This window comes from Cynocephalus volans, chromosome 3 (assembly GCF_027409185.1).
Source record: "Cynocephalus volans isolate mCynVol1 chromosome 3, mCynVol1.pri, whole genome shotgun sequence".
Taxonomy (NCBI): domain Eukaryota; kingdom Metazoa; phylum Chordata; class Mammalia; order Dermoptera; family Cynocephalidae; genus Cynocephalus; species Cynocephalus volans.
This window is the reverse complement of record NC_084462.1, coordinates 19684722-19807446: the sequence shown is the minus strand read 5'-3', so window position 1 is coordinate 19807446 and position 122725 is coordinate 19684722. Positions and strand designations below refer to the sequence as shown.

General features: G+C 46.2%; 2 protein-coding genes across 2 annotated transcripts; both read right to left on the bottom strand.

Moving 5' to 3' along the window:
- Window positions 1–15248: 15248 nt before the first annotated feature.
- On the bottom strand, window positions 15249–27121 carry AP5Z1 (adaptor related protein complex 5 subunit zeta 1). The gene is made up of 17 exons (XM_063090605.1): window positions 26995–27121; window positions 25929–26066; window positions 25517–25703; window positions 23040–23184; window positions 22643–22752; window positions 21961–22129; window positions 21253–21393; window positions 20782–20819; window positions 20545–20707; window positions 19900–20078; window positions 19140–19282; window positions 18600–18740; window positions 17977–18088; window positions 17127–17224; window positions 16488–16620; window positions 16195–16409; window positions 15249–15903 (listed from the first exon to the last, which is right to left on the bottom strand). Exons 1-17 carry the CDS (start codon window positions 27033–27035, stop codon window positions 15633–15635), a joined length of 2424 nt encoding a protein of 807 aa, XP_062946675.1. The 5' UTR covers window positions 27036–27121; the 3' UTR covers window positions 15249–15632.
- Window positions 27122–36229: 9108 nt separating this feature from the next.
- Window positions 36230–101699, bottom strand: FOXK1 (forkhead box K1). Its single transcript, XM_063091494.1, has 9 exons — window positions 101146–101699; window positions 57363–57548; window positions 46880–47036; window positions 46125–46271; window positions 45057–45250; window positions 42010–42176; window positions 41626–41895; window positions 40291–40515; window positions 36230–39629 (listed from the first exon to the last, which is right to left on the bottom strand). The coding sequence occupies exons 1-9, from the start codon at window positions 101697–101699 to the stop codon at window positions 39346–39348; spliced, it is 2184 nt and encodes a 727-aa protein (XP_062947564.1). The 3' UTR covers window positions 36230–39345.
- Window positions 101700–122725: the final 21026 nt, after the last annotated feature.

The following is a 122725-nucleotide window of genomic DNA, read 5'->3' as shown; positions in this document are numbered from 1 at the left end:
GAAGTATCCCTGAGGGCGCCGAGCCCACCCTGGCCCTGGACCTCCTCTCCCCGAGGCCTCCCACTCCTCCCTGAAGTCCTCTCTGATCACTAAAGCTGCGGCTTGGCCCTAATACCAGGCTGGTGGCCCCAGGTTCTTAATCTGCGGCGGCGTCCGCCTGGTCACTGTCCCTTCACCCCGGCAGGAGACTGGCCTCCTTCTCCACCAGCCGGCTGACCGTGCACAGGGCCAGGGGCAGGGCCATGTTGGTGTCCCCATGGTAGCGGGGCTCGCACACCTCCACACTCGGCGTGAGCACAAACTGGGCCACGCTGGGCATCTTCAGCAGGTTCAGCAGCTCCGTGGCTCGGGTGCAGATGGCTTCTGAGTCCTCCTCACTGTGCACAGAGCCAGTGGCTGGGCTCTGGGCCAGGGTCCTCATCTTTGACAGTAACAGAGAGACCCTGGGGACAAGAGGGTCCCACCAGTCAGCTGCAGACGCACCCCTCACGTGGAAAAGGGTCTGTGTGGAGAGGGTCAGTCCTCTGATGCAGTGTCCTGGGTCATCCCAAACACTGGGCCTCATACAGCTCCCCGTTCCCCCTGGTGAGCACCACGCGAGGTGCAGTGCATCTGCCCCAGGCCCTTGGTGGATGCTGCTGTCATGTGTGGGTGTCAGCTTGAAACAGCTGCCCACTGCCAAGTGCCCACAATGCTGGATAAAATATATGCTTAAAAAGTCATTTTAAATGCATGGCTGGATCCAGAAGAAAAGAAGTCCTTAGAGCCCAAAATTGAAGTGAGGGCACAGGTTCAAAGAGGCCACAGCTGGCCCAGGGCCGAGGTGTTGGTCTCAGTCCCGCACTCTTCTGCTTTGGCCACAGTGGCCTGGTGCAATAGAGGAGGCAAAGCCTTGCTGGAGAGCCCAGGGGGCCCCACATGACTCCAGAGTTCCTGAAGGGCTGGACCCCAGGGAGAAGGCCCAGCAGATACACTTCCGTAGAGTTTATCATGTGTGAGCACTTCACTTGCGCGTTACAGGCATTCACATGTTTAATTCTGACAACAGGTCTTTGCAGTGGGTACTCTTACTATCCCCAACCGAACACAGAGAGATTGTGATTTTCTACATCAAGTAGCATGGCCATGATAATGCTGTAGGGGGAAAATCACAAAACTTGGCATCTTAAAACAATAATTATTTATTCTCATGCAGCCCTGCTGAGGTGGGCTATGTGGGCGTGGCTGGAGGTGGCTCCGAGTATGCACTGAGTCTAGGTCTGCTCCATGTGTCTCCCACCCTCCTTAGCTCAACAGACCAGTCAGGGCATGTACTCGTAGCAATGGCAAAAGTGCAAGCAGCAAAAATCCAAGCACATTTCAGAGTTCTGTCACTTCTGCTGATGTCCTGTTGGTCAAAGCAAATCATGACCAAGACCCAGGTCAAGGGTAAGTAGAAGCCACCCACCACGAGGCATAGCAAAGGTGCATATGTGTAATGCTACTCCAGATGAGTGAAGATTTGACACCAATGATTCAGTATGCCACTAGGAGACAAAGCCAGGATGTGGACTAGAGCAGTTTGACTCCAGACTCAGGCACCATAAAAATCTATCCCGTAAAGAAAATTGTAAGGGAAGGTTTCTGGATGGCCTTGGCTCTGTGTGAAGCAGGAAAAAAGCATCCCCTCAAAAATCTCTTTTCATAAGCTAGTTCTCATGTAGGTTTGGGACCTACTTACAATGTCTGGATGATATGAAAACACCCAAGCTGAGCATTTAATTGAAAGTAACACTCTCAGGCATCTCGCAAAAGCAATAGAGAATTTTCTCCAGATGAACATATCCTCTACCCAGGCCTAGTAGGATTCTAGCAGATAACATTGCAATGAATGAGTTTATTATCAAAAATCACAAAACACAGAAATAACAAGCTACTATGATAAGATTGAGCAGAAACAACAAAAATAGCTAAATGAGACCTACAGAGACTTCAGCTATTGGAATTTATAGAATATAAACCAAGTATAATATGCTTACAGAAATGAAGTAGGGAATTAGAAACATGATTTAAGGAATAAGAGACTTTCCAAATGACGAGGCAAATTTGAAATTGAGCTAAATAGATCTCCTAGAAATGAAAAATAGCTGGCTGGTTAGTTCAGTAGGTAAGAGCATGGTGCTGATAATACCAAGGTCTGGGGTTTGATTCCTGTGCTGGCCAGCAAAAAAGAAAAATAAATGAAAAAAAGAATCGTTGATATTATAACCCAGAGAAAAAATTAACAAGCAGATTGGACAGATGAAAAGATAATTAATGAACTGGAATAGAGTTTTAGAAATTCTTCATAATGCACTGTGGAGAGTCAGAAATTATGAAGATAAAGGTTGAGAGACAGAATAGAATAAGAAGGTGCAGCTTACATGCAGTGGAGTTCTGAAAGGAGATGGGAAAATGGGGGAGAAGTAATACTTAGGAGATAGTGGCTAAGAATTTTCCAGAATTGCTGAAAGACCCAAATCCTCTGAGTCAGGATGATTAATGAATCCCAAGAGGGTAAATCAAAAGAAATCGCCACTTAAGTACATTGCTACAGAAACCCAAACACGAATAGATTATCTTAAAATCTGCCAGACAGTAATACAGATTTCCGGAAAGAATAATTCAGCTGGATACTGTCCTCCCCAAACACTACAATGGAGACCAGCAAATGGAATAATTTCTTCAAAGGATTAAGGAAAAACTGTCAATCTAGAATTGTAAATGCACCTAACATAACTTTCAAGAATAAGGATAAATGTATAATATTTTCAAACAAAAGTGAGAGAATTTACTACTTGTAGACACTAAAGAAACTTGTGAAAGTTGTACTTCAGGAAGGAAAATTATACCTAAGAGGTCTGAAATGCAAGAATGTACGGCAAGCAAACAAACGTACAAATGTAGAGAAGAAAAAAACACTACATAAAACAGCAATAGGGATGTCTAATTTGGGAAGTGTTTCAATAAAAAGGTAGCGGGAAAATTCAGAATACTAATTGCATGTAAGCCAGAAGGAGGTGGTGACAGGAAGTAAAGTATTGTAAGGTCCTTGTTTTAGAATACTAATGATGTTGGTTACCTTTAGACTTTATTAAAGAATGTGTGTTGAAATATCAAGGGTAGCCACTTAAAAAATAGAAGGGCTGGCTGGTTAGCTCAGTTGGTTAGAGCGTGGTGAGAATTCAGATCCTCATACCAGCCAGCTGCCAAAAAAATAAAAGAGTAGAAAGAATGTTTAACTTTCAAACTAACAGAGGAGAAACATGGAATAAGAAAACTCAATGGCAGAAAGAAAAAAAAAAAAAAGGACAAGTAGCACTTAATAAGAGTAGTTCAATGCTGTGTACAGAAACTAAATAAAATTAAAAGATAGAAATTTATCCAAAATTATTAATAATCATAATGTATGTAAATTGACTAAAACTCACTGGTTAAAATACAAAAGGATTGTCAAGCTAGATAAGCAAAATCTAGCTACATGATATTTATAAGAAATAAACCTAGGGGCTGGCCTGTGGCTCACTCGGGAGAGTGCGGTGCTGATAACACCAAGGCCACGGGTTCGGATCCCATATAGGGATGGCTGATTAGCTCACTGGGTGAGCATGGTGCTGACAACACAAAGCCAAGGGTTAAGATCCCCTTACCGGTCATCTTTTTAAGAAAAAAAAAAAAAAAAAAAAAGAAACCTAAAACATAAGAAAGGTTAAAGACAAAAGGATGGACAAAAGATATGTCAGATGTAGTCAGTAATTACAAGTTCAGTTCATCAGGAAGATGAAATAATTTTAAACTTGGATGCACCTAATAACATTCTCAAAAAATATAAAGCAAAAACCTATAGAACCAGAGGGAGAAATGGATAAATCCACTATCATAAAGGGAGGCCTTAGCATAAAGGCCTCTCTGAGTAACTGATAAATCAAGCTGGCAGAAAATCAATAAGGATATATTATTGAGAAAAAGAAACAATGTCCTTTCTTGGCCTCTTGGAACTTAAATTCTAGTTTTTCTAGGCTGACAAGAAATAAATACACAAGTGCACGTCAGTGATAAGTGCTGCAGAGAAAAACAATGCAGGGAAGATGGTGCAGGAAGTGTGTGGCTGGAGACTGAAGATGGGGTGAGTGTATTAGTCTGTTTTGTGTTGCTATAAAAAAATACCCGGGACTGTGTAATTTATAAAGAACGGAGGTTTATTTGGCTTATGATTCTGGGACAGCTGCATTTGGTGCAGGGCTCAGGCAGCTTAGTTTCTGAGGCTGGGAAGTCCAAAGTCCATCTGGTGGTGGCAACAGTGAACCAGGGGTCTCACACTGCAAGATGGTGGAAGCAGAGAGAGCAGAGAGAGAAGACAGTGTCTTCTCTTCTTTTAAAGCCCTCAGAACCATGCTCCTGGCCACCATTTTAATCCATTCACTACAGCACAGTCCTACAATCCAATCACCTCTTCAAGACCCCACCTTTCAATTACCATAATAGGATTTCCCACCCTCTTAACAGTCACAGTGGGGGCCAAGTTTCTAGTACATAAAACTTATGGGACACAATTCAAGCTTCAGGGAGTTTTGGTGGGACATATTTCAATCCACTACATTCTGCCCCTGGCACCCCAAAACTCATGTCCTTTTCACATGCAAATGGATTCATTTCATCCCCAAAGTCTTAACTTGTTTCAACTCAAGAGTCCAAAGTTCAAAGTCCCATCTGTGAAACCAATGCAAGTTATTTACTTCCAAGATACAATGGTGGGACAAACATAGGGTACATATTCCCATTCAAAAAGGGAGAAATTGGCCAAAGGAAATGGGTAACAGGTCCCAAACACGTCTGAAACCCAGCAGGGCAGGCATTAAATCTTAAGGCTGGCAAATCATGTACCTTGACTCCATGTTTGACCCCCTCTGCATGCTCGTCTGGGGGTCTGGTCCCCAAGTCCTTGGAAACCTCCACTCCTATAGCTTTCCTGGTCTCAGGCCTCACTTCACTTCTCCCAGGCTGTTCCACTCTGGTAGCTCCACAGGTCTGGAGTCTCCATGGCAGTCCTGCTCTCAAGGCTCCACTAGACATGGTGCTGTTGGGGTTTCCACATTTCTGCTCGGCATTGCTCTAGTGAAGACTGTGGTGACTCTGCCAGTGTGACAGATCTCTTTCTGGGCCTCCAGACTTTTCCACACATCCTTTGAAATTGCAGTGGAGGCTCCCAAGCCTTCCCAGCTCTGGCATTCTGTGAGCCTGCAGACCTAATACCACATGGATGCTGGCAAGCCTTCTGGCTTGTATTTTCCAAAGCTGTGGGTCCAGCCACACTTGGGGTCAGTTTAGCCACAGCTGGGGCAGCCAAAACAGTTGGGGTGCTGGTGTGGGGAGCAGCTTAGGTAGCCCTGAGCAGCAAGCGCACGGAGGGTGCTTCAGGCCTAAGAAGACCTAGACCATTTCCCAAGACCATTCTGTTTCCCTAGGCCTTTGGGCCTGAAATGGAAGGGTTGGCCCCAGAGCCTTCTGCAATGCCTTCAGGGCCTTTCCCCCTTCTCTTGACAATCCCGTACTTTTGTGTTAATCTTCTTAGCACCATTGAATTTTTCTTCTGAAAATGCTCTCTGCTTCTCTACCACATGTCCAGGCTGCAAATTTTCCAAATCTTTACACTCTGCTTCCCTTTTAAATTCTAGCTTTATGATGTGCCTTTGCCACCATAACTCAGTGTAGGCTGTGACAAGTAGCCATGCAACTTCCTTAATGCTTTGCTTCTTAGAAATTTCTTCCACCAGATACTCTGGTTCACAACTCCTAAGTTCCAACTTCCACAAAGTCCGCGGGCATGGACACAATGCAGCCAAGTTCCTTGCCAGTTCACAGCAAGGGTGATCTTTGCCCCAGTTTCCAATAAACTCCTTCTGATTTCTATCTGAGACCTCCTTAGAATGGTCTTTACAGTCCATATTTCTATAAGCATTTTGCTCGCCACCACGTAACCAGTCTCTAAGACATTCCAAACTTGCCCTTGTCTCTTTGTCTTCTTCTGAGTCCTCTGAACTCCTCCAACCTTTGCTGAACACCCAGTTCCAAAGCAGCTCCCATATTTTAAAGTATTTGTTATAAGGACACCCCACTTCTCTGGTACCAATTTTCTGTATTAGTCCATTTTGTGTTGCTTATAATAAAATGCTTCGAACTGGGTGATTTATAAAGAAAAACGAAATTTTTTGCTTACAGTTTCTCAGGCTGGGGAGTCCAAAATCCATCTGGTGGTGGCGACAGTGACCCAGGGGTCTCACATTGCAAGATGGTGGAAGCAGAGAGAGAAAGACAGACTCTCCTCTTCTTTTAAAGCCCTCAGAACCACGCCCCTGACCAATATTTGTAATCCATTCACTACGACATGGTCCTATAATCCAATCACCTCTTCAAGGCTCCACCTTTCAATTATTGTAATAGGATTTCCCACCCTCATAGCAGTCACAGTGGGGGCCAAGTTTCTTTTTTTTTTTTTAATGTTTATTGACCAAATTTTTTTGTTGTTTTTTTGGTTTTTTTTATTGAATCATAATTGATTATACATATTTTTGGTATTCAATGCTGACATATATTGATCAAATCAATATTACTAGTATGTATATTGTCACAAATTGTACTCATTCTCTATGCCCCTTGTCCAATCTCTCCCCATCCCCCTCTCCCCCCTCACACCACTGATAACTCTAGATTTCTTCTCTTCCTTCTGAAAGAGTAATGGTTACTCTGTCAATTTGTTGCCTAGATGATCTGTCCAATGCTGAGAGGTGTGATCAGGTCCCCCAATATTATCATAGAGCAGATGCTTCTTCTGTCACTCTGGAATGGGCTTTGTGGAGAGAGACGTCCTCTTCTTTTCTTTGGTCTCTGCTGGTGACTCTCCTTGTGTCAGTGCACTCCAGGGGCTGGTGGACCATCCGTGTGGTGGTTGTGGTGTCTAGCCACTTTTGTGGCAGCCGTGGTTATTGTGGTGGCTGTGGTGGGCCACCCACATGGAGGTGATGTTTTCGGCATGCTCCTTGGTGAAGGCGGTGTGCCTGGCTGTGGGGGGTGTCCGATCCCTAGCTCTATGCCTCAGGACTCTGGGCAGGCCCTGAGGCGCTAGTGGTGTGCCTGGTTGTGTAGGGGGATCTGGTCCCTGACTCCATGTGCTAGGCCCCCAGGTGGGCCCCCGCAGAGCTGGCAGTGTGCCTGGTTGTGGGTAGGGGGGTCCTCAGCTCCATGCCCTGGTGGGGGCCAAGTTTCTAATACATAAAACTTAGGGAACACAATTCAAGCTTCAGGGAGTTTTGGGGGGACATAATTCAATCCACTACAGGTGAGGGCATTATTATTTAATATATGGTTTGTGGGAGGGACTCATCAATTAAGGTGTCATTTGAGTGAAGAGCCTGAAATGAGGGGAAAAGCTTATATGGGTATCTAGGACACCAGCATCTCCAGTAGAAGAAGCAACAAGTGCAAAGGCTTAGGTTGGGAGCATTCGTGACCTGGGGACAAGAAGGGAAGGCCTGTGTGGCTGAAGCAGAGTTAAGTAAGGGGAGAGTTGTAGGAACCCAGGCTAATAGCGTCTGGGGGCCCAAATCCAGTGGAGCCTTGTAGGTTGTTACAGGGGCTTTGGATTTCAGTCTAGTGAGACAGGAACCTATTAGTAGAGGGTTTTAAGCACAGAAGTTATGAGATAGGACTTAAATTTTAATACAATTACTTTGGCTGCTGTATTGAGAATACGTTGAAGAGTTACAGGACAGAAGCAGGACAATCAGACGGGAGGTCCTCGCGGTGACCCAGGAGAGAGAGGATCCAGGGTAGCTGGAAGCAGAGTGTTGTTAACTCTAATTTGTGGAACACATTCAGCTGCATGGAATGATATGGACAAATCTTATCAACATAACACTGACCAAAAATAACTCTGAAAAGATTGATTGCAGTGTGATACCATTTTATAATGCTAAAAATAAGTAAAAAGAAAATATATTTTGAGAGATACCTATTTATGTGTGTAGGATTTAAAATCCTATATTTTAAGAGAGCAATTCAGGATAGTGGTTTATGATTCAGCTGGATGAAGCAGGAGAACGGATGGGGAGGGAGCATGTGGGTAGATGTAGGATGTTACCAATGTCCCAGTTCCCACGTGCGGTGGTGGCTTCATTCATGCTTATTATAGTATCATGATAAAAGCAAAAGAGGGCTACGTACAGATCACAGATGAGGGCACGCCAAGAATCAAGGATTATGAATTCAGTTCTGTATGCATGACGACAGCAACAACAAAACTAAACGAAACATCTAGAAATAAAAAGTACAGTTATTGAAAAATTTTAACTTCTTTATTGGGATATAATTTACATACCACATAGTTCATTGATTTAAATGTTACAGGTCAATCGTTTTTAGAATATATTTACAGAGTTAAACAACCATCCCTACAATCTAGTCACTGAAATTTAAAAATCAGTGAGGTATTTATTAAACAGGTGGTTAGGCACAGAGGGAGACAAGATTAGTAAACTGGAAAAAAAAAAAAAAGTTGAATAATTTACCCAGAATTAAGCACAAAGATGAAAAGATGGAGAAATTAAGAGAAATGAAGGTTGAACAATTCATATGATATTCTAAAAATCACATTCACTAATATTACCACCAGCCTCATCTTTAGCTATTGGAAAGTTTAACAGCTCCAGATACATATTTTCCACAATTCTAACCTTTACTTGAAAGCTCAGATTTTATCGCTGGCCAAAAATACTTTCGGTTGTTTTCCTTGAAGTGACAGAGTTACTTTATTCATTTTCTAGAAAATGTCTGCGAAATACCCGAGTCTGAATAACCATGGCTTGTCGTTCTTTCAAACAGAAGTGGTATTTGCTGAAAAAAAGGTGACCGGCTTGGTTGACAGCTCAGACCACCACCAGTTGCCATGCTGTTTGGTATGCAGAGGTGCTGTATGTGTCCGTCCTGTTAGTCATACAGGATATTAAAAGGACTCATACTCAAGAGTAGAGATTTAATAAAGTTAGTATGTTACTGCTTTATCAAGGACATTCTTAGGAAAATGACACTTTTTAAAAAACTTGTGAGGTGTGGGCATGAAGAATACAATGACTATTAGTACAATTTGGGGCAACCCACCATTGCTTCTTTCTTTTTCTTTGTAAATGTCATCTGAGCCACACCACCCTTCCTTTTTGGACCATCAATGAAAATATCAACGGTTGTTTCAGGACAAACCATGAGATTCAAAAAAGTAAAACACTTTGAATATTTCCGCAGCATTGGTGTTTGTTGTCAAGCACTCACATAAAAGATCCATGATACTGGTGCTAAAAACAGATGAATGCAAGCAAAGCAGTAAGGCCGGCCTGCAGATGCATTTATGTGTAAGGAAGAAATGCAGTTCTGAAGATGAGATATTAATTCAGTCATCATGTTTGTAGCTAAATCTTTAATTTGACAAGTTACTGTATCATTGGAGAGGGGCGTTGCCATTATTTCATTTACTGATTATCCATCCAGGGGGCATTCAGCAACGTCAGCCGTACAAGACGTTACACTCTCAACTACTGTGCGTGCTTTACAGCAACGCAATGTGGCAACTAATCCTATTTTATGCTTCAGTGGTTTTTCACGAAAAAATGAGGTGAAAAGTTAACATTTTCATTTTAGTCATCTAAAGGTATTTTCTAATCTCTCTTGCGATTTCTCCTTTGACCCACTAGTTATTTTAAAATGTTATTTCCACATATCTGTGAATTTCCCAAATGTCTTTCTTTACTGATTTCTAATTTCATTCCCTTGTGGTCTGAGAATGTACTTTGTATGACTTCAGTCTTTTGAATTTATGGAGGCTTGTTTTATGGCCCAGCAGACTGTCTATCCTGAAGAACGTCCCATGGGCGCTTAGACGAATATGTGTTCTCCTGCTGTTGGGTGGGTGTTCCACAGGTCTGTCTGGTGTACAGTGTTCTTTACAGTTTCTAAATCCTTGTTGACCTTCTGCCCAGTTCTTCTGATCATTATTGAAACTATTATTGTTGAATTGTCCATTTTTCCCTTTAATTCTGTCGTTTTTTGCTTCATGCCTTTTACATCTCTATTGTCAGGAATGTATTTATAATTGTTATATCTTCTAAATAGATTTATCCTTTAAAAGTTATAAAACGTCTCTTCTTGTCACCAGTAATAATTTTTGTCTTAAAGTCTACTTTGTCTGATATTATTACACCTACATGAACTCTCTTTTAGTTACTGTTTGCACAGCATATTCTTCCCCTTCCCTTCACTTTCAACCTATTTGTGTCTTTGAATCTAAAGTGTCTCTTCTAGGCAGGTATATAGTTGGATCATGTTTTTTTAATCCATTCTACAAATCTTTTTTTTTTTTTTTTTTTTGTGACTGGTAAGGGGATCACAACCCTTGGTTTGGTGTTGTCCGCACTGCGCTCAGCCAGTGAGCGCACCAGCCATCCCTATATAGGATCCGAACCCGCAGCCTTGGCGCTCCCAGCACTGCACTCTCCCGAGTGAGCCATGGGGTCGGCCCCAAATCTCTTCCTTTTAATTGGAGTGTTTAATTCATTTACCTTTAATGATGTTTCATTTCATGATGTTTAATCCATTTATATTTAAGTAATAAGGTAGGATTTATGTCTTCCCCTTTACTGTTTTCTGTGTCTTGAGTCTTCATTCCTCTATTCCTCCATTACTGCCTTCTTTTGTATTAGATATTTTCTAGTAGACCAGTTTAACTCCCTTGTTTTTCCTTTTGCAATATCTTTTGAGTTATTTTCCTAGTAGTTGTACTAGGGATTACAATGAACATCCTAATTTAAAATAATCTAGTTTGGATGAATACTTACTTTTAATAATACACAGAAACTTTTCTCCAATATAGGTCAGTTCCTGCCCCAATACTTTGTATTATTATTATGTTAATTACATCTTAGTACTGTATTAGCCCATCAGTGCAATTTTACAATTATTTATTCAGTTGTCTTCTAAATTAGATAGAAGAAAAGAGTTGCAAAAAGTACATTTATACTCTCTTTTATATTTACCAGTGTAAATACATAACTGGTCCTCTTCATTTCTTCATATGGATTTGAGTTGCCTTCCAGAGTCCAGTCTAAAGGAGTCCCCTTAGGATTATAGGGCAGATCTGCTATTGATAGATCCTCTCAGCTTTGGTTTATCTAGGAGTGTCTTAATTTCCCTTCATTTTTGGTTGGCAGTCTTTTTTGGTCTTGGTTGACAGTCTTTTTCTAGCAGCACTTTGAACATGTCATCCCACTGCCCATGGCTTCTGATGAGGTCAGCTGTTAATCTTATTGAGGATTCCTTTAATGTGATGAGTAATTTCTCTCTTACTGCTTTCAAGGTTCTCTGTTTTTGTCTTATGACAATTTGATTATGATGTGTCCAGGTATGGTCTCTTTGACTTTATCATACTTGGAGTTCCCTGATTGTTTTGTATGTATAGATTAATTTTTTCATCAAATTTCGGAGATTTTCAGCCATTATTTCTTTAGATATTCTTTTTGTGCCTTTTTCTCTCTCTTCTTCCTCTGGAATTCCCATTATGGATATGTTGGTATGCTTGATGGTGTCGCACAGGTCTCTGAAACTGTTATTTTTTCTTCATTCTTTTTTTTTTTTTCCTGCTCATCAGACTGGATAATCTCAACTAAACCATCTTCAGGTTTGCCGAATCTTTCTTCTGCCAGCTCAAATTTGCTGTTGAGCCACTCTACTGAATTTTTCATTTCAGTTATTGGGCTTTTTAGTTTCAGAATTTTTATTTGGTTCTTTTAAAAAAAAAATCATTTCTATCTCTATATTGATCTTCCCTACTTGGTGAGACATTGTTCTCATACTTTAGTTCTCTAGCCATGGTTTCTTTTAGTTTTTTGAACATACTTATTCCAGCTGATTTTTGTCTTTGTCTAGTAAGTTCACCATCTGAGCCCCCTAAGGAACCATTTCTATTGACTACTTTTTCCCTCCTGGTGTATGGGCCATACTTTGTGTGTGTGTGTGTGTGTGTGTGTGTGTGTGTGTAAGGGGATCACAGTGTGTGTGTGTGTGTGTGTGTGTGTGTCTTACAGTATTTTTTTTAACAATATTTAAATCAATATAATGTGGCAACTCTGCAAATCAGACTCTCCCCTCCTCCCCTGAGTGTGTTGCTATTGTTGTGTCATTTATTTATTTCGTAACTTTCCGGGATTAATCCCATAAAGTCTGTTCTCTGTAGTATGCATCCACTGTAGCATCTGCTCAGTTGCCTTAGAGGTCACCTTACACGACTTGAACCAACATGTCTTCCATCCTTTGCTGACTGGATCTCAATGATCAAGCAGTTTACAACTTACTGTCTTTTGGAAAATTATTGGCCATTTTCCCTTCAAATATTTCTTCTGCCTCATCCTCTCATTGCTCTAGAGTTCCAGTGGCACACACATTAGCATGGTTGAGACTGTCTCATAGGACTGGATGCTCAGTTGCATCTGGATTTGGTGCGGATGATGAGATCCTGGACTTTGAGCTGATGCCTTAAGGGGGAGAAACTTTGGGGAAGGGGATTGAGTACATCTTGCATTGTTGTGGCCAGAGGCAAGACACGGTAGATCATTTCCAAAGGTGGCCACCAAGAAAGAGTTCCTTCCACAAAGAGGAGAAGCTTATCTCTTATTTTCTGGAGTTTTCTGTGGCCATGTGACTTGTTCTGATCCATAGAATGCAGCAGGAGTGATATGCTGGGACTTCATAGTCAGGCGTAAGGGCTTTAGCTTCTGCTTTCATGCTCTTGGGATCCAGCTACTGTGGAAAGAAGCTCTCATCAGCAGCCACAAGATGAGAGACCTTGTGGAGGGAGGGAGGCCTAGCCAGCACCTCGCTGTTGGAAGCACCACCTCTGGGGTGCAGAACTAGCGAGGGCAGCCCTTGTAGCCCTTGTGGACATTCCATCCCTAGCTGAGCTTCCAGGTGAACACAGCCCTGAGCAGCCCCAACAGTACCATGGGGAACAGAACAACTCAACTGAGCCCCAGATAATCCACAAAATTGTGAAAAATAATACTTCAAACAATTGTAGATCCTCAGGAAGTTGCAAAGATAGTACAGAGTCTATCTAGTTCTAAAAGATTTTTGTCACCCCCAAAGGAGACACCATGCCCGTTAAGCTGTCACTCCCGGTTCCTCCCCTCCCCCGGGTCCTGGCACTCAATGGCTTTATGTCTCTGTGGCGTTACTTCTTGTGAATATGTCATATAAATGGAGTCATACAACATGTGACCTTTTGTGTCTGCGTTCTTTCACTGATCATAAATGTTTCTAAGGTTCATCAACTTTTCCATAAATCTGAAACTATTCCAAAATTTAAAGGCTAATTTAGAAAACTGAGAACAGTGAGCCTTCTGCTGCTGCCCCAGAGTGCCCTGCAGAGGCAGACTCTCCCTGCGAGCGGGGCTGTGCTAAGAGACCCCCTTGTGCAGCTGGAGGCATTTGACCATGAGCTCCTCCTTGTCACCCAGATGAGCTGGGTGGCCCTGCAGGCTGCATTTCCTGTCACGTGCCCCATGCAGCAGCACTGGCTGCTGACTCAGTACCAGCTGGCCTTGACCATGGGCCCCATGAGCACCTGGGAGCCAGAGGCCCCAAGACAGCCCCTATGACTTCTAGTCAGATAAGTTCTCACCTCAGGGGCAGGAGCCAGGGGCCTTGACGGGGGCGAGGGGTTATTAAGGACTTGGTGGGATATTCATCCTAGAGAAAGTGGCCAAGGCAGCCCCACTTCTGTGTGAGTGTCAGGATGTGGGGGGTCTCACCTGGCACACAGCTGACCAGGAGAGCAGTGTCTCCGCACAGAGAGCTGTTCCTGGGCACATGTGCCATATGCACGTTATGTATGTGTGACTCTGCATTTATAAATTTTGCACATGCATTGCCATGGCAACATACTATTTACATTTACATGTAAACACAACTAAAACATTCCAACTGAAGTACCCTGTGAGCTCCAGCATTTCCCGTGGGTGGCCGTCCTCAGGTGTGAGTCTGCCTGCCTGCGACAAGGTGAGCCTGGCGATGACTGCTGTGCCACACAGCCCCTTCCTGTTGTCCCCGCTTCTCGACCTTGGCCCATGACCCCAGACCCGAGCTGGGGGGCAGGGGCGGACCCGCGGACAGAGTTCTGGGTCAGGACGTCACAGGCTGGCTGTGGGGACAAGCAAGAACTTCCTGGGGCTCTGACCTGGACATGAGGGCTACGTAGGCTCAGGGCTGGCTGGGGAGGGCTGTGGGCAGAGGCTCGGGCGTCTGCGGAGCCACCCGGGGTTACCCGCGCGGACGCCCACCTCTGCTTCTCTGGATTCTCCGAGGACCAGACCTCTGGCAAGACCCTACCTGTCGCCTTAACGGTGGCGTCCTTGCTTAGGGAATCTTGGGGAAGAGCCGGGACGTCGGGGCAGAGGCCTGAGGGTGGGTGGGGCATGGGGGCGGGGCGGAGGCTGGGCCACGAGGCTCGCGGAGCAGCAGCGCCACCTGGTGGCCAACCCGTCCCCGGCTCAGACGGAGGTCGGGCGCCGCCCTGGGGAGCTGATCTACAGACCCAGCTTACTGACCTGAACAGAATAGTGGCGGAAACGCTGGGGCTGGAGAGGTGCGTTGTTTTATGGCGCACCACACCCAGAGTGTCTCCCCCTCTTGCCACACAGCCGAAGTGCTGCGAGTATGGTTCTCAGTGCCAGGGGAAGGGCTCACTGGAGCCAGTGGGCTGCAGCCTTCTGGCCCTGCCCTCCCTGAGAACGGCAGAGACTGCATGCAGACCTGCAGAGGTGACGGCATCTCCAAGCCACCCCAGTGAGGGCCCCGGAGACTTCTTGTACCTTCAAGCTATCCGGGAGCATAAATGGGGGATTAAAAAGAGAAACTGAGCAAGTGACCTGTCAAGTGGTAGTTAGCACCACCTGGGGCGAGTCACACCACTTCCTTCCTGACGTGCATGCGAGTAATGTCATTTCTGTATTCCCAAGGACACTGGGGCGGAATCAGGGACGGCCCCTATACGGCGGGGACTGAGTGGGAAGGACAGGCCCAGGGTGTCTGGTCAGGAGCAGCTCCAGGGGCTGCCTGCTGGGCTCCTGGTAGCTGGCCCTCTCCCCAGGGTGCAGGGAGGGAAAAGGGAAAGGACCCCACACTGTTCACACGGATACCTTTTAAAGGAGATTTATTTTTATGGTATCTCTTCATGCTCCCAAACTGTCCAGAAACAAGGAATAGCAGGAAACAGACTAAGCAGCTTCCATCCAGCCCAGAAAAAGGGCTAAAGCCACGAATCGGAGCAGTTCTACAGCTCACTTCAGCGTGGCCACAACAGCAAAGGGTTTAGAAGACAAAGCCCAGAAGGTGAGAAAGTGAAGAGCCTGAAGTATTCCTGAGGGCGCCGAGCCCACCCTGGCCCTGGCCCTCCTCTCCCCGAGGCCTCCCACTCCTCCCTGAAGTCCTCTCTGATCACTAAAGCTGCGGCTTGGCCCTAATACGAGGCTGGTGGCCCCAGGCTCTTAACTGGCAGCTTCCGCCTGGTCACTGTCCCTTCACCCCGGCAGGAGACTGGCCTCCTTCTCCACTAGCCGGCTGACCATGCGCAGGGCCAGGGGCAGGGCCGTGTTGGTGTCGCGGTGGTAGCGGGGCTCGCACACCTCCACACTTGGCGTGAGCACAAACTGGGCCACGCTGGGCATCTTCAGCAGGTTCAGCAGCTCCGTGGCTCGGGTGCAGATGGCTTCTGAGTCCTCCTCACTGTGCACAGAGCCAGTGGCCGGGCTCTGGGCCAGGGTCCTCATCTTTGACAGTAACAGAGAGACCCTGGGGACAAGAGGGTCCCACCAGTCAGCTGCAGACGCACCCCTCACGTGGAAAAGGGTCAGTGTGGAGAGGCCCAGTCCCCGAAGGCACCCAGCTAGGGAGGCTTTTGCTCTTCGGTGGCCACCGCCCTGGTGCATCCAGCTGACACAACCTAGCCACCCACGTCCAAACAAGACCCTTGTGCTCCTGGGACTATTTCAAGACACCTGGGACAGGGAAGACCTCAGAAGCCACATCCTTTCCCCATGTAAGGCCAACAGGATTTCCTCTCCCCACTCACTAACTAGGTACCTGGGGATCAGGTCTTGGCTGCGGGAAGCCAGCTTGGTCAGTGTAGTCATGAGCACGGTGATGACCTGTGGTGGACACTTGGGCAGGGTAGCAGAGGGGCGGGACTGGGCGACCTCGAATAGCAGGGCCTCCAGGGCTTCAAAGAACTTGTTGATCTGCTCCACGGTGCACCGCCTGTCACAGGTTACCGACAGGTACTCGCCAATGGCCCACACCTAGGCCCGGGAACAGAGGCTCAGCCCACGCCCTGGTCTTGTCTGTCAGGAGGGACAGGAGGCCGGCGCTGGCCTTACCACACTGGTGAGCATGCTTGCTCTGCTGTGGATGCCACTCACACTTCCCACGAACTCCAGGAGGTCTTTGGCCAGCTCGACCACCAGGGAGGGCTTCAGCTTACACAGGGCCAAGAACTGGGAGCTCAGCACCCTGCCAAGAGCCGACGCACAGGCTCTAGACCCCGAGACCACCCCCCACCAGACCACCCCCTCCAGGAGTTGAGCAGGGAAGGCTCTGAGCAGCCAGGTGGAGGCTGCGCCCTCATGTCAGGAACTGAGGATCATGCTCGTCCCTAGAGGAAGCCACTGCCTCACTGGGGAGAAGGCTGGGGCCAGCGCTGTCCTCGGCCCAGGGCTTGAGAGTGGAGTGAGGACAAGCCTGCCTGTATTGGGCATTCAGAAAGAATGACCCAGGGGACAGGAGAGTCTGGAAGAGGGATCTGAATCAGCCCTGCAGAAGACAGGCTTTGGGTAACATTCTGGATCCGGGATTGAGAGGAAATGCCAGAGCTGGGTGTGGGGCTAAAGGTGGGGGTGGCAGGATCTGAGATTGCTGAGAGCAGCCTAGAAGAGAGGATGATGCTAAGAAATCCAAGACAGGACGTGCTCGATGTCAGGTGTCAGCGACATCTGCCAGGGGCTGCAGGAGGGACCCACCTGTGTACGTGAGCTTCATACAGTGGGACCTGGTAAAGTGCGTCACTTCTCTCCAGGAGCAGCAGCGCCAGCTGGTTGGTCAGGACCCCATCAGCAACCTGGGGGCCAAGAGCGAGCGCCAGGCTCTGTCTCACCCCAACCAAACACCATCCACCATCCACTGCTGCCCTTGCGAGGTGAGGCCACAACGGGGTGGGGGGCAGTGAGGGGCCAGGGCCTCCTCATCCACTGCCCTCCCAAGCGGCCCTCCCCAATACTTGGGGCCAGGTGGACTGAGCTGCAAGCGTCCAGGGAGCTGGGGGAGGACTGGCCCAGAGGGAAAGGAAACCCCTTGGGTGGGCAGCCCCACTTCTGTTCTGTGGCTTCCTTTGCTGAATCTGCTCTGCAAGGCCAGGGGCACAGTCTCGCTCAGCTCAGGGTGCACACAGACCACTAGGCCCCACATCCAGCCCTCCTCTGCCTGTGGCTGAGTGTCACATTGGTAAAGCTCCCCAGGAGCGGCTGAGGCGGGAACCACTGGCCTATGGAAACCTTAACTTTGGTCTTGAATGAAGCTGCCTGAACATGTCAAAGGTGGTAGAGGCACCGGGGGACACTGGCCCCAGCTATGCCACTGGCCCTAGGGCCACTCCTTCACCCCCCCATCCTGGGGATGGGAGACAGGACCTGGCCAGGCTGCAGTCTGTGACTCTCCCTGATCCTCACCATGGCTGTGGACAGCGGGTGCAGCAGAACGGGATTCTCTGCAGAATTCAAGGGCAATGCAACAGTCCTCGTTCTGGGCTAGCCCCTCTGGCCCCCTGGTGGTGTGTGAAGCCCATGGGGTGGGAGACCTGGGCAGTGGACTCACCTGGGTCACTGCTGAAAAGAACACCTGGAGCAGAGTGGGCACAGCCTCAGCACACTGGGCCACACGGGCGCAGCTGGCCATGGGCTGAAGCAACCGGTGGAGTAGGGTCAACCTGGGGAAATGCAGGTGGCCCACTGAGTGCCACATACCCCCCACCCGTTGACCACAGACATGCTCCGAACACGTAAAACCACGTGATCCCACGGGCTGGGGCCTGCAGGGAAGGCGGGAGGCCTGGAGACATCAGTGCACCTGGGACAGTGAAGCAGTCAGGGGTGGGCCTGGGGTCGGGAGCCCTGAGTGTCAGTCCTGCCCTCCCACTTCCTGGGGTGTGCTGGGCCTCAGCTTCTCCACCTGCCAAATGGAGCATTCACTGCCCCGACCTCGCAGGGTTAACGAGGACTGAACTGAGCCGCTGAAAGCACTAAGCACAGCACCCACACCCAGCAGACGTTCAGTGACGTGAGCTTGCCCTTAGGTGGTGGTGACGACGGCTGCTGCCCAGGTTGAGAAGTGGGGACAGAGTCCCATCTCAAGCACGAAGCACCCAGGCCTCAGTGCAGAACCTCAGCAGGCCCCATCCCGTGGCCACAGCCTGGCTTATCCCCTGCCCGAGGCCCCACCTCTCTGTGGTGCCACTGGCCTTGGTGCGCAGCAGGTGCTGGAAGAGACCCTGGAACCTTGGGTCCCGGAAAGCCTCCAGGCAGCTGGGTGTCCTGAGAGAGGTGTCCCAGAGTGGCCTCTCAGATGGGGCCAGCAACGACCTGTGAGAGGACAGATGCCTGAGACCAAGCTGGGAGATGGGCCCTTGGCTCAGGCCAACCACAGTCCAATTTGGCCTCTGACCACCTGGGCACCCACTTGTCAGGGAGACACATAAGCAGATGCCACTGTAACATCACAGCGCCCTGAGCCAGCAGTGTGCCTTAGGGTGACGGGGAAGGACTGCGGGGCAAAGCCCCTGGGACAATCCACTGCTGATCTCCAGGGCTGGGGGCTGCCCTCAGTGGGTGGTGAGGGGCCAGAGATGTGTTCTGCATTGGAGGTGGCTTTGCAGGGCAGAGACAGCCAGGTGCAGAGGAGGAATAAAGAGGGGCCGTGGTGCTGGGGGGTCAGAATTGGTGAGGAGGGGCTGGGGGCAGTGGCGGTACAGTAGTGCCCACCTGAGCTGCAGGTCCAGGGCCGCGGTCAGGCAGGGCAGGTCTAACAGCGCATGCAGCATCTCCAGGGCTGTGCTGGCGTCTACCAGGGCCGGGAGGAGCAACACAAACTCGGAGGTGAGAGGCGGGCTGTTCCAGGCCAGGAACTGCAGGGACAAGGGCAGCGGCTCAGGTCACAGAGGCAGCGAGCCACCATGACCACGTTACTGCTGTCACCAATGCACCATCCTGAGGCAGGGGTGTCTTTGTCAGCCCTCTCTCCATCTCTCCCTACTCTTGTGTGGTTGGGAGTCTGAAATATTCCCCTCAAACTTTTTTCTTTCACTTTTTTTTTTTGGCTTTTGCATCCACTTTCACACCAGTGATTAAACCAATCATTTCATCATTTTTCTCTCTAGGAAAAAGACTAAGTCTCCAACTGGGTTGAAAAGACCACAGGGTGAGGTGCTGGTTGCCAAAGACACATCAAAAACCCATGGCACCAAGGGCCATGCTCCCAGGTGAGGAAATCCTACTAGATGATGAGCCTGTACGAGCTCTGTGAGAACACACTCACCAAGACAGGCAACTATCCCCTCCCCAAAGGGCCTGCACATGGCTTTCTCTGATGGTAGCAACACTTTAAATGACACCCCACCTCATCCTGCACCCCACATGCCAGGCCTCAGACCCAGCAGGCTCTACACTCACAGCCAGGACCTGCCCTGAGCCCTGACGGGGAGAGCGGAGATGGCTGGGCCCTCACGTCCCTGCCCGAGTATACCTTAAAGAGGTTAGGGAAGTTCAACTTGAAAACACTGAGATTCCCGCTGAACAGGTGAAGGTTGTCCCTGCAGAACTGGATGAACTCAAAGGCCAGCATCGGGCTGTGGAAGAGTTCTGAGGGGACCCTGGTGAACAGGTGCTGGTAGATGGCTTCCGAGTCCACCGCAGCTGCCTCCCCTGAAAAGTGCCGCGATCCATCAGGGCAGATAGCCCTGCCCAACACCGGTGTGTTGAACTTGGCATGGAAATGCTTCTCTGTGGCTGGTTGGGGCCGCTTAGGGTTGCTAGCCACGTCTCTATGGCCATATGGGTCTCCAGGACACCAAAGGGTCTGAGACGTCTCACACGGGCCAGGTAAGCTCTACTCTGGCTACCCCTTCCCAGGGGCCACGGACCAGCTCCTGTGAGTAGTGCCAGCTATGGAGAACACTTTTTGGAAGATGCTGGTTCCCTGACTTTTGGGTTTTCGGGGCCAGTGACACATCAAGTGTTTTGAGAACGACAAAGTTGACAAGGTGTCGCTATCTAAAAATTTAAAAACTCCCACCATCTAGCCCCAGCGGTCCATAAAAGGAATAATGTCCTAAAAATGGAGGAACAGCGCCCTCCACGCGAGCACGTGGAGTTCCCTGCGCGGGCTCACCATGGTCCAGGAAGAATTGGGCAAGAGGCAGCAGCGCCCGCACGCAGCCCAGCCCCCCGCTTAGCCGTCCATGCAGGGCCTTCAGGCAGGAGAGGGTGCGGTACAGGAAGGAGGGGTCCTGCCGGCACAGCACGTCCAGGACCAGTATGGCTTCCACCAGGCACTGCAGGGACACCAAGGCCACGTCACACAGGCCGAGCACGCTGGCCTCCCCTGCCAGCCCCGCCAGCCACTTACAGCTTTCTGCAGGTCAGAGTCCCCCTTCCTCAGGGCTCCTGGGAGGAGGGAAGAAAGTCAACTGTCTCTGCCTCGGCCGTACAACAACCCAGTGAGAAGGTGCCTGTGCTCTGGAAGCTCAAGGTGAGGACAGTGAATGACTGACTGGGACAGGAGGGGCAGGGTGGGCTAGAGAGAGCAGGCCCCTGGGAAGACATGAGGCCCCCGGGGACTGCCACTGCCACAGGGGGGCAGGCAGGGCACGGAACCGGGGGACCCAGGTGCAGCCTGAACAGCACAGGTTCTGTCCAAAGCTGCGCTCCCTGGGGCTGACTCTCAGAAACAAAAAGCACCCCTGCCTAAAACTAACCACCTGGGGACACCAGCCTCTGCTGGGCAGCAACTCAGTGAACATCTGCTTCACCCCCTGGGAGGAGTCGAGACTGGGGGACAGCACCCTGGAGCAGGGTCCAGCTTCAGCCAGGGACTTACGCCGGTTACTCTGCTCGATGAGGCGCTGGCAGTACTCGAAGGCCACCTCCCTCAGCCGTTCTCGGGGGGGCAGCAGGCGGCTGGCAGTGGAGGTGGCGGACAGCACAGACAGGGTGGAGCCCTCCATCTCCGACCTGTCATCTGTGGGAGAACAGAATGCTCAGCAGGGCAGGGATGCGGATCCATAAGCGAGGCCTCCTAGAGGGCACGAGGCGAGTCACTGTTGGCGACGCCAAGCCCCCAGGGCCCACAACCTGCCCTGGCTGCTTTCCCCAGCACTGAACACTCAAATGTAGTCAAGTTTTCTGCCTACAACAAGTACACAGAGCGTACAGACTGCTTGTTGGTTTTACTTTCTATAAACTGAAGGTCTGTAGACGAGAAATCCAGTGAAGTTGTCCCAGTTATCTTATGGGGGTCCGCCTTACATGACCACTCTGGCTTCTCCTGCGCATCACATGAGGGTCGCCCATGGATCTGAGAAGGTCATCCCACGGCCTTTGAAGGCTCAGCCAGGAGGCCCACGATGCCAGGCAGTGTTCTCAGCTCAGCTCTGAGGCAGCTGGTCTCTGCTGCCTGGCCTCTCACCCGCGCCTGACTCCCAATGTACCTGCACCTGACCCGGGGTGTACCCGTGTCCCACTGAGGCCCACCTGCCTCCTACCCTCATCTGACCTGGATGCCACCTTCGTCCCACCCTTGGCACACCTGCATCTGGGGCACTGGTGTCCTCAGGGCCGCTATGCAGAAGCCACGCCCGCAGCATGGAGAAGGCTTGCACGTTCAGCCACTGGTCCTCCGTGAAGTGCTGGCCCGTGGAGAGCACCGTGAAGAAGTCTGTGGCCACTGCCCCATCCACCTCGGTGATGGGGCCTGGCTGTGGGAGGAAACACAGGTGGGACTACAGGGCTCCCTGGGCTGGGGTAGGCAGGGGGAGCTGAAGCCAAAAAGAAAGCTGACAGGTTCACAGCTACTCAGAAGGGCGCAGAAGATCCCCCCTTCTCCGTGAACGTGAGCTCGAGCGTGGCCCAGGGATGTGAAGCCCGGGATCTGCACTGCCCCGCCCTGTTGTAATGCCTGGCATCATGTAAGGGTCCATATCCTTGTAGATCTGGGCAGTGGCCCACCCTCTGTGAGATGCTAAAATGCTGCGCTGATCCCTAGTTAGATGCATGACACAGGTCTGCCACAGGCCACAGACCCCCAAAGACACACAGGCTAGGGGGGGAGCAGTGACCCCGCCTGACCCTCCCCCAGCAGCAGTGGAGGCAGGAAGTGAGGGGTCATCATGGAACCAGGCGGAAGGACAGGAGTCAATGGGAACCTGCCAGCGGCACAGGAGGTTTGTGATTCTTGGGTCCCTGAGGTATCAAAGCAGCTCTGGTCTCACCTGCCGGGCTCTGGGTGTGGAGAAGAAGCCCCCGGTGTGCGGGAGCCCTTGCTGGATGCTGGCGTAGCGGAGCCAGTCGACCAGCCTCTTGCTAAGCAGGTTGGTCTGGTCTGCAGAGAGCAGTGGGGACCACACTGGGGGTAAAATGGTTAAATCCAGGGCCTCCCAGCCCCACCTGATGCTGGAAGATCTTTCTCAGAGAACAGGCAGCTGCTCCCAATGGGGACCTGTAGAGTCCCCACACTCAGTCCTCCCTAGACTCAACCCAGAGCAGCTGTGGGGCTCACCAGACTCCCTGACCTGCCTTCTCATTGCCACCCCATGCATGGGACACCTTAGGAAAGGAGCTGGGGAGGCCAGTCCTTGCCCAGGCCTCTCAGGAAGGGGCCCCACATACCTTCCCGAATGGTGCCTGGGGCCAGGCTGACCACTTTCGACAGGATGGGGAGGAGGTGTCTGACACTGGGCCCCTCGGGCTGCCGGCTCTCGAGGGCCTTCAGAACATGCTGGCCCACGGTTCTGACCTCCTCTCTTCTGTCACCCTTCAAATCAAACAGGCCAAATGCTGAAGCACTGACATGCCCTTAGTGCAGAAGCGAGATCACCTCTTGCCCCCATTGCAAAAGTCTGCAAGAAACCCCTGGAGAACATCAGTTCTCAAGACCCCTGTTTAGGGGGGTGGGAAGGAGGACACTGTGTCCAGCATGCCCAGCACAGTGCAGAGAGGTCTCTGCTCCAGCCTGTAGCCTCCCTATCCAGGGAGTCTCATCACCAAGGCGGGAAGAGGGCCTGGGTGGGAACCTAGCTGATTTAATACTAAAAACACAGTAGCAGCTGCTGTGGACCTGGCCACAGCTGCAGGACATGCTGTCTTCATTAGTTCTCAAGGGACACACAGCAGAAACCCTAACACGACTCAGAGGAAGACTTCCCCATGTGCGTTCAGAGTCGGGTTGGCAGGGGCCACTGGTGTGAGCGTAAGGCTCAGGGTTCCAGCTACCTCAGAGCCAGACAGCAGTAAGCGACAGAGATGGTGAGGCTGAGCCTGATCCTCGTCTGACACGAGGGCTCACCTTCCCCTGTCTTCCAGGGCACGGCTGTTTGCTGACACCTGCCCACTGCACACTCTCATACGGGGCACACCACGCTGCCTGGACGCCTGATGGAGTCCACATTCTCAGCCTGGGGGCCACGACATGCAGCCTGCTGAATTTCAGTTTTATGTATCAGGTACATTCTTTAAATCAAGCAGGTAAAATAGAATTTCAGTGACAGAGTAAAATGTCTTTAAATGGCTGCACATGACTCTGTAGCCCACATGCTTAGAAATCTCCTTCCAATTCTCCAGTATAAGACGTGACAGTTCTTTGAACAAGGTCAGGGCAGGAAATGAAGCAGATGAGCTGGGCTGTCTTTCCATACCCCCGAGGCAGCAAGCCCAGCACTACTGGGGCCGTCGTAAGGTGCCTCAGGGCAGCCTGTGGAAGCTCCCATGGCTCTGGGGTGGAGGAGCCGAGCACCCATTAGGATGACAACAGCCATGGAGCACGAGACCCCAAACACGCTGACACCCACCAGCTCCTCCTGACACCAAAACCAAAACAGTGCCAGCTGCTGCCTGTGGTGGGGTGCAAGCCAGCTCGTGGCTCTGAAAACTGGCAAAGAGAGGAACAGAGGGTGAGTCCTGTCTCACTGTGCCCTCTGTGCACACACTGCACCACCGGGTGACCAAAGAGCAGAGGCAGCCAAGTAAGTGCCTCTTACAGAAAGCAGCCTGTCGCAGCTCCTAACGAGTCACTCCATTCACACGCTGAGCGTCCAGAGCTGCTCCTGTCACAGAGGGACAGGAAGGATGCACAAGCACCTGGCCGCAGACGTGGCAGAACCCCCCAGCCTGGATTAAGCCCCTTGGATGAAGTGCGCAGAAACACTGAGGACAGAGGGATGGGGGACCCCACTCCTGAGGCAGGCACTCAGTCCAGGCTGTGGGGCCCACAGAAACCCACCCGATCTCTTCCACAAATACACTGCCAGGGAAGGAAAGGTGAGTCCCTATCCTTAAGAAAGACACAAAGAAGTAGGTAGAAATGTTAAGATGTCTGGGACTTGTTTCTAAGTGATTTGGGAATGGGCGGCAGAGGAGGGGCTGGAGGCAGGGTGTTCATTACGTGGCTCTTTCTACTTTCATAAAATTTTAAGGGCAGCTGTGCCTGGACTCAGGGCTGCTGCTCAGTACCATGAGGGGCCTGAGCCACTGCCTGTCACCATGTGCACCCCAGGGGCCTCCTAGTCGCCAAAGGACAAGGCTGCCCCTGGTCCTTCCAGGAAGTATCTACAAATGGGACAGGAGTGGTACAGGCAGGTGCTTCAAAACGGCTACTGAGAGCACAGACTTCTCTGCTCGCTCTACCAAGGATGTCACTTATAAACTAAAATCCATTTCCTCTCTTGAGTTCCTCTCACAGCAACCAGTCATCAGGTATGAAAACACTTACAAAGGGGACTGTCCAATTGTGAAGGCTGCCACTCTACCAGCATCATCAGTGCCACCCTACGCATGTCCAGGAATGTCAGCAAAGCAGCCCAGACCTTGCGGCCTGACTTAGACTTTCCAAGGGATGGGGGAAGACAGGAAGAAGGGGAGCGGGAACAGGCAGGTTCCGGCTTGCTCCAGACAAATCCGAGTACCAGGCGTCCTGGCCCAAGTGAGGCAGTGATAAAAACTGTTGAAGGGAACGGGAACCCAAGCTGTGAGAGCCCACGCAGCACACTGGCACACACATGGGGACGAAGGCCAGCCTGTCAGGTTCTCTCCCGAAGCCCCAGGACCACCTGGGGTAAGACAGCCAACTGGAGTGGTGACAATTACCTTACCTGGGCCAAGAGCACAGAGGCCACCAGACTCAGCTGTCGGGTGTTCTGGGTGTGGTCACAGGACAGGGTCAGGCTGTTGGAGGGTGACATCTCTCTCAGGATGGCGGTGCAGAGAACCTGGAGCTGCTCGGGGCATGCAGGCAAGCAGAGGGTGGTCTGCAGCAGGTCCACGCATGTCTTCTCCAGCCTGGAAGGTGAGATCCCGGCAGGCGGGTGACACGTCACACCCATGGTAAGAGCACCCAGCACCCCAGAGAGTTGCCTGGGTCCCTCTGGCAGGTGGATAGAGCATTTCATATGTGAGAACCTTCAGCACTGGTTTAAGTGGACATAGGACTCAAACGACAAAGGAACGTTTGCACCAATCTCGGTGTGGATGAGGGCACCCCATGGGCCACTGTGTTACACTCACCTTCGGTTATACTTTGTGGCTGAGACAATGAGGAAAAGCCTCTGCAAGGAGTCGACCGCATCAGGCCCCAAGTCATTCTTCTGCAGCAGCTTAATGATCCGGGAACAGAACTTCTGTAGCTCCTCATCTTGGATCTCCCTAAACAAAGAGGACGTCAGCAATTGTGAAGGGACAACGAAGTGCTTCTCTGAGCTACAAAAGCATGACTGCTGGACAGGGGGAAATCCCTATTTAGTAGAGAAAGCCGGGTGTTGTGGGAGGAATGCGATTCCATCACCCAGTGCCCCGCAAGATAAATTTGGTGATTATCTAAACTGGTTCCTCTCTCCCTGGGATTTAGTGATCCATCAGTCCCATAATTTACAACACCACACCTTTCTGATTTTATTATTCCAGGAGAAGAACTGAAATCAATTGCTTTTAGGAGTCTCATTCAAATGTAAGGGAAATTTAGTCTAAGGTGTGATACTTAGGACTATATTTTTAAATTAACCGAAGACAAAGAGACAGGAATAAGAATTTAAATAGTGAGGGCTATTCCTTTTGTCTTTCATCCTTGAATAGAATGTGAGCTGGGAATGAAGTTCTGAGTGGGTTTCAGTCTTTGTCTCCTGGTAAGCTCTTTGGAGTAAGCATGTCACATACTGAGTGAGATGCTAGGATTTTTTATTTAATATAGTCCCTAACGTCAAATGAACTACATATCTGTCCAGTATTGAAGGAAAGGCAGACTGTGATGGACTTACTGGGAAATGGTGCTGCATATCCACAATGAATATCTCCATATCTCTTTCTAGGAGATTTTCAAAGGTTATTTTGACCAGAGATTTTTGTCCTATTCATAGACGTGAGAACTTAACCTACATTAAAGACCTTGCTCACTATAATCACAGAAACCTCTGCTACCCTCAAAACCCTGCTCAGGTATCCCCTCCTCCGGGGACCCACCTTGTTCCGCCCCCGTCCCCCAAGTCTCCTGCGCGCGGCCTCCGCTCTGCGAGCCCCACCCCCAGGCGCCGCAGGGAAGAGGCGCGGGGAGGGAGGCCCGGGCCGCGGCTCCCCGCACCTGGCCTGGTGGAGCAGACTCTCCGCTCCCGCCGTGAACATCCCACCGCCGCCGTCCGGAGAACGAGCTCCGCGCGCTCGAGCCACTGAGACCCCAGGAGCCCTGCCGGGCCCGCTTCGGACGCCGCCTCATGTGAACCGAACGGGCCTCCGCGGGGGTGCCACCGGCTTCCGGGTCGCGTCACGTGCCGCGTCACGTGGGAGGACCGCCGGCCAATGGGCTTTGGCGCGGAGCGTCCTGGGCAGGGCGGGGCCACGGGCGCCCGGGCGGCGGGTCGCGGGTCGCGGGTCGCGGTCAGCTCCTTGTGGCCGCCGAGTCCCGAGAGCTGGGCCCCTCGGCTGCCTGCGACCTCGGGGTCCCAGAGCCTCTTGTCCCTGGAACAGCTCCCAGTGGAAACGGGGCTCCTGGGGCCGTAGGAGGCCTCACTGGCCCCAAAGTGCCATCGTCCCAATTCTAGTTTCATTGTCATGAGCACGGCCGTGCGCGGGACGCTGTGCAAAGTACAGCCTCTGCAACTTGTCGGCCGGGGTTAGCGTGCAGCAGTTTGCAAGGAACAGCTGCGGCTCTTAGTTTCGTTTTTGTTTCTTCAGCTCCCATTTATTTAGCACCTGTCATGGGTTGTAAGGTAGTACTGCTTTAAAAAATCTCTTTTTCGATCACCACCATAATTATGGGATATTATACTATCTCTCTATTTTACAGATGAGGCAACGGGTTCAGAGCGGGAGGGTCAGTTTCTGTTAATTCTAAAAGATGTGTTGAGTGCCCAGGATGTGCTCGGCCCTGCCCTAGCGATAAGTACCTCTAAACTGCAGGCTGCATGGGGACGCAGGGCGACACTCCAGCATGATAAACGCCCTTACAGCTTGAAGTGGGTGGGGATCGTACAGGAGAAGGAAGGCTTTCCAAGGGGACTGGAGTCTAAGAGGAGCCTAGAGGGTGTCCAGACCAAGGGGTGAGGTGTGGAAGGCAGAGTGAAGACCTGCTTGCTGTGATCTAAATAGACCTGAGGGGGACCTGACCTCTGGCTACCAGGTAGAGAATGAAGTGGTTAGGGAGGGAGGGAGAGAGAAAGGCTGGTGCAGTTGTGGTCTAGGAGAGAGGGAGGTTGCTGGAGAAGTAGGCAGATTTAGCAACCATTCAGGAGTTGGATTTATTTGTAGGACGTGGTGCTTGACGGATTTAGGGGCAGGAGGAGGGACAGGGAAAAATCAAGGGCAAAGCAGGTTTCTGGTGTGGGCACCGGGTGGTGCTATTCACTTCGTATTGGGGCAGAAAAGGAGGAGGGAGTTTGTGGAAAGAGTCCTTCATTCCATGAACAAACAATAATTGAGACCCTCCCTGTGCTAGGCACTGCTTTAGGTTCCGGGGAATAGAGCAGTGAATGGTGATCACGTTCTTTCCACAGAGCGGGTCAAAGTTAGGCCTTGAAGGGGCAAGTGCTAAGACGCCTGGATACAGGGAAAGGAGAGGAGGACGAGAGAACAGGGCCCAGGCAGTCATCTGTGGGAATCCCAGACATGGTTTTGAGATGCCCTCTGGTGCCCAGTGGAGCTCTTTGAGGGTGGCTGTGCTGAGGATGAAGAGCAGGGAGCCCACTGATGGGGAGCGAGGCTGTGGGAGCTTCTGCCCAGGGGGCACAGGGCGTGCAGTGCACAGCCCCAGAACCCTGAAGAGTGGCAGCTCGAAGAGGAAGGGAACTGGCAAAGAAGACTGGTTATGGGTAGTCTGTAGAGGGTTAGAAATCTTGGTTCTCATTTGATTTTTAGGTAATGCATGTATGGGACAAAAGTCCTTGGCCAGGGTGCAAAAGCCCACAGCTAGCAGGCAACAGCCCATCTAATCAACTCTCATTACTGCTTAGGTATGGGATTGTATACTTTAATGATTTTAGAGCTAACAGGTGGTTGACATACCAATCTGTTAAGAGATTTTAAAGAATTCCTGTAGGGAAAAATGTGAAAAAATGTTTGCTAAGGGCCAGCTGTTTGTCAGTGGAAACTTTAGAGACAATTATACTTATATTTAATCATAAGAATGTAACTTTTGCTTAAATCGTTTGAGAAGTTATGTTTTAGATAACGATCACAGTTTGATCATCTTAGCTTTTCATAAATTGTACTTTGGAATGTCATGTTAATTTTAATGATTTTACTAGTTTCCATTGTTTAAGCTATACTTAGCCATAGATAACTTTTGTAACACTGCCCATGTCTTTGTGTCTTTTTGAAATAATTGAATCAACTGATTTTTCTGGTGAAAGTTCCTTGTCTTTACAATAAAAAACAGAAGCTAAGTTTGAATCAGGGCTGTACCCAGTTTTCTCCTAACAGAGGAGTTGCTGAGGTGCAGTCCATTCGGGCTTCTCATTGCCTTCATGTTGCTTTGCATATCTGTAACACAGCGAGAAGTCTAACAGCAGTCTATGGAAAGCCTACTGCATGCTAATATTTAATATGTAGTAAGGCAAAACATGCAAAGTGTACAAATCTTAAATGAACTCAATGATTTTTTACATTTCTGTAAACCAGTAGTAAACTGGTAAATGTTTAACAACTGGCTCTGTTGGGGGGTGGGGGGCTGATTTGTGTTTTGATAATTTCCATGGTATAAACTCTCCTGTCACGGTTGTTGTCAATGGGAGACCATTTCCAACTCCCTGGAGGCTCCCTTGTGCCCCTCACAGCCCATGCCCACTCCCCTCCCCCAGAGCTAACTGTTGTCCTCACTCCGCTCACCAGAGATTAGTCTTTTTACACTTCATACAAATGGAACCATACAGTATTTACCTTTCTTTTTCTTTCATGAATATTTGGTTTGTGTCCAGATTTTGGCAATAATAAATAGAGCTGCAGTGCACAGTCTTTTGGGGAGGAGATGCACTCACTTCCTGTTGGTATACACCTGGCTTCACACAGTAGCTAACTTTCCCTGAGGACTTAGCTAAGTGCCAGGAATCATGCTCTCCCCACACTGAGATGCACCCCAAGCAGTATCACTGAGGATATTTGACCTGTTTCTTACAAAATTTAATTTGTGTAAAATGTTATTTTAAGTCTCACTAGTGAAAATGGTTGTCCTAATAAAACACAAAATTTAAGAAGCTAAAAAATTTACAAAAAGAGATGCTAATTAGCCAGTGCAGCTCCCTGGAGGAAACTGATTATTCTCACTCATGCTTGCTATTGGCTAAAATCTTAAAATATAATGCATCTAATGGTTAATGCTTGCAGTCAGACTTACAATGGAAATGGAGTCACCAGAAGGAAAGCAGAAGTGTTCAATCTTTAACTGTGGACCACTGAAATCTGAAACACGCAACTTATCTATTGAGGTGAATGAGATAATGAGTCACCTGCACACTGTGGAACCTTGATAGTGACAAACACACATTTTTATAAAACCCCAAGTCAGAAGTAGTCTGCAGGTGTAACGCCCACGTCATCTTGTAAATATGGGGGCTCTGAGAAGAGATGGTGGCCAATTTCATTGCATGTGACATGCCCAGAGCACTCTGCCAGGTACCTGACACCACCTCACTGAATCCACAGGGTGTCTGTGAGGTGGGGCTGCCCACTGTACATGGGAATAAATAGAGTTTGTCACAGGCTAAGGTACCACAGCTGGTAAGTAGCAGAGCAGGAACTTGAACCCAGGGCTGACTTGAAAGTCACTGCCCAAGCATGTTTGCTATGTTGCATACCCCCCAACCCCATCACAAATAAGGCGGCCTCAGAGAAAACATGCACAAAATGGGTAGGAATTCTCATTTTGCTAAGTGCCAGCAGGAAGGCCCACATCTCCCAGGGGAGCTGTGGGTACCTGTGTGCCCAGGAGCAGAAGGATGGCTCGGCTGGTTCCTCCCTTGCCATATCTGAGGGGCGGATAAGAGCTGTCTTCATATTCCTGGAGCTGCAAACACTCACACTGAGAGAACTCCCGGGAGGGTTGCTGAGCATCGGAGTCACAGGTACCTACACAAATGGTTTCCTTTGTCAATCTACTTCCCAGGAATGGAGTTCCCAGGACATATGGGAGAGAGCATATCCCCGCGGTAGCTGCCCTTTGGCCTCCTGAGCACCTCAGGGGGTCTATGTGTCCAGGCCATCTGTCCATTCATCCATCTGTCCGTCCATCCATCCATCCATCCGTCTGTCCATCCATCCATCTGTCCCTCAGCAGCCACCCACTCACAAGGACCACATAGAACTTTGGTGTCATTTTTTTAATATATAATTTTATTTCTGGTTATAGAAACAAATGCTAAGAGGAGAAACAAAACTTCCCCATCCACATACAACAATTTTAATAGATAAAAGAACAGTTAAAATAAATGAAAAACAAAAAGTAGAAATTTTAAACTTTGTTATAGCTTTAAAACATTAACGTCTGATACAATTAGAAATCACATTCAGATCTCAAACTTTTAAAAAAAAGTATGGCTCCTTATTAAAAAAATACTGTATCCCATTTGAAATGAAAACACAGGCTGGCCTGCTTTAGACGTGGGTCTGTCCGCTGTTTGCCTACGGCTTGCTCCTCCCATGGTGCTGGCAACCTCCCAGGTCCCACTGTCCCTCATCAGTGGCAGGACACCGCACCATGACATAACCTACACTTCACATCCAATGCTCTGGAACCTAAATTTCCACTTTATAGGATACCACTGCTTTTTAAAGCATTGATTATTAAACATATTGTGAAAAATATCTGACAGCCACTGTAAAAAAAATACACGCTCACACACACATACACACACACCCTGAACAACACCCTCCCTGTCTCCCCCCACCCCCACATTATTTTTACAGAATTATCATTCAGATACAAAAAAAAAAAAAAAATTCTCAGCATTGGCTTTAACCCCTTCCTCACTGCTGGCCTTCAAGGTCTGCAGGAGACTTGTAGCTCAGCTAAGGAGAGGGTCTGGAACGCGGTTTCTGTCTCTGCTTTCCTCCCCACCCCCCTTTTCCTGAAACAGAAATGGAGCCATATAAATATGGAATACTAGGTATCCAGAGAGCCTTTCTTGAAAGGAAGTTAGGAAGGAAGGGAAAGGCCAAACTTACAAGATCTGACTTTAAATCCCCATTTTTACTGATTAAAAAAAAAAAAAAAAAATCTGGACCAGTTAACCCAGAAATTTAGTGGCCACAGGCACAGTTTAATGCATATACAGGCCAGTAAACTTCATGCAGGGAAAAAAAATAATCAGAGTCAGAAATCTTGCTCAAGCTCAGCCAACATATTCAGAAAATCAGGGGACAGTACTAGACAATGCTTGCGACTCTGGAAAACAACTAGAAGAGCAAGTCCTCTTCCTGCAGGGAAGAGAAGTCTTCATGGATGGAGCACATGCCCATCACTCAAACATTAACCCGGGTGGAACCACTGTCCCCTCGGGCCCAGCCTGCCCTGCACACTGTCCACTGTGTTTGACACAAAGCAAACCACCAATAAATATTTGGATGAATCAAAGGAGCAAACTATTCCAGAAAAAAGACTCCCAGATAAAGAATAATAAACCAGGATTCTTCTAATTCTGACTCCCTTAAGATAACTGGGTAAGGGACAAAAAGATGGGAGAGTGACTCGAAGCCTTCCTTGGTCATCCTCAGCTAGTTCAGGAGCCGGGGTCCCCTGCAGCCAGTGCTGAGCTGCTTAACCAAAGCAAAGAAATGCGTTTGCTGCTTCTCAGTGGCTCCAGTAGTTTTCTTCTCACCACATTTTCTTGATTGCTGGAATCACAAGCAAGTGCAAAGAATAAATAAGATCCTTTGAGTGGGGTTTCTCTCTGGAAAGAAAGATGCCTAAGAATAAAGTGACTGCTCTTAACTATTTTCTGAAACACTGAGCAGCCGGAACCAGCCATTAGGATAAATAAAAGAAACTGAAAAACCCCCAAGGCTCACTAATTCAAAGAAGGGATTTTCTTTTCGGTCCTGCACAAAAATGCAATGACAATGCCAATCTTGGTGACAGGCAGAGCTTCTGCGTAGTGCTCAGTCCTTCCCGAGAGTGGCCACCCCTGAGGGAAGGCCTCCGCTCACCAACCAGGGGGTTCAACACTCCAAGGACGAGGCTGCTCCTCAGGGCAGGAGTCTGACCTCCCGAGCAGCTGGTATGACATACGGCTTTGATGCCACACTTTAATGGCAGGCACGGTGAAGTTCATCAAACAGAGAGAGATGAATCCGTCTAACCGCCGTTCCCTGCTCTCACCTCTTTTTAGTCACCTGAGTCTCAACTTTGCCTCTGAGAACCTTCTCACCACCTCCAAGGGAAAGCCACACACCCAGGCAGCACCTCTGGTTATGGCACATGGTTGGCCCTGCCAGTGGAGCGGTGTCGCCCCGGCTGCGCCACCCCAACCACCTCCAGGATGTGGTTCTGCAGTGTCCCCTCCAGCAGCAGAGCTGAGGAGCGGCAGCCGGTGCCTATGAGAGGGGAGCTTAGACTAGGCTGGAGAGAACAGTGGAGCCGGCCCAGGAGCAGGCCCTAAAGTGCCTGCTGGGTAAAAGACAAGTGTCTTCTTTTTTTTTTTTTTAAATATAAAACTATCTTCCCTAGACAAAGTCAGTAAAATGGGCCTATTTTTTATTTCAGTTCAGAGGAAGTGCTTGTGGTTCTATCACAATATTCCACTCTTCCAAGCAGCTCTAACTTCAGGGTTTGGGTAAGAGAGGACAGAGGAAAGAAAGCAGCAGCTCCAAACAAAACAGTCCCTTTTACAAATTTGAACTCTGAAAGAATTCAAACCACATGCCTTGGGAAAGGTCACCTCAAGGTGTGAGGCCCAGCTTGCCATCCTGCAAAGCACCAATTCCAAGCCCTCCCTCTGGTCACCAAATGTAGCAGCTTTTGGTATTAAAAGGAGACGCAAGTAGCAGATGTCTTGCACAAACCCTAGCGAAAACAGTAAGTGCACAGATGACGAGAACCGTGTCCTGAGCATTTTTAAAACCCTAATGTGGAAAACGAGGCCTGGAGAAAGGAACCCATAAAATGAAAGAAAACTGTAAGATACAGTAAAACAATCTGAAAATAACGAACCGAAATTGGGCAAGAGACCATTTGTTATATTCCATATTCTGCCCTTATCTCAAAGAGCCAAAATACATATCAGGGAACCTCCAAAGCTAAGTCCTGTCTAAAGATTATTCTTGTCTTCACAGCAGCATATTTGGAAAATTTAAATTAATCTTATTAAATAATATTGCTTCTAGGCAGAGGTATTATAAAGGAGGCTTGGACAAGGCTGTGGGCAAACACATTTTCATTGTAAGCCTAAACTCGGAGTGTGACAGAGTCGGCTAGGGGTTTCCAACATTGTCCCTGCCACTGACCGATTGTAGCTGTGTGGCCCACTATGTGGATGAGGCTTCCATCCAGCATCTGGGGGCCTTCCTTACTTGTAAAGCATCTTACAATTGGTTTTTGTAGCTGACAGCAGAGGAAGTAGCCTGCTATTCAGCACTGAAACAAGAGGCAGTACACTGGTTATTCTGAAGCTTTTGTTTTGGGTGGGGGGTAGTTGGGGGTGTCTATATTCTCAGAGGGGTGGGGAAGTGCTGAGGACCGACCTGGGTGTCCACTCCAGAGATGGCAAGAGTCCTTCACACCACATGAAGTCACTCAAGTGCAAAGCGGAATTTGAGGCTTTGAGGGAAAAAAGGCCATTCACCCCCACCAGCTGTATTTATTTCTACATTCTAAAAGCTACAGGAAAAATCCTTTCTTCCCTAACATTTCCTCACATTTGACTAAGTTTTCATATTTCAAATGAGGTTTGTTCTTTATAATGTAAGACATGGACTCCAAAGCCACAGAAAAGCTTCCTCCTCCTTCTGAACTCTCTGAATTGCCCAATGAAGAGATTTCTGTCTACAGAGAGAAGGCCTTACAACACGGCTCTGTTGAGATTCACAACTCACCTTGAAAGATCTGTGGAGATCCTTCTTTATTTTAGAGGAAGTAAGAGCATGAGCTGAACAATGCCCGTGATCTCAAACCGATCTTTCACTAGGGCCTGTGAGGTACAGAGAAGGGACCCAAGAGCTGAATGGCTGAGATCCAGCCTCAGCTGAAATCATTCTGGGGGCCCATGGCAGCCTGGAGGGAGCAGGGCGAGCCTCTGATCACGATCCTAGTAAAGCTCCACCAAATCCATCCCCCCCAGCCCAAGAAACACAAAACACGGTAACTGCAATGACAGAATGCTCATCTTAGCCACTCAGAAATTCATATCCACCTTTTTTTCATTTGGCTTAGCTCTTAAATAAGAGAAAAAGAAAATACAAATAAACAGTAATCCCCAAACAGGAACAAGCTAGACCTCAGGAGAGAAACTGACAGGCCATGGCCCTTACATGCCTCCACCTACCTGCCTGGTTGGGGTCTCCTCCCAGTATCTTCCCAGCGCTGGCCTTGCAAGTCTCTGCACAGGGGACCAGACACCAGGATCTTGCCTTCCCCAGAGCACAAGGCGACCTCTAAAGTGAAACAAGGAGAGCACTAGGGGCCACAAAAGTGCACACACCTAACCTATTAAGGGGATTCAAGCTGTGTAATTTTTAAGGATTTAGAAAGCAGGGGGAAAAGGGAGAGTCTCTTTAAGTCCCTCAAAGGCACTGAATTACAGACTCTCACCACAGGCCAGGTATTCTGGGACTTCAGCATGGAAAGAAAGAGGCAGCAACTAATGATGACACACACTATCTGCCTGGGACACCAGGCACCATGCCCTCTATGGCTGTGGTCCCCACACTCCTCCATCAGACAAGGGCCTGATGGTGCTGCTGAGATGGCTGCAGTCCTGGTGGCTGCCTTAGATCCAGGTGCAGCCTTCTTGCTCCCACATGATGCTAGACTGTCTTGGGATGTGATCAACTACTTGAAAACAGTTATTTTTATGTCTTACTTCCTACCCAAAGAGAATGTTTTCCTGTATCTGGTAAACCTGGTGACTTGTCAGGTAGGAAGCAAAAGAGAGAAATGGATTACCAGGTACCTGGATCTACAAGGGAGCACCTGTCAGAACAGGGCGAGGCAGGAGGGACTGTGTCTCCCCATGGACTGTGCCAGAAGCCCTGAGCTCCCGTGTGACCACAGAGCAGGTCGTCAGGCCTCTGTGCCTGCAGTGATACCAGCAATGCACTGGAATCAAGTCATTTTTGCTGCCCCACCCCCCACCCCCCGCCAACATCGCTGGGGTCAGCCCACCCTGGACGACCTAGAGGAGGCTGATCAGGCCTCGTTCCATCCTGTGGTGAATTACAGGCCCCCCAGAGCCTGGGATCCAGTTCTGCTGGTCCCCTGGCCTGTGCTCCTGCTTCCACAAAGGAGTTCCACTGGGAAACCCTTGCTTGGTCAGCTCAGAGCACATGGGGAGGGCTTTCTGGCCGAGATGTGCATCTCCTTCGGGCACTGGCCACCCTGACTACTGGTTCCAGGCCAAGTTCTGGCATGAGACAGACATGTTACCTGTCATGCCTGACTGGGTGGCAAAAACCCTTAAAACAACTCATTGTTTATAAGCCCTCAGTAGTAGTTCCCAGGCCCAGCCCTCCCCTCCCTGCCATGCTCAGTCTGAGCTGACCCCGAGGGGCTGCTGCCCTTGTTCCTGTCTTCAGTCCAATGGAAGCTCAAAGACGCAGGCTCCCCATGTGGCAGAATGCTGCCCACTGAGCTTCTGTCCCCTCTGCTTCCCCACTCCGTCCACCCACCTCCCTTTTCACTGCCTTCTCCTGGAGCAAGCACCATGAGAACATCCCATAATGGTCAGAAACCAAAACATCTCAACAGCCATGAAAGCAAGTGGGTTAGAGCCAGACTGATCAAGACCAGACCAAGATGCGACAAAACACTCTGTGACCCACCACCGCAGACATGCCCGCCATCACCAGGAGGCACACACAGCAGTCCAAAACAACTGGGATTCCACCTCTGAGATGAGCACACGTGGCCCTGGGAACAATAATTAAGGAAGGGGGAGAGGCAAGAGGTGATCCCAAAAGCCCATTGGCACAGATCCTCATCTGGGCAGCCTTGCTGAGGAGATGTGGGCATCAGTGCAGAAGGGGAGCCCGTCTCAGGCTGACCGAGGCCACTCTCTCTCACCCCCACCCATGCATACACCAGGCACATGGCAAAGAACAAGTGTAGCGAAATGACAGAAAACCCGAATGTGGGTCGGAGCATGACTCCCTGGGAGGACGGCACCCTAGCTATTTCCACCCTATCCCCATTTCTCTGAAATTTTACCCAAGGCAACAGGCATGAACTTCAAAAAAGAGCTTATTTCCTGTTTAAAGTTTAGTGCCACAGAAACAACTGGTTTGGGGGACTTAAAAGCCACCAGAACAGGGGTTTTCCCTGTCTAGGCTTCAGAAGGGAGAGAGCCAGAAGACATTTTGCACTTGGCCTTGATGGGGCCAGCGACTTATCCACCCACCCCGCCCACGTGCCGATGAGCTCCACTATAGCCGGTCACACTCGGCATGCGGTGTCAATCTTCCCACACTGCCTCCATGGCATTTTGGAAGGTGTTTTCCCTTCATTCTAAGGTGGCACATGCCCAGCTAGTTCCCAGTTCTTGGTGGTGGTGGTGGTGGTGGGGTCATCTGCCACTCTCTCAGACGCCTTCCATGAAACTGGATTTTTTGGTGTTTTCATCAGGGCTCAGGGCAGAGGAAGCTGCCCTGCTGATGATACCATAATGCTGACACAGGCTATTTATAGGAAGAAAACCCATTCCTCTGAGATTTCTGGAGCTCAGTGTCAAATTTGTTGCTGCTTCTGGTTCTGGTCCACTACCAGAAGAATAAACACCAGAGTGACTAGCAAAATTTTAAGTCAATTTTTATGAATGCTTGTAACATTTCATGAAAATGTTCTCCAAGAGATGCTGGAGGACTCCAATCTCATCCTCAAATTGGGCTAAACAGTTGACTGCTCTGGCTCAACTCCGGCTCCTGTGACACAGTTCCAAGTGCTGCCAGTTGTCTGCAAATGCAGGAGGGGCTGCTTAGGGACCCCCAGAGCCACTCGATTGATCAGTTTCTGATCCTTTGGTTCTCACCATGTTGCAAACAAAACCAACCGAGGTGGCAGGAGCTGAGCATCAAGGGGGCACAAGCCTGCCTGCCAGCTGCTGCTAGGAGAGATAGTTTCCTTCCTCTATCTGACCCAGAGCCCCTGGTGCTTCAGGCAGAAGAAATGGTTCCAATTTACAACAGGAGACAGAGTCTGGGCTGGGAAGGAAACAGCAACTTGGTGAGAAAGTAGCGGGAGCCAACTGTGCCCAGTGCTGCTGTGTCCCACTGCATCTGGCAGCACAGAGCTGCCACAAGCACAGGGCTTGCCCTTCTGTTTTTGGAGCAAAATACGTGAAACCTACTTCTGCCTTGAGCACTGGTGGACCGGGCTCAGCCAGTGCTGTGCCCTGCATGCTGCAGCCTGCTGGCTCTGGACTGATCTTTCTTCCACAGAACTTTCTACCTCGACGCCTACAGAGGAAGCCATTGATCTTTCTTGAAGTTACCAGATGGAGCGGCAGGTTTACTCTTTGAGGGGATTAACGCTGGTAAGAACCCCAGACCTACAGTTGTTAAACTGTCTACAGACGAAAACCTCAAAAATGTGCTACTCCTTTTGTGTTCGCCTCAGACTTAGGATTAAGCCTGAACTCCACATTTGAACAAAACATGAAATACTTGGAGTCCAAAGTCAAACCTGATCCCCTCCAAACTCCCAATTAATGCCAATACTTTCTATGTCACTTTTAGGAAAAGGACAGCCTAAAACAGTTTGCAATTTGGCAGTTCCTCTTTCTCTTGCGTAGTCCCAATCTATCACAAATAGGAATGCATCCCCATCCTCGTTCTTCCTTAGAAGGCCTTGGTTGGTACCATGCTGCGTTTCTGTCCAGTCCTCCCAGGGGATGAAGGCTGCGCCCTCAACAAGGACACTGAGCCGTGGATCTTCCTCCTTCGTGTGGGTGGTCTGTCCTGATACATTCCTTGAGGCGCTGAGCTATGATCTTCTCCCCCTCGCCCCTGACAGAAAGGCCTGGGGAGAGAGGATGGTGCTCAGGGAGAAGGAAACAAAAACAAAGAATTCCCAGAATCATACAATCAGTTGTCTGAACTTGTTTATGTGTTTGTGTTTTAAGCCATGGGCGGACAGGAGATAAAATGGAAAGGACTAAGCATGTAGCTGCTCCGTGTGGCACACGCTGCAGGCAGCTGCAAAGCCTTCCTCCTTGGCTCCGTGAGTGCAGTCCATCTGCACTGTCAGATCCAGCTCCAAGTTCCTGTTGGCGAATCCCACTCCACCCACGTGCAGGTGACGTCACTCCCCGGTGCCTGGCCCCTGGGAGCTGGTGGCTGCAATCACCCCAGCCTGTGTGGTCGCAGTCCCACTGGGCTCCTCCACCCGGGATCTTTTGACCTCAGGCTCCCCAGTGGAAGAAGCCGAGGCTGAGGCAGAGGCAGTGGTGGTGGCTGGGGTGGTGGTGACGGTGGTTGCGACCGCTGCTGCTGGCTCCTCAGGCCCCATCTCGCATACCCTGGTGACCACCACTGGCGTGGACGAACTCGCCTGGGCTGCAAGGAGCTGCAGGGGGCTGGTAAGGGCTGCGGGTGGATGAAGAAGAGGTTTGGTTTTTACTTTGGGGATCTGGTTAGGACCAACACTGATTTTTCTGAATATGGTCCCAAATCACATGGATAATGGCCAAGTAAACTAAACAGGATCCTGAGCTCACCCACACATCTACCACCATGATGCAAGCCCTGGCCAGCTCCCGCCTTGCTCTGGTCTTCGTGGGGCCATGCACCATTGCCTCCCTGAGCCTGCCTGTCCCAACCACCCCGAGATCCTCCCACCTGCCAGGTGGCTGCCGCCTCAGGGCTCCTCTAGCTGCTGCTGCTTTCTGGATTCCCTCAGACATCCTGACGGCTCGTGCTCCACCTGCTTTACATGGTTGCCACCTCCTGACCATCCCACCTGGCACTTCCTGCTCCCTAGCTTACTGACTGTCTTCCTTCCTCCCGTGACCTCCGGTCTCACCCCATGGTATAGTGTGAACTCGAGCACAATGGGGATAATCTGTTTTTTTCCTTTGTGCTCTTTGCTTAGTATCATCACAGTGCCTGGCTCATAGCAGGTGGTCAGTGAATCGATTGAATGGATTGGATGATATTGGAAGACCATTCCTGTGCTGCACTGACTGTGGGCGGAACCACAGTGCTCAGGACGTGGGCTTGGAGAACAGGGAGGACAGGTGGGCCTCACCGTAAGCGTTGCCAGCTAAACTATTCGTGGGAACAGCATGCTTTCCGTTCTGAGTGACGGCCCGGACTGGAAGATGGTGCTGCCCAATGGTCACTGGTGTGGCTGGCTGCAGGATGGTGACTGTGTGTCCAGGGACCCCTGGGGCCATCTGGCTGGCTACGGTCTGGATGACTCGGCTGGCAGCGGGGATGGTGGCAAACGCAATGGTGGGTTTCTCTTCCAAGCCTATGGGATGTAAAGTGTCTCAGAACTACACTTGGCCAAGGTGGTAATAAGCCTGCCAACGAGGGGATGTGAAGTTGGCACTGGAAAAACTTTGGTTCTCAAAGGAAAAATCTCACTGATGTAGTATGTTTTAAAGGAAAAACGGGCTGACCAGTTAGCTCAGGTGCGAGAGCACAGTGCTAATAACACCAGGGTCAAGGGTTCGGATCCCCGTACCAGCCAGCCGCCAAAAAAATTAAATAAACAAAAATAAAGGAAATACAGTAAGGCTTTAGAAGAATATTTTAAATAACTTAAATGTTAACCAACCTAAATTTAATCTGAAAAAGAAATCTATTATTTGGGATGAAACGATTCGCTTTTAGAACCATAACTTAGTCTTCTTTCACCAAAATGCAGTTTTCATTATCACAGTATTAAAAGAAAAAATGGTCACTGAGATTAAGTCAATAGTGGTAAATAAACATTAATTCCCTGGGATCCACATTTCTTTTAGATATTCCTAACTACTTTGTACTCTAAATGATTTTTTTTTTTTTTTTTGGCAGCTGGCTGGTATGGGGATCCGAACTCTTGACCTTGGGATTATTAGCACCATGCTCTCCCAAGTGAGCTAACAGATCAGCCCTCCAAGTGTCTTTTAAAGACTCCTCATGAGGAGCTCTTAAAAAAATGTTAAATTCCAATTTTATGCGGGATCCCACAACTTAACTCAATGTTACCTTGAGAGGAAAAAAAATTCAAGGAAACAGCTGAGTGCAGCAGAAGGCACTATTCAACAAAGGAAGAAGTGTTTGAGGATAATTAGTGCTGATTAAGTTTTAGTTTCTTTTTTTCCTGCAGCTGGCTGGTACAGGGATCCAAACTCTTGACCTTAGTGTTACAAGGCTATGCTCTAACCAACTGAACTAGCCAGCCAGCCCTAATTAGTACTGGTTTAAAAGGACATACTCCCAAAAGAACAGTCAGGAAAAGGCCAGATGCACAAGACCCACCCTCCTCCACCTCCTTGAGCCTCTGCCCCTACACGTGGACTCTGAGCCCGAGGCTCAGGCTGACGGTGCCACCTTGTGGATGGCAGTGGCAAATGCACTGAGTTCCAGCTCTTACCTCTTGCTTCATTGCCCAAGTCTAGCACTTCATGGGAGCCCCCCGCAGAGCCCTGGCTGGCCAGGATGTATCCGTTAGCTGAGCTGGCAGAGGTGGTGACCACCCTGACCATGGTGACAGTGGGAGCTTGCTGCACAACGTGGATCGCATGGCCCGAGGGCTGCTGGGAGGCCACGATGGACGCTGGCATGTAGGTGACGGGCTTGGCAACTAGATTGGACGGTCGGGGAGGCACGGCCATGATCACGGGCTGGGCACTGACAGGGGAGCCTAAACGTGGGACAGAGAGAGAACAGTAACTTCTGACCCTCTCCCAGCACTCGCCTTCCTAGGCACTATTTTGAATTCTGCCATATCCTGTAAAGGGACAAAACCGTTCTTTACCGGGTGCACTTTGGGAATACCGATACTCCGGAACAGAAGCTAATTTTGACCCAAAGTCAGGGTCGTGTGGAATGGGTGAGCCCTCCCGAGACAGGCATTCTGGAGTCTGCAGGCCACTAGAACGAGGGGACATCAGCCCAGGGTGAGTGGGTGAAGCTGGAGCACTCCTAAAAAAGAAAAAGAGAAAGGACCGTCACAGTAATTACATACGCTAAGGAATGAAGAGGACGCTTAAAGAAACATTCCACATCACAGTGTCATGCTCCACATGTCCTCTCTGTCCCATGTCTCCTGGTGCTTCTCTCTGTCTTCCTGCAGTGTTTCCAATGCTATCATCCTAGGCAGTGACAACTGCCAGCTGTTAAAGCTCCATTTGATGGTGGGTCAGCTGGGGGGACATAAATGAGAGGAGATTGCATTATCTGTGTCTTCCTAGCAAATGCTACAATCTCAGCACTGATGTCCTGAAAGGTACAGGCCAGTCTTCCATGAAAGTGGTTCAGCCTTCTGTGTCAAAAAACATAAGCTTCTTTCTGATGGGAACAAGCTTTCCACCAGGAAAACTCTAACTGAGAGAGCCAAACAAGCTTTGGGAGCATAACTGTTTATCCTGCATAAACAATAACCCAGCGAAGCCTGCTTCCTTCGTCACTGTTAACCTGGGTTCTAAAGTAAAGCATTCTTCTTAGTCACTGACAGCAAGTGAATGCGGAGACTCAGTCCTGCGAACTGAGTCAGCTTTCTTCTCCAGGGACCATCAAGCACACTCTTAGGATGCAGGACTGGCCAGATGCGGCTGGGGGAGGAAGCGAGTCTTAATGTTACATCTATAATCCGTGTAACAAACACCACTGTGAAGGTGGACGCTTGTGGCCACTGCACACGTGCTGTGTCCACTGCGTGTGGCAGTACTGGGGGTACCCCGGGCTCCTCGGGCAGAGACCCTGGCACACTCTCACTCCTTCCTCCATGCTGCCCCAAAGCCTGGTCTGTCGTTTCTTCCAGATCTCTCTCAGTGCTTGCTACTCCTCAACCAATGGACTGGAGGCCTTCTCTCCTACTCCAACACTCACGTGACTCATTCCCAAACAAGCACTGACTGGGCTACTCCCTAGTCATGAGTCGTAAGGGCCCAAATCCTCACTACAACAGTGAAAACTCCTTTCAAGGACCTCTCTAATCTGGCCTTCCTCTTTCCAAATCACTCCATTTCTGATTGCCTGCCCCCAGCACACACATCTGCCTCCCTCCGAGTCAAGCCAGTCTCCTCCAGCTCACGCCAGGGTCTTGCTATGTTATCCTCCTGGCCAGAGGGGTTTTCCTTCATGATTCTCCCATGCACATTCTACTCAGCACAAAATCTGCTTCTCCAACTGCAAGCGTGACCTTGGATGGGGACCACCATGTACTCCTTTACGGACACTCTTTATAGTTTTTTGGACAGTGCTGGGCACACAGAGAAGCCCCAGTAACTGTTCCTCTGGCTGGCTGATGGACTGGCCTACAAGTAAAAAATAATGCTGGTTATTGTGATGGGTTAAATTGTGTCCCCCAAAAGATATGTTGGAGTCCTAACCAGTGTCTCAGAATGTGACCTTATTTGGAGACAGGGTCTTTATAGAGGTGATCAAGTTTAAGGTCAGGTCATTAGGGTGGGTCCTAATCCAATATGACTGATGTCCTTATAAAAAAGAAATTTGGACACAGACACACACAAGGAAAACACAATGTGAAGATAAAGGTAGAGGCTGGGGTGATACATTTAGAAGCCAAGAAATGCCAAAGGTTGTCAACAACCACCAGAAGCCAAGAGAAAAGCCTGGAACAGATTCTCCATCACAGTGCTCAGAAGGAACCAACTCTGCCAGCATCTTGATTTTGGACTTCTAGCCTCCAGTACCATGAGACAATAAATATCTGTTGTTTAAGCCACCCAGTTTGTGGTACTTATTACACAGCCCCAGCAAACTAATACTTACAAATAAAATTTCCACTTTCCTATTTAAGCACTGTGGTGTTTTGGAAAATCTGAGCTCAGCTGAAACATTCCAAATGATTTTGAATTCCTACCTTACCAATATGACCAATTCACCTGAGAATCACAATGACATATCCTATACCAGAAACAAGTTTTCAAACATTTATGCCATCTTTCATAGACTCATGTTTGAAATGGAACTTTGAAATGGAAAGCACGAGATGCTAACGTTCCTTCCACGTGGAAGAATTTCTGAAGGCAGCATCTCTCCATATCCTCACCCAGGCCTGAGGCCGACGTCTGATGGGCAACCTTGGGAAAAATCACCAGGGCCCGTCTATGGGCGGCACATATTCCTCTGGACTCTGATTGGCCAAAAATGAGCTGGGCAGGAAGGGCCTTGACCCGGGCTGCTGGTGATGGGGGGCGAATTCTGCCGACTGTGCTGGCTAGCAGACAGAAGCCACCCCCTACACTGGCTTTCTTATGAGCACAGGTGGCTCTGAACTCTACCAGTCTTCCTCCTGATCTGTCTCCCATCAGGGGAGAAAGGAGGTGACCACTCACTGGGTCCCCTCAAAGCCCCCAGCAGAAAGCCTGGTTCCACAAGAAGCACCACAAGCTGTGACCCGCCTACTGCTGGTTTTGAGCACTCCCACTGCTGCTCACGTTTCAGCTTCTGAGAACTAACATGTTCGGGACGAAGACAGAAGTTTACTTTTTAACTTTACTAACTTACATAAGTTCACTGGTACTGAGATCTCTCAAAATAAAAAAGGTGTGGTACCACTTGACTGAGTTTATGGAAAGAAAAAAAAAATTAAAATTAATTAATTAAAAAGGTGGAGGGTTTTTTTTGTTTTGTTTTGTTTTTTTGAGGGGGTTGGGGGTGGCTAGCCAGTATGGAGATACGAACCTTTGACCTTGGTGTTATAACACCACGCTCTAGCCAACTGAGCTAACCAGACAACCCAAAAGGTGGAGTTTCTAAGTGCCAAAAATAACACTGGGAATCTGTACATCCAGGGAAGCTGACCTTTCTTAAGAGCTTGAGCACAGAGAGGTTTACCTTGAGGACAGAGGCCCAAAGGGGGTGCGGAAGCAGGAGACGCCTCTCTGTCTCCGTTTGCGGAATGCCTGTTCCACAAGCTTGGCTTCTGAGGCAGGGTCTATTCGCCAAAAAGACCCCTTTCCAGGCTCCTCCTGGGAACGTGGGACTTTAATGAAGTAACGGTTCAAAGAGAGGTTGTGTCGAATAGAATTCTGCAGGGAAGCAGAGATATTCACCAATTAACAGCACATCAGAAAACGAATCCCACCAGCCCCAAATCTGAATCGGATGCAGGACCAGAGGTGACGGGGAACAGATCATCTACACTATGGAGAGGACTCTGTGCTGGCATGTTAACTGTGTTTTACTGGGGAAGTACAAAGGCACAGTGTAGTTTTTCCTATCAAAATTCAGCACAGTATCATTACTGGTATTTATGGAAAAAGAAAAACAGACAAGTCATGGTCTAGGAGTGTCAGGGATAAAGAAGAGACTGGACATTACAATGTTCAAAACTTGTACTAAATAAACTAGTAAACGGGAAATAGTGACTATGGAGAAAATATAAAAAAGTACAACACAGGTCAGCTATGCCTAATACAGACATAGGTCTTACAACCTATACAAAGATAAAATACACACAATTTATACATGTGGACTATTGTATTTAAATGATGTGCACAGTATACTTCCAAATTAGCATAGGATTATAATGCACCAGAAGCATAAAAATGTAATAAGGTATATACCAGTCTTCACAGTTCTGGGCATCAGAAGGAGGGAACCTAACAAAAAAGACTATTTTAGGGGCTGGCCATTTAGCTCAGTTGGTTAGAGTACGGTGTTATAACACCAAGGTCAAGGGTTCAGATCCCTGTACTGGCCAGCACCACCCCCCCACCCGCAAATGACTCTTTTAGACACAATGGTACTACAGCTCTAACACATTTTAGATGTGCCATACACCATCCATGTAAACATCCCTATATCTCTTTTCCGTCTATTTTAAATGAAGTGACGTGCCTGTTAGGGTTTCTTGTTCTAAGACAGTTAATCACAATCTGTGTCCAGGCCTCAGGCCCTCACCTGCCAGCCCTTGTCGGCTGTCCTGTAATAAGGGTAATGCTTGGTGATGTGGGCATAGATCCCGCTCAGCGTTAACTGCCTGTCTGGGGCTGAGGAGATGGCCTGCACAATCAGCTGTGCATAGGAGTATGGTGGCTTCGACTCATCCTAGGAAGAAACACAGAGCACAGGGTTAACTGGAGAAACCTGTCAGAGCCCAATCCACCCACCTGTCACCTGCTAAAGGAGAAAAACCTTCCGATAAGGACACACATGTCTAGATCAAATCCATCCCAACGACCCCCACCTATTTCATCAACGTGTTTGCATTAAACTACGAATAGCCATTTTTGCCTCATGGGAAGGAAAATTAGATGTTCCCATCATTTAATTCTTAAATTTCTTGCTTCCTTAACAAACTGATTTTAAAAGTTATCAGATGGAAATGAACACCAAGAAAACAGGTGGGCCATTCTTCTCAAAAGACTGTAACTGCAACCGTTTGTCATCAGCAGATGGAACAAGGGGATACTCCTGAGGAGGTGCGGAGTGAGCAGCGCCTGTGCAGATGACACCCACCACGAGCCGTCAGCAGATGACCAAAGTGCGTCACGTGTGAGCGGAAAGGATGAAAGACGACGGCTCTACCCACTACCAGCAGCGAAGCTCCCGGCATGTGCTATGCTCCCTGGAGCATGCTGTCTGCCACCCACACTGGTGCCTATCACCTGATCTTGATCACTACATGCGACTAAGGCTCTGGAGAGAGCTCAGACCTTGGGGCTGTCCCCTCCAGACGTGTCTGCCTGCTGCTCTGAGGCGGCCTTTGCTGCAAATTCTGCTGCCAGCTGTAGGTCCGAGGTCACATTCTGGACGAAGCGATAGCCAGACGACCCGGCACCACGAGGACTGGCTGGGCAGGAGTTGGGGACACTGAGGAGAGAAAAGGACACATTATAAGTTCACGGTCCTGGAAAAGGAACGTGTGTAGGACACAGGCTTTCAGGATCTACTTGGAAGATGGGTATTTCCAGCCGTGAATATTATCATTACATTGTTCGATCCTCCTATGAAGGACAGAGAAAATACAACCAAAGAACAAACGTTACATGGTGTCAAGGACCAGACTTTGGAGATGACAAATGACTTATTCCAGGAGTGACTTCCGCTCCAAGGCTGAGTCTGCCTGGAGCCCCGAGCCTGCAGGCAGGAGCCGAGTGCAGCTGCGGAGAGCACTGTGGGCCCTCACTCTGACACAGCGCAGGGCCCAGGGCAGCACCTGACCAGGCAGCCCCACAGGTTTGCATCTCAGCCACAACTTTCCCCACCAGAGCAGGGCCTGAGGGGTTCCGTCAGCTCTTGAGTCCATGCATACTCTTGCACTCATGTGGTCCCCACAGGCGGAGGTGCAGAAGTGGGGGGTGGGAACACACATCCATGAAGGCTGCTGGTTAGTGGGAAGGTGTCCACAAGATGGCACCACAGGAAAAGGCTCAGGATCCAGAATAACTGTACAATCATACATGCGAAGACTGGCATGTGGAAAGTGCCACAGACCTGCTGAATGAAGAATCAATGACACATGGAGCAAGGCCAGCACATGGGTCTCTCCTGGACACAAAGCCCTCAGGGGAGAGGCGGCACCTGTGGTTTCCCCTCTACTCTCATGTTCCACACGCCATTGTACCTACCTCTTTCTCCTAGGCTGGGGCAACAATGACAACCATACAGGCGGGCTCAGTCCCTGCCCTTGACACACACCGTGAGCACGCTGGCAGGTCCTTGCATCCATCCATCCCGACCATCCACTGTCCTGCTGCCCATTAAGGACAGGGCTCCATGGACATCACAGCTATATCTGCTCGGCTGATCAGTAAGTTTTGGCCTGTTTCCTCTAGTTAATGAAACCAGGCTTTGGTTATGAAGCCACACTGAAATTTTGATTCTGAAAATGATTTCTATTCAAAATATTTGGAGAAACCAGATTAGAGCACTAAGAGTGGGTACAGGACCCCAGATAAACAGCATTCCTATTGCTGTCCTGTCCCACATGGGCACCCACCCACTTCCCTGTCCTGGGAGTGACCTGGCAAGCCTGTGATGTCCCTTCCACTGAAAGTCTGTGGGGGCAGGAGGCTCAGTCTGTGGGATGCTCCTCCACCATCCCCTCCCTCCAGCCAGAACCATCCGGAAGGCCACAGTTCTCAAATACGCCTCCCAGGCTCCTGCTTCCTCCCTATCTGGGCACTATTTCCTCTGCCTGGAACGTCCTTCCCCCAATTTGCAAATAACAAGACTCCTCCCGAATCTCGAAAACTCAACTGCAGACGTCACCTCTTCTGTGTCGCCCTCCTGAGCAGGCTCGTAGGTGCCCCCTCGAGCCCTGGGATGCAATCACTGGTTCACCGATGTGCCTCTCCCTAGGTAGAGAGTCACCTGCGGCACAGTCAGGGCTCAAGAAACATTAGATGGAGCAAGGGATAAATGAAAAAATAAAACACTGCAACTGAGAAAAATGTGGCAACTGATATTAATAATAGATTCAATTCTGGGTCATGACCCCTTTCCAGTAATGAATTGGTGTAAGCCAAAAAGAATCTTAAGGACTCTAGGGCTGGCTGGTTTGCTCAGTTAGTTAGAGCATGGTGTTGATAACACCAAGGTCCAGGGTTCGATCCCTGTACAGGCCAGCTGACAAAAAAACCCCCCAAAAACCAAAAAGAATTTTAAGGACTCTAATTTGAGAATTCTTGTTCTTTTCCACCAGATTTCCTAAGTATGGCAGAGACATACATAAGTGCCTACAGAAACTTTATTTTTTCCATTAGAAACTTTAATCAACAAACACAAATGAGCTTGTTAGAGGTAGGAAACAATAAGGAAAGAAACTTTTTCTGAATTTAATTCTGAACCAAAAATACAAAATCCAAGCTTATAAAGATGAGGAAAGAAAGAGAAAGGATTTTACTAGTAACATCCACACACTCAAAAATCAGGTTTTTCAAAGGCATCCATCTGGGAACCACATACCACCATGGACGGCCCAAAGCTGTGTTTGCTGGAACTGCACCCGCGGTGTCACGGCGCAGCACTGCACAAGACACCTGTTCACCCACCCCCAAAAGGAACAGTCAGCACCCCTCGGACTTGGGCAGGAACAACCTGAGATATCCCTGCCTTGCTGTGGACCATGCTGAGGTGTCACTCTCAGAAACACACTAAACTCTTCCTGACAGATCAGGGAATACCAGCTCGAGTGAAACCAGCGTGCGACAGAGCTCAACCCAGGAAACCCTGTTCACGATCAACCAGGTGTCAGGAGGACTCTTTAATCCTGTGTGAAGACTAATGAGGAAGAGCCTTAGCAGTTCTGATGACACACTCTGATTTTTGAGCATCTTCAGGAATTTTTGACCCTGCTGCCTGTTCTGAGTAGTCACTTTGTACAAGACGGTAGAAAATTTACATCTAAACCCCAGAAGGCAAAACCCAAAGAACAGGGTGTCATTCCCAGCAGAATGAGTTCAAATGGAAATATATAATAAACAAGGCTCAGCATAACCTGACTCAGAAAGACAAAAAAGGCAAGAGTAGCCTCTTTCCCACTTTTTATAGAACCGGACCTGGTTTGTGCTGACACATTCTCTCTGGTGTTGCTTCCTCTGGGACAGCTTATAACGCAGCAGTCACTGGCCCGCCGGGATTCCGAGAGGCCTTCCAGCAGTGCTGGCCGTGGGACAACATGTATTTGCTCACACAGCTTTTCTGGCCTCAAAGCAGCTCGTTTCTCAATAAACCCCATTCAGCTGTCCTCTCGCAGGCTGGCTTCAGCCATGAAGGCTGTGCCTGGGACCAGGCTACCCTAGCATTAAATCTCCATCTGAGCGGGAGGCAGGAAGCAAGATGCCACGTAAGCTCAGAATAGTCAGGGCCATAACAAGCACGACTGAAAGACGGGCTCCGAATGTCCCAGGCCTCGGTTGGATGGGGGCATCCAAGCTCCAGAGCAAGGCTCCTGGCCTCGCGGACTGTGCAGAGCAGCCTGAAGTCCTCCTGGGAAAACTAATCAAGAAACTCAGTGTCTAACATCCAGAGTTTTGTCCTACTCCATGGAAAAACTCCCTTGACACTTAGCGATTGGAAAAAAATTCAAAAAAAGTATAAACATGCACTTGTTACCTCGAGGAGATCCTGTTATTCCCCAACAGGGACGACGACCCCTGGCATTCCTGGGACCCTAGGCTTAATTTGAGGAAAGAAAGAATTGCTAGACTTCAAGGGAAGAGTCCAAGTGACTTGGCCAAGAACCAAGCTCCCCAAGCTGCTGGGAGTGTGGGAAGTCTGAATTCAGGGATGGGGTAAAGGAGCAGAGGCCGAATGGCAATGACCTACAAATGTCACGTGAGACAAATGCCTGTTCTTCCCCAACGTAACACTAAAAGTGGGATTAAGTGGAGCATGTAATTCAGACCATTAGTCACTGATTTCTCTTCCCTTTTATGGAAAAACAATTCCCAAGTCTCATTTGTTTCAAGTGAGAAAGCTGGAAGGTCCTGAGTGGGGAGATCCCTGGGGCTGTCTGTCCTGCTGCAGCCTGCCTGGATTTGTGCCCTGCTCTCACCGGGACAGTCCTGCCACTCCTGGAGCTGCGCCTAGAAGATGCCTTCTGGGAGGCTCCAAGACCTACCTGGCAATGCTACTGTGTCGTATGTCTCGGGTGTCTGAGAAGAATGGACAGCTGCCGGGACAGCAGAGCTTCTCTCTTACTGGTAAGAATTCAAGCTGAAAAAAACAAATCTGACAAGAGACCTAAAGCCACCACTGAAAAGGCCAACTGAAGTCATCCCTGGGGCCCAAGATAAGCCTTCTCCATGGCACATGACTGCCTTCCTTCTAGGAACCCCCAACACCCCACAGCTCTGTGTTGAGACCGTGAACAGGACAGATGCCAAGAGGGCCCAGTGCCTGAGGAAAACCCGCAAGGTGGGAGGCCCCCTGAGCTGGGAAGCCCCTGAGGACTTTCCTCCAGTGCCGGCCTCTGAAATCCCAATGAGACTGCAGCACCGCCCAGGTGTGGGGAGGGCAGTGTAGCTGAAATAAAAGGGGGCTGCAGTCTGTAAGAGGTAGCCAGATCTCCTCCCTGACCCCTGGACAACCAGATGAGACCTGGCCCTGGAAAGGGTGCATGAAGGGCCTGTGGGCTGAGCTGCGCAGGCAGGGGGAGGCGCCAGGCCAACTGCAAGTGGACGCCCTGCTGCGGAAGGTTTCTATATCCTAATCCCCCTGGAGCATCCTCAGGGGGTCATCTCCCTGGTGAGGAGGACAGACTTGCTGACCAGAGACGCACACAGTCCCTACCCGGGCCCAGGCTGAGGAGTTCACCCCAACATCACGCCTTATAGCCGATCCCAGCAGCTTCTCAGTACCTCATTCTTAAACGTAACAGCCAGGCAAGGTATACCTGCTGCTCGAGGAAAGCTTCTACCGGGCAGGACACCGTGCAATATAAACCAAAGAGAAGAGGGATTCAGACGAAGCTGATACAAGCTGGGGGAGATGACAACGTCAAAACAAGGCATAGTTCACATCGCCCCAGAGTTTGTAAAGAGATTGTGTTTGTGAGGTAGTGAGAAGCACATCTGGAGAACAAGAAAATGCTCTTAAAAATTTTAAAAAGAGAGAGAAATAAAAATCCAATAAAGGGTAGAAGGAGAGACTTGAGAAAATCTCCCAGAAAGTAAAGAAAGAAATAAAGGAGAGAAAAGTAAGAAAATGAGAGAGTACAAGTCCTGGAAAAAGAGAATGAGAACGTGGAGGGGAAAAATTCTCATGGAATTAAGTAGATAATTTCCTAGAATTGTAGGAAATGCATCTTCAGATTGAAAGGGCCCTGATACATGTCAGGCTCTGCGAGTCTCGAGGGGAAATGATTAGGAATCAGAACAACATCAGCCTTCTTACCGGCCACACTTAAAGCCAGAGAATGATTTTAAATTCTGAGGGAAAAACGTTTCCAACCTAGAATTCTCTTTCCAGTAAAACCACCCATCTAGTGAGAACAAAAAATAACAATTTTCAGGCATGGAAGATTTTTTAAAAAGCCGTATCTCTCCTGTACCCTTTCCCAGGAAGTGGCTGGAGGATGTTTTCCAATAAAACAAAGGAGCAAATCAGGAAAAGGGAAGACAGGAAAGAGGAATCAGGAAAGAACCCCCCAAGGGAATTCCCAGGATGCTGGAGAAGATGATCCCAGGATCAGAGAAGCCCCAGACCCAGGCTAGAGACGGTGGGCTCTAGAGGAAGACCTTCACAGTGAAGATGAAACCGGTGGTCACAAACAGGAGGCAGGGACATTCACACACACCTGGCAGAGTGCGGGGTGTGCCAGCAATAGCTACATAGATGTCTAACCAAACACAGAAAAGAGGCTGTTATTAACTCTACTGGGGGAAAAAAAACAAGCCAACTGTACAAAGAAGGAAATGGCTGAGCATTATAATTACTACACCTTATAATAAATAAAATGCTAATAGTAATTAACCCAGAAATGATAACGTCATTTTATTGGGAAGATGGGGTGGGGAAGGAAAAGCTAAATCCTTAATTTCCATATAAGGAGTCCATATATAATACCTAAAACTAAAAATCCAAGAGACAGTCACTCAGAAGCACGCAAACACCAGAAGTGAGAAGAGATAACTTCTGGGGAGTGTCATAGCAGGGGATTTTCATTTCCTAAAATGTTTGAACTTCCTATAATGCATATAATATAGTATTTCTGTAATCTGAAAATAAAAGAATACAGAAGAAAAAAATTCAGAGGCAAAATTCTTAGCCCTATGTCAAAGAAAGTTTGTACTCCCTTAAGATAACTTCAATGCTGTAAAATCCTGGGAAGCTATTTTAAAAGGTTAACTAGTTGCTGAAAACTAGTTAAGACCAGTGAAATATAATCAGCAAGCTGGCCTGAATATTAGCTATTCTCATATGAGACGTAAGACCCAAGCAGATGCGCAGGGCAAGGAACAGCCCCACAATTCTGCAGATGCTGGACAGAAGAGAGCCTCCCCGGGCCGGGCCACAGCCCCTTCGGCTCTGTGCCCACAGGTGCTTCCTGTTTCCTACAAGGCCTAAGTGCGAAATCTGGGAAAGGCTGTCCATCGCATGTCGTGTGCCCACACCAAAGCAGGACAACAGGCCTATCACACACACAAGCCGGGCATCAGGACAAAGTGCATTTCAGAAAACACTGTACACGGACCATTCAGGGCTCTCACTCAGATTACTTGTGAAATGGGATGTCTACATTTCAATAGACTCCCATAAAAACAAGAACTTCAGTACCAAGCTTCATTCAATTCTTGACATTTTAGAGCCAAAAAATGCCCCTGGAACGGCTTTAGGTAGAAGGGAAAATTAAAAGGAACATGGAGGGTCCCAACCTTTCCATGTGGAGGGACCAATTTTTATTTCCTCAAAGTTTTCAGATAGGAAAAGGCACAAGGTGGGGCTGGGGGGTGGTAGGGACTATAGCTGCAGGTAGAAAGGAAGTCCTCAAGTGATCTGTGAATGCTGAGGTTTCCAGATCAGCCAGGCCAGGCCCCCTGCCTGCTGAGGATGATTTAAACATTCCCACCACACTCCTCATGTTGAAAACAGGAGGAGAGGAGACAGGCTAGAAACTTTTAAACAGGATGAATCAACTGAAGGAAGGATCCAAAGTTTGCCAGAAAAAAACGGTAGGATTTCTAATATAAACCCAATAAGCTTCAAACTCAAAAGATCTCAAATATTACAAAACAACATAAACTGAGCTGGGCCGCATTTTATCTAGCAATAACATAAAACAGTGCTTAAAGATCGTGATCAAAAAGGATTTAGGTTTTGAAGTCAGTTGCTTAATTTTTATTTTATGTGATATACTGCTAACCTCTGCCAGATTTCACGAGTTACTTTCATTTTTGATCTCCACATTGGTGAAATCAAGAAAGGCCTTCTTAAAGGAACAGCTTCTAAAATCTTGCCCTTATGAGCAAAAATTAGTCTCTCTCTATGCAGTGCCTTTTCTCTTGTGTAAGTTCAGCCGTTTTCTTAAAACTCTAGTTCTAAGGAACACTTTTTAGACTGGTGTTTTTGTTTTTGTAAAACCTAGAAAATAATTAACCAGTTTATTCTTTCCTAAAAACACTTCCTAAAAAGAGAACAGGTCAAAATGCTGCTAAAGATAGCTGAATTCACTTCAAAGAGAGTTCATTCATTTTCTGGGTGGAGTACTTCAGGGCAGGGGGAAAAAACAACACACAAACACATACACACACACACAAAACCCAACCGCCTTCCCCCACCTTCCCCAGGAAGCAGAGCAAGCTCGAAGCACAAACAGGAGAAACAGAAAGGAAGGGGTGGTGCTGGGAAGGCAGGGCAGGGCAGGGCTGCTTATCAGGGACGAGGTTCCCACAGGTAGCAGCACTCCCAGGTCTGGATGACAGGGGCCGAGGGGAGGAGCTCCAGGGACGGGCCCCACCCAGCTGAGGTCTCCGGGCCGCAATTCGCCTGACCAATGGGGAAACGCGAGGCGAAGACGCACCAAATTAGGAAAGTAGACCCAGGAGGAGGGGGCGGGACCCGGGGAGGCGACAGCCCGGCAGGCCGGCCGGCCCATCCCTCAGGAATGGCCCTTCTCCTCCCACCTCCTTCTCTCCTCCCAGGGGAGCCGACAGAGACAGGGAGGGGGCGGGAAGGGAAGGGCAGGGAGTGTTTGTAAACATGTCAGCTCCACCCCTGCGACAGAAACTCAAACTGAAATGTATCTTGGCAAGCAAAACCTCAAAGGCCTCTGAGGTTTTTAAACATTCAATTGAATTCCACAGAGCTAAGATAAACGGATGTAAACGGAGATCCTTTTATTGTAACACTTAATTAAAAGCCAAAAAGTGAGAGAGCCAGTCCCTAAGTTACTACTTTCTCTGCAAATATTCCACCAAATGAATCCAGGCCCGGCTCCCCCCCCCCAACCTCAAAGGAAAGGACTGGGTGGCAGCCACGGGGTGGGGGGAGCTAGACCACTCCCACCGCTCCCAGCTCCAGCTAGAAAAGCAGGTGAGTTACAGCCCAGGACTCAAGCCACACTCACAAGGCCACCTGGCTTGCAGGCAGAGCTGCGGCAACACAAGCTTCTTTTGCTTAGAGAAAAAAATTTTTTCTTAACTCCTTCACAAACCACTGCCTGCCTTCTAACTTCCAAAAGCAACTTTAATATGCAAAGCTTTATGTGAATATCTTAATCAGTTGGCTATTAGTTTTATTCAAACTATTACTGGGAAATATTTTATTAAGCCCTGCACGAACCAAAACATTTTTCTTTCTTACACAGTTTCTATTTATCTGGATTATAAACTGGTTATTAATAACCCATGCCAGGCTAAGGCTGAGATGTTAGCCTATCCCTTACACACAGCCCCTTCGTGACTGCTTGGTTTGGTTTTCGCTGCCCACTGTGAACACAGCAGAGGACAAACCTCTTACCAGTCTGAGTTCTTAACAGTACAGCAAATGGTCTTGGCTGTCATTTCAACAGCTGCTTTAAGGTGGCATTGGATAAATATTTAAGTACATATAAGGTTTTTACAGCTTTATTGAGATACAATTCACACACCACACACCCATTTAGAGTGTACAATTCAGTGGTTTTTGGTGTATTCACAAAGTTATGTAACCATCATCACTATATAATTCCAGAACGTTCTCCCATAAAGCTGTAAGGACTAAATAAAACAATGCGGGTACAGTGCTAAGCACAGGGCCAGGCACATATTAGGTTTTCTTAAGTAGTTACTCATCATCACCATCACAGCGAATTATGAAACTAGAGTGCTGGCTTTATAGATGGGGAAAACAAGGCCCAGGAGGCTCAAGTGACCTGCCCAAGGCCACACGACTTAACACAGACAGGGCCAGAACCAAATTCAGGTTCTAGACTTGAGCTCCAGGCCTTGCCACTTGCCAGTGCTGTCCCTGAACTTTTCTCCCCATAAGAAAAAGAGTAATTCACTCGCTGGCTTTGGTAAAAAAGGAAACTGATTCTAAGCAACTGAAATGCAAAAGACTCCCGACTGGTAACTAAAATTCCATGGCAGGAAAATGAAAAGCATAAGTGAAACACTGACTGTGACAAAACTGGGTAGAGAAATTTGACTCTCCTATGGTTATACACAAACAATACATGAATCTGAACGTGAATCCAACAAGTGGGGACTGCCAGAGTGTGGCTGGTTAGCAAGAGAAGGGACTGTGCGGCTTCAGCTCTAGGCCAGCAGTGGATTTCAGAGTGAGTTTCACTCTGAGACCCTCTCAGTGGGTAGGTAAGGTCAACATAATTTTCACAGCAATACCAAGGCCCAGTTTGCCTTTTCCACTGGGTTGACCTTTGCTGACACCACAAAGAGATGGTGGTAGCTGCTGGTGCCCAGGCAGGAAACATGGCATCTGCACCAAACCACATGTGGCCACCGCATCTTCAGGGCCACACATGCATTTGAGAGAGAGAAGCCAGTTCCATTTTTAAATGTCTGTGATGAAGCAGTAACAAATTAAAAAATGTACTGAAGCTTGACCCTCAAGTGCCTGTCTTTTTAGCATCCTGTAGGACGAGATGGGGAGCATGCGTAGCACCTGTGCTGTTCACTGAAGCAAGACGGTCATCACTAGGAGCACTTGTGCTGTTGAGCTGAGGGCTCAACATGGAGCTCTATTTACACTTTTTACCCTGAAACCTTCCCCTAGGGGATTACCTTTGTATAATACACCAAGGATGAGAAAGTTTGAGGACTTTCCTTTCTTCAAAATCTAAATTAATTTCTAAAACTTCACAGAGAATTTCTACAAATGAATTTCAGAAAAACAAAGTTTACCATGTCCTGGAATACAAATATTACCTTTTAAAAAAAAAAAATTACTTTTAAACATTTTTAGAATCTTAAAAGAAAAATCATACCCATGCTTGCTTTAACAGGCCCTTGTATATAAAACTTCAAACTGGAAAAGTGATTCGTTAGGTAGTGATTCTTCACCTCATAAGAGAATTCACCAGAGAGTTGGCTGAAGTAGTCAGGCCCTTGATGCACTTAAAAGTCTCAAAATTTTCATGCACATGCAATTTTCCAGAAAGCTATCTAACCTAGTTCTGCATAAAACGAGGTGCTCCTGTATCATCCTCCTCTTTCCCAGTGGCCCGAGGATAGGCCGGAGCGGGCTGCTTACCTGATTGTGCCGGTCGGGGAAGGGACGGGGCTGACCATGCTCCGGAGATCCGGCTCCGGAATGTGGATCTTTAGAGGGGAGATCTGTGGGTAGAGTGGCCGCAGGGGAGATGCCGGAGCCTCTTCTTTATGGTACAGTGATGTGAACTGGATCTTTATGGCCGTGCTGGGAAATCGGAAAGTACACCTGCAACGGAGGGAGAGCAGTGTATCAGGCCCAGGAGGAACCTGAAGAGGAGGAAGCCCGAGTCCAGTAAAGGCATGTTCCTAGTCATCTCAACAACTACAACTTGAACAACTCTCATGATCACTCTGTGGTTCACATCTGTGCTCAAATAGCATTTTTATGCTTTCATTAGGACACTTACAAATTTTTTTTTTTTTTTTTTTTTTTTTTTGCAGCTGGCCAGTAAGGGGATCCGAACCCTTGACCTTGGTGTTACAAGGCTGTGCTCTAACCAACTGAGTTAGTTGGCCAGCCCTATGAACACAAATTTAGGCTTATTCTAACATCAGTTGTCCTTTCACTGTGCATGCGAACAGCAGAGATAAAAATATCCCCAGACAAATACCAATGATGCCACCTCCTACAAGGTTCCAGACAGACAGAGCTGCTTCCTGTCTACGACGGCAGCTGCTATCAGACCCAGGTGGGGCTCACTACCTCACAAAGAACGCCCGTTGGAAAGCTGAAGGAACATGGTTGCCATTTATGCAGAGATTTTAAAGACAGATGCCCTTATGCTGCTGAGAAGATATAAAGCAAATGTTGCGTGGCGGAAGTAGCAATACTCCCCGTAAATGTGCTGGTAGGAGCCAGAGAGAGGAAGCCTTATGAACTCAGAGTTTAATGGACTGGTTTCACAATTAGTTCTGGCCTTAAAATCCACAAGCCATGGTTGCTCTACTGGAGATGACCACATGCAAACAAACCCCATACTGGCAGCAGCAGAAGGTAGCCTCAAATATCAAAGTCAACACCAACGTGCTTAGATGAACAGGGGAGACATGTCTGAGGGTCATCTATCTCTGAAAGACTTTTACCTATAACCCTGGGCATTATTTATCCAGCATACCTTCTAATTTCTAAACTGACAAGTTACCAACCAACAAGTTGCTAACTGCATCACTTAAACAAAACAAAACAAAAACAAACTAAAGCAGGCTGCCCACACAGAGACAAGCACTACTGGCTACCTGTAACTACTGTTTAGAAAAGGCTCTTTGTAAAAGAGGGTGTATAAGAATGAATATATATAAGTACCCCCTATAATTCACTTCTGATGGTTTCAGAAAGGCATTCAGATCATGCTAAGTGATTCAGCATGTGAAGGCCTGTGAGGCCTTTTGTAGTATAACTTCTATGAAGCCTCCCCAGGTAGCATACTGCTTGGTCTACTCCTGACAGTATTTTAAATTCGATAGCAATGTTTAAATAGTAAATCTGCCTCAAATCTTGCATGGACATGAGCAAACATCCTTTTCATTTTAAGACCCTTTTGCTCTTAATAAAATAAAATTTTAAGAACAGGATTTATGAATAGGTCAAAATATGTTCTGCAGTCATGAAAGGTCACGGCAGCACTGGGTCCCTTTGAGTCTTCTACTTGGGGAGACACGCTTCCTAGGGACCCACTTCTAAGGAAGTGAGTCAGCATTACACGCATTGCTCTTTCCCAGATCTACTCTAAAAGCCAAGCTACCCACACCTGATAGAGAAAATCAGTAATTTAATATGGCTTGACTGGGCCAGTTCTGTTTCTTACAGAGACACCGTGCAGGGAGGCTGCTGGACATCACCAGAAGGCAAACTCTACAGTGAAACAAGCACTGGGCTGCTGCCGTAGCACATTCATATTTCCAATAGGAAAATCAGAAAAAGGGGATTTTTAATAATGTTTGCAGGGATGAGAGGCATTCTGGGAGATATAGCCTAGATACCGAAATGTTAGGGATGAGGGTGGGTGGTCTGTAAGGTGTAGTCAACATCACCCCTATGGTTTTGCTTAAAGGGAGACCCAAGGCTATTTTGAAATATTCTGCAGTGTTCTCTTCCTAAGTTATACTTAAAGGAACATTTGATGTCATTTCCTCTTTAATTGCCCCACAACCCAATGGAAATTTCCTCCATCAGTATTTTGGCTAGAAAGGTACATCATTCATTGTTCTGAGACACTTTTCTGAAGGTTATGGGCTCAGTCCTGGAGGTCTGTCAGCTTTTGTAAGTCACAGAGCCAGCATCCACTCAAGCTCAAGTGTCTGAGGTTGGGTTGGGAATCTACTGAGGGCTCCAGACAGCTAAGCTGAGCTGGGCTAAGGTGAGCTCCACCTGTGAACAGAGTGTGTGTGGCGTGTGCACACATGCACACACATGCCCCTGTTCTACCATTGTTAGACAAGAAGGCAATAACAATAACAAATATTTAGAGACAGTTTCTGTGGCCCTTTACCATTTATTTATCTCTTTTCCCCAATTCCCTCAACTGCTGCAAATAACAAGCTACATTTTACTGTTTGCCAGAGGGCATACAGAGTTTTGATTTTATGTGTTGTGAAAGCCCCTATGTTAATATGAGCTCACATCACCCAAGAATTATCAAGGCCAACCAGAAGGAGGATGTGGCTTCTGGCCCACGACTGAGGTCACAAGCAGATGGGGATCTGAGACGGCACTTCCATGTGAAGACAAGAGGAGGCACGTGGTCCCCACAGAGGAGCTCTGGACTGAGGATCTGAAAACCAGGTTCCAGCCAGGGCCGATCTGACCTTGTGCCAGGTCACTCCCCGGTTCCAGAGGGTATAAAGGCCTTTCCAGACTGCGCCCCCTCCACTTCCTGGCCTGACTTTTCCTGGCCTTCCAGTCAGTGCACAAATGAGACGTGAGGTGTGGGGACACGCTGTGCAGGTGAATACCACCGAAGAAAAAATGAGTTTATTACCACTTGACCTAAGCTCTCTGCGTTTCTGTTTTCTTCAATAACTAAACAAGATGGTTTGAATAGAAGAGATCATCTCTAGGGTGATTTCCAGTTCAAAAAACTACGATTTCTGGACAATATGTGCATATAGATTGAGTTTTTAGTAAAATGAAACAAGGTTTTGTAGGACAGTCATGGATTTTGGTACATCATTAGTAGCAAAAAACTAGTACCATGTATAATGATTTCCTACTATAACAGTAATTTTCCAATTAAAGCTCAACAATAAACATTTTCATATTAGTTGCTGTAACAGCTATTTTAAAAGCATCTCCTGACTCACTTTTCCAGAAATTATCCTGAGGCAGGCTACCTCCTGACTAGGAGAAGGAGAGAAAATACCATGAAGCACGGTACTTAATTTTAAATAGACGTCTCCCCAGGGAGCTCTCAGAATTTGCCAATTACATCTCTCCCTGTGATATTTTCATTCAGGTTTAGGGCCCTAGCTAGAGTTTTAATGAGCATGTGAGCATGTTTTGCAATTAAAGTATTTTCTTGGAGGTGCTGCATATTCAGTCCTAAACCCAAGCACACATACTGCCCACCTTTACTGTCGAAAATCCCCTCTAAGGTAAGTGTGTTTGCAAGGTAGAAAGAGGAAGGTTCCTGTACAAGCAAACACCCACCCTTGGAGGAAGTCTCTTTAAAACATTCTTGCCCAATTTATAAAGACAGAAAGTAGATTTGTGGTTGTCTAGGGCTGGGGTGGATTGGGAGAACAAAGAGTGACTATTAATGGGTACACAGTTTCTTTTGGGGGTGACACAATGTTCTAAGATTGACTGTGATGGTGACGGTTGCACAACTTTCTCAATACACTAAAGATCACTGAATTGAACTATTTAAATGGGTTAGTTGTATGCTATGTGAATTATACCTCAATCGAGCTGTTTCTAAAAAAGGTTTTTGCCCCAAAGCTCCCACACTGAGGGTCTACTTCAGTCCTGGATATTTTTCCAGGTCCATCCGTAAGCTAAAGGCTCCTGGAACTTGGGCCAAACTGGTAACGACTTGGTTGGAGATGAGATTGCCTTATTCAGCATCAGATCAAAGATCACTGCACAGAAGGCTGGTTCTAGCCCCTGCTTGAATTAATGAGCCTAAGTGACTTGGTGCATGTCCCTTCCCTTCATTTCAATTTTGTCCTTAGACTAGGAATCCCACCACCTCCTTACCCACCAGAAGGTTACCAGGAAAATAAAAATGGCCCATTTAATTGTTGCCGATATACATTTTAGACACAAAGAATCAGAGAGAAGAAAGTACATGTGAAAGCTTCCAGATATTTTTTCAATTAATGCAATAGATTACCCCTCCACAGAGCTGTCCTGATTGCAGCCCTGCCCTCCTCCCACTCCCCTCCAACACTCCCCTCATCCTCTATCCCAGCAGAGAGACAAGTTTACTTTCCGGAGAGCATGAACCACAGAAGTCTGAATCGGGAGATTCTAACACAAAGAGCAGCAGGAAAAAATTCCATACCAAAAATAGACTCAAGAACCCCCCGTCCCCCACAAGCTTCCCCAAGCCCAGCCCAGCCCAGCTGCCAGCAAATGACAGCCCAGGAAAGAAGACTGCAGATCTGGCATCCATGGGTTTCCCGTGAAGCCCACCAGGCAAGGAACCCTGTCCGCTGACACCACACGCCCAGCAGCCAGGGAGGCTGACCTCGCTCATCAATGTGAACAACCGACACAGAACAGATGTTTGGGGAGCGTCTCCCACAAGGAAGACAGGGACCAAGCAAACAAGTGTGAGAGGGGTGCTCAGAGGAAACAGACAATCCAAGATTAGAAGAAAACACAGACCACTTGTACTCCGAAGAGGAGCCTGGACACCACATCTGCCAACCACAAACACCACACAAGAAGGCATGTCCTGGGAAAAACGAGAAACCCTGGACAATTACTAAAGTGATACAGAAAACAAAACTTCATAAGGAAAGTTGGGTGACAGCCTTGAAAACATCTCCCAGCAAAGACAAAGAAAATAAAAGGAAACTTTAGAGACTCCATCCAGGAGGTTTAATATTTGAATGAGAGTTATTCTACAAAGGACGTGCCTTCTCAGGAAGCTACTGGGGAATATACTTTGATGTCTTCTAACTTCTGCAGAATCATGTCTGCCAGATGCAGATGGTGCCGTCACCAAGTTTGACACACAGGGCACTGCCCAGTGGTCAGGAGGTGAGGAAACCAATGTGGCAAGCAGGAAATCTGGTCACTTCCCTTGCCAGGGCAAACTTTCACCTGTAACACCTGGGGCAGACCCTGTGTAGACAGGACCGGCCAGCAGGAAGGGATCTGCAGGGAAATCTAATGTTGGTGTGCATTCGTGCAGCTTCAGCAGTCCAAGAGAAGTAACTTGGCTAGCTAAAGGGAACCAGTCTCGGGCAAAGGACAGGTGGAGGCTCCAGCCTTCCCACTCAAGCCTCAAAGTGGCCAACATGTGAAAGACAGGGCGGGCCCAAGCTCGTCACCAGAAGGTTAACAGGCCAGTTTCAAAATGTCAAACGAAAGATTCCATGCAAAGTAATTAGAAGCACACACAGTATTTAACACATAAGAAGCACTTCCTCACTGCTGGTCCACGGAGGAATGTGAGACATACTTATGGTACCTTGATACGTGAAGACAGCAAGAGACACAATATCATGGCTAAAAGCATTAGAAACCAGACAAACTTGGTTTGAAAAAGGGCTGCTGGAATACTTTTGTGGGGAGGGTCTGAAAGAAATCACTATGTCTGAGGAATCCGGCCTCAGCCTGCAGAGGCCCCAGTGCCGTGAACGTGAGCTCCGAGCATGATGCCAGGGCTGCAGCAAGGGTTAGTGAATATTTGTTTCAATTATTCTTATTACTAGACAAGGACAGGAAGGAGAAATGGAAGCAGCCTGGAGTAAGGGTGGCATAGAGCAGACCTCTCTTTTTCCAAAGTGTTCTTTGAATGCTGTTACCATGTCCTTTAAGAAATGAAAAGACTCAAAAAAGGAAAACAAAGCTGTTATATGCTTGGTAACAGATACTTTCAAATTTTGCATGGTGAATGTATCATACCTTTTAGAAATCCAATAAAGTATTAAACCTGGCCCAGTTCTGCTGTGTGGTCTGGCTCCAAGGGGAGGAAGAAAGTCCCACAGGGTCCAGGCCCAACTTAAGAGTTAGGAAGATGGTCAGGCCTCCAAGACCCTGCAGGGCAGCCTGGGAAACAGCAGAGCACGACTCCCAGAGACAACTAGCAGACTTGCAGGATCCCCCCACCTCCTTCCAGCTAGCGTGTTCTATGCACGTACAATTAAGGCAACTTTCCTGGGGTTGGCACCTTTACATAAGGTCCGAAACTAGAATGCCAGAGGCACTGAAGGATTTGCGTTTCGTATGAACTCCAAAGAAAAATAAAACTGTTCAGGAAGTGGTTTTCAAGGAAACTTTTACATATAAAATCCCCAAATCAAAGAATTCTGACAATCTTAAAATTTTTTTAACCTAAATTATCTTCTATTAAAAATTTAATACATTTTGCTAGAAAACCCCCAAAAATGAAAATGGTGGCAGCAGCTGTAGGTGTCTGTCACACTGCAGAAAACCTGATGAACCAGCACAGCTAGAATGTCTAAAGCACAGCTTTGGAAAATAAAATACAAACTCAAACTAGGAAGAGCAAAAGGAAGCAGACGTTGGTTAGAGCATAGTGTTGTAACACCAAGGTTAAGGGTTTGGATCCCTGTACTGGTCAGCTGCCAAAAAAGAAAAAAAAACAACAAAAAACAAAAAAAGAAAGCAGACAGCCAAGGCTATGGGAAGGAGGGATAACCGTGGTTCCTGATTAGGCAACTGGGTCTGTAAGGTCCCTGAAGCATCAAGAAAAATTTAAAAGTCATCCCCTTCCCCAAAATACTAAATCAATGCTGGTGCGCATGCAAGGCAAAGATATATGTAGGGATGGCTGGTGCGCTCACTGGCTGAGCATGGTGCAGACCACAACGTGCCTAGGGTTGCGATCCCCTTGCCGGTCAAAGAAAAAAAAAAAAGATATAATAATTCAAAGCCTCACCTTCTCCGCCACACCTTCGTCCCTCCTCCATGAATGAAAGCTGCAACCTTGACTATTCCCTGGTTTTCTCCACTCTGAAATTGATGCCCCAGTCTTGCTTTCTTGAGCTGGAAGACTCACACCGCTGTGCCCACAGCCGACTGTGGCAAGCCGGGGAGCAGGGTGGTTAGAGATGTGGCTCTGATCCTGTCCCCCACTAACCTGGCTGACTGCACTCACTCTGAGTCCTCGGTCCTCACAGTGGCAACAACAATGTGGGGGTATGAATAAAATGTGGTGCTGGTTCTCTTGTTTAGATGTGACTTACTCTCTTCTTTACATTTTCCTATGACCTAATCTTATTTTTTTTTAATAAAGAGAATGCATATATTTTTCATAATCAGGCAAACAAGTTCCATCTAGTTGGAAAAAAGAGAGAAGATATCAGAGACACAAGCCCCTGTGCTAAATGGTTAACAAGTGGTGAAAACTATAGCCAAAGGTTGGGTGAAAGGTGGGGTTTCTTTTTAAACACAGTCTTACTCTCCATCTCGGGAGTACCTTGCATGGAGCAGCAGGTAAGAGACCCTACTGACCTAGGATGGAAGCCCACAGAGGTGGCTGAACACAGCCGTGATGACCTGCCCTCCTTGGGGCTCAGTGTATGTCATGTTAGGTGGGGTCACAGGGCCCAGCAGTCCCGAGCACCCCACCACAGCAGAGGGCAAGGAAGGCACGCCCTGGAGTTCATGGCCCCTTCAAAATCATCCCACCTATCCTCTCAGGAGGAGCATCTGCTGGCAGGTGACCAGTTCTGAATCCAGCTATGGGGAATTCGAGGTCACACCTACAGCACTACCCGGAGGACTACCGGTAACTTCTGCAGCATTACTCCACTGAGGCCAAGAGACTTCCAGGTGACTGTGATTCAGCCAAATTGGGGTGGGCCATTTTAGCATTTTTTGCAGGCATTCCCCAAGAGAATCTTTTTCTCCAGAGAGACTTGTTCTCAGTCAAGTTTGTGGAACTGCCTGAGACCCCAGTAAACCGTGAAGTGCCTACGGGGGAGCCAGGCCACCTGGCCCTGACCACCAGCCTGAGGAGAAAGCCCACTGCCTGTGGCTCTTCAAAATGATCCCGATGGTCAGACAGGAGGCTGGGAAATGACCCCTCCCCCGCTAACCACCAAGGCCCTTGTCTTCTCCTTAACAAATGGAAGACCAGCCCAGGGTGCCTGGACCTGTGACACAGTGTCCTAGCAGAGCTGCCAGCAACACAGGGTCAGGGACAGTGGGGAAGGGCTCAGGAGTCCTTCCCAGGGACATTCTCATCCCTCTGTGAGGACTTAACAGATTTAAACCAAAAAAATGATGTAAGTCGAGCTCCCAAACTTTACAGTTTGGAAAATCAAATGAGGCAGAAAGTCCAATACAGCCAGAAAAGCAAATCCCTTTAAGATTTGTCCAAAAAACACCAAAGATCATCCAGGTGGGTGAACAGAAGAGCCATCAAGGACCTGGCTTCCTAATGGAACATGGGCCTGTAGAGAGACTTCCCGTACTGCATGGCTTAAACGTAAACTAAAAGACTGGGTCAGACAAGACTAGGCTCTTTAAGAAAGAAGTCACAGAAACATTCTGTTGCTCTCTGGGACTGACACAGGGTGGCGAGTCAAGTCCTCTTTTATCTTTTGCCTCTATGCTGATTTAAAGAAAATAGCTTTTAAAAGTCCAAATGTTGGTTAGAGCATGGTGCTGATAACACCAAGTTCCAGGGTTAGATCTCTGCACCGACCAGCTGCCAAAAAAAAAAAAAAAAAAAAGTCCAATAGTTTAATCTATGGATCTTCTTACAATGTTGTGCACAGTTATTCAACTTACTCATTACTTACGGGGCACCCTACTGATACTAAGTACAAGACACTGGTTTATCCAAAGAGACTTACATCCTCCAAGATTCTGTTCCCAAAGGCCACTCTCTATGAGGCAGCCTTCCTAGGACTCCTGGCTCTCTCCCCATGCCTGACTAAGGGTCACTGCTTGGGGCAGGTTTTCTCTTCTCTGTTAGACTGCGAGCACCTTGAGGAGGAGGCGCCCCTGCTGTGGGCATGTTCTCCCCACAGGGTGGGTGGTTGGCACTGACACACACAGCATTCATATTTTAGTGCACATGAGCAAGAATTCAAGGAGACATGTTTCTTTCAGGAATTTAATCTCTATCAGGAGGTAAATGCATACAGACAAGTGTATCAGTACAAGGCAGAATATGAGATCAATGCTAAATAGGAGCACAGCCACAGGCCCTGGCCACACGGAAGCATGAGGATGAAAACTTCCGCTCTTTGAAACTTCCAAAAACCACAGAGAAATTATCAGACTTTTCTGATCCTGGATTAACACTGAAAGATAGTGACAATATCGCCTTTACTGTGCTTAGTAGAATCAATTAGCCAAAGAATCAGAGAACATGTGGCAGCCAAGAGACAGCCTCAACACTGGGGTGTGGAGGGGGAAGCAAATTTCTTCTTTTTTTTTTTTGGTACTGGGGTGCCAAGTGAACTACTCAAATCCGCGTCTGCAGTTTTTTAAGAGAAAGGCTCATGTGAAAACGGAGGCTTCTGGGCCAGACCCAACTGCCATCCAGCAGGCTGGAGACATCCATGCTGAGAGCCTGCTGGGAAGTCCTCTGCTGTCCCGAGGGCTGTGGTCAAAGTGTCACTGAGAATGGGTGGGGGCACTGAAGAGTCATCTGTGCAGTGATCAGCATTTGTCTATTCTAGTACTAATCTGATCCAAAAATAAGTGCCATGATTGTCTCCATTTTATAAACAACTTTTCCTTCCCCTCCTGAAAGACAGGGTGTTTAAGCATGAAAATGAAGACCACAGAGAGACCTAGGGAAGAATCAGGTGTGGCTACCCGAGAGATTAGTTGTCAAACAAGTCATCATCTCACTGACACTTAAAAGTCCTACCCAGAGAGCTTCTTTGTTCCCACCCCATGAGCGACCACCCTGATGTGACTTACAGACTGGTGGGCAATGCTCGCCCTCAGCACCCAGCACTGACCACGGAAGCAGAAACACTCCACTTCAGGATAATCTGCAAAATCAACAATCTTTTGCCTAAACCTAAATTAACATGAAATTCAATAATAATAAAAATATAATGACAATAGTTAAAAACTAATATCTGCTATTATTACATATACCAGATACTGTGTACCGAGCTCCTCAACTATATTAACTGACCAAAATAGTCCATTTCTCTGGACACTTTAGTTATACATAAATACATGTATTTTGAGAATATTACAGAAAAGGCTCCTGTGTTATCATTTCCCCCTATAAAATAGAGCTGGCAAAAAGAGAAGACTTTAGGACAAAGCAGCTGTTGAACTGTAGAGGGGAGAAGAAACAAAAGAAAACAAAGCTCCTTATGTGTATTTCCTGGATTCTGGCAACTCCAGAAGGCCCAAGCACAATTTTGTTAAACTTGGCAAAAGGAAATGCTTTCAGAAGCTGAAGACAGAGTCTGGGAAGGGCCTGCCCAAAGGGCAATCGCCACCACAACCAACCCAAGCAAGAGTCTTGTCTTTAAATAAAAACAGTAGTTTGCCAAGAATAGGAATGTTCTAGGCAAAACACATGAAAACCTCCTGTACCTCACCTCACACAGATATTACTGTCCAAATTAAAAGTTACTTATTTTCAGACCTTCCCTTTTGATACCATCCTCAAAGACTGCAACAAAGCTCAAAAGATTCAAACCTCAGATACACCTCAATAAAAAGCAAAAGGTCTCAGCTGTTTAAAAAAAGCTCTATTTATCAAAGCAAACAGAGACAGTGTCCGAATGCTTCCAACAAATCACATCCCTGGCTTTAGTCTCTGCAGCCCGAGCTCGGCTTATCTTCCTAATATGGAAAATCCGACTAGGCCCAAATTCAAACCTGGCCGGCAACACCTCCTACAAAACCCGAGGCCACGCCCCACAGAGCATGAGCTGTCACACAGAGCCCTGATACAGTGCTTGGCTGCTCTCAGCCCCTGTGCATCTGAGCACCACATGTGGCTGCCAGCCAGATCCCCTACGAACTGAAACCCTGCAGAGAGAGCCCAGGAAGCCCTCGCAGTTGGTAGAGATTGAGAAATCACTTGCAGCCAGCAGTAACCACTCACTCTGGCCAGCGTGGCCTGGGCGGGTTTACTGCCAAGGAGGATCCTGGCAGCTCCTGCTCTCAGATACTGCCATACACCCCACTGCACAGGCGAGTCCCAGTGAAACAGCCCACAGATAAAACATGGGCTGGGGCCCATGATGCTGTAAGTCAGTGAGATCCTAACTGTGCTGCCGAAGAGAACAGTGAAAGAGAAAGCACGTGTCTGGCTCTGGGGCCCTTTTACTGCAGCAGCAAGTAGTAGCATTCTTCCCCGCTCCTGAAATAACAACTGAACTGGGTTTTGGTTGGCCACAGCTGTAAAAAATAACCTAATTACATCACACCCACTGTTCCCACTGCTATCTGAACAAAAGCAGGACACCTTCAGTTAGTCTAGCAGACAGGTTCCTTCTTAGTCTCTGCTGCAGCAAAGGGGAAATGACAGGGTAGGCACTGGAAGGGGGTTCTTGCTGCTTGGGCAAAAGCCTGAGGACTATGGTTCTCAAGAAGCAGCTGCCATCTACCAACATGATCCCATGGAATGAAACTGAGTCACGAGAGAGTACATGCTCATAGGAAAAGCAAGTGGACGTTGACCACAGGCTGGGGTCATGTGTGGAGGGGTGGAGGTAGGGGTCCTCTGTGGGTGGTGGATGTGTCACACAGGATGTCGGGCCAGGGGCAAGCTCCTGCTGCGGAAAGAGGGCAGAAGGCAGGGTTGATGATGGGGCACCCACCCCAAACCCATTTCCCCTCTCCCTGCCCCCATGTTTTCCTGGGTGGCCACACGCCCAGCTAACAGACTACATTTCCCACTTTCTTTGCAGTTGGGGATGCCCAACGAAAACTGAGTGGAGCCTACTGTGCAGCCTTTGTAGAAGTCTCTGAAGAGGTGGACAGACAGCAAGTAAGGATTGCTGCCCATCATCTTCTTCCCTCTTCTCACCTAGAATGGAAATGTAATGACTGGTGCACCAGCAACTATCCTGGACAATGAGGCTACTGTGAGACCTGAAGCCTTGTGCTAAGAATGGTGGGACAGAAAAATGGAATCTGCCTAGGTATCCACGGGGTCTAGAGCCCTGGCCTAGACTGTAGTCTATGATAGACAGAAGAGCCACCTCACACACAGGCACAAAACCTCTTATTCTTTATACAGTTTGGAAAAAACAAAACTGCTTGGCTTTAGAAAGGAAAACGTCAGAGCTTTCTACTGAGGAAAAGCAAACTCTGGACTGTTCACAGAATCACAGTTAGGAGGGTCAGTGATGTTTCAGACACTGCCTAGTACCCAGCCATTCAGGGTACCAAGGGCTTCTTTTGCAGTCATTATCATTTTCACTCACGCAGATTAAGAACCCAGAACACCAAAAGCCCTTGAAAAATAGAAGCAGAAAATGCAAGGTCACTTAGGTTTCTTAAAAATTGATGGTAATTACTTTGAACAACATCTGCTTGAAAGAAAGAACAGGAGAGAGGAAATGCTCCCTGAATTCCTACAATCCTCACAATGTGTCCTGTACCCATGGTGATCCTGCCATGGCAACGAGTACAACCATGCTTGCAAGGAGCAGGAGCAGGTTCATGGAGACCCGACAGGCTACAGTGAGGTACAAAAGCTTTATTTACTATTTTTAGTATGCTTCTAACCCAGCAAGATTACTCAAAAATGGTCCTTGAAAGAAGAATGCAAATGTAGTCATCTGGGACCATCCAAAACAAAACAAAACAAAACAAAACAAAAAACCAAACAAAAAACCAAACAGCTTTGAGAAGACAAATTAAGCCAATGTTTTTAGGCAAGGTTTACCCATGAGCTCTTTTGCTGTATCTGTCGCTTTGGTCTGGGCAGCAAAAACATCCTTTAGGAATCTGCCCACCAGGCTGGGCAGGCCGTGCAAACACATCCCATTAGTAACAGCGAACACACTCTGCCCTGAACAGGTCACAGCACGATCTCATTTACTTCGACAGCACGGTAATATGGCAGAAACCATCATCGTCTTTACACGGCTTAGAGAGACTCAGTGTTCTGTTCAGAATCACAAAGCTGGTAAAAGGGGGAGTTGGGATGCGAACCCAGCACCGCCTCTTGTCTGGATCTCAAGGTCTGAGGGTGCCTGTGTCATCCACCCCCTTCTGAAAGATTCTCCACACAAAAACTGCCACACTTTTGACCACAGTATCTCCAATAGAGAGCACTGCCCACAAGGCATCTAAACTATGTGAGGTTAATGTTCACGAGGGTGCTGTGAGGTGCACAAGTATGGGGTTACATGCACTAGTGTGCTCATGATGTACACAAGGGCATGTACAGTGACACCCATAAGTATGAGGTTAATGTGCATGGGTATGCCCATGATGTACGCGAGAGCGTGTACAGTAACACCCACGCCTAAGATGTTAATGTGCACGAGTGTGTGCGCAACATCCCTGGCTGTGCGCCTGGCGTGTGAGAACCCCATTGCCCACGCCCAGCTCCCTCTGCTGCCCTCATGAGCACCGCCACCATTTGGGGTGTTGGACATCCTCTGGCCGAGATTTCAGGGAAAACCTATTCACAGAAAAACATTTTTCTAGCTAAGAAAATACTGCCAAAGTATGTAAGAGTCTAAAATGAGAATCCAGACAAAACATTGGAGAATTTGTAGAACAAAAGATTTTGGATGACCAGGACAGGTGGCATCACTGAAGCAGGGACACTGGGGAAAGACAGAGGAAAGGAACAAATAATATCAACAGCCTCCACCTTGTTGATATTATTTCAAAGCAGCAATGGAAGCGAAATCAGATATTTGCTAACACACAGAAGATTTCCTATTCCCTCATCTCGTAAATCATGCAGACTGCTACCAAAACCCCAAGTCACCTCTTCAACCATGTCCCCACCGGCCAGGCTGGGAGCTGCCAGGAGCGGGGTGGGGGGCAGTGGACGGAGGGCCCCTGGCCACACCCAGCTCAGCTCTCCCACAGCCAAGTGGGCTGTGCTGGGTCCTGGCTCCTGCAGGACAAAGGAATGCATCTGAATTTAAGAAGTCTAATTTTGAAAATCCAAACTCACATATTAAAATGAGAACAGAATGGATTTCTCTCATTTTACTTAGTTATCCATTCCACAATTTTCCTGGGTTCCTTCACTAAAAATCTAGGGAGTTATCTAATCAATCTTTTCCACATTGTCCAAGATGAGCTGGAGCCATTTCACTTTTTAAACTCAACCTTTACGATGCTGAGTTATGGCCACTACTCAAAGGAGAGGAAACAGACTGGCTGCATCGAGGACCTTGGCGAGGCCTGCACCAACACGCAGCCAGCACAATCACCCTGCAGTGACGTAGCGACAGTCCAAGTTCGCAGTGAGCAAGCTTTTTTCTCTTTCTCTTTTTAAGGACTAACTCAGGGAAAATTTAAATATTTACAGGCTTTTTTTTTTTCTTTTTTTTTTTTGGAGTTAAAAGGTAAAACTATATTGTGTTCCATGCGAAGGCCCACATAGCCATCAGCTACTGGGCTGTATTGTGATGTCTGCACGGTCATGATTTCCCATCACTGCTGAACTTTTCTAACTGCACAGCCTGTTGGTAACCTTTCTCAGCATCCCCATGAGTACCTAAGTAGGTGCATTGTTTATTTATTTATAAATTATGTATGTGATGCATTCTACTAATATGTACATTATAAAATGTGAGAAATACACTTAAAAGGGTGAAGATTAAAATTAAATGAGCAGAGGTCTCCTCCTGCAAGGTGTCCTCCATCTTGAAGCCCCCTTGGGGTGACCAAACAGACCCCAGCGCTTGTGGCAGTCACTCCACACCTTCTGCCACCCCTCTGAAACCCCACACCAAATCAGGTTGTTCCTCATCCTGGAAACTGACAGAGCTTCTGGAAGAAAATGCAAACTTCCAAGCCCCAAGTCCAGCCTCCTGAGACCATCTTGCTCTGTCCTTCCAGAGGCCTCTTCTGTGTCCTCCCTGCTGGCAATGCCCACCCCTGACACACCCCCTCCACAGCAGGCCCCCTGCATCCTCCACCCTCAAGGCACACACCACCCTGTATACACATCCTGTTGTGTGTGTCTTTGCCTCTGTCCTGACCACTGGGCCTCATCCTCCACCAGGACAATGGCCAGGGCCCCCATTCACTGTCCTGTGTACCCCAGGGCCAGGCACACACAGGGACTAACCAGCACTTGGTGAAATGAAAAGAAAATTGTGTATTACACTGCCACCCATGGGTTCTCATCAGTGAAGGGCTGGAATTATTCTTACTCAAAGTTTAATAAATATTCCTTAGTAATTTAGGTTAATGACAGTAGACAGCTCAAGATTAGGATGGAAGCCATTTTATGGAACCACTGTCTGCCTACAGGAAACAGGCCTGAAGGCCACAGGGAATGCCATGTCTCACCAGGGCTGGAGAGGTTATGCCATCTTCAGAGGCCACAACACTACAATGCCACAGGGCCAGGCCAGGTCACTCGAGGTCAGGCTGGGAAATTACGGGGGATTTTTCCATTACCAGAACCTACTTTAACTGCAACGCACAATGCAAGGCTTCCACAAAGACCCTGGGTCAAATCTGAGCCACTTCACAACAAACCATGTACACAGACTGGACAGATAACCCACTTCACAGCAGTGCCAAGAAGCACCTGGAGGTGCATGGAAGGAAGTGGTTAATTCCATGGAAAACTCCAACAGCAACAGTGATAACAATAAAGCAAAAAAGTAACATATGCAAAACCTGCATGGAGAGAATTATACAACTTAACTGGAGGACTAAAAAGACCTACCCAGACAGGAATATAAGCACATAGTTTATAAAGCTCATGTCAAATATATTTGTCTGGTTCTTATGAAGCTTCTGGCTCTTGGAAGAGGAAGGACACTGAATGGGTGGCCAAGAACAAGGACGGCAGTGCAGGATGGTCAGCCACGGAGGCCACTGGTGGAGGTTAGCCCCTGCAGCACATGCTGCCCTGTGCCCACCAAGACTCTAGGAGGAGACACGTGGGCATCTCCACCCAGGTACCAAGTCCAGATGCAGAGCGTGAGAGCAGGACAAACTCACCGGTGGAGCCCATGAAGGTGCTCCTGGGCATGTGTCAGGGATGAGGTGGTGTCAGGAAAGGGCTGTTAGAACACAAGGCTGAAATAAGATCCAAAGTCTTAAAACATTATACCCAAATGTCCAGGTTTCAATAAAAAAAATCACTGGTCATACCAAGAACAAGGAAGATCTCAAACAAAATGAGAAAAGAGGTCAACAGAAACCTACTCCAAAATGACACCAATGTCAGGCGTATCAATAAGGATTTTAAAGCAGCCGTCATAACATCTTCATGGAGCAATTACCAACACACTTGAAGAAAATGATAAAAACAAAGTCTCAGTAAAGACACATAAGATATAAAGAAGAACCAAAGGGAAATTTTAGAACTAAAAAATACAATAACTGAAATAAAACCTTAATGAATTAGCTCAAGGAGAGTGAAAAGAACAGAGGAAGGAATCAGTGAGCTTGAGGCTAAAACAGTAAAAATTACCCAACCTGAACAAGAGAGAAGGGAAACAAAATAATTATGAGAGTCTCAGGGACACATGGAACTATAACAAAAGGTCCAACATTTATGTCATCAGAATAGAAAGTGGGGGGAAGGGAAAACATTCAAAGAAGTAATAGCTGAAAAATCCCAAATTTGTCAAAAAAGATAAACCCAGAGATTCAAGAAGATGAGTGAACCCCCAAAGCACATAAACCTAAAGAAATTCCCCAGCAAACTGTTGGAAACTGAAGACAAAGAAAATAGCTTGAAAGCAGCTAGAGAGAAAGACTGCATTATCTATGGGAAGGAAAAACAACTGGACATCCCAAAAAATTCTTCAGGACCCAGTGAAGGGTGTCATGGAATCAAGACACCAAAAACATATACATAGAAAAAAACACAAAAACAAAAAAACTCTCAACAAATTGGACTTCATCAAAATTCACGATCTTGATGTGCAAAAGAGCCCATTAAGAGATAAAAAAAAAAAATAAGCGACGGGCTGGGAAAAAAATACCTGCAAACCACAAAAGGCTCATATCTAGAATATATAAAGAACTCTCAAAATTCAGTAGCAAAAAACAAACGATTCAATTAGAAAGTGGGCAGAACACTTGAAGACGACAGATGGATGGGAAGCATGTGTGGGAAAAGATGCTCGACCTCAGTAGCCGTCAGGGAAGCACAAAGCTGAGATTAAACCACACACCTATCAGAATGGCTAAAGTAAAAATAAAGAGCCAGCCGGCCACCAGCCAAACACCACCACCACAACACTAGCCCCCCTTCTCCGTGGTTTCATGGTCTGTGGTTTCAGTTATCCACAGTCAACCATGGCCCTAAAATATAAAATGCGTGATGACATCTCGTGCAGTTCTGCTCCATTCCAACTGGGATGTGAGTCCTCCCTTGTCCAGCAGCTCCACACTGTGTGTGCCACCTGCTCGTGTGCCGCTCAGTAGCTGTCTCTGTTACCAGGTTGACTGTTGTGGTATCGCCGTGCTTGTGTTCAAGTAACCCTTATTTACTCAATAATGGCCCCACAGCGCAAGAATAGTGATGCTGGCATACGGTTATAATTGTTCAATTTTATTACTAGTTACTGTTGTTAATCTCTTACTGTGCCTAATTTATAAATGAAACTTTATGATAGGTAAGCATGTATTGGTAAAAACATATACAGATGGTCCTCGACTTAGGATTTTAAATTTATTAGGCGGTTTTATCAGGGTATTAAATGCATTTTCAACTTACGGTATTTTTGACTTACAATGGGTTTATTGGGACACAGCCCAGTTTTAAGTCAAGGAGCATCTGTACAGGATTTGGTACTATCCAAAGTTTCAGGCATCCACCAGGAGTCATGGAACATATTCCCCGCAGAGAAGGGAGGACTGCTGTAGTGACAACACCAAATGCTGGCAAGGATGTAGGGAAACTGGATATCTTACACACTGATGGAAGGAATGTAAAATGCTACAGCCACTCTGAAAGCCAGCTCAGCAGTTTCTTTAAAAACTAAACATTTGCTGACGATATGACTTAATAATTGCACTCCTGGGCATTTATCCCACAGAAGTAGAACTTAGGTCCACTCAAAACCTGCACGTGATTGTTCATGGCAGCTTTGTTGGTAATATGCCAAAAGTTGGAAAAACTGAAATGTTCCTCAGTACCTGAGGGAGTTACACAAACAAGAGTGCCGGCATACAGCAGTATCTGACTCAGCAACAAAAAGGAATGAACTAGTGATGCTCCTAGCAACGTGGCTGGAAAGCATAATGTTGAGGTTGAACAAAAGCCAACCTCAGGAGGTATGTATGATTCCATTTATATAACAATCTCAAAATGACACAATTGCAGCGATGGGGAGCAGTTTATTGGTTGCCAAGGGTTAGGATGGGGTGTGGGGAGGGGGTTAGACGTGACTATAAAGGGGCAGCAGGAGGGAAACCTTCATGGGGGCAGACGGTTCTGTGTCTTGACTGAGGTGGTGATGACACCGATCTACACTTGATAAAATTACAGAGAGCCACATATACGTTGTACCAATGTCAACTTCCGGGCTCTGATAATCATGTAAGTACTGGCAGAAACCACGTGAAGTGTACAGGGGACCTCTCTGAGATATATTTGCAACTTCCTGTGAATCTATAATTATTTCAACACAATCAGTGCACCTGTGGAGCTGGAGGATGCAGTGATGACCAGATCCCATGTGGCAGTGACCCACCCTCCATCCTGGATTGTAGCTCACAAAGGAGGAGCAGCCACTTTCCTTTATTTCAAAACTGAAATATCATGTACAAGGAATAAAATAACCCCCATAAAACAGTGTAGATATTTATCAGGAAGAGGAGGTGACAAGGTAAAGATGCTTAATATTCTACTGCTTTTCCAATAGAAAAAAAAAATCTGACATGTTTTAACAAAACTTGAGATCAGAACGCAAACACATCAACTCAATGCTATTGTCTTCATGTTCTGTAAGAATTTCAATTATTCCATAAGGCAACACAGACTAGTATGTCTATAAGTAAACATACAGTGGTATAATAAAATATTAGAATGAGCAATAATTAGAGATATGGGTCAAACACTTCCTCTTATAGATGAAGCCACAGATGCCCTGAGAGACAAAGTGACAGCCAGGGCCATGCGGTGGTGATGTTGTGTTAGGTGTAGGTGCAGGGCCCTGCCTCTGGAGCTAGGGTGCTACACATCACCCCATGCACAACCTGCCCTTTACCCAGAGAGGTGCTGCAGCATGCAAACCAGACACAAACAACTGGTTTTAATTTTGATGAAAGAAAGAAAAGAAAAGAAAAGAAAAGAAAGGAAGGAAGGAAGGAAGGAAGGAAGGAAGGAAGGAAGGAAGGAAGGAAGGAAGGAAGGAAGGAAGGAAGGAAGGAAGGAAGGAAGAAAGAAAGATTAAGTAATCAGCTTAAAATAATTCACCAAATTAAAACTAGTAGACATCTGTTTTGCCTTGCCTTGTAAGCCAGCTCCAAATCTGTAAAACAGACATACCAACACCCCCCTCCCACGAGACCGTTGAGGAGCAGACCCATTCAGTGCTTGGCATGTACTTGCTGGCCTGTGTGCCCACTTCCGAGCCTGGCTCTGGGCCTCAGACAAAAAGGACCCAGCCCCAGACCCCACCCATGGGGCTTCCTTTCTCCAGGACACAGCAGGCCGCAGACAGTAGCTCTCATGGAGCGGCTGGTTGCCTCCCTCTTCCCTTTCCAGACATACTGGACTAAGCTTTTGTGCCCTGGCATATTCTCACTGCTTCTGCAGCCGCTGCTGCTCTGTTCCACTGGGAATGTCAGAAATCTGCTTGCACACATACCATGCCTAGGCTTCCTACCCTGCTGGTTCTTTTCAAAAACTCAGCAGAGAGGCAACCCCTTCTGCTGGTCTATATTTCTGATCCTTTACAGATTCCAGATGCTGGGGGTGGATGCTGAAGTCTGTCTACTCCCATCCAGTGGCTAGAAGGATTGTTTTTGCTTGTTTTGTTTTTCCTACATTTCCTTATATTCAAAGAGCCAATGAGGGACATGCGCTCTCTTGTTGGTGGAGTCGCTGAGAGAACCTTAGGGAGCCTGGCAGTGGTTTGGTCAATGACATCCAGTTTAATACTGTGCACTACAGAGTGACTTGGCAAGACTCAATTCCTGCCAGTCAGTTATAGCAAGAAACAAAGGGGACAGCTACAAGAACTTGCAAAGTTTCATATTTCACAATACCAGAGTATTTCAAAATATCCTATTCATTCATTCCAAACTTGGCTCTGCTGAAGTCAAAAGCTGACTGTTGATAAACGGAAGGCTTTTCAGAGGCTAGGCATCCCAGCCTTCTGCCACTGGCCAGAGAAGGCCCAAGTCCTAGCCAATTCATTGGAAAAGAGGAAGGCTGGGCAGGGCAGGGGTGCACAAATGATCTGATCTACCTGCGCAAATGATCCTATGCAGGGCCTGCACCTGGGCCGTCTGCACCTGAGCACCAGAACACTCAGGCCTGATCCTACCAGCTTCACTCGGAGACATGCTCGGCCAGCAAACTGAAGCCATTATTTATAATCTCTCCTGGGAATGATACACCCATACACTATATCACAGTTCCATTTGTACTGCCTTTGAGTATTGTCGGCACTAGGTGAGGCCATGAAACTCATCTCACCAGAAAAGCTACCCATCTATGCCTGTGCAAAATGTGATTATTGTTGGTGTGGCTTTTCTTCTGTAGCAAGGAAAAGACAACGCAGAACAGCAGTACAACAAGATGCTCCATGAACGCACCTCCATGTGCACACAAACTTCCTGGAAGCACACATAAAGCATGCTGCTAATCATGGCTCTCTTTGGAGAAATGAAGCTCAGGGTAGAAAGAAGACTGGATTTTATGCCCTTCCTGCACAAGACACCAGAAACTGACTATGTGGTGAGAAAAACTGGGATGAGAGAGAGAGAAAGATTTTTTTGCCACATACCTTTTGAGTTTCGAATTGCGGAAATGAACCACCTATTCAGAAAATATTTAAGTCCACATTCATAAGATGTGCCTTATAAAAACAAAACAAACAAAAAAAGCACCCCTGTTTTTAAAAAAGGATGTAAGAAGAATAAGATCTTGTCTTTATTCCTAAGCTTTTCCTCTCAAAGCTAAAATAAGGTCAACATGAAAAGATGATCTTCATTCTCTCCTTGTGCTGTCTTTTGAAGGGAGTCACAAAGCAAGTTCTCAGTGCATAAAAAAACCACCTTAACAATGAGTAAGAAGTTAAAAGAAAGGCCAGTGGCTGTGAAAATCCTTTGGTTTAGGGAGATGGCCTCTCCTGGGCTTTCTCAGAACAAGGTGATACATCGGCTACACTGGTTCTAATTCTTTGTCCACCTAAACCCTCCCCAAGCCCAGCATTCAGCTGGGGGCCTGGCACGCGATAGTACTGAAATAATCCTATAAAAGAAACGGTTTTCACTGCTATGCAATTACACAATGGGCTGTGAACAGAGTTATGAACTTTGTTGACTATTTCAAAATGTAAGTAACTGGTAAATTAATAGGGCAGGAAGAGAAATTTTTTTAAGTCACAAATTTACTTGGATAAATTACCAGAACCAAAGGGTATCTGACTATGAGTTGCAGATGTGAAGTTTATCAACTGAAGGGGGCTGGGGAGTGGGCAGGCCCCTAAGAAGTTAGTCATTAGCCCCTTTCTTACTGTATATGTATGTTTTTTATATTTGATCTTTTTTTTTTCTTACCATATTTTTTAAATGAAATCTTGTTTGGAGTTCTGCAGAAGTCACAGAACTATGAGCACAATTTAAAAATAAATGTCATCTCCTGTCAAGTGGAAACAAACAGAACAGAGAGAAATGATTCGTGCCCCCTCTCCCTGGCACTCCATCCCCATCAACCCTGCTGTGTGTCAATAAATCTTGCTCTGGCTGTTTGAGCAGTGTTTAATCATAAATGGATTTGAATGTACTCAGAAATATAAACAGGACTAAGTTTCACCTAACTGAGAGAGCAACAGATGAGCAAGGTAAGGAGATGGAAAACCCCTGAGTTGTAAAATGAGAAGCCAGATTGCTGGTACATTTAAGTCAAATATGGACATGACCGTTTTCAAGATTACAATAATAAATCCAGAAATAACAGAGGGCAGCAGGTTGATTTTGTCAACCATGCTAATCATGGCTCTCTGGAGAAATGAAACAGGATGGAAAAAAGACTGGATTTTATACCCTTCCTGTACAAGGCACTAGAAACTGATTATCTGGTGAGGGAAACTAGGATGAGACAGATAAGTATCCTTTCCCAAGGAAGCACGCAAGGTGGATCACATGGGTCCAGCTATCTCTCAGAAATGTTTTCTCCTTGATGGTAAATAACCAGACTGAATTAACAAGTCTCCTTTATCTTTGCAATCACTCTTAGGTAAGGCAAAAAGTGCTATTGAACAGCTGAGAGAAGGGCAAGCTCTCCTATTCAGAGGAGCAGGCAACCCTTACTTTCTTTTTTTTTTTTTTTTTTTTTTAGTCTTTTTCGTGACCGGCGCTCAGCCAGTGACTGCACCAGCCATTCCCATATAGGATCCGAACCCAGGGCGGGAGCGTTGCTGCGCTCCCAGCGCCGCACTCTTCTGAGTGCGCCACGGGCTCGGCCCAACCCTTAGTTTCGATTATTCAAGACCACCCACCATCAACACCAATTTATAGCACTTTTCACATTTCCATTCAAAGTAACCATATTTATGGAGACAGGAACCAAATGTGTGAGTAAATCTTTCAAGTCAATTATTGGTACAAGCAAGGACACGCAAGGACACATCCTGCCGTAGCACAAACTGCAAAAAGCCATCACTTGGTTGCATTAATTCTTCTGAAGTTCAAGGCGATTTTTTTATTGCAAGTATAAAACAGTCCTCTACATGGATTTCCAACACTCCTTCATAATTCAAATGCCAATTAAAACATTGATCGATGCTACCGTATCTGAAGCCGATGGGTGTGGTGGGTCTTTTTAAATCAACAGCCAGTCAAGTATGCAGATCCTAGAAAGGAAACTCACTTTATCCCATACTTTCTATGAGACATCCATTATCTCAGAAAGCAAGCAGACAACTTCATTGTTTTACAGATGAGGAAACTGAAGCTTACAGGAGATAAGTTTACTTGACTAAAGTCATCAGAACAGTAAACATCAGATTCTATTTAAGCTCCAATCAACCTTCTAACTCTTCAGATGAAGAAACAAAAAAAACTGAATTTTGTTAATTATTTTTGTTTGACAATAAAATTAAAACCATGAAAAATGCTGCTGAATTAACTTGGCACCATACAACTTAATTTTTAATAATAATTTATTTTGCCTATTGTTCTATCCATCATGCTATATCCATGTGATACAGCAGTCAGGGAGGCCAGAGTGCAGTGACAAACATGCCTCATGTAGACTGGCTTCCAAGAGGAGGAAGTAACAGCTTAGGGCATGGTCCTAGTCAGCAGCCAGAATAACATCAGAATAACAGTAACAGCTCACACATACAGTACTTACAACGTGCTAGACTCCGTTCTAAGTGCTTTACTTCTGTGAACTCATTTAATCCTCTCATTACACCCATTTTATAGGTGAGGAATTGTTAACTGAACACTGCGAAGATGCACAGCACTTTCCCATATTATTCAATGTCAGGAATTATTACTACATTGTGGAATTTCACTGCACGAATGTTCAAACCAATGGCATAAAATGCAATTTCATGGTTTTTTACGATGTGAACTTTATTGTGGCAAAATTAGTTCATAATTTTACAAAAGTGAAATTCTTCTGAAACCTCATCTTTTCTAGCAGACCACACATGGCTGCCATGAAACCAACACCTGTGCATGGGGGTTTACAGATCAGGTCCACGTTCACTGGGCCACAGAACAGCAGTGGCAAGTTAGCCGTGGCCTGTGTGACATGGCCCAGTCCACTGTGTTCTTGTTCAGCCTTTACTTCAACAACAATCATTTATTTTTAATTTCCTGGCCCTGTACAGGCCCTACGCAGGCCCTACAAACAGAAATAAAAGATAGTTCCTCAGAGACAACACTAGAAGCCGGCAATGTGATCAATGATAGAGAGACACAGTAGACCTGGGAAAACAAGGCTGGGGTGAAGACAAAGCTGGAACAGATGTGAAAGGCAGAGTGAGGGTCGTCCGGGTGACAGGCAGTGGGACGGCATTCTAGGATAAGGCATGAGCAGGCCAAGAGGGCTCATGCAACCCAGTGTGCGTATTAGCTGTGGCAAGGTTTTCAGGAGTCAAAATTGCCCACTAGCCTCTTTTCCAGAAGCAGAGTTTGACTGCCATCCCCTTCCCACCCAGACTCCCCAAGAACGAGAAGCCAGGAGGAACGAGGGTCACCCACAGGGGGCAGCCAGCATCCACAGCAACGTCAGGGACAGAATTCCTTCCCAGGTCACACAGAAGTCTGAGTTACGACATCTGAGACAAATTGACATGTTTTTATTATACCAATTTATTATACTTGTTCATCTTTGTTAATGTTCTGCCATACAAAATTCCACACTAAACCTAGAAAATGACTTTGGATAATTTAAGGCCAAGCTAGAGCTTAACCTATTCTACCTTTCCCAAGGGAGTGAGTGATCTTTTTGTAAGATCCACTCTGATTTACCTTCAGGTTAATTTCCCCCAAACTAGCAGCCAATGATGAAACAAGGGGTGGACCAAAGGCAGTCGGGAAGTGCCCCCTGTTTTCCTAAGGGAGGCTGGGGTAGTGACTGGCAACCAGATCATGCTTATAAAGCAAAAGGGACTCATTTTAGAGACCACTGTACCATACTAGATAAAAACCAAAACACAGTAGTATCAGCATGTTTTGTTTGTTTGATTGGAAAAAGCCTTTATCTGGTTTAAGACTCAGGCCCTTCAAAGACAGCATTCCAAACAACCCTGGAAAGCTATGGGTGTGGGGGTGAGGGGTGTCAAAGTGCGGAGCAATCTCTACTTCTACATTTAGTCAGATTTGGAAAATATGCGAAAAAACAGTATCGGTAGCAAACTACGGTTTCACGTACATAAATCAGAAGAACAGAATGGCACTTGGGGACATAGAAACTAGGAAGACCTAATGAAGTAGCCTTTCCCAAGCAAACAGCGAGAAAAAGGCATAAGAAATAATTCCATGAACTGCTCTTAAAGCCACCCTCTTGCTACTGCAGAAACCTAAGTCTCTAAATACATTTTAATACTAGGAAGGAGAAATTATCCATTTGGGGACACTGGGTCATAAAACAGATTAATAAAACTGAATAATCACCCAGGGAGAAGCCTGGTTTTAGCAGTGTTGCAGGATATACTAAACTAGTTTAATTGTTATGTAAATTGCATTCTCAATCCCATCAATTTATCCCTGATGGCCTATCTAACAGAACAGTTTTCTCTGAAATAAAAACTGAGCCAGACACTCTGTTTACCAGTCCCCACCCTCCCCAACAGAACCATCCCCAAATGTGCTACATTCCCAATGACTTTCAAGTCTGGGGAGTGTCTGTCTCCATAGTACCAGGGTACAAAAAATGGATATAAGTGACATGACAGGAAATGGAGAGAGGGGGAAAAAACATCACTACTTCCGTGAGACTGGAAAAGTGTCCTCTCCCAACTTGCTCTCAGGCTTTAGAGACCACATGGCTCTGTGTAGTGTCTCTTCTCCAATGGAGAAAAAGAACTCTTAGGTTTTAGTTTTTAAGAAGAAAGTGCAATGGAGTTCAATTAGGGTAAGCTAAGTTATTTCCTTGAGAAATTTTTTTTCACAAGCATTTATTAAAGGTAGTGGAAAGTAGACCACAAGTCTGTGGCACAGTCCTCCCTCGAGAAGGAACTCCAAGGAGGACAAGAGGAAGAAAGGGACATACAAACCTAGCAGTTTCAAACAAGAGAGGTGTATCCCTGGTTTGGTATCCAGACCAGCAGAGGAAGAATCGATCCTGATCTCTGGAGTCAAAGATGACTTTGCCGATATTTACAGGAAAGAAAATAATCCCTCCCTCAAATAACTTTCAAACACTTCCCCCCATGATAAGTCTCTAACTAGGATGACCGGTGGTCTCTTACATTTCTCTACGCTGAAAACAATTCAGAAAGAACCATAAATCATATTTTGCTTTTCGGTAACTGGCAGCATTATCTGATCCATTTTACGGAATGGGATGGATATCAGGATTCAGCCCACATCGAAGAAAGGTGGAGGGGTTCCTTCTCAATAAGAGGGAATCACAGAAACCAAGTCATGCTGCACCTGCACAGGAGCTGGGTACTGGCCTGAGTTGGCCCCCAGAGGTCAGCGTCCAGTGCCCCCGCCTGCCGCCCAAGACTACTTCCTATTCTGTTCAGGTATAGGAAGTGTCACAAATACGAACACCTAACTTATGGAGGCAAAGCACTTTACTCATTTAAACAGAACATCTACATAAAAAAGTATTTTTAAAAAAGTATTTTAAAGTCCCTTTCCAATAGGGATTCTAGGCACCAGCAGTTGTGAATATGCAAATATGTTCCCATGAAGTCCCTGCTGTGGATTTTTTAAAAAGAATCAGACACAAGGAACACACTGAAATGGTGTTCATAGTCATCTTTGTGCAGAGTTATGCGTGGCTCCTCTCCTTTCCATATTGCTGTATTTTCCAATTTTTCTAAAAACATGGATTGCATATATAACAGAAAAGTTTGAAATAAGATAATCTGTATACATACATAACATAAAGCTAACATATGCACTTTTTTTGCTATCTTTTAAAAATTGGCTCCTACAAAAAGAAATGACACAAGAATTTTGACTAAAAAAATTAGAGAATGCAGGCTGATTTTTAAAAAACTTTTAATTTTTTAACTTCAAGACTTAACTTTCTGTTAACTCTACCATATTATTGAAATCCTCTGGAAAAAAGTCATTTTGGACAGATGAATTCTCCAAAGAGATGGTCATCTGTTCCTTTAAAAAATTACAGACAATTTTTTACCCATTTTTTACAGTTATCTTGATAATAATACCTCAAATCTCCCTGGCTTCTTAGGTGACAGTGAACAAAATGAAATTATGATTCTTAAACCTGAAAAGATGAAAGCTACAAGGAGTTATAATTAAAAAGTTGATGAAGTATTGATTTAAAAAGGTAAATAGAGCAGGTGTTAGAGCTGCCTTGTGATCCCTTCCAGGTGAAGAGTACATCAGGAGGGAGGCTTATGGAACAGAACTAGTGTCTGCAGGTGATCCACACTTCCCCCAGTGACAGACAAGAATCGACAGACCCAGACAGTAAAAGAACGCGGGACCATGTGGGACCATGCACCCTGGAGGTGCCGAGGCTGGGTCTCCTAAAACCCTCGATCTGGTGGGCTGGAGACAGACTTCCCTGGCAGCAGGACTGTTCACGTGGGGCCTCCCGCGCAGCACACTCCAGGGTCAGGAAGGCAGGTGGAGGGCACTATCGCTGCTGCTCACTCTAGTCACACATCCAGCAGGGAAAAGGGCCCAAACAGATCCTTACAAACAGCCACAGAAACATTCCCATACGTGCTTTCCAGAAGTGGTGAGGGGAGGGGATGGAGGACACACAAAAATATAAAAATACACAGTCATAAACTACACTGACTGCCTTGAAGAAACAGAGTCCCAGCCCAGGTCCTAAGGGAGACACTGAGAGCAGGGTGGAGGGAGCAGGGGCTTCAAGGTGTCTTCCTTCTGCACCACCCGCCGTCTGTCCCAAGCTCATCAACTCCCAAACGCCGTCTCACCCGCCCTCTTTTCTCTATGCCCTGCCATCCCCAGGCCTGGATGCCATTCATCTCCCATGCTGTTCCCTCCTCCTCTGTCCTGTCTAGTCGCCTTCAGAGACAAGTGCCCCCTTTCTGTGAAGCCGTCAATGCTCCCCAGGGTCAGTGGCTCCAGCCCTCACATACACCCCTGTGGCTGTCCCAGGGACCCTGTCTGTCTGTCTCTTAGGAGATGGTGACCAAGTTCTGGTCTCATTCAGCATCCCCAGAGCCAAGGACAGCCCCAGGCATGTAGGAGCTCTGAGCTAGTGACAAACTCTTTGGATTCTATTTGGAAATGAGTCTCCTGCTGGTGTGAATGGAGTGGGCGAGGAGCGGCTCAGCCAGGGCCACTGGCCAGGTGGGGTGGGGCTGGGCTAAGGAGCACATACCCATCTCCTCCATTAAGAGTCTCAAGAAAGCCATCCTGGCTGCTTCTCTCTACATTTTACAGGCCCCACAGTGATATTTGGCCATGTGGCTGACACTTGGAACTGCTCAACAAGAAGAAAACAGAGGAGTAGGTGAGCTGAACATGACCAGAGACTGCAGTCGTTAATGCCAGTCTTTCCCAGGACACCTTAACAACCCCTCTGATGTCTGCATCTCAGCTTTAACCATCTCTGAAGGAGGAATAACATTCACTCACAATGTAATCAGTAATCTTGGAGCAAGATGCTTTTAACACTGCTATTAGCAAAAGCTCCAAGGGTGAGATGCTGATCTGAAGCCTGCACCATTAATTGTCTGAGTGATTAATTCCCAAGTTATCTTATTAGGCAAGCAGTAGCCAATTTTCCAAATATAAGAATACACACATACTTTTTTTCCCCTACAATGTTTGTTTTTTTCTGTATTTGTAGCCACTGGGAGCATTTAGCCTTCATGGGCTTAATGTTATATGACTGTCACATGCTACTTTTCTCCCTTGCCAAATTAAATTACAGTTGGGGCAGTTTCTTCAGAGCTCTCAGCAGGCTGCGATTCCATTTTCATTTACTTTTCTTTAGTCACAATACTCTGAAAGATGAGGCTAAAAATGCTTCCTGAGTACTGAAGGGACTTCAAGTGGTCTGAGCAGCATTCCGCCTGGGGCTTTCCCCCAGATAATTTGGTTTTAATATTCAAGCTTTTCATTTTGCCATATACAATAAAAACGATTCTTCTTAATGATGTTCTGTCCCCAACGCTAAGGTGAATAAAATCCACCCAGGTCTCCTGGGCATCTTAAATTTTATACACCTTTCCTTCCCTCTTGCACAGCAAGGTCAGGCCACACTAGAAGAATCTGTGCCCCCTGTGCTGGAGCTCTGCAGGAGTGGGTTCTCTTCATGACTTCACAGCCACGAGCTACACTGAGTCGTCCTCCTGTGCCCTCAGATATAGCCTGCCACCAAGTTCTACCCACTTGATGTGCTTAATGCCCTTCAGGTCAATGGACCTCTCCCCGTAGCCTGCGCAGCTGCACCTGGGCGTGACTCACATCACCCCTCTCCTCTGAGCCTTCTGAGGCCCCTTCCACGCATGCGGACTAATGCCACTTCACGGTGGGCTAGCGTCCCTGCCAATCTCTGGCTCCCTCTGGTCAGCCCACCTTCCCTTCTCCTCACTTCAGAGCCACCGTGCCTGGAGGTCCCACTGTTGGGAGGTCTCTCTCTGACCCCTCTCATCAAGAGCTCCTGCTTGTGACTTAGATCTCGGCTAAAATATCACTTCCTCAGAAAAGCCCTCCCTCTCCAACTCTCCCTAAAATATCCTAAAAGAGTATCGTGTCTGTCTTTCCAGCCTCAGCACAGCACCCAACACACAGCCAGTCTCACCTTCCAATCCATGTAACATCACAGGTCTCAGTAATCAACTGGATGCTAGGAGGGAAGGGGGTGGGCAAGAGGAGCAGAGGGTGACCTTTCAGATCCCATTCAGTTCCAGTACAGAGATGTCCAGGAGCTGCCAGAGGCAGGCTGTAAGCTGCACACGAAGCCTTGGGGACAGGGTGGAAGGAACTCGGAACCCATCCTGGATGAGGGGGGACAGGGGTAGATAGGCCCTCCTGACACAGTCATGCTGGATCTGACACCCAGAGGGGAGAAGTGGTGAAAGTCAGAGTGGCCGTTCAGGGAATGGAGAAAAAGCCACTGTGGTTAGAGCTAAAAGGAGAGAAAGAGATAAGATAAGGCTGCAAGGCCACGGTAAGGATCGGAATCGAAAGCTCAGGTTATGAAGAAACAGTTACAATTACTTATGTCTGACAGTATCACCTATGAAGCAATCTTTTTGGAGAAGTTGAAAATACAAATAGTATCCAGAAGATTGCATGACAACACTTATGTAAATTAAAAAACCCACACAGAACTAAACAATGTACTATTCTTAGATATCTACGTGTTGTGTAAAGTATGAGAAAGCACTATAGAGTTAAACTCCTCAGGAGCTTCTGGAGAAGTGAGAGAAATGGGACGGGGATAGCGACAAGGGGGACCTCAACTTCATCTGTAAGGTGCTGTTTCTCTTATTTAAAAAAGGGCTCAAAAAAAAAAAAAAAAAAAAGACAAAATGTGAGCAAGCTTTGATGCTTAGTGGGTACACAAATATTTGTTAAATAATCCTTTGTACTTCAAAAAATACCTTCTGAGGGCCGGCCCGTGGCTCACTTGGGAGAGTGTGGTGCTGATAACACCAAGGCCCCGGGTTCGGATCCCTATATAGGGATGGCTGGTTAGCTCACTTCGGAGAGCGTGGTGCTGACAACACCAAGTCAAGGGTTAAGATCCCCCTACTGGTCATCTATAAAAAAGCTAATAAATAAATAAACCAACAAAAAATACCTTCTGCATAGATGCCTTAAAATACACAGGAATTATTTAATCTATTCTGTGCTTCCATCTCCAATTCATAACTTTTCCTTCATGAAATGCCCACACCCCAGCTTGCTGTCAAAACACTTTAAGGATGGAGCTGGCTAATGCTGGAGGCTGGCTGGGGATCAGCACATCTGCCTCCTTATCTCTCAGTATCCTCCAAGTCTTCGCCAGTCCCTGAACCCACAAAGGTCATTCAAATTCATTTAAGGTATAACTTAAGTTTTTCTCTTCAAATCCCTTGTGCTTTGAGCTCCCATTCTCTAGACAAGCAGCTCAGAAAAACAGAAGAAAACAAAACTGTACTACTGTGCTCTGTCATACAACCTTTGGGGCAGAAAGAGCTTGGAAATCGTAAGCTCATCCTCCAACCAGTGCAAGAATGCTGCCGTGGCTGCCCTGTCAGGTGGTCAGCGCCACTGCTGGATGGGCTAGGGACAGACAGGGCCTGGCTACTCCACTGTGATCAGCATAGTCCACTGCAACATTTCCTCTTACACAGGAACAAATCTCACTTCTGACACCCAGATGCCTCACAGTATGAATATAGTCCCTCTCACAGATGGCAATAATAACAGCAACACCAATGAAGATGCAGGTGTGTGGAGGAGTTTTATTAGGCACTTTCTACGTGCCAGGAATTGAGGTATGTACTTCTAACCTATCTCTTGTAATCCTCATAATTACCTACAAAGTAGGTAGTGTGACCATTTTATAGACGAGCTAACAGGAGCTCAGAGGTTAAGTCACTTGACCAAGGGGACCCAGCTAAGTAGACAAAGCCAGATCTTTTAAAAGCTAAACTAATGTAACCTCTAATCACTTTCTTAGAACAGACTAGTTTTGCATTCAGATCTCCCCTATTTCTTTGTTTATTCCTCTTGTCAATATTTATGAGTGCCAACTATGTGCCAAGCATATTGGTATGTATTGAGGTTATAATAGTAAACAAGAAAAACATGGTCCTGCTTTCACAAAACTTAAAGAGTGTATCAGATAAACAAAGCCACAAACATCTACACCAATAATCACAGGACACCATGAGGTGCCTGGGGATGCTATGAGCACACTGCCAGTGGGATCCAACCTCCGCCAGGCACTCAGGAGGTCATCCTTAAGGAAGTGGCTTTTAAGCAGCTGAAGCTATATTTACTCTGAAATGCCTCATCATAAGCATCCCTTTTCCAGCTAGAAACAAAAAAGGAGCCCATTATCACGGTATTTATTCACTGTTATCGCAGGCTCCAGCCGATTCAACAAGACAACAAAAAGAAACGAGATATAAAATAATGGAAGAAAGAGATGAAATAATCATTATTTGCAGATGAAGATTATGACCTAGGAAATGAAAGCACATGAATTGAAAAACTATTACTAGAAACAGTTAATGTGACTAGATACAAAATTACTATTTTATATTAGTACTGAATCTTGAAAATTACTTATTAAGTACAAAAGGAAAAACAGTAACTACTTGGCGGAAAAGCCAGACAACACCTAAACCAAGCAATCATGTTGATAAGAACCCCGAGTCTCCGTGTGTGATACCCTGAGAAAGACATATGCCCCCTTTCTAGCATTTCAGATAAAGATGCTTAGCCTGGTCCTAATCAGGATTTTGTCAAATCAGACAAATCTAAAAATGAGAGCTATCCCACAAAATATCTGGCCTGTTTCCTTTAAAAATGTCAAGGTCAATAAAGACAAAGAAAGGCTGAGGAACTATTCCAGATTTAAGGATACTAAAAAGTCATGACAGCTAACCTCAGCACTCCATCCTGGGCTGGATCCTGTACCGGGGGAAAAAGGCTACAAGGGATGCTATTGGGACAACTGACAAAAACCTCCTATATGGACTGTACATTAGACAACAGTGTCACGTCTGACGGAGTTTGGATGTGTTGTCCCCTCCAAACTCGTGAAAATTTGATCGCCAATGTGGCAGTGTTGGAAACTGATTGAGTCATGGGGGCAGATCCCTCATGAATGGATTAATGCTCTCCCTGGGGGAGGGGGGATTAATGAGCGAGTTCTCGCTCTATTAGTTTCCGTGAGAGCTTGTTGCTTAAAAAGACCCTGGCACCTTCTCTCTCTCTCGTGCTTTCTCTCTCTTGCTTCCTTTCACCATGTGATCTGCTTGTACCTGCTGGCTGCCTGCTGTTTTTCCGCCAAGAGTAGAAGCAGCCTGAGGCCCGTGCCAGATGCAGCTGCCCCAGAATTGTAAGCCAAATAAACCTCTCTTCTTTATAAATTACCCAGTCTCAGGTATTTCTGTTATAGCAACACAAAACAGACTAAAACAACGTCAGTGTTAAAGTTAACACTAAATTTAGTAACAAAACCAGTTATGTAAAATATCCTTATTCTTAGGAAATTCACGTTGCGGTATTAAGGAAAAAAGGGCATGATATATATAGCTCACTCTCGAATAACACACCTAAAGAGAGAAAATGCTAAAGTAAATGTGGCAGAACGTTAAAAATGGAAAAACCTAGGTAGATGATTTGTAGGAGTTATTTGTACTAGTCTTATAACCACTTTGGAAGCTTGAAATTTTTTCAAAATGTAAAATTAAAAAAATTAGCGTTATAAAAATCATACCAAAGAAACGTACAAACACACACACACCCACACACCAACCCTTTAGAAACAGGAAAAAAGATCTCATTCATATCCCTAAAACAAATACATAAAACACCTAGAGTTAAACATGACAAGAAATATAGAGGCTCTATATAAAGGAAAATCAGTAACACAAAGGTGTTGACAAATCTCAGTAAAATCCACTGACATGAAAGAAGACAAATCCCTTTTTTTTTTGGTGGCTGGCCAGTACAGGGATCCAAAAAAGAAGACAAAATCTGTGACCTGGAGCAGGGGTGCACACACTGTTCCTGTCAAGGCCAGACAGTAACTACTGCAGGCTCTGTGGGCCATATGGCCTCCACTCAGCCAAGCAGCCATAGGCAGCATGGAATCCAATGGGTGTGGTGTGTTCAATAAAGCTTTATTTACAACCACAAGGCTAGCAGGGTTTGGCCCACAGGCTGCAGTTGGCTGCCCTGAACTGGTGAGCTGTCCAGCAACCTGCTGCTGTCCTCATCCTGGGCATGCTGCCCTTCCCTGGAGTGGCTGGGGACTGAGCTCTGGTCATTGGCCTGAGTGAAAGTGAGATTTGCCACTTCCAGGCCTGGCCCATAAAAACTCTCCCTGCCAGACAGATGTAGATACCACTGCAGCCTGCAGGGCGATGCACGGCACTAATCAGGGCCCCCGAATCACCCCTCCAAGGAGGTATTTTCTTCCCATTGATCAGGAACGTGTGTTCTGGACTTCCCAAGAGCAAGACTTTGGAATTTACCTATCACAAGAGCTAGCAGGTTACAGAAGATCACGTCTATAAGTCAGCACTCACCAGCACTGGGCAAGGCACTGGGCACGTGATGCTGCGCTCAAGAACCAGCCCCTGCTGCGTGGGACTTGCAGCCCCCGAGGGAGACACGCAGTACCAATATTCACCCCAATATATACCAACCAACTGTGACAAGTCCATGAGCTATGAGCATGGGGCCCTAGGAAAGCTTATTAAACAAGTGCCACCTGGTATGACTGCCACCTGGTATGACATGTGACGGCAGACACATGCAACATACATACATGTGTTTATAAAGAAATTTAAAAGTTGCCAGGATATGAATCAAAATATTAAGGAACTGGACTCACATGCAATCCATCAATAACTAACAGGCACAGTAAATCCAGGCTAGAGAGGGCCATGGTTTTTTAAAATTTTTTTTAAACAGCTAACTTGTCACTCCTCTTTATTATACATAGGAATCATCTCTCAGATGATTTAATTTTTTCCTCTGGCTTCAAGAATAGGGAATTATCATCAGTAGTCAAGAATGGTAGAAACTGAAGAGAATTACCAACTTATTCAGCAGCAAGCCGTTTCAAAAAGATCCTTCAAAAAAAGGGTAGGTTCCGGCCTCACCACACCTTGTAACCAGACAACTTTATTTAGTGGGTCTGCCTGAGATCCACAGCCTATGCCAGGCTTTCCTGATCTTTTCACCTCGAAGCATACTGCAGAAAATCATACTTGCGCCTCTGGAGTAAATGGGGTAAACTGAGGCTGCCTGGGAATCCACAGATCTGCAATCTCTTCACGAGCAGCAGTGAGCCAGTGAGCAGCACATGTAGCTAGTTTGATTTAACTTGAAAACTAAACACATTAGCCACATTCCAAATGTTCAACAGCCACACGACTAGCAGCTGGCACACTGGACGATACAGAACAATTCTATCACTGCAGAAAGTCCCAGGCTCTCCACAGCATCCCTGATAAGCCAATCCAGGGGTAGACAGGCCTGGAAAATCTGTTCACACAATTTACAGGAAAAAATATAATTGCAAAGGAAGCTGAATATTCAGTAGAGACTTCTTACAGGTTAGGAGCCAAATTGGGGTTGTAAATGTTCCTTGGTTAATATGGAATCCAACCAAAGGGAGCTGGATATTCTTAAGGGAAAGATGTTTTCGTCAAGCTGTAATGAGTCACTGTTCCCGACTACAGGGATATACCTGCCAAGCAGACCGGATATTTACGTCCCCAAGGGTAGAAGCAGAGGAAGACAAACTTTACTTTGCAATTTTCCTTTAGCTATAACTTCTAGGCCTGCTTGCTTTGTTCGCAGTAGCATCAGCTTTCATTTTAACATTCTTTCAAAATCAGCTCTGAAGAGTTACTAAGTTTACAAACCGTTTCCAGGAACTACATTCCAGCCACAGCTTCTTGGTAACATACAGGAGGCTCCTTCATTTCATCAGTGAGCTTCCGAGTCATGTGACTGGAGGGTGTATTTCTGGGAAGGTTTCTATAGACAACTAATCCCCCTGCCGCCTGGGCATTACCATCTCAGCCTGCATCACTGGTGGCTCCAGATCCTCGGGCAGGCACCGACCTCCAGCTGACAGCCATTCTGCCGCTCACTGCACAACGGGTCCTGGTGGGTGTCCCACGTTGAAAGTACAACCACCAAGTGAGACTTACTATGGGAAAGGTTGGTTCAAAATTCCAACTGTAAGCTACAAAATTATTTTTGAATCCTATATGCTGCCCCCACTCAAAACCCCCAAACCCTAGAATATCTGTGAGATAGGGCAATGCAAGTCTGTGGGAGAGTCTCGGAGGCACCTTCATCATTACAATTACACATTTGGAAAAACAGTAAGGACTTTTCATCTTTGTGGTACAAATCACAAAAAGCAAAGCTTTTTCAGAATAGACAATCAGCTTTATCCTCTGTGTAATACTGATTTACTGTGAGGAGGGGAAGGAGGAGAGAAATATCCTCCAGGGGTTCATGTCAGGGAGGGAGAAAATAAATTTTTATGTTTATCAGAAGTGGCAGTTTTTTAAAAGTGTGCTTAGAAAAGTTTCATGAAAAATCCCAAACTACGAATGTTCCCATAGAAATACATTCTGTCATTGACATTACCCGCCCCCCACCCCCGGCCTGGTTCTCCAGGTGGGCTCATTGGGAGCAGCAAGGAGAGAGAGGCCCCCAGGACCCTACCTGGTTAGGGGACCATAACAGAAGTAACTGACAAGATGAACAGTGACATCTAAAAGAATCAAGAAGCGACTGTAACGTACAAAAAATACCAAATTCAGCCAAGTTATGTCACAAGATACTAATAAGGCCAATGACTAAATTACATAACTTTTTAATTTCTATAAAAATATGCTTTTGCTGTGAACCTAAAACTGCTCCAAAAAAAGCACATTAAAAAAAATATGCTGTGTCACTCAACTTTTAAAACAGATTTAAAAATCAAAAGACATCAAAAAGCCTGTTCTTATGAAAAATGTCTGTTTTAAAAGGCATGATTTACTGGGTTCAAGGGGATGAAGTTTAACTACCAACTGAAATGAACCTAAGGATGAAAAAGACTTTTTTGCTTAAGAAGATACATGTATCAACATTAGAAGATCGACACAACTCAATATTTTTCTCAATGGCCAATGTATGATGTTACAAAATCCTGCATGGTAGTAAGAGATTCATTCAAAATGCAACACAGAGCAATGGATTTTAATGTAACTGAATACAAAGTCCGATGATGTAGTTTCAGATTCCATACTGCATTAACCTTCAGGAAACTACCACTTGTCAAGTTTTGCCGCGGTATCAAAGAAGAACATCCACAGTTATCTGAAAATGTTACTCAAATAGTACTCCCTTTTCCAACTGCATACTCATCTGTGGGAGCTTGATTTTCTTCATATACTTCAGCCTAAACAATGTATCACAACAGACTAACAGCAGAAGCAGCTATGAGATTCTAGCTGTCTTCCATTAAGCCAGACATTAAATCAAAATGCTCTGGGCTCCCAGGAATGTGTAACGGCTCCCAGGAATGTGTAAGGGCTCTGAGGCCCCCAAAATCTGAAAACTGCTGGTATAAACAAATATCCAGAGGCAATTCTGCTCCCAAAAGGATCTTGTCCTTTGACAGGTTAGGGGAGAAGCTTTAGGAACACTGGGGCTCCTGCTAAGGGATATGGCCTGACTTTATGGGTACCCAGGAGCCATCAAGGTTTCTGAGCACAGCAGCAACGTGATCAGAGCTCAGCTCTGCAGTACTGGGGAAGAATTAATACCCTCTGAGGAAATAAATGAAAGACAGTTTGTGCCTTTTCCAGCAAGGTGAAACACACGACAGATGGCTGGGGCAAACAAAATTCTTCTTAATCAAATCACATATAAAATACCCTTCCCTGTTCTGTATGTCTATTGATCAGTTTTGTCTACCTACTGGAAATTATTTTTAGGAGAGAAAAACCACACATTTGCAAGAAAGCAGTATGTCAACACTCTAGACATGGGGCACGTGAGGCAAGTTCTTACACCTTGGTCCCTGGCTGCGCCCTCACACCATGCTCCCAGCAACGCAAAAACGCGTAGCGCGCCTGTTAGTTTCCCTTTATAAATTCACAAACTGTTCGCACACACATTCCATTTTTCTTTCTTTTTAATTAATCAGCAACATTTTACCAGGAAATGAGAAACTCATGAAAAGTGACAGTAGCAATGAAAATTAACTACAAAATCTCCCTCCTAACACGTCACAATACAAGGGCCCATTTCCAGGAAATTAAAAGCATTTTAATATGAAATGCTTTAAATGTAGGGTAATTATGGAAATGAAGCATTGCTGCAATTTAAGTTGTCATTAATTTAGCAAGTTTATCCCCTGACATTCACAAAATGCAAAAACAGCAAACAGTAAATTACTGTATCTCCAAATCAAATGCTTTAGTTTCGTTTCAGCAAATAATTTTAAACATAGCTGTGTCTTTTTCAAAAGTATTAAATTTGAACATCATTAAGAATCTACATTACACTTTTTAGCACCTACCAACCCTATTCCTCCATCAAAGACAAAGGCTTTCATACATTATAAATTTTTTTTTCTTTTTTTTTTTTTCTTTCTTGTGACCGGTAAGGGGATCGCAACCCTCGGCACGATGTGGTCTGCACCACGCTCAGCCAGTGAGCGCACCAGCCATCCCTATATAGGATCCGAACCCGCGGCGGGAGCGCCGCTGTGCTCCCAGCGCCACACTCTCCCGAGTGAGCCATGGGGCTGGCCCCATACATTATAAATTTAATTCAACACATACTACATGATAAATAACATCCTCATATGTTGACTTTTTTTTAACTTTATATGAATTTTCTTATATGGGTGATAATCCCAAAAAATTCAACGTGAACTAGATACTAGAAAGTGGCTCATATTTCCAACATAAACTCAGTGTACTAGCTCCCAAGTCACTAATTCCCATAAACCTTTCTAAAGTAAGTTTTAACAAGATGACAGTGTAACTCTGAACAAACGTTTGAGATATACAATAACTGCTAACCAGCAAGAAACCAGAATAAAGCCTTCATTTAGGTAAGATGCCCCATTTTCTATTTTGACCATACTATCCAGATATAACAGGACTGAAGTGAAAGCTTCCCCTCCTTTACTACAGCTCCCCTTCCCAACCTCCCTATTTTCATTAGGCAGCAGTTATCATTCTCCCAGCCTCCGGTTCAAACTCTCATTTCAAACAATCACCCAATCAGAATATTTCTTCCTTCAGAAGGTTTTTCACCTGTATCTACACTTCTCCAGTCCCAGGGCCACTGTGGTCCAGGTCTCAATGAATCAGGCCTGATGACTGTCATCTTCTTCTATGCGGTTCCGTCACTAACAGGCTGACCCCCTCCCTAAGTGCTGCTCTTTCCATCTTCCCTCACTCTGCAGGCTGGTTCCTGCCACATGGAGAAGAGAACCAGCACAACCTGTCTGCACATCTTCCAGCTTCGGCCACTGAAAAGAGACTGATCTGACACCTCCTGTCCCAAGTGCAAAACGCAGCTTGGCACATTATGCCCTCTCCTGGACCAACCATGACCCAGACACTGGGTCATATAAGACCCAGCAGCTCCCTCTGGACTGCAGTAGTGGAGTGACAAGGGTGAGGGAAACCCCATGAGAAAAGGAACGCCATGACTGTCCCCCAGATGCTCCGTAGTGAGGCACATACTTGCTGTTCTCACTAAGTCTAGGGCACTTTCCAATTAATTAGAAAATAATGTCAATCTGATAACTAATTGTATGATGGCCAAAACCTAATCCAATACTCTTCAAGTTACCAGTGGAAACAGCAATGAGAAACTATGTTCCATTATGTTTTTATAGGACCTAAAACAATTATTTGTGTAGTAAAATGCTTTGGTGGTTACAATTAATTACTTTTTATCCTGGTACACTTGCAGAAGCTGTGATCCGTAACATCTGTCACTCACAATACGTCTTTCAGTAGGTGGAGCATGCCCACACAGCTATGGACCAAACGCTGGCAGCCAAAATTAACTACAAGAAGGCACAGGTGATGATAAATTAAGGGCCCTAGGGAGTGACCATCAAAAGCTGCTAACATTATAAAAGGGGACACAACCAGACATTTTTGCCTCCCAACAGACATATGCACCACCACCTATGAGATAGTTTTGGGAAAAAAAAAAAAAAAATCAAACCTGAGTCTGATCAAATCCCTGGGTCCAACAACCAATTTACAGGAATGACAGGGGAGTGGGACATACTCAATGGATTCTGCAGGAATCCAATCTGTAAAAGCAGATGTGGGAAACTATATAGGACAGATGACCCCAGGACAAAAAAGAGGGTGAGATGGAACCTACAGGTTAAAAGAGATGTAAGAAACACATCAACCAATTCCCATGTCTGGACCTAATTCACACTTTGACTCAAATAAATACACTAAATAAGAAAAGGAAAAACATCACAAAGACAGGGAAATCCAAACACTGATTGGATGGATGTCTGATGATAGTAAGTAATTGTTACTAATTTTTTAGGTGTGATAATGACATTGTGGTTTTTAAAAAAGAATTCTTATCTTTTAGAGATTTTTATTGAAATATTTACAGACAACAATACGACATCTGTAATTTGATTCAAAATAACTGAGGGGAGAAGGAAAAGATAAGTAGGGATGAAGATAAAACAAGTTAGGCCATGTGATGATAATTGTTGAGGCTGAGTGATGGGTATATGAAAGTTTATTACTCTATTTTATGTTTGAAATTTTCTGCTATAAAAAGTGTTAAAGAAGGGCCGACCCCGTGGCTCACTCGGGAGAGTGCAGCGCTGGGAGTGCAGCGGCGCCTGCCGCGGGTTCAGATCCTATATAGGGCTGGCCAGTGCGCTCACTGGCTGAGTGCGGTGTGAGTGACACGAAGCCAAGGGTTGCGATCCCCTTACCGGTCACAAAAAAGAAAAAAAAAAAAGTGTTAAAGATAAAAAAAGTAACCATGGTCATTGCAGAAAATTAGTATAAGGAAAGCAAAGACACCCATGTAAATCTTACCACTTGAAGCTACCACAAACAGAAGTCTTGTTTTCATTGCAATTGCTCAACTAATCCATGTTTACTATAAAAGTTCTGGGAGAAAAGTTTGCAGAGAAAGAGAAAAGAACAAATAAGGAACTACCTATGAGTCTTTTTTTTAAGTTCACAAATAATAGCTAAATTCAAATTCCAAATTAAGTGGTATCAGGAACTACAGACACATATGCACGTGCTCGCGTACACACACCCACACTCCCCACATCCACCTACATAACCAAGAAGGCTGCTGTCCATATCCCCCCCCCACCATGCTGACTGTACATTTTAAGAAACCAAGCTAAATCAATGGCAGTATTTTTCTCTTATGGAAACCGCACATTCATCTGGTTTGTCATTCAACAAACATAACAGTTGTTACATACCTATCGCCAGCCAGGTCCTGCACTGAGTCTCTGGTTAAAGATAAGTTCTTGGCTCCAGCCTTAGGGAGCTTATGGTCTAGAAGAAATGCTCCAAGTATGGCACATGCAGCTCTGCCTAAGCTGTGTCACAAGTCATTTTTCTCCTACCAATAATTAAAAGTATTGAAGATTTGGAAAGATACAATTCTAGTAACAAATTGGGGTAAATTCTGGTATCTCTTGAGTGGGAGTTGAACAGAGGAGTGTGTGGTGTGTGCAAATGTCACCAATGTGGCTATCACCTCTCCTAAGGAGCGGTGAAGAAAATGTCTGAGGACTAGACAGCTTTGAGAAATGGTGTGGGCACCAACACAATGAGAACTCTCCAAGCCTTGGGTGACTGCAGTCCACCAAATCCCAGCCTAGTCAAGTCAACAAAACTCCAGGACAACACAACAATCTGCCATTTATGGTAAAGCAATCATAACTTCAAATATTAATGGCAAAACTGGGTACCAAAGCCTGAGAGAAAATAGGCACAATAATTACTGCCATTCTTTTACAGTCAGTGATGAATTTCCCATTTTGGGGTAACAAAACCTTCTGTATCCAACTTCCTGGCTTAGAATTCCTTAAAATTTCTTGATTACCTTCAATGCAACAGGCCTAAGAACCTTGACCTAACCCTAAAAAAGAAGTTTATGATGGCCTGTTCTTATATATGCGACTACTTAGGTTTAAGTATTCTAAAATAAAAATAACGTAAAAGCACTTGAACTACTAAACATGTTTGTTGACAGGCTTCGACAATTTTCAGAAGCAAACAGCTTTTCTCTAGGAGGGTATTATGGACACCTACTGAACGTTTTTTCTTTTGCACATTTGTTTTGTTCTTGTAAATTTTACATCACTGCCTACACAGATATTGCTCAGAAGCACAGCAGAAGTCAAATAAAGACAGATGGGCACAGTGGGGCAAAGCACTTCAAGCATATCTAAAGCACCAAATCAGTGAGTGGGCAAATGTTTCGCCTGTGAGCTACATACACCACGATGCTTTTCCATAATGCACCCACTAAGGATGCAAGCTCTTTGGAGCATGAATTTGCAAGGCACTGATACACCAATAACACTTCATAAATAATAGACTTGGTACTGGCCTATTCGGTAGATGATCTGAGGACTCTATGGTTTCAAATGTTGTCCCCTTGAGTTAGAGAAAATACTAGTATGATCATCTCATTCAAGATTCAGTAAGCTGGATCCTCCTAGTCAGGAGCATACTGTCGAACAGCTGGGATAGGAAACCCTGAAAGCAAGATTGTTTAATGGAAGCACTTACAGAACCTGAATTATATAAAGGGCATTAGCAGAAACAGGCCTCAGGAGGGGAGACAGGATCTGTTTACCTGTCATTTTCTCACCAGAGGAGAGATTGGCCAGGAAATGCATTTAACGGCCCAGAGTATGGAGAAAGTGTGTAGATTGTCAAAAAGACAGAACAGAGTAATAACTAAGGCACAGAAAAACTGTTATTTGGTGCCTCCTGATTTTACCAAAATGCATACCTTTCACGTTTGGAAAATGAAGGTATACTCCTCCTTTCCCTCTCACACCCTAAGTAGGAGTGAGTAATGTTGATGCTGCACTTGAAAATTATTCAATACAATATTTATAACCAAACATGCCAAGACCCTAGAATGGGGAAGAGTTTATAGAAACAAACTTTGGGCCCTGGGAATTACCCCAGCAAAAATTCCCTGGATGCAGCACGTGTATAAAGGAGAGAGTAATTAGACAAAGAACTCTTGAGCACGAAGGATACTGAAGAAGTATAAACACTAATGAGGAGTTAGAGCAATTACTAAATAGAAAAAGAAAGTGCCTACAGAGGAAATGAGTAATTAAACAGGCTTTCTCCTGATCAACAGATCTTGAGGTCCAGGATCTCCGGGGCAGTGCAGAGGGTGGGGAAAGTGAGAGGAAGGTGAGGGATCCACAGGACTGGGGCGTCCGGACCTCACCGCGTCTGTCTGTCCAGCCCAGGGGAATCGAACTGCTCTGAGGCGCCTCCCCAGAGCTCCGGGTCCCGCTGCTCCATCCGAGGAGCTCGCAAGGGCGTCCCGCGTTCCTCACCCGCGTTTTCGAGGTACACTAAGGCAGGGCGCTTCCTGTTCTGGCCGCTCCCCGCCGAGCCTCTGCCCGTTCAGACCTGCCCCAGCTGCCAGGGGCTCCCACCCGGGCGCTCCGGCCCTCGGGAGACTGCCGCTGCTCCCGGGGACTCTACACCTCCCCAGCGACACCCTCCCACTGCCTCATGTCACCCAGACTGGACGGGGAGTGGGGGCAGCCCAAGGGTCCACGCCGGGTCCGGGGTGACTGTGGGACACAGGCGGGGCAGGGATGACCAGGGGGTCCAGGCCGGCGGGAATCAGGGGTGACACCGGGGGTGCAGACCGGCAGGGGTCGGGAGTGACCCCGGGTTTCCGGCTGGCAGGGGTCAGGGGTCAGGGGTCGCGGGCCGGCACTCACTGCTTGGGCAGCTGCAGGGCGGGCGCGCCGCGCCGCTGGAAGGCCCCATCCACGAAGACGCCGTTCTTGCCGAGGCAGCGCAGGTAGAAGTGCGGCTCCTGGAAGCTGAGCTGCAGGTGGCGCCGCGAGATGAAGCTCGACAGGCCCATGCTCAGGTCCACCGAGCCCTGCGACGAGTTGCGGCCGATGGTGACGCTGGGCTGCCGCATGAGGAACTCGAACTCGCGGCCCTCGAGGCGCGCCAGTGCCGGCCCCGGGCTCTGCCGCACCGAGGCGGCCGCCGCGGCCACCAGGGCCGGCGCCGCGCCCGCGCCCGAGCCCGCGGTGGCGCCCGGCGGCAGCGGCGGCGGCGGCGGCGGCGGCCCGGGCGGGGGCTGGGCGGGCGGCGGCGGGGACGCTGCGGGCGGCCCGGGCGGGGGCTGCGCCGGGGCCGGCGGGGGCGCGGCCGCGGGGAAGGCGGCGGCGGCGGCCGCGGCGCACAGCACGGGGCTGCAGGGCGCCGAGCGCAGCGCCAGCAGGGCGCGGGCGCCGCTGTCCTCGCCGACTTCGGCCATGTTAGCGCAGCTCCAAGCGGCCTCCGGCGGCGGCGGCGGCGGCGGCGCGCGGGGGGCGGGGAGCCGGGCGCGGGGCGGGCGCGGAAACCCGGGCCGGATCGCCCGGCGCGGAGCGGAGCCCACCCGTCCTCGACGCGCCCCGCCCGCCCGGCGCTCGCTCGGGACCGGGGCTGAGGCCCGCGCCGAGGGGCCCCGCGCCGGGCCTGGGTTTCCGCTCCCGCGCTGGGGCTGGCCTCTTGCCTACTGTCCCTAGCTGCGGGCTGCAGATCCCCCCATCCTGGGGGACGAAGGGAGGACCCCCCCGAAATGTCTAACCGGAAAGTTTTGATCTTGGGTCACTGGAGAAGGGGACAAAATGACCTCAGCAGTCTCCAGGGCACGAGCCGTTCCATCCCCCAACCCCCAAATGTGATCAAACTTAAGCACCAAAATCAAGGGTTTTGTACTGTAACTGAATATCAAGTTTGCCTAAGGGTACTTCCCGTCATCCCCTATCCCCTCTATTCCTTTTTGGAGTCATTAGTGCACTTAACAAACACGCTAGACCCATGCCAGGCACGGGGACTTCAAATGCCCAAGAGAGAGAGACCTTAGCTGAAAACACGGAATGGCAAATTTGGGCATCATTCAGATTCCTTTAGGACTTCGGAATCCTAGTTATGCATTGCTAATTCAGGTCCGGCTAAACAGATTTCTCCAATTGAATAATTATTGAGTGTGAAAAAACACATAGTCGTAGTTCCTATCCTGGTGGCCGTTACAGCCTAGTGGAAAATACAGACGTGAATCAAAGACACGAATAAGTGTAGAATCACAACCGTGATGAGGGATTGTTGCTTGGTGACATGCGAGTGTAGAAGGGAAATTCGGCCTGCCTAGGGTGGGAAGCTTCCCTGCTTACCTACTTTCCAGTCTGGGGCTGAAATAGGTATTAGTCCAATCATCACATTACTGTATAAATGGATGCAAACAGAGGTGTTTGGGAGGAAAGGAACACATTTTTATGAGAAGCTGTCACAAGAGAACCTACTTGATTGAAGGGGAGGGAGGACAGTGAAAAGGAGGGCAGGGATCTCTTCCCTAATAAGGAGACTTGTGCTAAGGTCCAAAGGCTGAGTTGGAGCTGATTAGAGGAGGCAGCTGAGAGTGTGGTGGGATTGCATTCCAGCCAGTAAATGGCGTGTGCTAAAGAAGGAAGCATGGCACCATGGAGGGGCAGACAGAAAGCTACTGTGGTGGAACAGAGTGACCATGTCAGCTGAACCAGATTAAGCCAGAGGAGGGAGGGACCCTGTTGGGTCAGGTAAGGATCTGGGTCTGGTCCCAAGAGCAATGGAAAGCCACTGAGGGGTTTTAGGCAGAAGGTACCCACATATTTGAAATCAAATCACTCTGGCTGGCCACTAGGGAAGGAGATGGAAAGGGCTGAAGGATTCAAGAAATACTGATCTCATACAGAGGGATTTATACACACAATGTTCGTGGGAATGTAAGATGGCACAGTCAACTGTGGAAGACAGGATGGTGCTTCCTCAAAAAATTAAAATTACCATACATTGCAGAATTCCAGTTCTGGAAATATTCCCAGGAGAACTGAAGGAGAGTCTTGCAGGGACAATTGCACACCATGTTCACAGCAGCATTATTCACAATAGGCAAAAGGTAGAAGCACCCCAAGTGCCCATCCACACTTGCGGCACATACATCCAATGGAATATTATTCAGCCTTAAAAAGGAAGGAAATTCTGCCACATGCTGCCACATGGATGAGCCTTGAGGACATTATGCTGAATGAAATAAGCCAGACACAGAAGGACAAATACTGTATGATTCCACTTATATGAGGTCTCTAGAGTAGTCAAGTTCATAGAGACAGGAAGTAGAAGGGTGGTTGCCGGGGGCTCGGGAGGAGAGATGAAAAGTTATGATTTCATGGGTACAGCGTTTCAGTTTGGGATGATGAACAAGTTCTGGAGATAGGTAGCGATGATGGTTGCACAACAATGTGAATATACTTAATGCCACTGAACTGTACACTTAAAATGGTTAAGAGGATAAGTTTTATGTTACGTGTATTTTACCACAATTTTTAAAAGAGAGTGAGAGATTCACATACAGCCTCCAAGGTTGTGGCTCACCTGTGGTGACTTCTCACTTTGTAATGATAGAGGCATGTATGTATTTCTAGACACCTCAGGTCTAACATCATATTAAATGTAAGAATTGCGCACAAACTGACAAACCTAGACAGTTCTTTTCCTGAGGAGAAAGAAACTGTGATAACAACGCAAGGTGCTCGCAGAGCCGACTCACTGTGACTTTGGCAAGGTGAGACACCTATTTAATCATCGCAATTCCGCTTTCCTTACCCAGTAAGTCATTGGATATATTGACAGCTTCCACAAAGAAGGTTAAAAAAAGGTCACTGCAAAGGCACTAAACAACCTAAATATGAGAAACTGAATTTTTTTCTCACTCCCTGAAGGTCTAGGGGGCATGCTAAAGCTGTCTCACAAAGCATTCACTCAGAAAAAGAAAAATAAAAACCTTGCAAGGGAGAACTTAGTCAACCTTTGGGAGGCCCATGATACCCAGGCTCTTACCTTGATAGAAGCTTGTGGAGCTGGTGGCAGAAACAAAAAGAAACAGAACTCAAGGCACTAAGCCATCAACAAGAAAACCACACTGTATTGGTAGGTGATGTTTAAGGTCATGTTAAAGAGAGGCAATAAAATATCTAGACAAACAATCCATTCAAGGAAATATGCAGAAAGGGCTGGCTGGTTAGCTCAGTTGGTTAGAGCTCAGCCTTGTAACACCAAGGTCACAGGTTTGGATCCCCATACTGGCCAGCCAGCAAAAAACAAATAGGCAAGAAATATGAACAGATACTTCACCAAAAGAAGATATATGGTTAACAAGCATATGAAAGATGCTCAACATCATTAATTATTAGGGAGCAAATTAAAACCACAATAGGATATCACTACACACCTATTAGCATCACCTTAATAAAAAACACCCCAAACTGACTATCAATGAGAATGTGGAACCCTCATGCGTTGCTAATGAAATGCAAAATGGTACTGCCACTTTGAAAGACGGTTTGTCAGTTTGTTATAAAGTTAAACTTCATTTACATAGGACCCCTGATCGCATTCCTAGGTATGAACTCAAGTAAGATGAAAGCTTATATTGAAGGTCAAGGGTTCAGAAAAAATGAAAAACAACAATCTTAGGTATGAACTCAAGTAAGATGAAAGCTTATATTGAAGGTCAAGGGTTCAGACAAAATGAAAAACAACAATCTTAGGTTGACACACAAACCTGTATGTAAATATCACAGTGGCTTTATTCATAATCACAAAAAACTGGAAACAGCCCAATAACCCAAAGGTACCTCACCTGGGGCATGGATGAACAAACCGTGGTGCAACCATACGATGGAATCCTTTGCCAATAAGCAGCAGCAAAGTATCTACACACAGAATGACAGGGGTGAGTCTTGGGTGCACCATATATGATTTCATTGGTATGACATTCTGGAAAAAACAAAACTATAAACACAGAAACAGATGGGTGGTTGCTGGGGGCTGGAGGTCTGGGGAAAAGTTGACCACGTGGGGATTTTTTTTTGGTGGGGACAATGATTGTGGTGGCAATGATATGACTATGTATTTGTCAAAAGTAGCAGAAGTGTGCAGTAAAAAGAGAATTTTGCTCTATGTAAATCATACCTTCATTTAAATTAAAAAAAAAAAAATATCTAGAGAGATTGTATTTATAAACCCCAGACAAGGCTTAAGAGCTATACTGTCCAATTCAGAATTCACTAGCCACATATGATCACTTCAATGTATACTCTAATTAAAATGAAATAAAATGAAACATTCCATTTCTTAGTGGTATGAGACACATTTTGAGTGCTTAGTAAGCCACCTGTGGCTAATGGCTATGGCATTGGTCAGCATGGATAAACAACAGTTCCATCACTGCAGAAAGTTCTATTGGACTGTGCTGCTCTAGAGACTAAAGAGTGACTGGGCTACCACCCTCCTCTCCCTTCATCTTCCAAAGTCTGGGAATCTCACCATGCAGCATGTGCCAGGCACAGAGTAGCTGCACAACGAGATCCATGAAGAAGCCATAATGGGGTAATTCCCCCGCTTTAAGCCTAAGGTGTCTTCATTTTGACTGAGATTGCAAGGTAAATATGTTCAGAACAGCAGAATAAAGCCCCCATTACAGGAAAGGGTACTTATGGAAATCCCTCATCCTAGTACTGCTGAGTTTGACATCAGGTGGATGGAGCTAAGGAGAAGCAGCCTCAAAATCTGAAAGCTGCTGATCCAGGCTGGTATCTTAGAAGGACTGGAGCTCAATAAATACTTGTTGAATGACTGGGGAACTCAGACCATTCTTCTATGTTCTCATCATCCCCTTCCTTTTCCTGTCCGCTGGATGTTACTTCCTGCTGCTTCTATATCCTTCTCAGATCCTTCCTGCATCCCCAATATTGCTTCTGTCCTGTTCATTCAGTCCCTAGGATGTGGCATCACACAATGGTGAAAACTCTGATGACTCCTGAAAAGGACTGCACTTTTCTGCACTTTTCTATCACTGTAGAAGATGAACCCTGTTTCCTCCGCTTGCTTCTTACAGGCTAACCTGTTTTTCTTTTACAGCCACCTTGTCATTTAGAACTCATATATATTTCTTAAATACCAATTCAGGAAAAGACACGTGTGACTCGGACACCACAGGAAACATGTTAGAAACAAAGCATGGGTGAAAATTACCACTGACAGAACACACTGGGGCTGGGACTTAGAAAAAGACAGAAGTGCTGCGTGTTACTCATCTCTTGTTGTGTGACAAATGACTCCAAAATTCTTAAACAATAAACATTTATCATCTCACAGTTTCTGTGGGTCAGGAATTCAGGAATGACTCAGCTGGATGGAGCTTACTCAGGGTTGCTGGTGAGGTTGCATGAAGATGTCAGCTGGGGTTGCATCTTCTGAAAGATTGCCTGAGACTGGAGGCTGTACCTCCAAGGTGGTGACTTACACACCTGGTAAGTTGGTGTGGTGCTGTTATTGGCAGGAGGACCCATGACCCCTCCACAAGGCTGCTTGAGCATCCTCAGGACATGGCTGTTGGCTTCCCCAGAATGAGAAAGAGCAAAGAGAAACTGTAAGGTCTTTTGTGATGTTGCCTCAGAAGTCCCACTCTGCCGTGTCCACGATATCCTAGTGACTACGCAGGTCAGCCCAATTCAGTATGGGAAGGGACTACGCAGGAGTGTGGAGTTCATGCAGGGAGTTGATGTTCCACACATTTATTCAGCAACCAGACACTTTCCTGGTGATACCATAGAGACAGTCTGAATAAGTCCATCCCTGATCTGAATGAAGAGGTGAAACAAACGGAGGTGCTTTGTGTTGCTACATTATGTCAAGCCAGCATGATGGTGTGGTGGAAGGGGCAGGGACTCTGCAACCAGCTCTTTAACCAGCTGTGTGACCTTGGACAAGTTATTGACCTCTCTGGGTCTTCATTTCCTCTACTATAAAATGAGATAGGGTTGTTGGAGGATTAAAAGAGATGACGTTAATGGGGCCATGACCCACTCAAACTCACGCATGTTGCCTCAAAAAATGAAGCGTATTGAGTGGATACGGAAAATGTGGTACATCTACACAATGGAATACTACTCAGCTATAAAAACGAATGAAATACTGCCATTTGCAACAACATGGATGGACCTTGAGAGAATTATATTAAGTGAAACAAGTCAGGCACAGAAAGAGAAATACCACATGTTCTCACTTATTGGTGGGAGCTAAAAATTAATATATAAATTCACACACACACACACACACACACACACACACACACACACACACAAAAACCGGGGGGGGGGGGAAGAAGATATAACAACCACAATTATTTGAAGTTGATACAACAAGCAAACAGAAAGGACATTGTTGGGGGGGAGGGGGGAGGGAGAAGGGAGGGAGGTTTTGGTGATGGGGAGCAATAATCAGCCACAATGTATATCGACAAAATAAAATTAAAAAAAAAAAAAAATGAAGCGTATTTTGCAAGAATAGACTTCAAAATGAGGAAAGGAAGAATCTTAGCCTAAGGGCCAGCTCCACAGAAACCCCCCAAAAGCTGCTCGGCTGGGAATCTTGGGACTGGAAGGTCAAAGCTGCTCCCATGTCTGCGTCTCCCCCTCATTTAGCGGGGGTCGGGGGGATGATAAGAATGATGCAAATCTGTTGAGTACTTGCTGTGTGCAGGCATCGCTCAGAGCATTTCAAAAGCATTAATCATTTCACCCCCACAATGACCTTATGAGACAGGTTATGGCTATGACCCCGATTTTATAAATGAGGAAACTAAGGCATAGAGAAGAGATAGGTGCTTGTAATGGTTAGGCTCTGGCAAACCCCAGGTGGTCAGGCTCTGGTGAAATAGTCTCCCCTGAGAACAGGCCTTGCGAAGAACAGAACTCTGGCTTATTTCAGGATGGTTATGTTTTTCCTTCCCCTGCTGGAAGCACAAGGGTTTGCTTTTTTTCTTCTTCTGATCTATACTGTGAAAATTTTGTAAGGCTTCAAGAAGCAACACTCACAAAAGTGTGGGGGTTCCCCCTGGGTTGGGTCCCCTGGATTTGTTAACTCTCAGATGTGTCCATGGGAGACTCCAGCAATTCATCCATTACAGTTTAGGTTTTCCCACCCTCCTACTGGCTCCCCTAGAGTTTTTTTGCTATTGGACTTTCTGCTCTGATAACTTGTGATTCTCTGTATCCTCCTGTCTCTCTCTCCAACTCGGGGGACAGTGGTTTGCCCTGTGACCTCACTTCTCTGGTAGATGTAAGAAGAGCTATTGATTTCCAGTTCATTCAGCTTTTTTTTCTTGTGTGAATGGGAGCGATGAGTTCTAAGCTCCGCACATGCCAGACTGGAAACCGGAAGTCAGCCACTCCTCTATTTCTGCTTCTCTTGGAATGTTTTTAAGCTTCTGCTTCCACCACTAACTGCTCAATTCTGTAATATCTCAAGGGCCAGCTCTTCTAGAGAAACGTCCAATGGGTCCTGTCAGTCACCTTTGTTCCTGGTGAACAGGGCATAACAGGCTACCTGTCCTTAAGTGGTCTGCTTGGGGTTGGGCCCTGCGTATGCCTGGTCAGTGCTGTCATCAGGAGCCTGTAGGTAGGACACTGTAGTAGCAGCTGGGCAGACATGGTGGCCATTCTAAGCCTTTATAATCCAAAAGAATACATGTGGACATGCCTGAAGGATATTGCATACACCTGAATTTCCAACATGGTAGCTATTGCCACATGTAGCTATTCAGCACTTGAGATGTGGCTTATCCAAACTGAGATGTGCTGTAAGTGTAAAATATACTATATACTGGATCTTGAAGACTTAGTTATAAAAAAAGGAATGCAAAATCTCATGAATAGTTTTACATTGTTTATAGTTTGACATGGTTGTAATTTGCATGTATTGGGTTAAAGTTTATTATTAAAATTAATTTCATCTGTTTCTCTTTGTCATTTTAATGCTGCTACTAGAAAATTTAAAATGACATCTTTGGCTCACATTTGTGGCTCGCATTACATTTATGTTGGACAGCGTTGTTAAAGACCAATGAAACATTTTTTTTTGTCCCAATAGATGTTTCTGTCTTAATGACAATACTTTGGATTTGTGTTTTAGCAGAGCATGGGCTCATAAATAGCAATTTGATCGGCTTCATATCATTTGTAATCATTTTTATTTTAGTTATCAGATCCATTCGTGTAAGTTCTAATGTCCGAGGGGTTCTGGGCATGTTACCGAATACAGCCTTAGGGAGCTGGAGAATTGAAAGGGAGCACACAGAATAGTTGATGAACTGCAGAGTCTCTGTGATAGGGTGCTTTGGTTTTGAGCCACAGAAACCAACTCTGGCCAACTTAAATAAAATGGGGATTTATTGGCCTGACACTAGGTAGTTCACATAACCGGAGAAAGCCAAGATCCAGATTTCAGAAGGGGCAGGAGTCAGGGCTGCCGTGGGGATTTAGCAGCAAAAAACCCAAGGCTGGTCTCTCAGGTGCCCCCACTGGGATTAATCAGCTCCAAACTTTTCCCCTTCTTGCATCATTCTATACAAGATTAGAATCCCCAGGGGAGTGCAACTGATTGGCATAGCAGAGGTTCTACGCCCAGGCCTGGACCATAGGCGGGTGGGGCACCATGACAGGCAGACACTCGAAGATTGCGTTGCAGAGATTGCATTGCAGAGGGCTGGCCGTTCCTCAGTCTGCTTGCTATTAGCAGAAGGGGGAAGGAATGCTGAGCTGGAGAAAACAATAGATGTCCACTACCTCATTCTAGCTTCCTCAGTGACCTGGGGGAGACCCTGGGCAATTCATTTTTGTTTTTTTGTTTTTGTTTTTTAAAAACACTCATAAGTGTATTTTTAAAAACTTTTAATTATAGAAACATCTAAACCATATACAAAAGAAGACACACTAGTGAAAATAAACCCCCATGTACCCATCACTCAGCTTCTATAATGATCAATTCACGGTCAATTTTGTTTCAGCTATCACCTCCCCCAAACCCTCCCATATTATTTTGAAGTGAGTCTCAGGCCTTATATCATTTCATAGGGTTCACTGTGTATCTCTAAAAAATAAGATCTTGTTTTAAAAAACATAATCACTTTACCATTATTACCCCTAAAAGAATCCTCATAATGCCTAAACATTATTAAATTTCTGGCCAGTTTTTAGGTTTTCGTTTTTTAACGACGTGATTGAGGTATAATTATACTATAAAAATTCACATGCTGTCAGTGTACAGTTTGATGGGTTTTTTAGCAGGTTTATACAGTTGTTCAATCATCACCATATTCTGGTTTTAGAATATTCTATCACCCCAAAAGTTCCCTCATGCCCATTTGCAGCCAATCCTCACGCCAGCCTTCAGCCTCAAGCAACCACTGATCTGCTTTCTCCTCTATGATTTCCCCTTTCCTATGAATTTCACATACACAGGATCATACAACATGTGGCTTTTTGTGTCTGGCTTCTTGCACTGAGCACAAGGTTTGGGGGTTCATCCATGTGGTTGCATGTATTGGCAATTAATCCCTTTTTATTGCTGATAATACTTTATTGTATGAATATACCACAGTTTTTAAAAAAAAAAAAATCACCCCTCTAGTTGACGGACATATGAATTGTTTCCAGGTTTTGGTTTCATGAATAATGCTGCTGCTATGAACATTCAGGGGTTGGCTTTGACATGTGTTTTCATTTTTCTTAAGTAGATTCCTAGGGGTGGAATTGTTGGGTTACATACTAAGTATATGTTTAACTTTTAAAGAAATTGCCAGACTGTTTTCCCAAGTGGCTGCAGATTTTAACATTCCCAAGAACAATGTATAAATGTTCTCTTGATCTCTTTTACTCTATGTTTCCTCTCCATTTCCTTTCTTTCCCCTTTCAATTTATTTAAGAAACTGGGTCATTGATTCATTAGAGTTTCCCACAGCCTGACTTCTGCTGATTGCATCATGATAATACGAATCTTTCTATGAACTTTTTGAAGTATAAGTTCCCCTGAACTGAAAAAAAAAAAAAAAAAAGCGTTTCTGATAGCTTACTGAGATATATAACTACATCAAAATAAAACAAAATAAAAGTAGATTAGTAAATGAGGAAACTGGAAAACAGGGAAATAGTGACCAAAAAAAAAAAAAAAAGAAAATGTGACCATGGATACAGTCAGTACAAAAAATACAAACCTTAAAGTCTAATGTAGCTGCTAGAGATAGCTCCCAGTTGTAGTTCTGAGCTCTCCAGCAGTCCAAAGAAGAAAACTTGTTCAATTACAAGTTTTACTGTCCATAAGAAAAAAACAAACTGATTGCTTGGAAGCTGCCTTTGTTTTTCTGGCAGAGACCAAAGAAAAATTTTGACCATTATTCCCCCTTCTTTATTAGGGATGTGGTAGGAATTTGTGGAACAGAAACTCCTAACTGGTACCTAGGCCAGTGCATGGTAATGTTTGTTGAGTGACTTCAGCAATGTAAATGGCAATAGTTTTCTCTGAGATGTAATGAGATAAACTAAAAACTCAGACTTCCAATTCCAAGTCAAAGAAGGCAACTTTTAATGGCAACATTACAGGGTCCTCATGTGAATATTCCTCATCCAAGCCCCAGTATGGTGCAGCAGTGAAGGAAAAGGTATGTTGTTATAAAGATAATCCGTATCAAAGAATTTACGGGTCTATACCAAAACCCTCTACAAAATGGATTCTTTTTTTTCCTTCTAAGAATCGGCACAAGTTTCTCTCCCAGCTATCTGCTCAGGAGAAATGAAAACATGCATCCACAAAAAAAACCTGTATATGAATGTTCATAGCATCTTTATTCATAACAGCCCCAAAATGTAAATAATCCAAATGTCCCTCAAGTGATGAATGGTGAACAGAATACAATGGAATATTATTTGGCAATAAACAGGAATGAAGCACTGACACATGCTACAACATGGGTGAAGCTTGAAAACATACTAAGCGAAAGAAGCCAGGCACAAAGGCCACATATTATATGACTCCTCTTATATGAAACATCCAGAATAGGCAAATCCATGGAGACAGAGAGCAGATCAGTAGTTGCTTCATGAGGGGTGGAATGGGGGTTTGGGAGGGGGAGGTGATTTCTAATCGGTGTGGGGTTTCTTTTTGGTGCAATGGAAATGTTCTAAAATTAGCTATAGTGACAGATGCATAGCTCTGTGAATATACTAAAAGCCATTGAACTGCACACTTGAAATGGGTGATTTCTACGGTGTGTGAATTATATCTCAGAGCTGTTAAAAAAATTAGCCAAAATTTTGTATGAACTAATTTCAGTTAAATTAAACCAACTTATTCTAATCATCTTTCTAGAAAAAGTCTGAATCATATTTTTTTCTACAATATTCACAAAATTTCACAAAATTTAAAAATGTTGATTCCTGTTTTAAGTGCATCTATGGTAAGCAGCATTTTAATGCAGATTATGAAGTGGGCGTGTATGTTTCATCCTCTTATGCTGAAGTGACAAACAGCCAAGTATTTAAGAGTGATCAGGAGGCCAGTGCCAGCAACTGTCACACCTTCTGGGAGACGGCCAGCTTCCCCCACCATGCACCTCCTTCTCCCCCGCAGGCCAGGTTGGATCCCTTATCTTGAAGGTCTAAGAAGAGACCTCCCCAATAAAGGAGATGTTGGATCCTGACCTTGCTTACTGAAAACCTGGCTTAGATAAATTCATATTCTTTGAACCAAGTATTTGTTTTAAGGTTTATTTATACCTGGGGGCTCAACTTCAACATTTTTCTTTTATTCACTTATACTGTATCCGTTATGCCTTTGAGAGCTCTGCAGTGAGGAAGGGCCTGGAACAATAGCAAACTTTTATTCCATCAAGCTGGAGCATGGAGTTCCCTGCCTAATTGAAACCATACTATGTATTCAAAGTCCAGACTTCCCAGCAGAACCTAAATAATTACAATAGTCTCTATTTTTATAGCAATTTATAAACGTAAAATGTGCAAAGAACTCATTAGAATATAAGCCCCATGAGAACGGGTACTCTCTTTGTGTGCTGTGGTATCCCGAGCACCTGTAACATAGCTCAGTACGTAGTAGGTGTTCAGAAACTGTTTCTTGAATGGATGCACGAGTATGAATAAGCCATTATTATATGGGATGTAGGAAAGTTCCCATTATTTCTTCAAAAAATCAAAATAATTCTTTGAGTGCAGAAGTAGTGCAAAATTCAGTTTCAATTGTCACTTTCCTCTCCCTCCATTCCAGGGTTGTGCAAAGGCATTTTACCCATCTAGAATATGTTGGAGGAGGGCTCGAGCCTTTAGCTCATGCTGATCTTTGCTCATACGTCCATTGTCTGAGACCAAAGGCCTCTTGTGGTTAAGCATCACCCAGCTCCATAGCCAAGCCTGGGCGCAAAAATCTTTGGCAGGGCTGGAAAGTCCAGTTTCTGAGGCCCAGCCTCCCCCAATGTGGCCCTGTCCCCTTCTTGGGGTTCTTCAAGAATGCAGGATGTGGGTGCCTGTTGCTCACAGCACCTCACAGTCTGTACTCTTCCCTGATCTTGGCTTGTGACCCTTCCTCTGAGGCTGGGAGCCCCATCAGCTGGGAACTTTCCCCTTTTCTTTTTCCTTCTGGGAGGTCCCCTCCCTGAAAAGTTAGGCTTTCAGCCCTGCAACCCAAGCTCCCCTAAGACAAGGGAATACATGGGCCTGGCTACTTCCAGAAATAAACTTGGTGAGAACAAAATACAAATTTATATTTCAGGACATATCCTGCCACGTGCATTTTAAAGAGTATTTCTTCCTGTCTTATAATCATAATACTTTTATCAAGTTCAGAGATACTGAACATGATAAAAATCTGATTTACTCACAAATCAGTTTTATTTTAAAAATCTGATTTGCTCACAGATACCAAAACAGAGGAATATATCATCATTCCCATTTTACAGCTACAAGGCTGAGGTTCAAATAGGATGAGTCGCATGCCCACATCTCACGGCTGTCAAGCTGCAGAGGCGGGCCTGGAGACCAGGATTCTCATTCCTACAAGTCCAGGGGCTTTTCTACAACACCCTACTGCTCCCACTCTCACCATGTCCTGTGAGGTGGCTGCAGAGACTACTATTCTCCTGGCTCTGTTCCTAAGAAGGTGGATACTTGGATTCAAGTGACTCATCCAAGCTCACAGGGGCTGCTCGTGAAAAAATAACCAGATTCTTCCCAGAAGCAGAACTCCCTATTCCCAGCCCCCAGCTCTTCCTTTTGCAATTTCCTGCATCATGGTTTATTTTAGTTAACATTTATTGAGCATTTACTGTGTGCCAGGCACTATGCTACATACCTTGCATATATTATTTAATTCTCCAAACAATCCTGTGAAAGCCATTCTTACTAGCCCTATTTTACAGAAGAGAGAAATGAAACTGAGATTGGGTGAGGTGAAGGAACTGGACTGAGGGCCATGTTGCTAGTGGAAACAGTAGAGCAGAGCCTGAGAGCTCAGGCTAGTCTGAGGCCAAAGCTCACTTTCGCTTTTCCTTACTCCCTGCTCTTTGCAACCTGATGTAAATTATTAATGGAAGGGGAAGTTACTAAAATATATAAGCAAAAAGCTTTTGCTTAGTACTTTTATACAAAATTCTTTGTAACCCACGTAGATAATAATATGTTTCTGTCCTTGAGACTGGAAGAGTTGATGACACACTGGTGTAATGGCTACATAAACAGGCTGAGGCCAGACTCTGTACAAGTCACTTAATCTTTCTGTGTGCCTCAGTTTCCCCCCTTCATGCAAACCTCCAGACTAAGTGAGGGTCATATGTGCACGTAAGCAAGATCTTAGTATATGCTACTTATTAGGTTTATTCAGATGCAACTGCCATGCAGAAATGGTCAAATGTGGTAAATTGTCATTCATTTCGTAGGGTTCAACCTGAAATTATAATCAAAGCTTAAATTAAAAAAAAAAAAAGGCCCAAGTGTGGGAGTTCAACTAGAAATCTTCAGAGCTCTGAACAGGGTAGAGACAATGAAAGAAAATGAAATTGGATATTAGTGAATAACATGCCGTATGCAGGGACTGCTTGTTCTTCACTCTCCTCTCTCTGTATGTTGACATATTCCCTGTTTTGAAGTGGGAGGGAAGAAAAAGCAAATGTAACTTCCCACATCTATGAAGAAATTTGCATTCTAGAGAAGGAAGTGGAATTTGAGAAGCTCTGGCTTCCAGCCCGACTCTCCACCGTTTATAAAAAGTTGGTTGTGCTAAACACACACGATGCTGGGGTAATTGAAAGCAGATGAGATGCAGCCTCCTGTTCTGCATGTACCGAGCAGATATGCAGCCTCCAGCGGTGATGCGGTATGGGGAGGCCACAAAATGCATAGGACATGTGCAAGTCCCAGCGTCCCTGGCTGTCTAGTACCTATTGATCGTATTTTTTCCTCCACAGTTTATTCTATTAATTCTTCAAAGGAAAAAACAAGCTGACTAAGACAGTCCTACAAAGTTTAAGTTAATAAAAAGATTAAATCTATAAGACATAATTATGCTTCCCTCTTTTTATGTATATTAATGCCATAAAGCAAAAACAGCTTGCTGGTAAAAGGAAATCCTCCCTCATAAGCATTTTCCCATCAAGTCAATATCAATAAATGCAGGTACCAAAGGATATCTAGGATAAAGACACCGAAGATAAGACAATAATTAACATCCGAGAAAAGCACCGAATAAAAATAAGATAAAAAGAGTACAGGACACAAGATTCCTGAACCCCTCTCAAAACAACTAAGAACTTAAAACTGGGATTGTCATTTGGAAAAAGCCAAGCTTGTCTGTAAACACAGAAAGAAAAACAGAGCTCATGTAAAATGGCCATGGTTCCATTTGTGAACACTTTCGCTCAGCAACTATCCAACACATGGTGAGGTTTACTGCACAAACCTCTCACCTACAGAATGTAATTAACCAATGAAGATTTAAGATGCTAAAAGATGGAAATGATTCTCCTCTCTAGGCTGCCAGAAATGAATCACTGTTTGAGGAAAACAGGCAGTGTATCCTAAGGGAGGCTACCATCAGAAGACCCATCTTCTGGTCACAACACTCTTGACAGCCCTGTGATCGCAGGCAATGTTGCCAAGTAGTTATTGAATATAGCCTAGAGTTAAGAGGGCAGAACCACTAGCTGCCTCCCCAATACCCATTCTTCCTCCTAATTCACAGAACTCTGATTTTGCCTGGTGTGATCATGAGCCCAGCTGAAAACTACCTATCCCAGCCTTCCTGGAAGCCAGGGGTGACCCTAAACTACAGTTAACACACTTAAGCAGAATAACTACAGTTAATGTGTTTAAGCAGAAGTCACAGAGTTTGGGGTGACTGACTCATCCCAGTTTGCCCAGACTTTCTTGGTTTTAGCAATGAAGGTCTTGCATCCCAGGGAGCTCCTCAGTCCTGGCCAAACAGGGACAGTTGGTCATCCTAGTGGAAAGCTCTTTGAAAGGGGCAGATGCAGCTGACAGTCACCATTTGTTTTGTCTGTCCCCCTCTCGGTGCCCGGAATGTAGGTTCAATGCTGGAGGTGGCTATGAAGCCACAAGTGTGAACATGAGAGCCACCAAGTGAACAGAAGGAACTTGATTTAATGAACTGTTAACTAGGTTGTGATTCTCTCTTACGAGCTGTGGTCCACTTCTCCTGGAGAAGATAGAAGTGAATATCTGGATAAAATCTGGGTTCTCTTGATGGGAAAAGAAGAGGGTAGAGAGGGGGCTCCTGGGTAGGCAACCAAAAGGTCTCTGCACAACAGGGCAAAGACCAGAACGCTGGGGAACAGCAGCATCTAAAGGACAGGTATAAAGAAAGTTTTTCACAGCTGGTGTACAAGCTAACACACGGAACCACACACCTTTCCCATGTTATTCTTTCTAGTACATTTATTAAATGTAATCTTTGGGAACTGGGCAGCAGTACCCACATCCATGAGGTAATTCACAAGGTCGAGTAGTTTTGTTATTGGATGGGTCTGAAATCATTTCACACAAAATTGCTTTTCCATGCAGCCTTACTAAAGAGGACCAATGAGAAAAAGGTCTTACTAAAGATGATTGTTACCAGGCAACAAACTAGCATAATGAGAAATGAATAAAAGGAACCTAAATGGACCACAAAAGTCAACCATCAAAAAAAGGTAGCATATGGGAGAAAAAGAACATTAGATTCATTCCAGTTTATGTTAAATTTCATTTTAAAAACTACATTTCTCTCAATTAGAATGGCAATGTATGCACATTGCAGAAAATGAGGGAAATATATATAAAAGAGAAATTAATCTCATGCATAATCTTACTACTGGCTATTTTTAACATTTTGGGGCATATCCTTCAGAACATACACACTCTGTTTCTTATCTTGCTTTTTTCTCTTCACTTTATGTGGTGTTTTCCCATGTTATTAAAAATTCTTAGTTGACACTATTTTTAATAACTGCATACTACATGCATTTATCAATTACTCTTTGCAGAACACTAAATGTGTGCTTTGGAAGGAATATCGAGAGAGCACAAGGGGAGAAGGGAATGAGTGGAAGTCCAAAGTGCAAACTTTCCTCTTCCTCACTACTCTCGCTTGTTGAAGTTTGGAGTTAGGCCAAAGGTTTAGCATTTTTCTATTCTCTTCTTCAGTTTGGGAAAAAATAAAAGCCCTTCTTGACGATGGTGTGGGAGTTACATCTCTGAGTTTTTTGTAGAAACTGTGCATTGATTTATGCTGCAAAGCATGAAGCAAAACACAAAACTTTCCAATCATCAGTGACTTTTCTTCTTTAAGATCAGTCATCAAGTGCCTGAACTCTTCCTGTGAAATAATAGTGAGCAGGCCCTCAGATGTACCTTACATTTCCTACCTGAACAGGTGTGATTAATCCTTAGGTAGCACTGTAGGGCCATTGTTGTAATCATTTCTATTAGAGTGTTATCTTTTTAATGAAAAAAATCACACAATAGAAGTGTTTTTTGACTGCCATGGTAGGATTTTCCCCTACTAATTTACTTTTTTTAATTAAAAAAAATTTTTGGTGTCTGGCTGGTATGGGCATCTGTACCTGTGACCTTGGTGTTAAAAGGCTGTGCTCTAACCAACTGCACCAACTGGCCAGCCCTTCTCCTGCTATTTGATCATGCTAGGCTGGACTATCCATACACCTGTGATGGTTGATTTGTGTTTTAACTTGACTGGGCTAAGGGATGCCCAGATAGCTGGTAAAACAATATTTCTGGGTGTGTCCATGAAGGTGTTTCCAGAAGAGATTAGCATTTGAATCTGTAGGCTGAGTAAAGAAGACCCACCCTCACCAATGTGGACTGGCATCATCCAATTTGTTGGGGACCCTAACAGAACAAAAAGGGAGAGGAAAGGTGAATTGGCACTCTCTGCTTAAGCTGAGACATCCATCTTTGCCTGCTGTTGGACACCTATGCTCCTGGTTTTCAGACCTTTGGATTCAGACTGAATTATATCACTGGCTTCCTGGACCTCCAGCTTGCAGACATCAGATTGTGGAACTTCTCAGTCTCCATAATCACATGAGCCAACCCCTCATAATATATCTCTTCCTATATCTTTCTATATTGGTTCTGTGTCTCTGGAGAACGCTGACTAATACAATACCTAATGTGGATAAGTTTCAATCATTTAATTCTGTTAATCTTTAAGGAATGAGAAGGCATCGCTGATTGCAAATCTACTAATACAATCTGTTTCTCAGATTTGTTTTCTTGGTGAGAACGGCATCTGACTTCTAGGCTTGAAGGACCATATTGATCATCTAATGTGAGATGATGTCCTCATGGTCTATTGGGAAGAAGCACACAGGAAACCAGCCCTTGCAACTGAGTTCTCTTCACTGTTCAAGAGGTCAAGTTCAGGGGAAAGAGTGTGGACTTTGGTGCAAGACAGACCTGGGCTCAAATCCTGGCTCTACCCTAAGTGATCTGTTCTTGTGACCTCGTGTCCTCATCCATAAAATAGGAAAATAGTACCTGCTTGATAGAATCCAGGGCATAGCAAGTGCTCAGTACAGGGCTATTGTTGCTCATAGGAGGCTTCAGGGCTTAGCTCCAGGAACACATCTTTCCTTTTGGTGAGACTGTAGTGTATATGCAGGCTTGGTTAAAGGTTTTGGGAAAACAGGTACAAAGCCAGAAACCTAATGTATTAGTCCGGGTTCTCCACAGAAACAGAACTATATATATAGAACTATATATATATATATATATATATATATACACACACAGCTATATCTATCTATAGAACTATATCTATCTATCAATCTAGTTATATATATATAGTTATACAACCCGTAGGCCTATTTCAACCTCCATACCTCCTTGGTTGACTGTTCCCCCCACACCTCACAACTGGGTTTTAAACCTTTAATTGGTTGCCAACGTTTAGACATGAGAAGATTTCCAGCTTTTCTTAAAAAAAAAAAAAAAAGTAATGGGATTGATTCGATGCTCTCCTCCTATGAGTGCTGTTATGGGCTGAACTGTGTGCCTCCAAGAGATATGTTGAAATCTTAACTTTCAGTATGTCAGAATGTGACCTTATTGGAAATAGAGTCTTCACAGAGGTGATCCACTTAAAATGAGGTCATAGGGTGGTCCCTAATCCAATGTGACTGGTGTCCTTATGGGAAGGGGAAATTTGGGCACAGGGACTGACAAACACAGAGGGAAGATGACATGAAGACACAGGGAGAAGTTGGCAGTGTAAAGATAGAGGATTGAAGGACTGAAGCACTGAAGTGCTGCAGCTACAAGCCAAGGAACATCTGAGGCCACCAGATGCTGGAGAGAGGCCTGGAACACATCCTTCCACAGCACCTTGTGGGGCATGGCCCTGCTGACACCTCGGTTTCAGACAACTGGCCTCCAGAACTGTGCGAGAACAAATTTTTTTGTTTTAAGCTATATCAGTCTGTTTCTGTTGCTTATAACAGAATACCTGAAACTGGGTAGTGTATAAAGAAACAAACTTTGTTCCTTACAGTTTCAGAGGCTGGGAAGTCCAAAGTCCAGGGAACACATCAGTGAGAGTCTTCTTAGGTGGTGACTCTACAGTGAGACAGGGTGTCACATGGCAAAATGGATGAGCAAGAGAGAGAGAAACCTCCTCACTTGCTGTTCTTTAAAGCCATCAGAACCATGCCCATTGCTCCATGAATGGACCAATCCATTCATGAGGGTACAGTCCTCAGAATCTAATCACCTCTTCAAGGCCCCACCTTTCGATTACCATAATAGGATTTCTCACCCTCTTAATGTTGTCACAGTGGGGGATTTAGTTTCTAATATATGAATCTTTGGGGTACACATTTAATCCATAGCACAAGCCAAAAGCAAAAAAAAAGAAAAAACAAAACAGAATTGGAAATTTAGAAATGGAGGAAGAAAAGGAGGAGAGGGGGTAGCAGAGTGTCATCAAATAAGTTCATGAAATAAAAAATTTGGTTAGATTTTAAAATGAAAAAGAAAAGAACGGGAAGATGTAGCAACATTGGTTCCCATTGTCCTGTGGCAATAATTGTCTGGGGTCTTTCTGAGAAGATGGCTTGGGCTCTTCCATTTGCTAAGACCCTCACCACCACTTAAAGTCTCCATGAAACTACACCCATGTCAGTTACCAATGTCACCACACTGCTGCTTCTCTTACAGTAAAGTTAAGAGAGAAGGGAGCTATTTCTCACACCTCTGTGAATGAAGCAGCTGTCACTAGGTGTTTTAGTCCTTTTTGGGCTATAATAAAATGCCATAAACTTGGTGGCTTATTAACAACAGAAATTTTTTTCTCACGATTCTGGAAGCCGGTAAGCCCAAGATCAAGGTGCTGACAGATTTGGTGTCTGGTGAGGGCCCACTTTCTGGTTTATGGATAGTGCCTTCTCTCTGTGTCCCCACATGGCAGAAGGAATGAGGGAGTCTCTGGGGCCTCTTTTGAAAAGACACTAACCCCATTCATGAGGACTCCACCCTCATGACTGCATCACCTCCTCAAGGCCCCACCTCCTAACACCATCACATTGGGGATTAGGATTCAACATATGAGTTTTGGGGGGATACATTCAGATCTTAACACAAGCCTCTAAATCTCAGAGACTTACCAAATACACAGGTTTATTTCTCACTTATGTCACACTTTGATTTGGGTCCTTCTTCATTCATGTGCTGGGTACTCGGTGGGGCACCTTCAACTCTGCAAGCCAGGCTGGAGGAGCAGCTCCTGTCTGGGACATAGCTGGCACTGTGGGCAGAGAGAGAGGGGAGACAGTGGAACCTCAATATTCCATAACAGCTTCTGCCCAGAGTGGCCATGTCACTGCCTGTCACGGGTCACTGGCCAGCACAGATGACATCATTGTGCCTGACATCAGTGGGGCAGGAAGTCCAGTCTTCCCACTGGGACAGATGTGATGTGGCCAGGGAGGGAGGAGCAGAGGATATTTTGACAAACAGAACCCACCACATCAGGTCTCTTTTAAAAGTAGGAAGACAAAAGGCAGAAAGCTGGGAATTTGAAAAAAACAAAAGGAGGTGTGATTAACTGGAGCAGCTCCCCAGGATCCACCATTAGTTCCAGTTTGTAGATGAGGAAACAGAGGCACAGAAGGGCCAAGAAACCTGTCTGAGATCTCACAGGGAGTCAACAGCAGATCTGGGGGCTGTAGCTGGCGGCATGAGACTCCAAAGCTTGCTTTGTAATCCACTTTGCTTTATTACATTTTCCACTACTTCCTTACACAAAAGCCAGCAAAAGTGGTTGTGTTAGTTTCCTGTGGCTGCTTTAACAAATTAGCACTAACTGGGGGTGGGAGGGATCTGGGAGAGGAGCTTAAACAACAGGAATTTATTCTCTCACAGTTCTGGAGGCCAGAAGTCCAAGATCAAGGTGTTGACAGGGATGCGTTCCCTCTGGAGGCTCTAGGGCAGAATCCTTCCATTGTCTGTTCAGCTTCTGATGGCTTCAGGTGTTCCTTTGCTTGTGGCCACATCACTCCAATCTCTAGCCTCCATGATTACATGGTCTTCTCCTTTTCTCAAAACTCCCTCTGCTCCACTCTTATAAGGATTCATGTGATTGCATTTAGGACCCACCTGGATAACCCAGGATAAGCTTCTCCTCTCAAGATCTTAACTTAATCACACTTTTTGCCAGGTAGGGTAATATTCACTCTTCTGCCATATAAAGTAAAATTCACAGGTTCCAGGGACAGGACATGGACATACCCTTTTGGGGGCCACTACAATGGTCTACTTACCATTGGCAGGTGCACTCTGCACCACCCTGCCTTCTGCCACTCTGACCTTGTTCTTCTCTTTTCCTAGGACATCTGACTCCTCTGCC

What these genes read in the sequence shown, in the direction of transcription:
- AP5Z1 (XM_063090605.1), bottom strand. Translation starts at nt 27,035, where the DNA reads ATGTTCACGGCGGGAGCGGAGAGTCTGCTCCACCAGGCCAG. An exon ending in CCCAGGCACCATTCGGGAAG is followed by an intron (nt 22,753 to 23,039) that starts GTATGTGGGGCC and finishes TGCTCTCTGCAG; the next exon opens with ACCAGACCAACCTGCTTAGC. An exon ending in CCACACCCAGAGCCCGGCAG is followed by an intron (nt 22,130 to 22,642) that starts GTGAGACCAGAG and finishes TTCCTCCCACAG; the next exon opens with CCAGGCCCCATCACCGAGGT.
- FOXK1 (XM_063091494.1), bottom strand. Translation starts at nt 101,699, where the DNA reads ATGGCCGAAGTCGGCGAGGACAGCGGCGCCCGCGCCCTGCTGGCGCTG. An exon ending in GCCCTGCAGCTGCCCAAGCA is followed by an intron (nt 57,549 to 101,145) that starts GTGAGTGCCGGC and finishes CCTCCGTTGCAG; the next exon opens with GTGTACTTTCCGATTTCCCA. An exon ending in TTTAGCTGGCAACGCTTACG is followed by an intron (nt 39,630 to 40,290) that starts GTGAGGCCCACC and finishes ATCCACCCGCAG; the next exon opens with CCCTTACCAGCCCCCTGCAG.